This window comes from Schistocerca americana, chromosome 2, assembly GCF_021461395.2.
Source record: "Schistocerca americana isolate TAMUIC-IGC-003095 chromosome 2, iqSchAmer2.1, whole genome shotgun sequence".
Classification (NCBI taxonomy): Eukaryota; Metazoa; Arthropoda; class Insecta; order Orthoptera; family Acrididae; genus Schistocerca; species Schistocerca americana.
In genome coordinates this window covers 944,758,507-944,902,685 of record NC_060120.1, presented here as the reverse complement: position 1 = coordinate 944,902,685, position 144,179 = coordinate 944,758,507, and the positions used below count along the sequence as shown (strand labels likewise).

General features: G+C 39.8%; 1 protein-coding gene and 1 pseudogene across 4 annotated transcripts; both read right to left on the bottom strand.

The window, feature by feature from the left end:
* Positions 1 to 76,924: 76,924 nt before the first annotated feature.
* Positions 76,925 to 123,861, bottom strand: LOC124596082. 4 transcript variants are annotated; one of them, XM_047135070.1, is made up of 5 exons: positions 123,786 to 123,861; positions 103,424 to 103,569; positions 89,289 to 89,460; positions 81,886 to 82,014; positions 76,925 to 77,235 (listed from the first exon to the last, which is right to left on the bottom strand). In XM_047135070.1, the coding sequence occupies exons 2-5, from the start codon at positions 103,540 to 103,542 to the stop codon at positions 76,993 to 76,995; spliced, it is 663 nt and encodes a 220-aa protein (XP_046991026.1). In that variant the 5' UTR covers positions 103,543 to 103,569; positions 123,786 to 123,861; the 3' UTR covers positions 76,925 to 76,992. The 4 variants fall into 4 exon arrangements, with proteins under 4 accessions (XP_046991026.1, XP_046991025.1, XP_046991024.1 ...); XM_047135069.1 differs by lacking the exon at positions 123,786 to 123,861 and adding an exon at positions 123,451 to 123,727; XM_047135068.1 differs by lacking the exon at positions 123,786 to 123,861 and adding an exon at positions 123,476 to 123,726.
* On the bottom strand, positions 105,051 to 105,168 carry LOC124596674 (annotated as a pseudogene).
* Positions 123,862 to 144,179: the final 20,318 nt, after the last annotated feature.

Sequence of the window (144,179 nt, the reverse complement as noted above, 5' to 3'; positions counted from 1 at the left end):
TACAAAAGATACAATACCACACTTGGGTACCTTATCAGAACTCTATCTAGTAAGACTCATTAGTAAGACTCATCTGTAACCTCTATAGGCCTGTAACAGAAATTCTGAAACATCTTGTATGTGTCCCACTACCCATTTTCACTACCAACCCCAGGAGTGATAAGGATGTCTTACACTGGTAGTATTTTTATGAGTTGTAAGTTGTATTTGGTTTAAGTCAGTTGTGGTGGGTTTTCACAGTCTAGATGGTATGATAGTGAATTATCACCAACCATGCTGCATTCTGTACTTACTATTTTATTTCCAGTTAGTACACTACATAGTGTCTGTTCGATACGAAAGCACGGAATGTATTAACTATGGCTCCAGCAGAGAGCATATACATCATCCATCAGTGATATTATTGTTCGGAGTTTCCACAGAGCCCCCTGTGGAGTGCAGGGCATGAGTGGAGGTACTATCACTGTGATAAACAACTGCCACCACTTACGTGAGTTCATAATCCCTGAGGTGTTGTGGCAGGCGTCATGGTTAGCTGAACACCTAGGTGGGAGGCAGTGCTTCATTGTCCCTGTCATCAGCTGCCATGTGAGTGACATTGGTCGTTCACATTCTATTGACATAGGAAGTGATGACAAAAGTAGTGTGGAGTCAGTGGAGATCTCTTCTAAGGTCCACACTGGCTTCAAACAGTTGATGGCCGCCATTGTTGGTTTGCCATTTACCTTGATTCAGAAGGTATTGTTACTGCAGCTGATGACATGGTATGGCACTTGTAGGGGAACGTAAATGCAGGTCAGATCATGTTGTCATACAGCAAGAAGAATTGCATCATGGCCAGCACCTGGTGTACAAAGGTAGGCAGTGCTGTGTGGGATGGCCATGGTGATGGGATGGCAATGTGCTGAATTCTTCTCCACACTGCTTGTGTCTCTCCATATATCAAATCGGCAAGCAACATCGGTAGATCCTCTTTTGTGGTGGTGCGCATCCCTAGAAAGACCCAAGGGAGCACTTCCACCAAATCACTGCCATGACAGATGAGTGCTGCTTTCATTATTCTGTGCTACCTCTCAACAAGACCATTACTCTGCAGGTAGTACACTGTCGTACGCCAGTGGTCAATGCTGCACATATTGCACAATGCTCAAAACAGTGAGGCCTCAAACTGTTGTCCTTGAGCCATCGTTATTGTGAGTGGGCAGCCAAACTGGGTGATCCATGTATGCATGAATGCCATAGCTGTGGTTTCCACCATCATGTCTATCATCGGTGTTGCCTCAACCCATTGTGTCACACGATCAGACATGGAGAGGATGTATTTTTATCCTGAATATTCTGATAAAGGGCCAATGAGGCCCAAATGGATATGACAAAGCCATCCCTGTGGAACTGTGAAGTGGCCTGGTTGTGGTGCATGTGATGACCAATTTCACTTTGTTGACAGGCAGTGCACATGTGGGTCCATACTTGGAAGTCTCTTTTAACATTTGGCCATCTGGAGCAGTCACTGACAAACTTCATTGTGGCTCATATTGCTGGATGGGAGAGATTATGCAACAACAAAAAATGGCTTTGCAAAAGAACACTGGAACCAGTAGCCATTGATTTTCAAGTGTAGTATCACAGAGTAGAACTGTGTCTGTCTCTGGTAGCTGACATTGTTCAATCTTTAGACTGGTCAAAGGGTCAGAAGCAAATGCCGTAACTGATGGAGCTGATGTCTGTTCCTGTGCCATTTGGAGATATCCAGTTAAAGTGATATGGCATTGACCCATGAAAGGTAGTTCGCCACAGTATTATCTACTCCCACTAAATTGTGGACGTCCATAGTAAATTGAAAAATGTAGTCCAAGTATCCAAACTGTTTCAGAGTAACTCATGTCAACAAATGTTAAATCATGTCCATGACCGATTTATTGTCTGTATAAATCACAACCAAGTGCCCCACAATATCTTCACTGAAATAGTAGATGTCTTTGTACACTGCTAAAAGTTCTCCGTCAAATGTGGAATACTGTGTTTAGGTTTTTGAGAGCTTTTTGGAAAAAACCAGAGTGGTTGCACTTGCTCATCAACAATTTATTGGAGTACCAACCCTATTGCTACTTCACTGGTGTCAGCAATGATTGTAAGAGAAACGTCCGGCACCGGATGGGCTAAAGTCACTGCTGAAACCAAACTGTTGACTGAACATGCGAAAGCCACTTGCATGTCTTTGACCTATGTGAGCTGGCAATACCCATAAGTATTTGGTACTTTTGATGCATCTGTGAGGGGAGCCTGGGTGTCCACAGCATGTGGGATGTTTCTCCAGTAAAAATTTAAGATGCCACGATACCTCAAGAGGTCATGGAATGTTTGCAGTTGTGGAAAATTTTTCATGAGCACCAACCTGTCATCCATTGGACATATTCCTGAAGCAGAGATGGTGTAACTTAGAAATGTGACTTGTTTCTGGTAAAGCTGTAGCTTTTCCTTGTTGGTTTCCACCCCTGCTTCATTTAAGGCACCGAGAGGTTGTATGAGGTGTCTGTCATGTGCTTCACTGTCTTTGGAGTACACTAATATATTACCTATGTACATGAAGCAATTGGGGACATTAAAAAGCACACCGTAGATGAAATGCTCAAAATGCTGAAGAGAAAGAAAACTGGCGTTCTACGGATCGGAGCATGGAATGTCAGATTCCTTAATCGGGCAGGTAGGTTAGAAAATTTAAAAAGGGAAATGGATAGGTTAAAGTTAGATATAGTGGGAATTAGTGAAGTTCGGTGGCAGGAAGAACAAGACTTTTGGTCAGGTGAATACAGGGTTATAAATACAAAATCAAATAGGGGTAATGCAGGAGTAGGTTTAATAATGAATAAAAAAAATAGGAGTACGGGTAAGCTTCTACCAACAGCATACTGAACGCTTTATTGTGGCCAAGATAGACACAAACCCCATGCCTACTACAGTAGTACAAGTTTATATGCCAACTAGCTCTGCAGATGATGAAGAAATTGATGAAATGTATGATGAGATAAAAGAAATTATTCAGGTAGTGAAGGGAGACGAAAATTTAATAGTCATGGGTGACTGGAATTCGAGAGTAGGAAAAGGGAGGAAAAGGGAGAGAAGGAAAATAAGTGGGTGAATATGGATTGGGGGAGAGAAATGAAAGAGGAAGCCGTCTGGTAGAATTTTGCACAGAGCATAACTTAATCATAGCTAACTCTTGGTTGAAGAATCATAAAAGAAGGTTGTATACATGGAAGAATCCTGGAGATACTAGAAGGTATCAGATAGATTATATAATGGTAAGACAGAGATTCAGGAACCAGGTTTTAAATTGTAAGACATTTCCAGGGGCAGATGTGGACTCTGACCACAATCTATTGGTTATGAACTGTAGATTAAAACTGAAGAAATTGCAAAAAGGTGGGAATTTAAGGAGATGGGACCTGGATAAACTGACTAAACCAGAGGTTGTACAGAGTTTCAGGGAGAGCATAAGGGAACAATTGACAGGAATGGGGGAAAGAAATACAGTAGAAGAAGAATGGGTAGCTCTGGGGGATGAAGTAGTGAAGGCAGCATAGGATCAAGTAGGTAAAAAGACGAAGGCTAGTAGAAATCCTTGGGTAACGGAAGAAATATTGAATTTAATTGATGAAAGGAGGAAATATAAAAATGCAGTAAATGAAGCAGTCAAAAGGGAATAAAAACATCTCAAAAATGAGATCGACAGGAAGTGCAAAATGGCTAAGCAGGGATGGCTAGAGGACAAATGTAAGGATGTAGAGGCTTATCTCACTAGGGGTAAGATAGATACTGCCTACAGGAAAATTAAAGAGACCTTTGGAGAAAAGAGGGCCACTTGTATGAATATCAAGAGCTCAGATGGAAACCCAGTTCTAAGCAAAGAAGGGAAAGCAGAAATGGAAGGAGTATATAGAGGGTCTATACAAGGGCAATGTACTTGAGGACAATATTATGGAAATGGAAGAGGATGTAGATGAAGATGAAATGGAAGATATGATACTGCGTGAAGAGTTTGACAGAGCACTGAAACACCTGAGTCGAAACAAGGCCCCAGGTGTAGACAACATTCCATTGGAACTACTGACGGCCTTGGGAGAGCCAGTCCTGACAAAACTCTACCATCTGGTGAGCAAGATGTATGAGACAGGCGAAATACCCTCAGACTTCAATCAGAATATAATAATTCCAATCCCAAAGAAAGCAGATGTTGACAGATGTGAAAATTACCGAACTATCAGTTTAAAAATTCACTGCTGCAAAATACTAATGCGAATTCTTTACAGACGAATGGAAAAACTGGTAGAAGCCAACCTCAGCGAAGATCAGTTTGGATTCCGGAGAAATGTTGGAACACGTTAGGCAATACTGACCCTACGACTTATCTTAGAAAATAGATTAAGGAAAGGCAAACCTACGTTTCTAGCATTTGTAGACTTAGAGAAAGCTTTTGACATTGCTGACTGGAATACTCTCTTTCAAATTGTAAAGGTGGGAGGGGTAAAATGCAGGGAGTGAAAGGCTATTTTCAATTTGTACAGAAACCAGATGGCTGTTATAAGAGTTGAGGGGCATGAAATGGAAGCAGCGGTTGGGAAGGGAGTGAGACAGGGTTGCAGCCTGTCCACGATGTTATTCAATCTGTATATTGAGCAAGCAGTAAAGGAAACAAAAGAAAATTTCAGAGTAGGTATTAAAGTCCATGGAGAAGAAATAAAAATGTTGAGGTTTGCCGATGACATTGTAATTCTGTCAGAGACAGCAAAGGACTTGGAAGAGCAGTTGAACGGAATGGACAGTGTCTTGAAAGGAGGATGTAAGATGAACATCAACAAAAGCAAAACGAGGATAATGGAATGTAGTCAAATTAAGTCGGGTGATGCTGAGGGAATTAGATTAGGAAATGAGACACTTAAAGTATTAAAAGAGTTTTTCTATTTGGGGAGTAAAATAACTGATGATGGTTGAAGTAGAGAGGATATAAAATGTAGATTGGTAATGGCAAGGAAAGCATTTCTGAAGAAGAGAAATTTGTTAACATTGAGTCTAGATTTACGTGTCAGGAAGTCGTTTCTGAAAGTATCTGTATGGAGTGTAGCCATGTATCGAAGTGAAACATGGACGATAAATAGTTTAGACAAGAAGAGAATAGAAGCTTTCGAAATGTGGTGCTACAGAAGAATGCTGAAGGTTAGATGGGTAGATCACATAACTAATGAGGAGGTATTGAATAGAATTGGGGAGAAGAGGAGTTTGTGCCACAACTTGACAAGAAGAAGGGACTGGTTGGTAGGACATGTTCTGAGGCATCAAGGGATCACAAATTTAGCATTGGAGGGCAGCGGGGAGGGTAAAAATCGTAGAGGGAGACCAAGAGATGAATACACTAAGCAGATTCAGAAGGATGTAGGTTGCAGTAAGTACTGGGAGATGAAGAAGCTTGCACAGGATAGAGTAGCATGGAGAGATGCATCAAACCAGTCTCAGGACTGAAGACAACAACAACAACAGATGAAATGCTGCCACATCTGTGCAGCATTTTTGAGTCTGTATGGCATTACCAAGAACTCTAACAAACCAAAAGTCATGATGATGGTATTTTTCTGAATATTGCCTAGATGCATGGAAATCTGGTATTTTGCTTTCTTGCAATCAATGATGGAAAACACAGTAAGCTCTGCTAGTTTCTGGGTAAGTCTTGAACATTCAGTACTGGACAGGAATCATGCACAGTTAGAGAATTCAGTGTATGACAAGCACTGCACTCATGATTGATCAGTCTTTCTTTGAAATAACTTTTATTTATGAGGCCCAGAGGCTGTCAGATTGATGAAGCACACCACACATCATTTGACTGACTGCTTCTTTTGCAATATTGTGATTCTGAGCACCTAGTCTATGCACCTTGTGTTGTAGTGTGGTATCCGGTTTAGTGATAATCCTACTGACCATTCCGTACCGTATGGTACATGAGTACACTATTGGGGGACATTTTTGTGGGTTGGGGAGGTAGGTGAAACAGAGTGCAATGTGCATACTTGTGTCAACTTTTATGCCCAGGTTGGCTGTGGGTGCAGTTTTGGCCTGGCTGACAAGGAGGCTGCTTGTCCCATATATTGGCTTGTGCATTTCTGTTTTAATGCATCAATTGTAGCATAGGTTGTGTTGATCTGTTGTGTAAGAGAACGAAGTCATAGGTGCAATGTGTGGTTTTCTTTGTGTGCAGTCAGGAGCTGTAAGTGGTTCATAGCCAGCTTGTCCAGTGCCACGGAGGTTTGTTGCACTAGGTGGCATTGATGTGGGTGTGGACCAGTGGACCGTTGGTAGTACATCCTGATGTTGTAGTATCAGTGGGTGTGGCACCATTGACAGTGTATGTGTCATGGCAGTACAATTCAGACTGTTGGCCAGTCAGGGGAAAATATGAAGTGTCACAAGAAGTCCACCTCAAGGACTGGTTGCATGGCATCAGCTACGTACAAAAGTCCACTTGGGTTGTACTTTGCAGTGAAAGTCACTGTTCTGGTCATGGAGCTGCGTACCCATATAAGAACATCAGCAAAGGCCAGGAGATGCAGAGGTTCCAAGGTGGATCACACTGAACCAAGGTGCTGCAGGAGTATGCTGAGATCGGATCGTGTGTCAGTCAGGAAGTGGGAGTTGTCTACAATGTCTGTGACGAAAATGCATCCACTTCGATCAGGATGATCATGGCCAGAAGGCAACCTGTAGTGTGGCAGGAAAGTGTGCCTATTCCTGTGCAATGGTGGTGTTTGGGTGCCAGCACGGAGACTGGCATTTTTGTACCTTATCATTGAATATTTGGTACTACAAGCATACAGTGTCAGCATCATCCAATTCGATTGTAGTTGTTCGTCATGACGGCTGAACATCAATAGTGCTGGCATGTTTCAGGCATTGAGCTGTAATGGGTTGTGGTGAACTGACATTGCAGTGTGGCATATTTTTGTTAGGCGGTCCATCTGGACAGTGGTTGTCCCAACAAACGAGGGCATATCATTGTGTGAGGATCAGAGGCACGTAACTCCATTTCAGCTACTTTACAGGAGGTTAAAAAACAATATTTTAAGAAGTACATTTCGTTTTTCGGTGACTAATACAAATTTTATTGAAAAATTTCTACACTACACATAAATACACTTAAAAATCTGCCAGATGATAATATATTTATAAAAATGATTCTTACTGGACTACCACTATTAATTTTTAATATGGTGCTAAGGAGATACATCTTTATGACCCTAAGTGAATAAATCTACATAGAGGTTTTACACTTTGGAGATACGCATTTGGTTTGCCAAAATATAACTTACAAAGGTAATTTACTCATTAAAAACAGATAAGGTACAGTAAAAATAAAAACATATGAGCGAAATTTGTACCTACACATCACCAATGAATGTTCACTTTCTAGCTAACTTCATCACAACTGTTGCCACCACAGTATGAATCTCCAGCTATTTCCTCGTGAAGACTCTTGTAAAATGGGTGGTACTGTTCCCTGATAATGCCACTGCGGCATAGATCCAGGAGGTCTTTTACCTTCTCTTCCTGAAGTTTCAGTGCTCCATGGTATTTCGGTTCCAACTGGAAGATTGTATCAGAATTTCAGGATTTTCTGGAAACTGGCAAACTTCTGAATTGTTGATTATGGAAATGCTTGAAAAAGATGTGATTAACATCACTTTTGCGATATTGAAGTTGTGTCACTTTAAGCCATTGTACTTGATTTCCTTCACTGTCAATTTTAGTATTCTTAAACTTTTCCTTCTGCATAGCACCAAAATCCAAAAAGTCCTTCTGGCTCATTTCAATGACTTCATACAGTCTTTGTTTTGCAGCAGTTTCAACAACAGTATACCACCCCAAAGGGTCATAAATATTAACATTTTTTTGCTGCCCTCTCTACATGGGATGGACTGAATCACACTCCATTAAAGAGTGGCCAGGCTCAAAGAAGCACTGCTGTATCACCGGGATGTTCAATATTTGGACAGCATGAAGGAACATGGTACTCATGTTGACATTTTGGTTCTGTCCACAGCAAGTGTCGGAGAACAAAACAACTGGACAGCCATCTGCAATCTTCTGGAGTTCTTGAAATACACACTATGCTACTACAATTGAGCCGCGTTTAGCCACACCTTCATGCCACATGTAATTTCTAGCTTTCCTGGTAACAGTATTGTATACTGTGAGGTTGTATGCCACCAGCCTTCTTTTGTAAAAAATGGCTTTACCTGCTATGTGTGGACAGTATCTCACAGCTTCTAGGTCAAACTCCAGTAAATGACATTCTCCTGCATTGGCCCGCTCCTTCAATTCATTTTTTAGTATCCTAGCAGCCTCCTTTCTCTTTAGGTATTCTGAGTGCTGATCTTTCTCTGCATCTTGATTTTCTTCAGAGAGATTTTGAAAGCGATAGTAGTGGTCACATACATCTTTTCTTGGTACATCAAAGCCTAAGTTAAACTCTGTGTTGAATATTTCTCTGTAAAGCCAATATTTTTCAGCAGTAACCTGTTCCTCTTTGCAACGTTTCTTATATAGTTCGTGCATTATTTGCACTTTCAAATCTCCTGGTAAGAACTGTCACACAGTGCTCTGTCAGCAGTAATGCGACGGAATGGTAGGAAATGATTTTATATGGTTCCTTATTCTCTCCCTTGCCTCGTCGGATTTCCTTATACCTGGACGATGATGACCCCTATTGTCAGCAGACAGAATCATGTTGCTGCTGTCCCTTTTCTTCTGTATATATCACACAAATGTTTCTGATATATTAAAAATGCTAAGGAAAAACCCTAGACACACTTGAACTTCACTACCATTTTTCAGGAGAACATACTTCTTTGTGACATTTCTTCAAGACTGCGCACCTATAGAACATGACCTTGCTTTAGATACCACCTTAATAAGTGGAGCTAAATACTGTCATTGCTCTTCTAAATCTTTCATCATCCAGAATCCTTGGAACATCTATCTCCCTTCGGTCTTGCTGATGTTCTCGCTACACTTTCTATTCGGGCATTTGGAACAATCCTTGTACTTATATGTTCTGGCTGGTACTTCTTTATTAGCAGTTGATTTGTACGCCTTTCCTGACTGCCTATTCATTTTTCTTATGTTATTTTTCCACTTGTCAGTGTTCTTACTTCTTTTTCTCGTTTTATTTTCCTTACCAACTTCATTTCCTCTGTCAGATTGCCCATGTTCATGATCATTAGACTCAACAGTCACTGGATTAACTTCTTCCTGTTGCATGTTCATTAACATCACAAAACCTTTGCCCACACAAATTGAAGAATCAGCACTGAATAGCTGATTTGTCGGTGAACGTGGATTTCCATATTTTATCTTCTTTGTGACATTGCATGGAAAGGAGAAAATTATATCACTGATGTTAGTGCCTTATCTAGCATAGTATACCACATTAATCAACTATGAATCTTACAGTCCCATTGTATTTAAAAAATTATGACGTGTGATAATTATGACAAAATGTACCACTTCACCCAAAGACAATAAATGTGGCCCTAACTCTATTGAAATGCACATGTGTTATTATTTTAGTAACATCACAGTTAGGAGAAGAAATAAATCAGAATGTAATTAAGGACCACTAAGAAAATGTATACACACAATCATATTCAAACGATAGTCCCAGTATATGTATTTTGTTTGTCAAATAATTTGTGACTAAGAAATTAGTGTTTGAAATGTTAAACAAGACCCCCGGATTATCACTTTGCTTACTGAGGTAAGTGCCCATATGTTTTGCTGATCCGAAAATAGAGATGCACTGACTCGAGACAGAAGAACGTAAGAGCCAATACGTTTATCTGTCTCTAAATTAAGCTCACAACTTGGAGATACGCAGCAGCTTATTCTTGCAATGAGAAGATGTAGAGATATGCCATTTTGACACAACAAGGACCTGATTACCGTGAGGACATACGTTAAAAAAACCGAAAATCGCATTTTTGGAGATACGTTCCTCTGACTCTCACATGATGATATATTCTGCTAGCCAGTGTGAGTCTGTCTCCCTTTGGTTGCTCCTCATGGGCTATCAGTGCTGTCTGGACCACAGCTGGGAACTCTGTGTGCCAAATAGTCCACAATGTGTGACTATTGATGACCTCTGTGTCAATCGAGTGCCGGAGGCAGCACTACAGCTGTGACAGAATGCCATCATCAAGGTATGCTTCATACAGTGCTTGATGTATTTGTGTTCTGGTGGATCTTCTCAGAATTGTTCATTTTGCCATCTCATATTTATTGAAGGGTGGCAGTGACAGGATGACACCGCTCGCTAGTTCGGCATGCTTGTCTAAGCCAAACAGCAGAGCGACGAATTTTTCTCAATCATCTGTACCGTCTCAGTGTGCAAAAAAACATTCAGCTAATGCAATCCATAACATCACGTTGTCCATGCAAAACAGCAGGAACTTAATGTTCAGCCTGGTGAGAGGGCACGGCGTGCTGATAGCTTGCATGCACATTGCATGTTGTGGTACGCAGTTGCTGTGCTGTCCTCTGGATAGCAATTATGGTGGTGATGGTAACATGACATCGTGACTGCTTGCAGTTGCTGCTGTTCTGTGTTGATGAAATCCCACGTGAGGTGAGCCCATGGAAGCTTTAAATGCAGGATGCCATGATTTGTCTGGTGAAATTATGCGTGGAGGTTGGTACTAGTGGTAGCTGCTGTCAGAAGGAGGTCAGTTGAAATGTGAGGGCAGAAGCCCATTGTTGTTGTTGTGTGGCCTGAATTGGTGATGTACTGGTTGATCAAGTTGCATTTTATCACCTGAAATTTTCTATAGAGTGAGGGCACTGTGCTGATGCATATGTGGAGCACTGATGTAGTGTTCCTATTGTTGGCCCTGTAGAGTAACTATTGCTGCAAGTTATCATTGTAAACACACAAGGAAACTAATAATTTGAGGCTGATCAAAATTTTTGCTCTGTTCACTATGTCAGTAGTCGTTATCACTTCACACATGTACAGCACCCACACCAGTGTGTGTCAAATGTTCAGCAAGATGGCGTTGTAGTAAGCATGGCGCAGATGCATGTGACTGTGACTGTGGATCACTTATTCAGGACTTGCGGTCACCATTGTGGTGGGTTTTCATGGTCTAAGTGATACAATAGTGAATTGTTACAAACTGCACTGCTTTCTGTACATACCATTTTGTTTCCAGTTAGTACAATACATAGCATCCATTCAATATGGAAGCACAGGATACTAGCTATGGGTCCAGAAGAGCGCATGTACATCGTCTGTCAGTGATATTATTTTCAGAATCACCACACAGTCATTTAGCCTTGTAGCACACAGAGAAAATAGCTATAATTATTGGCATTTTCAGCATCAGTTAAAGGAGACAGTTAATTTTTTCATTGGACTGGTCAGGGAGTTTACCACTTCCTTACATAGCTCTTGGTAATGATAGTTAAATTACTTCATATGTATTGCAGATTCACCACCACCTTAATGTGAAGGATTGATGACCCTGTAGTTTGGTCCCTTTCTCTCCGAACCTACCAGCCAACCTAATGCCAGCCTCTCACAATACTTGTTTTTCCAGGTAGTAAGTACCACATTTGATAGAAACAGCTCCAAACATCCCAGAATTATGCTTGTTTTTTCATGCCATCTGTTACCTCTCCAACTCTTTTGTAGTGTCTTTTCCCTGTTTTTCTTTTTTCCATTCCTGAAAGGAAGTAATGTGCGCTTCTCTTTAACAGATGCTGTGTTTCAAGCCATATTCACTCAGTACTTTCTTTCCAGATAGGCTTACATGTCTCTAGTTTGATTGAAATTGGCCCAGTTGTTACAGATGTCATACCTCTATTCATCTCTACCCTCCTGTACCCCTGAGTATTTTTTTTCTGTTAGTGATCTGTATCTGCATAGTCTGATACAACTAACTTACAGTTGTTTTCCCCAGTTGATATTGGAAGAAGTACAAAGAATGTAAATGAAAAGATGAGTAATAACTCTTTTTTATGACAGAGCACAATACAGCACATCTGCATTATATGAGGTCATACACTGAACTGTCATTGCCATGCCCCTTTCTCATATTCCACACTGCCATGGAGATTCTCTGGTCAGCAGAGTTGTTAATACTGATGTCCTCATGGAGCCTCAACCTCTCCCTCCCCCCATGGTGCAGAGTAGTGATGCTTGTTAAGTGTCGTCAGCCGTAGAGAGCATGTGCAGATGTGTGTGACCAGCCGTGTCATGACTGACTGCAATGCAGGGCATGACTGGACTGTAAGCCATGTTGGTGTGGTCTGCTTCTCTCTAATCACCAGGTGGTGCCTTGGTAGTCTTTGGTTGTAGTTCCTCGGGCAGCTTGTTGATGACATTGCCAGTCAGTCAGCCATAGTCAAGGGAGAGAGATAATGGTACATGTGATGTACAGCAGGCCAAACATGGAGATCACAGGTGCATGATTATCGAAGTGGCCAGTCTTCGTCGTGTTGGTTGGCAACACTTGGGCCTAAGGTCAACGTAGCTGATCTACCCAGCATTAAGGAGGCATAGTTGTTGATATGAGCATTGAAGTGCTGTTCACTTTCTAATGCTGTCTGGTCTGCCCTCCATCTCTCTGTTTGACCACTGAATTTACCTTTTGGTACCTCTGTATGACACTATTTGAGTGCCACATTTGTGTGTTTTAAAATTTCCTTTAATTACAATTTGTTAATGTTCACTTATTTGTCAGCTGGATCTGAAATTAATTGTCATATTTTGTAGGCCGCCGAGTGTGTTAGTGACCACTGAGGTCGAAACTGAGTCTGATTTGTAATGGAAGTTGTTGCTTGCCTGACTGATGCAGCGACTATAAAATTGCCTACAGCTGTGGTAATCAAATGCTAGTGACCAGTGAATCTAGCATAATTAGGTTCCTTTACCCTTTCAGGAAAATTAATACTTGTTTCTAATATGATTAAGATTGTAGTTGACTGAGTGCTAGTACTCAAGATTTGCCTGTTACCTTCTAATCCAGTTGAGCTAATATGAATGAGGTTTGTGTGTGATTGTTACAACAAACTGTTATATTTTATTGTAAGATTAACTGGGTGATCATTTATAATTATTGGTAAAATTCTGGTTGTTACGTGTAAGGTTTGGTCGGGTTTTGGGACCATGCTCATGATGAGCTTTGGTCTTGGTATGAGCATTTTCGTATGTTCCATGATTATTATGTATGATTTTATTGTTTGCTTGTTTTCTCTCAGCCTTCCAAACCATTTGCAGCATTTGGAGGTACTGCCTTATTTGTTACACATTGGTCCACCAGATGTAGCCTGTCCTTGTTGGCTGTGTACATGTGCATGGGCAGTGAGCCGATTTCCATTTCACAGTAGCTTCTGAGACATTACTGAATCCTGGTTTGCTATGGCAACCTGTAAAAACCTGTAAAGTTCAGTTTCTATCTTGTAGCAATTGGGTATTAATTTACCCAGTTGTGCCCATTACCTTTCTTTCTTTTTTTTTTTTTTTTTTTTTAAATCTTATTCAGACCTGGCCTGCCATGCCTGCCCTTCCGTGGTTCCATGTCTGAAGATTTTTTTCAAGGTAATAATTTTAATGTTGATGTAATGCTCAGTTGTTAAATGATATTTTATTATTATTCCATGCCAGTATCTTGAATATGCCAAGGAGTCTTCCCTGATTCATTGGATGTTCTCAAATTAAGTGATTCACTTTGGCCAGGGTTGTAAGAAATTTATTTTATTTATTTATTTATACTGTTCCTACTGTGTGTCATTTATCTGTAAATCTGAATTGAGCAGTTTCCATTTTTAATGTATGTTTGAGAAATTCTCTTTATTTATGGTGGTAAGATGGAGTAAAAGAATTCTGGAGAAATGTGTTTTGCCAGGCAGCATTTGCTGATTCATCAGATGTTGTCAGAATTGTGAGTTAACTTTGGCCAGTGTTATGAATAATTTTTTTATTTATTTATATTGAATCTATTCTTCCATTTACCTGTAATTCTGAAGTGAATAGTTCCCTTTTTATTGTATGTTTAAGCAAAGCTGTACGTTTATGGTGGTAAGATTCAATGGGAAAGTGTTTTATCAGGCAGCTGAATTATGAGCTTTGTCTGTGTAATAAAATATTGTTGAACCTTTTTGAAGTAAAAAAAATGACGTGTGATAAATAGCCTGCATCTTCCCATGCCAGTTTAGTTGGTCCTTTATCCTGAGGCATCCACTGATATTTCAATGGTAACAGAGCGTGTTTGTCCTCTGACAAGTCATTTGTTGCTGTTTATCTTCTATATTGTGCCCAATAATTGTATTATAATTGTTCCAGATTTGAGTCAGTGTGATGGAGAGCAGGCCTTGTGTTGTGTTATTTTATCTTTGGCACAAGCAACTTCGGTACGAATTATGGCTCAGGAAACAAGACAATGGTGGGGGGACCTGGAACTTGTGGCTCATTTGCGCACTGTTTGGTCCAGTCCGGGTAACATCACACCAAACGCTACAGATGAGGTAGGTGTCGCAATTTCTACCTGTTCTTTTGCCTTACAAGTTCTCCATGAAATCTTAACTTTCTCAGAGGCAGCAACCCCACCCATAAACAATTGCCTAGGATACAAGCTCAATTTTGCCATGGGAAGAATCGTTTGGCCAATTCAGGGTGTCTCCAACTTAGATGCAGCAGGGTGATGTTCATAAATTGTTAATATCAACTAAATTGCCTAACTCCATTATGTATTTGTTAAAGGATATATTAGAACTGTCAGCTGATCAATTAGATCTGGTCGAGAGTGTACTGTGGTTAACTGTCCATCTTGAACATCGTGTCGATCCTTTTAAGATACCTCATACCATTTTCCTTTGTTTGTTGTACCCACTAGCCCATGGTTCCTTAAGCAATATTTTGATGGAGGCTCTTCATAGTTGAGGTAGTTTGACTGATTTGAGACAGGTTATTCTCCAATAGAAATTGTCACTGCTTCCCTGCAATTAATTAGAACTGACCCATTATTGGTGCATCCAGGCACTGAACAAGGCTTTGCTTTCCTGTATAGAGCATGTTCCCACCACAGTTGCCATCTTACAGGTGACCATTGTGGAACAGGAGATCGTTTCTACCATCTTAAAAGGGTTGAGACCCGAGTGCCGGACACATGTAATTTTTGCCAGCTAGATCTAAAACATTTTCTGAATTTAATTTTTTAGTGGATTCAGTTGAAGCCTTAAGGTTTGCTGATGAACAGCGGTGTCCAGATAAGGGAGAGTGAGCTTCAGGTCTTCCCTCACTTAACAAGTTTCACCATTCTGTATCTGGTGAGCACTCATGGAGGCAATGTTTTCATTGCAGATCCAAAGATCATTTGCTGTGGGAATGTCCCATTGAGCACTCACCCTGACTGGGTGCCATCAGAAGAAAAAGGTGCAGCTGATTGTGCCTGTATAATTGCTGCTAAGGATTCTTTCCTCCCCTTTGTTTGTGCTAGTCTGAATGAAGAACGTGTTTGTGCATTGTTGGATTCCAATAAAACCATTTCTCTTCCTGATCACAGGCGGTATTTGGAGTTCAGGAATATTTCTAAATTTCCTCCCCTCCACAGAGATGTCATACTGTCAATGGGCAAGAGTTACCTCCGCTTGGGGAAATAAAAGGGGAAATTAACTATTTTTACATTTTCATGGTCGGCAACCTTTCTTCTGACAAGGAGTTTGCCTTTTACATTAATTCTTAGGTGTGATTCCACATAGCATACTGGTCTGTTGCTCGATTTTGGCTATGACATCTTTTATTTTAAATTACCTCCCATAGAGAAAATAGCATCGTGTTCATGCCATTTTGCCTGTAGCATTAATTCCGTTCAGTTTCAGTATCCCCAATTTGACATTGGCCATCTAGCTGTCAACGAAGCATGGGAATCGCTAAACTGTTTTGCATGAGTTTTCTGAAGTGTTACCTAATAGACTTAGTGCTACTAATTTGATTCAATATAAGATCTGGCTTACTGATGACATTCCAGTATGACAGGTGCCTTACTGCCTATCTCCACCCGACATGGTTGTCCTTCATGAGAAGATAAATCTTATACTTCACCAGGGCATCATTTGACCATCTACTTTGCCCTATGCCTCCCTGATCTTTGCAGTCCCAAAGGGTCAAGACAATGATTATGGACCAGTGATGGATTATTGTGCCCTCAATAAGAAAGTAGTGTTAGACTTTGTAATGACTTTACATGGTTTTCCGGTGCTTCTAATTTTACGGTGTTAGATTTAAACTAAGCATATTATCAGATATCCCTTAGGGAGGATTCCAAGCCACCCACTGATTTCTGTACTGACTGGAATCTGTATCAGTTCAACAGGATTCCCTTTGTGCTATCTACTGATGTGGCTGTCTTATCTCAGTTATTAGACAATGTGTTGGGGGATTTGAAGTTCCACTCTGTCCATAACTATTTGGACAACGTAGTCATTTGCAGTTGGTCGTTCAGTCAACACCTTGAACACCTCTGTCAAGTTTTGATCAGGTTAAGGCAGGCTGGTCTCACCATTAACCCATCAATGGTCACCTTAGCCGGGCATCAGGTTTCCTTTTTGGGGCATTTAGTCTCCAGTGACATGATCTGAGTCAACCAGGAATGCACAGTTAGTCTAAGGACCTTTCCCGCTGTGGTAAATAAGAAGGGTATTGCCAGGTTTGTTGGCATGGCAGTTTATTTTCGTAGTTTTATGCCTGATTTTGCCCAGATTGCTGCTCCCCTTAACAATCTGTGTAAGAATGGGCCAGATTTCTTGTGGGAGGGACAGAAAAGATTTATTGTTCAAATTGATGCCTCTAATGCCAGTGTGACTGCAGTTTTGCTTCAGCAAGATAGAGGAGAAAGATGCCTCCTTGCTTACACCTCTAGAAGACTGGCCGTCCCTGAACTTAAATACTGTATTTGTGAGTGCAAGGCATTGGCTGTGTTGTTTACCCCCAAAATATTTAAAGTTTACTTACAACACCAGGAGTTCGATCTCGAGAGAGACAGCCAAGCCTTTAGTTGGATCCTTGTCCAGCCTAGAAAGACAGGAAGGCTTGCTAAGTGGGTTGTTCATATCTCTGCCTTCCATTTTCGAGTGCAGCACATCAGGGGGTCTGATAACTTAATTGCTGACGTACTTAGTCAGGTGTCTGTGGAAGATAATGAGCCAGTTCTGCAGCCTTCTTCCCAGGCAGGGTTTCTTGAGGGCAGCATTCTTACTGAGGTTCCTCAGCTTTTTGGCAATTTGAAAGGTAAGCAAAATCAAGACCCTGACCTAACCCCTATTTGTAGGCAGCTCTTGGTTGGTATTTCGGTTTGGGGCTATACCTTGCAAAAGGGCATCCTTTGCCAAGAAGTGGATAGGCCCCTGCAACCCAGAATTTGTTTGCCTATTGAGCTTCCCCCCCCCCCCCCTCCCCCTCCAGTTTTCACTACTATCATGGTTCTCTGGTGGGAGAACACTTAGACATCCACAAAACTATCACAAAGATTCGGTGTCATGTCATGTGGCCCAATCTTTCCAGGGATGTTCTCCATCTAGTGGGAGAGTGTGAACTTTGTAAAATTGCTAAACCCAACCGCAACTTGAATCAAAGCCTACTCTGTTTGGAATGTGAACAAGATCCCATGGACAAATTGCTTACTTATTATGTTGGTCCCCTAACCCCGTACTAAGGCCGAGAACTGTTGCAGTCCGGTCATCATGGATGCATTCTCCCATTTCCTTTGGCTTCTTCCTACTCAGGAAATGACAGCATCTGTAACTATCTACCACTTGACTAGGATATTTTCTCTGTTTGGCCCTGCTAGGGCACTAGTGAGTGATAACATGCCCAGCTTTGTTTCCAGGGATTTTAAGTGGTTTTGTTTTGGCACTGGTATCAAGTATATCGCCACCTCTCCCCACCAGCCACGGCCTTACTTTGCAGGAAGGTAAATAGAAACATTAGGAGTGCTCTTATAATTCATCATGCTAGGTCCCAGACCAGGTAGAATAGTTCCACTTCCTGAATAAGCCTTGCTTTTAATTCCACTTAGCACAAAGCCTCTGTGACAGTCCCGGCCATCTTGGTGCTTGCCTACCCTTTTAATCCTCCCTTGTCCAACCTTTGTATCATCAATGTTCTTTTGCCCAAGCCTGTTGATTTGGATGTCATTAGGCAGAATTGTGGGTGGGCCTGGAGGAATATTGAACTAGCCCATAATTGGTTGAAGAAGTGTAATAATCAAGGGAGGAGACCCTTTCAGGTTAAGCCAGGAGACAAATCTTTGTCCAAAATTTTAATGCTGTTTAAGTTGGCTCTAATACGCTCACCCCACGATTTCTAGGCCCTTGTACTGTTTTGAGGTTTGTGAGTGCAGTAAACTGTCTGGTGCATCATCCCCTGACCGGGAAAACTTTGAGGATCCATGTCAGCCAAGTCAGATTGTTTTTCAGCACCTGGTACTCAGTGGCAGTGGTGCAGAGATGATATGGTGCCAGGTGACTAGGGAGCCACTGAGGACGGCCAAAGCAGGATACAATGCACTGGATGCATGTGGTGACTGCAGACCCACTAGGGGGAGAGATACGTCAGACAGTGTTGTGGGCAACCAGTGGCATGGTATGCAGTAACAGCTGACAAGGAGCCTGTGCTGGTGCAGTGGTCATGAGCACACCATCTGTCAGCGCAAGAGAGGATAAGGCCACGTGGTAAAAGCATAGTAATAATTGGTAGATATGGGGAGGAGGTGGGTAATTGGGGCAGTGGTTGTGTTGGAAGCATTGCAGCAGGCAACTGTAACAAGACTGTCGTCAACTAGTTTGACGCTGATGTCTCTGGGGTTGAAGGCATGGATGTCACGGATTTGCACGCTAGTCTGCCAAACTTCATAGTAGCCATTGTTGTTTTGATAGGGGGATGGGCTTTGTGGTCAACATGTGGGCTGACGAAGTCATAGGGAATGAGGCAATGGGGTCACAGAGGACCCATGCTGGTTTGAGTCTGTGTAGAGAGACTATCATTTTCACACTGAGTAAGATATTGAAGGTGTGCAGACCACACTTGACAACTGGAAACAGTCTTGAATATGGTAGCTGTATAGCTGGTCAGATTCTGTTATTCCATAGAATGATGTAGTCACAGTCCAGTAGCACTTTATGTGTAAAGATTTTCAGTTTAGTGTGTGCTGTAGGCAGTGGAAACTGCAAATTTTGAATGACACTTCACCATTGCACTAATTCTGTCAGGTATGCAAGGTGTAAGGGTGGTATCAGTAGGACAAACTCTGCTGGGACCTCAAGGACTTTATCATACAAAACTTCCACCAGGGAAGCCTGTACAACCTCCTTAAATGTCATATGAATGCCAGCCAACACTCATGGAAAGGCTTTTGTTCACAGTGGCTCATGAGTGTGGTCTTCATGGGGCAACGCCAACCCGCCACAAAGTTGTTACTCTGTGGGTGGGATGCAATCGTACAGTTTCAAGTAATGCTACAGAGGTGGCAGAATGGATTGAACAGAGAGGATTCAAACTGTCTTCCTTGGTTTCTAGTGATCATTTTAGGACAGCCTAAGCAAGCTATCCACATATCAATGAGAGCTTGAGCAGTAGATTCTCTTGTGATGTCTCCGATCCAAACTGTTTTGATCCAGCACGAGACTAGATCAGTTATAGACAGTTGGTATTTGTAGCCTTCTATTTCAAGGAGGGGGCCAATGAGGTCCATGGGCATGAGTCAAAATTGAGCATGGTGTGTACAGAAGTTGCCAAGAAGAGGTTTTGTGTGGCAACCAACCTTGCTACATTGGCACTCTAAGAAGGTTTGTGCCCAGGCGTGGGGATCTAATTTGATGGTGGACATACAAATCATTTGGTTATGATGTCAGCCACTGGTCAGACACCTGGGTGGGCTAGGTTGTGAAGCTGATCAAAGATCAGGTGATGCATGGGTGAATGGTCATGTTCTGTTCTTTGAGATTTCACAGAGGACATAAGTATTTGAACTGGGAATTGTCTATTGTTTGGTGGACAAATTAGAGGTGGTACTGTCGAGTAAGTCTGTGATGGATGGATCATGGTCTTGCTTGTCCACTGGTTTGGTGTAATTGAGGTGGGGTGAAATAGTACTAATGAATGAGAAATAGCTGGCAACTATGTTGTTGACACTTGTTGTATATTCCGTGATGAAATCAAGATGGTGAAAGCAGTGGGGATTCACATCCCTTGATGACTGCTATACTGCGTCAGCATCTGTATAGATCACAACATGTCTGCCATCAATATCCACCTTTAAAAATCAAATTTCTTTGTACACAGCCAGTAGCTCATGACCAAACATGGACGATTTTGATTGTTAGACCGTGAGTTTCTTAGAGAATAAATTGAGTGGCTGCGTTTCAGCTGAAACAACTTGTTGTAGGACCAACCTGATGGCTGAATTGCTAGTGTCTGCTGTGTCTGGAGTTCTGAGTCTGCTATGGGGTGTGCTAGTGTGGCCATTTTTACAAGGCCCAGTTTAGCACCATCGAAAGCAGCTTACTTGGTATGAGTCCGCACAAGCTTCCTCTAGGCTTGTGTATTTGACTCAGTAAAGGTGTTATTGAGCAGGGCCTGACACTTATGACACATGATGTTGGTAAAAGTATTGTAGGACAGGAAAAGCTTGTGGGGATGGTATATTGCAGAATAAGTTCCATCCAATTGGACTTGTGTCTGATTCCCTCAACATTGACAATGTGTCTGAGGAAGGACACTTCAGGTTTTCATAACAGAGATTTCTCTTTTTCAATGACCACCCCAACATTTTGGAAAGCAGTGAACACTAGTTTGAGATACTGTTTGTGATAATGGGAGTTGGCAAAAAAGAATAAGATACTGTAAAGGTTTGCATAGCAACCGCTCAATTGGAAGAGAACTCCATCAATAAATCATTGCTGGGTCTGAGCTACACTTTTCAATCCATAGGGAAAATTGGCAAGGTCATCTGGCTGCATTTTTCAAGTCGTGCACAAAGGAATGTATTAAGTCTTAAATGCGAAGGATGGGGTAACTACCATGCATTGTTCAAGAGTTGAGAACACTGTAATCACCACAAATTTTAATGGAACATCTTTTGGGGCCAGCTTTATGGATGAGGCACAGGAGCTGTCTGACAGGTGAACTAGACCTAGCTGTAGCAGTTCATCAGTCACTGTTTTCGTTGTCTGCAGAAAAACTGAGGCCAGTTGGCATGCCCTGTGGTGAAATGGAGGGCCAGGGGTGATGAGAATGTGGTGTGTTGTATTCCTCTGAACGGTGCTCTGCTGAACATACACTCGTGATGTGGAAGAGGTGGGACATATGGGTAATACACTGAGAACCAAGGCAGAAGGTGCTGCACAAACCTGTGAGTGGTGCAATGTGGTCAAGTGCATTTGTGGTGTAACTCCATGGGGTGGAGTCAATGAGGTATATTCATTACATGTGGTACTGGCAGAGAGCATTTCATACAGCTCATGTGCTTGCACAAGCTGTGCAGATACATTGTGAAAGTGTGGGAGTAGGTTCGTATCTTCAGTATGGAGCTCTCTGATGCTTTGCATGTTTCTGTGTAATGCTAATATGCTTAATGGTAGCACCCACAGTCATAGTGCATTCTTTCATTATGACAGAGTGCACATCAGCATCATCACCAGGAAGCCAAGTAGAACATGTGGTATGCATTGGGGAGGCAACGTCAGAGCAAAAACCCACAGGATGAGACGATGAGTTTCGTGGTGTAGATGTGCAGTATGCTGCAGCATCAGGAAGAGATGAAAATGCTGAAGGAAGTCAATTCCCACCACCAGTTCACAGACGTCAGTGATGAAGAGGGTTCATGGACAATGAAGATACATGCCGAGTTTTAAAACATGGTGTACTGTTCCAAGCGAAGATATTGGTGAATTGTTGACAATACAGAGCTGCAACCATTAGTGTCAGGGAGCAGTGTAAACATGTCCTTTGGTACTGTGCTGACATCTGACCCTGTATCTATAAAGTATTCATTACAACACGGAGCTTGATGTGACCTCGTGAAGTTCGCAGGGAGAGCAGCAGTTACACATGGCATCGCCAAACTGGGCATAGTACCAGCAGAGCTGTGAGCTTGAGGTAACATATTAAAGTGCGCGTCATATATCTTGGCGGCCGAGTTTAGGTTCGTTCTGCGCATCTGACGTCACAAAACACAGTCAGCCAATGAACAGAGAACGACGTTGCCAGATCTCGACAGCAGTGCAGAGCACGGACGAGTGTCTTCAGTTTTAGAAACGTTCAGTCATAAATAAAGTAATAGAACAAAAGCAATGTCTTGATAGCAGACTTTCTTTTACAGAAAGTTTGGAAAAAGCGTTCTTTATACCAATTGCTTCATATTCTATTAATTAATTAAACCAAACAAGCAATAAGACTCCTAATTCAAGCGACAGCAAGGAAAGGTGTTTGTTTCAATCTCACGAACTGCTTTTTCGCAATAAAGAACAGCGGTAATTGTTTATTTCCTATTGTACTACGACGAAGCGTGAGTAATTCATAGTCATACCAACAGTGTTTATAAGTAGTTGCGTGAGGTGTTAGAGCCCTTATGGAGTTACATTTTCAATGAGTTGAGGTAGCGGAACAGTTAGGTGTTGGGCTGCCAAGTAAAAGGTCATGAGTTCAAACCTTGTGCGGTGCTTAATATTTTCTTTATTTAAAAACAATATTGGAGTGCCTTACTTCACGAATTTTATTCGTTTGAATGAAATTTCTAGTGCTTTGCCTCTTCATTAACTTTTTCGCTGCTGCAGACACGTGCTCCCCGCATTCCGCGCTGTGCGCGATTTTGTCATCACTGCACTTCTCGCCTGTGCAGACACATGGTGTTCCCACTGCTTTGACACACTTATCATTTGATTTCACAAAAACTATTTGGCCAAAAAATTTGATTTTTACACGTCTTCTTGCCTGATACCTTCCCCCCATAAATGACTTAATTTTGTTTTGATGTGCAGCATTAAATGTAGTAAACCATTGCACGAAATTTCGAAGAGTTTGCAGAGGTAAAAGTCCATAGCGTATACTTTCCGTATGGTCAATTTTAGTTGCCACAATGTTGAGAATGAAATGTGGACAAGATACCTAAATTTCATATAATATTTACTGTATAACAATATTTCATTTAATTTAAGTACCACATAGGTGTCGTATGTAATATTGAGAAATATTCCGTCTTTCGCGACTGTAATAAAAGTTTTATTTACACATGGCGCGTTTGGCTTTATTTTAAAGCACTTCCATCGGTGAAAGGTATGGCACATACACAATGGTATTCATGTTCTATTTCTTGTTTTTGTTCCACAGTCGCAGTTTTACCAATGGTATTGAAATATATCCCTCTTCTGCAACTGTAATAAGCGACTTACTTAGACCAGACGCGTTTCTCTCTTTTGAAGCATCATAAGAGGACTGTATTTTGTGTCCTCCATTGCCAAGTCACCTTTCGTAGTTTTGTGCTGCGGTAGCACAATATTCAACGTTTGTGTTGGCTCATCAGTGTTTAAGCAAATAAATGCTGTTTGTGTATGCTACACACAAAATTATATTTGACATAGCTCTGAGCACTTCACTGACAGACGGTATATTCAAGTCCTAATGTTTTTGTAAGTCCACAGTTTTGTTTAATGTATTTTGTCTACTTCCTTTTGATTGATTGAAGTGCTTTAAAATAAAGCCAAATGTGCCCAGTGTAAGTAAAACTTTTGTTACAGTCGCGAAAGGTGGAATATTTCTCAATATTACATACGACACTTATGTGGTACTTAAATTAAATGAAATATATAGGTATTTTGTCCACATTTCATTCTCAACATTGTGGCAGCTAAAATCGACCATCCGGAAAGTATACTCTATGGACTTTACCTCTGTAAACTCTTCAAAATTTCGTGCAAAGGTTTACTATATTTAATGCTGCATAATAACTGTGTTGAACATCGAAACAAAATTAAATCATTTATGGGGGGAAGGTATCAGTCAAGAAGATGTGTAAAAATCTAATTTTTGAGCCAAATAGTTTCTGTGGAATCGAATGATAAAGAGTGTCAAAGCAGTCGGAACACAATGTGTCTGCACAGGCGAGCAGTGCAGTGACAAAATCGCCTATAGCACGGAATGCAGGGAGCACGTCTTTGTAGCAGCGAAAGGGTTAATGCGGCCGTGATGGCTTTACTTCATGAACTGCGCGCTCCCCCCTAAACGTAAGCTTGCAAACTATGCTATACTATGGCGCTGCTTCTCTTGGCGCGTGCGTCATGTGCAACTGGCAACGCAGCAATCTCCCGTGTCTAGGCGGGCATGCGCAAGCCGCCAAGATAAAAGAATTCAACTATAGCAGCCAATGGATTGTTATCAACTGCCAGGGTGGTGTAGCGTGCAGCCTGCATGTCAGTGCATGGGCTGGAGATAATGATGTAACTATCAGTTGTTAGCTTGGCCCGGCGTGGGAGCTAGGTGGCAGAGATCTACTGCTCAGCATGGGGGCAGTGTCCTTGTAATTAATGGGCTGTCTATGTTGTAATATAGTAAACATCCTATCCACAAGGCTGAGATTCTTGTCAAGAGGTTCCACTTCATGTGTAATAATTACAAGCTGCAGCTGGGGCAGCAGTTTCACATTCCACAGTGTCCATTATGTGGTGTCCAGCATCAGATTCATGTTCAATAAAGATTGTAGCCAGTCTCACAGCTGAGATGGAGTCTTATTGGTGAGTTGTTTGTCACAGATAGCTTGTCAAAGTTGATGTTCTGGTGTAGAGAGAGGCAATGGAGCAAGGCTGACTTGGTCACCACATATTTATTGTACATGGGTGGTTCAGCATAACACCACTGATGATTTCAGTGTGTTTGGCCAGGTGGCAGATCAACACTATAAACTTAGAGGTGCCATCCAAGATTCCTAGTGGTAAAAAAAAATCCATGGTTGCAAACCACATGGCCAAATGTTCCAGTCAAAGTGGCAGTAGTGTGATTAGAGGAGTGGGCCCTCAAAGTGATGTAGAAACCAAATGTGGTGGTACTACAGAAGTCATGCAGAATGGTATGGTGGAGAAAGTGTCACATAGCACTCACAGCATGATTCTGTATCCTGGTTCAAAAATGGTTCAAATGGCTCTGAGCACTATGGGACTCAACTGCTGAGGTTATTAGTCCCCTAGAACTTACAACTAGTTAAACCTAACTAACGTAAGGACATCACAAGCATCCATGCCCGAGGCAGGATTCGAACCTGTGACCGTAGCGGTCTTGCGGTTCCGGACTGCAGCGCCTTTAACCACACGGCCACTTCGGCCGGCTCTGTATCCTGGAATGGCATCCAAGCAGTGCAGAGACTGATATCTTACATCATGAATGGTGGTTGTGTTGTTGAATGGCAGTTGCAGCATGGCTGCCATGGTTGTCACAGAGTCATTTGTAATGTGTGCAACCTGAACACCAGGAGCCACAATCAAAGTACATGGATCTGAAACCTGCATCACATCCAAGAGTAGGTTGGTCAATGAATGACATTTTTGTGTCATGTTCAGAGATATGTTTTTGAGTGAGGAAGAAAGTCTAATAGTACATGGTTCAGATTTTAGCACTATTTGTTGATTAAGGCACAGGTAACACTGACAAAGTACATCACTTGATGGAATCGATGAGATGGAGCCACATGGTACAGTTTTGCAACAGGTGTTCTGTAAGATTGCTGTATTGTTAATGCATAGTAGCTCAGAACTGAATGAATACCTCTGTGGAAAGGTTATCACAGGTCACCAATATAGTAGTTTTCCCTAGTTGGTATAAGGAGTAGTACTATGAACGTAGATGAGATGATACTGAGTAATAACACACTATTATGGCAGAGTACAATACAGCAGTTCCACAATATATGAGGTCCTGGACCAAACTGTCTTTGTCATGCCTCTCACAAATATTCCTCACCGTCATGGAGACTCTCTGATCAGCAGTGTTGCTAGTGATGATGTGTCAATAATCTTGAGTTGTTCAAGAGTTCCATTATTTTTACATGTCATCTCCTTCCCATCCACACTCCAAACCTTCGTAATGTATTGTCTCCAAAGTATTTTTGTCCAAATAGTTGACCAAGAAATCTCCATTGCTGATAAAAAAGAGTGATTATAGCCATATGTAGATACGTCCAAGAACCTCCTATCACAAATTATTTAGCCAGTTAAGAACACTTAACTCTGCTTCTTTGTTGTAAAGAACCCCACTCTCTTTGAACAAATCAACAGTTCACATGGATGACAATAGAAATAAGAATGGCAAACACTATCAATTAAATAATCTATCCATTGTGTAGAAAAGTACTAAGTATCCTAATGGAAAAATTTTCAATCTTCTTTCCACTGAAAACTTAAGGAATAGTGTCTCATTATTATTATTATTATTATTATTATTATTACAGGATTAATCAATACAAAGATTAAGTAATAACAACATCTTGTTGTATTCCTGTTATTGTCTGCCAAGCCTCTTTATCCAGCACATCTTCCTTGTTGATGCTGCGATGTTCCATTACTCCATGTATGTGATTTGTCCATGAATGTCATGGTCTTCCACACTTACATCTGCCAGGTGGTTTCCATTCATAAACCTTCTTTGGCTACCAATGATCTGGCATTCTCATCATATGTCCGTACCATTTTAATGATTTTCTTTCATTTCTGTCTATCACTGTATCATCTGCCTTCATTCTAGGTCTTACTTCATCATTAGTTTTCCTTTCGATTCTCGATATTCTGGCACTCCTAAGCAAATATCCATTTCCACAGCTATTAGTCTTCTTTTGAGATCCATATTTAAGATCCATAGTTCTGATCCATAGCATAGCACTGATTCAACCATTATCTTACCCACTCTTTTCTTATTGCTGTTGGAAATATTCTTATCCCACCAAAAAGAATTCATACACCCTAAAACTTTTCTGCTTTGCTGTATTCTATATTTTACTTCTCTATGGCCAAATCCATTTTTACCAATATGTGCCCTGAGATATTTAAATTTCTCTACCTGTCTCATAACTGCTTTGCCATTGATGTGTACTTCAAATGAATCATTTTTCAAAACTAAACTATGCCAATTCCTCTTGAACCGCTGGTTCCACTTTACTGAGTAATTTGTGAATGACAGCATACCAAAGAAATGGCACAGCAAACAGTTTAATGGTTTTTAAATTTCGGTACAAATATTTTATGTAGATTATGATATTTTCATTAGACACTGTGTAACATGTACGCATATTTTTACTGCACATTGTATCACTCAAGTGATTGTCCAATAGTATTATAATAATTATGTCTGTTAAAATGTTCTGAACATGCTACTATTGAAGAGTAAGGGTAATAATTGTATTCTTTTTATTTGTAATATTGAAGTATCATCTGAATAGAAAATTGTAATTGAATACACATGTAAATTATGTATTCATAATCTTGAAATGTTCCACATCCAAACCAAACTCATCACTGTATGGGTCCATGGAACTAAATAAATAAATGTGTGAGGTTAGAGCAAAATTTGCCAAGCATTCCAAGGATAATTAATTGCTATTACACGAAGGTTTCAAAAACTGATTTAACTTCAATTTGAAGTCTGGCAATCTTTCTGCTAGCATTGCTGGCTTTTAGTAAGTGAAGATGTGTAGACATAATGAAAATAACAATATTCAGAAGCCATGCCATTGTGACTACAAGCTGAATGGAAATGATGGAATGTACAAAATGGAAGAACAAAGATTGGGGATTAATTATCTGTTGGTAATGCAGCTCAAAGTAGAGAAGAATGAGGCTAGAAATTATCTATGCTCAGTTCAAAGGGATCATCCGAGTGCTTGCCAAAAGAAATTTACATGAACCAAAGAAGCTTTAATATGTATATCCTGAATGCTAATTCATTGTCTTAACAATGCCATATCAATAGGTGGTAATATCACAGATGATATATAAAGAATTTGTTGTAAGTCCACTTCTTCAACAAAACAGATTTTATTAAGCATGTCTTATTTATTGTTAAAATTCAGAAATTAATAGTTCCTGACTCTTCTAGAAATGCACAAAATAAAAGATGTCTGGAGGTGAATAGTTCATAATCACTACAGGACTTTGAAACTTTGTTTAGTAATTCATGTGTCAGTACTGGAGAACAATGTTTGTAGATTTTACTGTGAAGCACTTGGATACGAATCATGCTCTTGGTACATATATGCCATTGATTAATGCACTGAAAACACAGCTGTTCACTGAAAAGTGGGTGAAGACAGTCTCACATTAGGGAGACAGGAAAATCTGTGGGCTAACCAAATGTTGATGGTGGGTAGCAATGAAGTCTAGATCAAAATCAAAGAAAAACATTGTAGTGCAGAGTTGTCATCAACATGTGCACCAGTGAGCTTGCTGTAAATAATGGCTAAGTGTGACTAGCGATGTCTTGAAGGGACTGCAACAGTCCTTAATTGTGCTGTGGGTGTTTTGACACATGACCTGGTATTAGTGGATGTATCCTTTCCAGCTAAATGTAATGACCTTGCCAGCTTTATGCATGATTATAGTTTTTGATGGACTGATATCTCCTTCAGGATTACAAGAAAATAAGCATTTTATAACAGAACCCAAAAGGGAAATCAGTTGGTTGGTTGGTTGGTTTTGGGGAAGGAGACCAGACAGCGTGGTCATCGGTCTCATCGGATTAGGGAAGGATGGGGAAGGAAGTCGGCCGTGCCCTTTCAGAGGAACCATCCCGGCATTTGCCTGGAGCGATTTAGGGAAATCACGGAAAACCTAAATCAGGATGGCCGGATGCGGGATTGAACCGTCATCCTCCCGAATGCGAGTCCAGTGTCTAACCACTGCGCCACCCCGCTCGGTAGGGAAATCAGTTACTTTACTAGACATCTACTGGTTAATCAATAAACAGAAAGCATTAGCAAGAAGGAGAGGATCGTTTTCATAATTTAGTTTGCTTTTCCTTTACAGTCTACTGCATTCCTACTTTAATATTGTGTATATTCGTTCTATCTGTTTTGACACTATTAATTCTGTGTAGTGTAATTTATTAGTTTTCCTTAGTTACACTGTAATTAGGTCAACATCACCCTGTCCGCCCCTGGTAGCTGAGTGGTCAGCACGATGGAATGTCGCTCCTGATAGCCCGAGTTCAGTTCCCGGCTGGGTTGGAGATTTTCTTCACTCAGGGACTGGATTTTGTGTTGTCCTTATCAACATCATTTCATCCCCATCGACACGCAAGTCGCCGAAGTGGCGTCAACTCAAAATACTTGCACCAGGCGAACGGTCTTCCTGACGGGAGGCCCTAGCCACATGGCATTTCCATTTGCCATCATCCTGGATAGTATATAGACTTCTGCATTTTCCTAGTGGAGAAACAGTAACAATAATTTTAAGATACAAAGGAATTACAGACATTGGCTGCAATATGGCACTGATTTAAATTAGGGGGGAAAGTTGAAAATTTGTGCCAGACCAGTATTTGAACTCAGGTCTCCTGCTTACTCAGGGAGATGCATTGACCACTGCACCATACAAACACAGCAGTCATCACAACTGCACATACTACCCTAGCCCGCCTCCTGTCAGGCCCAAATTCTCGACTTATCCTCATGCTATGAATGTACCGCCCCTTGCCCATTATTCTCATTACTCAGGATTTTGCCAATTCCTATAGGAGTTTGAGTCTGGTGTACACCCACAGTGAACAGATCACTGGCTGTGACATGTGGGTGCATCAGAACTTGTATTCCACTGTTAATTTCATGGATTATGGGAAACTCCAGATACTGACTGCAGTCTTATAATATTGGGACTCAGTGGTCAAGGAAACTGAAAATACAATTACCAAAAACCTACTGAAGCAAAATGGTTTTAGCAGATCATGGGAACCACTCATTCCATACCTGCTCGCTCAGAGGAATTATTGTTCTGAGATTACACTACCTGGCATTTGAACACATGGCATGAATTTTAATAACAAACCAAATAATTTGTAAGCACCATGGATTTGTTTATTCAGCGTTTATTATGTTATACTCTTAGACGCATAAAGTTTTATCTACAATTGCCTTATCTGTGACAAAAGAGTATTTATTCTACAGTATAACATTGTGTCAAGTGATTTTAATTCAGTCACCAGCTCATCTTGAATATGGCTGTTTGGGTATCAGCTGCAATATCAGAGGAAGAGAAACTGCATCCCAAACACACACCAGAAAGATGATGAAATATTCTATCTGCTGGGAAAACTTCAAGAATCACAACAATAGTTTTATTCCAGTGTGCATATTGTTCTTTATAATGATGATGACAATGATGGATTTAAGGTGCCCAACAGAGTTATCAATAGTGTCTTTACTGGATATCAACACACTTTTCTTATGGTTTGAACAGTAAATTGCTGTGATGATATATCAGCCAATTAGAGCAGAATATCTGGCTAACACAACATAATATGTGGTGCATATGTATTATTTATGACACACTGTCTGTTACATAGAAGATGACTAAAACAAAGAACAAGGGGCTGAGACATCGGCAAGAAGGCTGGGCTTTCCTCAAAATCTAACTTACCGCCACCCACTCTTTTAACATGCTCCAGATGGCTATGATTGTGATTATAATAATAACAATAAAATGCCTAAAACGTTTTAATATAATGTCAAAAATTTGTTTGCATCAATGACTAATACATTATTTTACTACATTGTTGCTGTGGTCTTCATTCCAAAGCCTGGTTAGATGCAGCTCTCCATATTACTCTATCCTCTGCAAGTCTCTTCATCTTTAAATAGTTACTGCAACCTACATCTATTTGAACCTCCTCACTGTATTCACCTCTTGGTCTCCCTCTACAATTTTTACCCTCTAATGTTCCCTCCAGTATTAAACTGCTGGTTTCTTGCTGTCTCGGATTGTGTCCAATCAATCAATCCCTTCTTTTATTCCAGCTGTGCCATAAATTTCTTTTGTCCCTAATTCTGACCAGTACCTCCTCATTAGTTATGTGATATACTCATCAATTCTTCAGCATTTTTATGTAGCACCACATTTCAATAGCTTCTGTTTTCTTCTTATCTGAACTGGTTATTGTCCACATTGCACTTCCTTGCCAGGCTACACTCCAGGAAAATACTTCAGAAAAGACCTTCTAAGACTTAAATTTATATTAGATGTTAACAAATTCCTCTTTTTCAGAAATGATTTCCTTGCTATATCCAGTGTGCATTTCATATCCTCTCTACATTGACCATTGTCAGTTATTTTGCTGCCCACATAGCAAAACTCATCTACTTCTTTTAGTGCCTCATTTCCTGATCTAGTTCCTTCAGCATTGCCTGATTTAATTTAACTACAGTCTACTACTGTCCTTTTGCTTTTGTTTATGTTCATCTTATATTCTCCTTTCAATACACAGTCCATTCTGTTCAACTGCTCATCCATGTCCTTTGCTGTCTCTGACAGAATTGCAATGACATCAGCAAACTTCAAAGTTTTTATTTCTTCTCCATGTCTGCCCTATTCTGGAGTACTGCTCTGCAGTGGGGGATCCGCATTATGTGGGATAGATGGGTGGCATCAAAAAAGTACAATGAAGGGCAGCTCGTTTTGTATTATTGTGAAATAGGGGAGATAATGCCACAGACATGACACATGAATTGGAGTGGCAAACATTAAAATACAGGTGTTTTTCATTACAATGGGATCTTCTCATGAAATTTCAGTCACCAATTTTCTCCTCTGATTGGAAAAACATTCTGTTGGCACCCACCTACATAGGGAGAAATGATAATCGCGATAAAATAAGAGAAATGAGGGTTCACACAGAAAAATTTAATTGCTCATTTTCCCATGTGCCATTTGAGAGTGGAATGGTAGAGAGACAGCTTGTAGGTGGTTCACTGAGCCCTCTGCCAGGCACTTAATTGTGAATAGCAGAGTAATCACGTAGATGTAGATGTAAACGTAGAGTCTGTAGGAAGTCTGCCACTCTTTGGTCGATGCATAGTTCGGCATACTGTCTGGTCCCAGCTGAACAAAACTTTATTTCCCTTTCAAGTCGCATTCTTCTCTTCTGTCCTACGTATACTAAATTCTGTAGGGAGTCTGCCAATCTCTGGCAGATACACAGTTTGGCATGCTGTGCGGCCCCAGATGGATGAAACTTTATTTCCCTTTCAGTTTTCATTCTCTTCTTCTGTCCTATGTATAGCAAAAAAGGAATATACTTCTTCATGTTGTACATATGCTGTTAGTATATAATGTCTTCCTATTAAATAAGAATGACTCCCAAAAATGACAATATCCAAATGATGACTTACAAGAGAATATGAGAGGTAGTTTGAATTAGTAAATTCTAAATGTTAAAATAACAGTGAGTAACTTTTGAGCACCAATGATAGAAGAATCACGGCAAAAGTAAATAAATGATAAATGAGATCAACAAAAGGATTAGCAACAGTGCATTAAATGAAGTAATTGAAGCTGAAAAATTTCTAAAATCTGAAACAATAAACTCTACATAAATTAATAATTTTCATTAGGGAGTAAGGTTGCCAAAAGGTAAGGGAGAGTAATAATATGGTGCCACTAGAGGCAAGCTAAAGTGTTTTGATATTAATTAAAGGAGATGTGTGGAAGTGGTGTGAGGGTCACAGCAAAAATTTATGTAAATAGTGAGGTCAGTAGGGTGATGAAGATAAAATGGAGAAAGAAACAGCAACATACCAATAACAGTGAAAAATATGGATAAATGAAAATAGGGATAAACAGAAGAAAAACTAGACTGACATACATGGAAAACTGATGAAAATTGGTAATTCCCTCACATCTCACAAAAAGGTTGAGAAACACTTAATCTTACTTAAAGCAAATGTTCATTTAACACATAAATAATGACGCATACAGACAACAATACAGGTAAACAAATGTGTTAAGAAAATCGGATTGTAGAGTGTCAGTATAATACAAAATGACTTCTCTAGCGTACTAATCCATATGATAATTGAGCCATATGAAGATAGAACTTACAGAGGGTACTTGATTTTCTAAGTAAAACAACATCTAACGTAATAAAGTAAATTGCAAACTAGTCCAAAATGTGACTATTTTAAAAATCTACATTGACTTTCCTAGCATAATAGCTATGAGTAAAAAAAATGGTTCAAATGGCTCTGAGCATTATGGGACTTAACCTCTAAGGTCATCAGTACCCTAGAACTTAGAACAACTTAAACCTAACTAACCTAAGGACATCACACACATCCATGCCCGAGGCAGGACTCGAACCTGCGAGCGTAGCGGTTGCGCGGAATAAAAAAGAGAATTCCAAAGTTTGTAATTCAACCTTAGTAATGAAGTAAAATGTCATGATTCTGTGAAGTAACATACTGCCAATAATCATTTTGGGAAACTTAAAAATAGTTTTCCAGCTTATAAACATTAAGGAAGAAAAAAGGAAAAAAAATCTTTCTAGCAACTTCTCAATTATTTATTTAAATTCTAGAAGGAAAATAGGATATAGAACGTGTTTTCTCCTCCCTTGATGTAAGTTGAGAACAGAAGTTTAGGCTATGTTATCTGTCTCTCAGGGACATAGAGGCTTCAAGCTGTATTGGAGTAAGAGGCAAGAAGGACACAATCTACAGTGAATCCTCCCCTTTCCCTTTTGTAACAGAATACAATAGAGAATGCCATAAAGTGACTTCTCACATTCTACCTTAAATGTTTTAGTGAAAGTGCTTCATATGGATGCTCAAAGTGGTGCCTACAATTGTGATTAAATGAATGAATACTGAAAAGCAAAATGTTTTGTGTATTTCCCTTCTAGCTAAAGACTGAAAAATCTAAATCACAAAAGTAATTTTGTAATGATCAAAAATTTTGTTTCATATATATGGTTAATTTTTGTGACTGTAGTAATGAGCAAAATTTTGCAAAAATCAATTTCATTACAAGGCATCAACTACAGTAACATCACTTGTTCCTAATACTTAATTTTGTTCAACAATAATTTTTCCACAAAAATAAATAGGAGGTGATGTGGCAAAACAAGTGCTGTATTGTTTACTGCTACTAGTGCTATGTCATCATAATGTGGCTGTGTGTAGCATATGAAGTATTCTGCCATAATCTAAGAGAGGAATCAAGAATTGAAGTAGCTTTTCGAAACTTTGTTGGTGTATGCTTCAGTATATCAATGTTGAAACTGTTAAATCTCAGAATAATCATATGAACAAGTTTTGCTAAATATGTTATTTTTAAGAAAAAAAAGTGGCACTAAATAATGCAGCTAGAAAGATAAAAATCGTTCAGAATGTGCAAATCTATGTCACAATCAGAATTACAAATCTCAACTTGAACAATGCAATATTTTGATCAAAATCTGGATTTTTGCAAAAAATTAAAGGCACTAAACATTAGACTCAGAAAGATGAAAATTTGTATGTAGCCTGTTTAGACATTAACTATGTCACTCCATTACGCTACCTCTAATAGTTTCAAGTTATTTACTAAAAAATAAATTTGGAACAAAAACATCCCTAGTCATGTCAGGTTAAGTATAAGTTGTAATTGTTCTAATTATAGCCCCTAATTACATTAAGGTAATAATAAATCTGTACCAAGTTTCAAGATTTTAGTGTAAATGACAGTCAATACAAGGGCTCTTAAAGAGGTAGTTCAGAAGTCATGTTTACTGTCGGTTCTGTTTTAAAAATTCTAGCTGGCAAAGTTTGAATGCAGACAAGCTGAAACATTTTCAGTAACTAAAGCTATCTTAGCTCTATTTATGTAAAAATTATGAAGATTGTAAAATTGCTTCTCATCATATAGCGGAGATGTTGAGTCGCAGATAGGCACAACAAAAAGACTCTCACAATTATAGCTTTTGGCCATTAAGGCCTTCGTCAGCAACACACACACACACACACACACACACACACACACACACACACACACTGCTGCAGTCTCAGGCAACTGAAACCATACCGGTATTCCATGCTGGATTTTCCATTGTCTGAAGATTGTAAATTGTTACACAACAGAGTTATTAAATAATATGTGTCTGAGAAAGTGGCCAGTTAGATTCTGCTGACTTTGCCTAGAGTGGTTGACAGAGATGTTCCTTTTGGCAGTCTGCTGTACCCATGTATAAATACAGCCAGAGAGGCAGTTACGGACACACTTTTACAGAGCTATCAATCTGTCCGTATGAGTCAAGCACCGGCATATGCTTTGCCTTGGATGATGTCACAGCTAGGCACCTACCAAATCCATGTTTTCAGTAAAAGGAGGAAGTGAACTCCTGAGGACTGTACACTGTCCTGGATCGCTTAGATTTAATGGAAGTAACTGTTTGTGTGCTGTCCGTAATGTTGGCAAAGCTGTGCGGCAAGTGGTGAGATTATTTTCCACTTTTGTGGCAAGCAATTGACTTTGATGATTAGAAGTTAAGGTGATAGACCATCGTACTTGGAACTTACAGTAGAGGTCACCTCTGAAGTGCTAGTAGTGCTGTTTCTGATAGGGATGTTATTATTATTATTATCAGAAATATTATTATGTTCACGAGTGTGAACTTTAACTGAATGTATTAATCAGATAGAACTCAAAACTTTTATTTATAGTCATAGTTCCTGATCTTGCTGAGTAAATAGCTAGCAGAAACATTTTCTTTCAGTGATCACAAGAATAATGTGGACTTGCAGACTAGAAATTATGGTCAGTATGTTCACCATCACTTTCTGGATGACCACAAAAATTTTTTCAGGATCTTGTAAAAACAGCAAAGTTAATTTAAAAAAAAAACACCATGCTCTGCAGCACCTATGGTGCATCGGCCAGGAAACTGAATAGTGAAAGTGATTGGTACGAAACAGGGAACTCAGTAGGCACTAACAGGATACTGAAGTGAAATATGCAGAAACCAGTGTGAGAACAGCACTAAGATTTGCTCATGAGAGTGGTAACTAATCTGTGATTGTTAAACACAGTAACCTTGATCATGATGGAAGGAGGAAAGAAGACAACACTAGACCAGGCCTACCACTGGCACTGAGATTACAAGAATATGGTGCATCATCATGGAGCTGCATGGACTTGCAAGCTACCTGGGAGCTACTGTGCACACTCACCAGTGCACAGCCCTCTTGGAACTACTGCAGTAGGCGATACTCACTGCCATCCTCACTGCCACAGCTGTTTGCATTTTGCCACGACGCATCACATCGTGTTTGCTAGTACACCAGGTCATCATCGCTCATCGAGGTGAAGCAATTAAGTCAAGAACATTTAAAGTATTTGTTAACTGCTTCTAACAGGCTACTACAATTGAATCTAATTGTAAGAATAATGTGAAAGTTAAGATGCAAACCAGTCTCTGATGATGAATCCTCAGAATTAGAAACTGAAATTCATGGGAATGGTTTTGTCAAAGTAATAAATCCCAAATCAGAATGTGATTTGTCAAAAGTGGAATTGGAAGTAAATTTCAATGTTACTGCACAGTTAGAACCATTTTCTGAGATAATTGAAGTAGAGGTCAAAAAGGAAAAAGTAGGATTAATAGAGTTATCAGACAATGAAACTGAGTTCAATATATTTGAAATTCAGCCACATCAGGGAATGCTAGGCCACATCAGGGAATGTTAGAAACTCCTTTAAAATCAGTGGATACGCCAAGTGACAATTTAGAGGCACCAAATTTGGTGTAGTTATTGTTTTCTAAACTTGAATCGCATCATAAAGAACGGAACAGTAAGACTGAATCAAGAAGTAAAGAACTAAAGGCTGAAATGACTTCAAAACTAAATGACTTAAATTATAAAATTGATTCTAACCGCCATGATCTGCAATTCAAAGTAAGGTGACACCTAAATAAATTACATAGTATTTTAAAAACAGAAATTAGTGAAATTCGCAAAGATTTCAAAGATGCGGATGAATGTATGGAAGGGTTGTTGTCAGAAACTTTGCTCTAGTTGATTTGGAGAAGTAACTACTAAAGTAAATGCTTGTCAAAAGTACATTAAGAAAATAAAATCTGACTGAGTGAAATTATGTAAAGATATTGATAAAAGATTTTCTGACAGAGTGGAAGCAGTAGAACTACAAGTAAAGGAATGAAATATTATTATTACTAACATAGAAAATAGAGTAATCTCTGGTAGCTCCTGTAATACTACTGTACACTATGTTGCTTCAGTTGACACCACTTTCATTGGAGGTTTTGATCCAGACAAACGACTTCACCCATTAAAGTTCTGGAATGATTTTGAGAGTGTTTTGCCAAATGCAGATCAGAGTGAGAGAAAATTTCTTTTATAAGAAGTCTTTTTCAGGAGATGCTTTGCAATGGTCAGCTGGCATAATGATTAAATGCAGAACTCTTTCTGAATTTAAAACTGCATTTCCTAATGAGTACTGATCACACAACAAACAAAATGATGTTTTGAGAGAGTTTTGGAGTGGTAAAAAGTTTACTCCAGGTTGTGAATCAGTAAAAGAGTTCTCTAGAAAGTGGGTTGCACGGCTGTCTGCCTCAGATGACATCACAGCTAGGCACCTGCCAAATGCACATTTTCAGTAAAAACAGGAAGTGAACTCACGAGGACCGTACACTTTCCTGGATTGCTTAGATTTCATGGAAATAACTGTTTGTGTGCTGTGCATAATGTTGACAGAACCCCATGGCAAGTGGTGAGCAATTAACTTTGATGATTAGAAATCAGGCAACAGACAATTTTGCTAGGAACTTACAGTAGAAGTCACCGCTTAACTGCTAGTAATGCTGCTTTTGATAGGGATATTACTATAATTATCAGGAATATTATTATGTTTGTGCGTGTGAACTTTTACTGAATATATTAATCAGTTAGAACTCAAAACTTTTATTTATAGTCATAGTTCCTGGTGAGTAAAGGGCTAGTAGGAACATTTTCTTTCAGTGAGCAGAAGAATAATGTGGCCTTGCAGACTGGAAATTATGGTCAGTATGTTCTCCATCGCTTTCTGGCTGACTGCAAGAATAGTTTTCAATCTTGTAAAAATGGCAAAGCTGGTTTTAAAAAATAATAAAAAGGACAGCTGCCGCCCCACAGATTCCATATGACAAGGGTAATACATAAGTGGGAAGCTTCAGCCCAGTCTACCATTTCTGGAGGAGGAAGGCAGCCATATAGGTGACTGATGCCAATGCTGTCGCAAAATGGGTTGCACGGTGTTCCATGAGAACCATTTGGTCCATACAAAAGCCACCTGGAAAGGCAAGGACCAGAATGGAAGACAGCCATTGATAACCTTGGAAGGACTGGTGAGTGAGCATGAATAAAATAAGATCCCTGTAGAATGACACAAGCTTTGGAGTAAAAGGAAATAAAGTTTTGCATTTGTGGAAGGTGATGATAGCATTCACACCTGTGATAAAGAGACAGAAGACACTAGGGAGGAGACAAAGCATTCCCAACACTTTCCCTGTTTGAATAAAGGTAGTAAGACTGGCAGAGGATGGGTGCCACTTAGGGCATTGTAAGGCTTGATGGCCATCATGGATATTGATGGCAATGGGCATGCTCCATCACAGGAAAGCTGGTGGTGAAAGGGGACAATCAAGTGGGCATGGCAATGCTGGTGGTGCGAATAATCGTATCGGACACTTCATAGATCACTTTATCAATACAACCTGACAAAGAGGGATCAAACACAATGTGGGAGTTATATAGAGGCCAATCAGTGATGGAAAGCACAGGGAAGGGAATGAGAGAATCAATGGGAAGTGGTTACTATCACAGGTGTCCTCATACGGTGACCAGTGTAATGAAAGGCGGAGGGGAGGGGAAGTGAGTGAAAGATCAGTGGTAGAGAAAGTGCCATAAGCAGCACAAAAATCATTAGGGAAATTGTCATTAAGAAGGCACAGATCATGATCTACAAGAAACTGATCAGTGAGGAGACCCTGACTAGACAAAAAAGCACTGACCCACAGGGCATGATGGGCATTAAAATCCCCAAGGAGGAGGAAGGGAGGTGGGACTTGTGAATGAAGACAGTTAGGGCATTGGGCATAGATGGATTGTCAGGAGCGAAATAGAGATTGCAAATCATGACCATAGAGTCCAAGTGGACCCAGATGGCAACTACTTCCAGTGTAGTATGAAAGGGAATCCATGTACTAACATCATTACAGACCAAAGTGCAAATGCCACTGGAAGTCCTCAAAGGATGAACTGTTTCTGACAGAAAGCATGGAACCCACAAAGGACTGGTGAGTGAGCATGAATAAAATAAGATCCCTGTAGAATGACACAAGCTTTGGAGTAAAAGGAAATAAAGTTTTGCATTTCTGGAAGATGATGATAGCATCCAATACAATTCCATTGAAAAAGCACGGAACAGGAATCCAAAGGGGAGGCAAATGGGATGGTGCCAGTACTGCCACCAGGTCGCCATCCATCACCAACTAGGATGGGATAACATAGATAAACAGGAAATCAGACTTAGGTTTGAGGGGGAAGTCAGCACCTCCAAGGGGACCAGAAGGGTCTTGTCCCAGGACTTATGTTTCTTCTTCTTCTCTTTCATATGTTAAGGAAGGCAGTGTCCAAAGAGAGAGCAGGCTTCAGTAAGGTCTGGAACTGAGAGAGAGCAGGTAACCTCGTGGTGCACAGACTGTGCATCCTGTGGCTAACATGTTGGTGCAGGCCTCTTTCTGGGAGATGCTGAGGGGTGAAGGGTCCTAGAAAGAGGCTCATCACCAGCAGACGCCAAAGGAGGGAACATTATCTCTGGCTGGATAGGGGGAGGGGCACAACACCCAGAGGGGAAACTGTGGGAACCATAGGGGAGGGGGGAGGGATAAATAGGAGGTAGGAGGGGGAAAGGACATAATAGAAGCAGACCTGGATGTCATAGACACAATTTGAAAATGCTCAAACAGCTCTGAGCACTATGGGACTTAACATCTGCGGTCATCAGTCCCCTAGAACTTAGAACTACTTAAACCTAACTAACCTAAGGACATCACACACATCCATGCCCGAGGCAGGATTCGAACCTGCGACCGTAGCAGTCGCGCGGTTCCGGACTGAGTGCCTTAACAGCGAGACCACCGCAGCCGGCTGAAAATGCTCATATTTCTGATGATTCTCTCCTTTTCCTTCTTATAAACTGGGCAATCTGGTGAGTGTGGAGTGTGATGGTTGCAACAATTAATGCACATGGGCAGCAGAGCACAGGAGCTTCCCTCATGGAGTGGGCATCCAAATTCACTACACAGAGGGTCCACTTACAGTAGAAAGCCATGTGCCCAAAACACAAATACCAAATAACACTCATGGGTGGTGGGACATACAGCTTCACATCATCCTGATAAACCATAACCCTGACCATCTTCCAGGGAGGTATGAAACTCAGGTGACAGCATTAAGGTGCTGATACTGATGAAATTGTCTGTACGATCTTTCTGAACACACTGAAAAAATGAATGCTCCACCATTCCAATTTGGCCCCAATTTCCTCATCAGTTTGAAGAATGAAGTCCCTATGGAAAATGACACCCTGACCCATTTACAAAGACTAATGAGGGACAATGGACACCAGGATGTCAACATGATGGTCACAGGCACAAAGGACCACAGATTGGGAGGCAGAATCAGTTTTGATCCACAGTGAACCCAACTGCTTCTTACTCAGTTCCCAATTTTCCAAACTTGTTTTCAATAGCTTCCATTGAAAAATAATGGCTTGGTGGTGTTGAAAGTGTCCCTGTCAGTGTTGGTGGAGACCAGGTAACAGAGAAAGTGTTTCAGCTCAAGCCAGCAGGCCTAGCCTTCCTTCCAGGGGGGTAGCCAGGGAAGGGAAGGCTGCAGGTTACATTAGAAGCAGCATTAAAGGAATCATTCCCAACTATAGAGGTGGCCATAGAAGAATGGGTACATATTGGAGGTTAATACTTGTCATACACAAAGTGATCTGCCCTGATAGCATCCACTTTGACCAGAGACTTTCCATTGGGCGAGGGCTGTCTGGCATAGTAGCCATTGCTGGGAGTTCGATGCTCCAGAATGACAAGTGACCACTCCTAGGCATAAACAGGGAGGTAGCACCTCAGGTATCAGAAGTGTGAACTCTGTGTTGTCAGGGGGCTCAACCAAAAGGGTAGAGAATGGTCCCACCACACAAATTGGCTACTGTGTTGGCTATATAGCATTAAAAGACAATGGTGTCAAGGAAAAGATGGAAGAGGCAGTAAGACCACGCACTAAAGACAATAAGTAAAGTGATCCTCCCCAGTTGGCTCACACTAAGGACACAAAATTTAGAAGGTGAGCTCAAACCCCAAATAAGGAACAAAAGTCCCAAAAAGGAAAGGTAGCAAAAAAAAAAAAAAAAAAGAAAAGAGAGAAAAAAAACAAGAGGAACTAAACTGCAAGGAATAGCATAACTAGGAGGCTAGTCAGACTGATGTAAACAAGGACACCAAGAGAGAGGAAGGAGGGGCAGAGGGGAAGGAGTGAGGACAAGAAGGGAGGGTTCCAAGGGAAGGAATGTAGCCCAGGAAGGAAGAAAGGTTGTCAATACCTTGGGGCATCATGTGCACCCCACCCAAACTCATGAAAGAACCATGAGCCCCTGGGGATCTTACTTTATTACAATGATAATTTCTCCCTAAGCAGGTTGACGAGAATAAAATATTTTCACATCCAGAGAAGAAAGTGACTGAAATTTCATGAAAAGATCATGCCACAATGAAAAATGCCTTTGTTTTAATGATGACCACCCCAAATCAGTTATAATATCCTTGACTCTCTCTCCCATTTTGTGATAATACAAAATGGGCTGTCCTCCTTTGAACTTTTTTGTGTCTTCTGTCAATACTACGTGGTAAAGATCACATACCAGCAGCAGTACTGTAGCAGAGGACAGGCAAGCAAAGCATGGGCAGTCTATTTCATAGACCTGTTATGTCTTCTGCCTCTTCTGCTAATAAAATGATTATGTGGTTTGCCTTCCTAACAACATTATCTAAGTGACTATTTCAATTTAATTCTGTAATTGTAAGTCCTAGATATTTAGTTGAATTCACAGCCTTTAAATTTGTGTGATTCATCATGTAACCAAAATTTAATGGACTTCTTTTTGAACTCATGTGGATGACCTCTCACTTTCTCTCATTCAGAGCCAATTGCCACGTTTTGCACCATACAGATATTTTGTCTAAATCATGTTGGAAGTTGGTTTTATTTATTTATTTATTGTTCCGTGGGACCAAATTAAGGAGAAGTCTCCATGGTCATGGAACGAGTCAATACATGAAATTATAACACGATATTAGAAACAGACAAAATGAAATATAAAAAAATATATTCAGGTGACAAGTCGTAAGTTTAAATGAAGAAAATCAACAATGTAACACTGGAATTTGCTTAATTTTTTAGCTCTTCCAGGAGCTCCTCGACAGAATAGAAGGAAATAAATTATTTTCCATAAGTCATGAACTTATTTCATGAACTACATTATTTGTTACTGTTTCAATATTACACACAAGATTCATGAGGAAACTCTTCAGTTTAGACTTAAAAGAGTTTGGGCTACTGCTAAGATTTTTGAGTTCTTGTGGTAGCTTATTGAAAATGGATGCGGCAGAATACTGCACTCCTTTCCGCACAAGAGTCAAGGAAGTGCATTCTACATGCAGATTTGATTTCTGCCTAGTATTAACTGAGTGAAAGCTGCTAACTCTTGGGAATAGGCTAATATTGCTAACAACAAACGACATTAAAGAAAATATATACTGTGAGGGCAATGTCAGAATTCCCAGATTTTTGAACAGGGATCGACAAGAGGTTTTCGAACTTACACCACATATAGCTCGAACAGCCCGTTTTTGAGCCAAAAATACCCTTTTTGAATCAGAAGAATTACCCCAAAAAATAATACCATACGACATAAGCATATGAAAATATGCGAAGTAGACTACTTTTCGTGTTGAAGTGTCACTTATTTCAGATACTGTTCTAATGGTAAATAAAGCAGCATTTAGCTTCTGAACAAGATCCTGGACATGGGCTTTCCACAACAGCTTACTATCTATCCAAACGCCTAGGAACTTGAACTGTTCCGTCTCACTTATAATATGCCTTTTCTGTCTGATCAAAATATCGGTTCTTGTTGAATTGTGAGTTAGAAACTGTAAAAACTGAGTCTTACTGTGATTTAGCATCAAATTATTTTCCATAAGCCATGAACTTATTTCATGAACTACATTATTTGTTACTGTTTCAATATTACACACAAGATCCTTCACTATCAAGCTAGACTCTGACAGTTGGTCATATATATTGTAAACACCAATAGTAAAACTATCTGAAAATCTTCTTCTCCTAGCAGATCTCTTGCCAACAGCCAGCTCCCATTCCCCAACCCCCTTCTCCCTCCTCATCCTATCTAGCTCCTCCTGTGCGTTTTTCAACTGCACCTGAAGGGCACAGATCTTATGCTCCTGCTCCTCTATCAACTTACTCTTGCTACATAACCTGCAGTTCCAGGAGAGGATCTCACCAGAATGGCCACCGGCTCTGGTTTTGAACTTCTGATGACTTTACTATATGATGAAGACAGCATCATCTGCAAAAAATCTAAGAAGGCTGCTCAGATTGCATCCTGAACCATTTATATAGATTAGGAACAGCAAAAACCTATAACACTTCCTTAGGAAACACAGGTTATTACTTCTGTTTAACTGTTTTCCATCAGTTGCTATAAACTGTGACCTTTCTGACAGGATATCACAAATCCAGTCACACAACTGAAGTGATACTCCATAGCCACAGTTTGATTAGAAGTCTCACGTGAGGAACACTTTCAAAAGCCTTCCAGAAATCTAGAAATATGGAATGAATTTGAGATCCCTTGTCGACAGCACTCACTCATTATTTTGTATGAATAAAGAGCTAGGTGTGATTCACAAGAACAATATTTTCTGGATCCATGCTATGTGTCAATAGGATTTCTTCAAGGTAATTCATAATGTTCAAGCATAGTATATGTTTATAATCCTACTGCAAACTGACATCAATAGTATGGATCCTTAAATCATTGAATTACTCTTATCTTTCTCAAGTACTGGTGTGACCCATGCAACTTTCTAGTCTTTTGATATGGACCTTTCATCAAGCAAGTCGTTGTACATGATTGCTAAGAATAGGGCTATTGTATCAGCATATTCTGAAAGGAAGCTAACTGGTATACTACCTGGACTGGAAGACTTGTCTTTCACAAGCAATTTATGCTGGTTTGCTATGTCTCTAAGATACTCAGGTTGGCAGCTGTTCTTGATTTGTATTCTGGAATATTTACTTCATCTTCTTTGTTGAAGGGATTTTGGAAAACTAAGTGTAATAAATCCACTTTAGTGACATCGTTGTCTGTAATATTACTATTAGTATTGCGGTGGTGTACTTTACATACAACCAGAATCTCTTTGGATTTTCTGTCAGATCTCAAGACAGAGTTCCACTGTGGAAGCTATTAAAACCATCAGTAGGTCAAAAGCATCTTGTTTGCTAAGTAAAACATCACCAATCCTGGAGATTTTCAATACTTTTAAATTTCACAAGCTTTTTTTGTTGCCTCTGAAACAGTGTTTTGATATGTTTCGTGCACCAGGGGGGATCCGTACCATCTTTTATTAATTTCTTTGGTACAAATCTCTCAATTGCTGGAGGTGCTATTTCCTTGAATTTAAGTCACATCTTGTCTACACCTGTATTATTCTTATTTAGTTGGAAAGAAGTGGAGACTGTCTCTTAGTAAGGTATCAAGCAAATTTTTTATCTATTTTTTAAATAGATATATTTTGCACTTACTTTAGGTGAATTAGGATGTTGTTCTGGTTAGTCTTGCTACGGTGATCCTGCGGACACTAATCCCTGTATCCATCATGATGCTCCATATTTGTCAGGATTATTTGTTGCTATGAGGTCAAGTATATTTTCACAACCATTTACACTTTGTATAGGCTCCTGAACTAATTGGTTGGTTGGTTGGTTGGTTGGTTGGGGAAAGAGACCAGACAGCGTGGTCATCGGTCTCATCGAATTAGGGGAGGATGGGGAAGGAAGTCGGCCGTGCCCTTTCAGAGGAACCATCCCGGCATTTGCCTGGAGAGATTTAGGGAAATCACGGAAAACCTAAATCAGGAAGGCCGGACGCGGGATTGAACCGTCGTCCTCCCGAATGCGAGTCCAGTGTCTAACCACTGCGCCACCTCACTCGGTCCTGAACTAATTGCTCAAAATAATTTCTGGAGAAAGCATTTAGTACACTTTCTGACATTTTATACCTGCCACCAGCTTTGAAGGTGTATTTTCACAAACATGTCGAGGGTAGATTGAAGTCACTACAAATTGTAGCTGTGTAAGCACGGTACCTATTTGAGATACTACTCAGTAGCTCAATTAGATGAGTCAGTGGGGGTCAGTAAAAGGAACCAGTTACTGATTTATTCAGGTTGTCAAGTATAACCATTAGACATACTAACTCACAGGAACCAAAATCAACAAACACACGACTACCAACTGTATTTCACCTATCCTTTCTGAATTCTGTGTGGTCCTTTGTGAAAGTTTTGGCTGAGCTTATCTCTGACTTTAGCCAGCTGTCTGTGCCTACAATGATTTTAGCTTCAGTGGTATGTCTACCCTCTTTCTGTATTCATCCTGCACCCTCAGAGACTGAAGCTCTTTCTGTACTTTCCCAGGATCCACTAACCCAGGGGTAGTCAACTGGATCCCTGCCACCCCCTAGTGGGCATTACAGCTTTCATAATGGGTAGTAGGTGGCAGGAGATTTAAAAACGTTTTTTTAGGTTTTTGTAAAATTTACCAAAAACTATTTGGTAAGTAATTACTATTATTTGCTTTAACTTGCTGTTAGTCTGCTTTAACAAATATATGAAGTGAAGTTGGTCAACTGGATCCCTGCCACCCCCTAGTGGGCATTACAGCTTTCATAATGGGTAGTAGGTGGCAGGAGATTTAAAAACGTTTTTTTAGGTTTTTGTAAAATTTACCATAAACTATTTGGTAAGTAATTACCATTATTTGCTTTAACTTGCTGTTAGTCTGCTTTAACAAATATATGAAGTGAAGTTAATTTCCCACTTTATAATAGACCATTACTGTGGAACTGGTGGATGGTTAGAAAATTTTACTACTTACAGGGATACAAAAGTGGGCAGCAGGTAAACAAGGTTAACTACCCCCTGCAGTCTAACCTAAAAAACCACCCAGTCCATTCCAAACAGCCCCAGCAACCCTCCTCCTGTGCACAGTAGACTCCTGACTCTTTAAACAAAATGGAAACAGCACTGATCAGCTATGTAATGGAGGTACAACCTACGATGGCATGTGATTATGTTGAGTCAGATAACGAAGTACAGTTTGATTACTCATTGGATAGTTGTTGCATGCATCATGTTATTAATAATGAAGACTACTTTTCTGAATGTACAGTTTGATTGCTCACTGGATAGTGGTTGCACAGATCATATTATCAATAACGAGTACTGTTTTTCTGAGTGCATAAATTTAAAAGAGCCTGAGCATGTAAAAATTGCAGATGACAAAGTTTTGCAATCTACAGAATTGTATATAATTAATTGTTTTCTAGTTTATCACGACATGATTCGAAATGAAATGAAAAATATATTTTAAGTCAAAGACATGGATAGAAATTTGATTAGTTTTGCTAATGAAACAGGAAAACAAAATTGTACCTGTAGCCAACATCTCAAAAGTTTTTAGTAAAGACAATGCCTTACTTGTGATTACTTTGAAAGGAGATAGGCTGTATAAAACAACAAGTAGCATTTATAAGAAAGAGAGTAATGTAAATAGTGTATGTGGTAAGGGTAGTATATAAGTAAAGAAGAAATCGCATAAGATATTTGGACATGTAAATTTTAACAATATGAATATGTTGTATAAACAACAGTTAGCATACAGATTGCCAACAAATTCAGAATAAGTTTTTATGAAGTGTAAACTTTGTATTTAAAATAAAATGCAGAATTTATCATTTGAAAACAATGGAAGCAAAGCAAAAGAAACATTAGAGATTATTCGAAGTGATTTAAATGGGCCTTGCTCAACTCACGGTATGAACTGGGAAAGATTCTCACTTTTATTGATGATTATAGTAAAGCAGCTAGAGTCTACACTATCAAACCTAAAAATCAGTTTTATGATTGTTTTGTGGAATATGTTAAGGACGTTGAGAATTCAACTGGTAAATCTATTAAGAAACTGAGATGTGACAATGGGAAAGGATATATAAATTCAGATATTTATGAAGTTATAAGCAAATCATCTTAAGTCCTATCCTCCCTATGCATGCAAATTAAATGGAACTGCTGAGATTAATGGGTATGTTGCAAAGCCTGATAGCTGAAGCAGAAGCAGACATGAGATTTTGGATAGAAGTAGTTTGTGCAGCTGCATACCTTAAAAACAGAACTTTGTTGTTGTTGTTGTTGTTGTTGTTGTGGTCTTCAGTCCTGAGACTGGTTTGATGCAGCTCTCCATGCTACTCTATCCTGTGCAAGCCTCTTCATCTCCCAGTACCTACTGCAACCTACATCCTTCTGAATCTGCTTAGTGTATTCATCTCTTGGTCTCCCTCTATGATTTTTACCCTCCACACTGCCCTCCAATACTAAATTGATGATCCATTGATGCCTCAGAACATGTCCTACCAACCGATCCCTTCTTCTGGTCAAGTTGTGCCACAAACTTCTCTTCTCCCCAATCCTATTCAATACTTCCTCATTAGTCATGTGATCTACCCATCTAATCTTCAGCATTCTTCTGTAGCACCACATTTCAAAAGCTTCTATTCTCTTCTTGTCCAAACTATTTATCGTCCATGTTTCACTCCCATACATGGCTACACTCCATACAAATACTTTCAGAAATGACTTCCTGACACTTAAATCTATACTCGATGTTAACAAATTTCTCTTCTTCGAAAACGCTTTCCTTGCCATTGCCAGTCTACATTTTATATCCTCTCTACTTCGACCATCATCAGTTATTTTGCTCCCCAAATAGCAAAACTCCTTTACTACTTTAAGTGTCTCATTTCCTAATCTAATTCCCTCAGCATCACCCGACTTAATTCGACTACATTCCATTATCCTCGTTTTGCTTTTGTTGATGTTCATCTTATATCCTCCTTTCAAGACACTGTCCATTCCATTCAACTGCTCTTCCAAGTCCTTTGCTGTCTCTGACAGAATTACAATGTCATCGGCGAACCTCAAAGTTTTTATTTCTTCTCCATGAATTTTAATACCTACTCCAAATTTTTCTTTTGTTTCCTTTACTGCTTGCTCAATATACAGATTGAATAACATCGGGGAGAGGCTACAACCCTGTCTTACTCCCTTCCCAACCACTGCTTCCCTTTCATGTCCCTCGACTCTTATAACTGCCATCTGGTTTCTGTACAAATTGTAAATAGCCTTTCGCTCCCTGTATTTTACCCCTGCCACCTTTAGAATTTGAAAGAGAGTATTCCAGTCAACATTGTCAAATGCTTTCTCTAAGTCTACAAATGCTAGAAATGTAGGTTTGCCTTTCCTTAATCTTTCTTCTAAGATAAGTCGTAAGGTGAGTATTGCCTCACGTGTTCCAGTGTTTCTACGGAATCCAAACTGATCTTCCCCGAGGTCGGCTTCTGCTAGGTTTTCCATTCGTCTGTAAAGAATTCGTGTTAGTATTTTGCAGCTGTGGCTTATTAAACTGATTGTTCGGTAATTTTCACATCTGTCAACACCTGCTTTCTTTGGGATTGGAATTATTATATTCTTCTTGAAGTCTGAGGGTATTTCGCCTGTTTCATACATCTTGCTCACCAGATGGTAGAGTTTTGTCACGACTGGCTCTCCCAAGGCCGTCAGTAGTTCCAATGGAATGTTGTCTACTCCCGGGGCCTTGTTTCGACTCAGGTCTTTCAGTGCTCTGTCAAACTCTTAGCTAATACTATTGAAAGGTCTATGGGTAGCATTTTGATTAGTAATCAAAACGTCCTCAGTTACGGATTCAAAACCCGCCACTGCTTAATTTTCGATTAATAATCAGCATTGGCGGCCGCAGGCTTCCAGCATAAGAAGTCACCCTCATTCTGCTAACGGTCTTGTCAAAAAGGGTGGAGGAGTGGACAAAGGTTCAGAGCACTCTCTTGTCCTTGGGGTGGGAAACTGTCCCTAAAGATGGAAGAATCAGCAATGATCAATAGCATGAGGATGCAGAAGGTATCAGAAACTACTGCATTGAAGAAACACAACATGTATTCACAGGAGATGTGGCCTGTAATTGAAAAAGTATCATAATGATCTCTCCACTGGCAAAAGATTCCGGATTATTCCCCCATTCGGATCTGCAGGAGGGGACTGCCAAGGGGGAGGTGATCATCAGAAAAAGATTTAATAACCAACAAAAGGATAACATTCTATGAGCCAGAGTGTGGAATGTCAGAAACTTGAATGTAGTAGGGAAGGTAGAAAATCTGAAAAGGGAAATGCAAAGGCTCATTCTGGATATAGTAGTGGTCAGTGAAGTGAAATGGAAAGAAGACAAAGATTTCTGTTCAGATGAGTATAGGTTAACATCAACAGCAACCGAAAATTGTATAACTGGATTAGGATTCATTATGAATGGGAAGGGAGAGCAGAGAGTGTGTTACTGTGAACAGATCAGTGATAGGGCTGTTCGTATCAGAATTGACAGCAAACCAACACTGACAATGATAGTTGAAGAGATAGACAAGGTATATGAAGGTATTGAAAGTGTAATACAGTATGTAAAGGGAGATGAAAATCTAATAGCCATCAGGGACTAGAATGCAGTTATAGGGGAAGGAGTGGAAGAAATGGTTACAGGAGAATAGGGGCTTGGGACAAGGAATGAGCGAGGAGAAAGACTAATCGAATTCTGTAATAAATTTCAGCCAGTAATAGCGAATACTCTGTTCAAGAACTACAAGAGGTGGTGGTACATGACCATGTACAAGAGATAAGAGGAAATAATAAGAGTGGATGACCAAGAACGAAGTGCTCGGATTAAAAAGGGTGTACGACAGGGATGTGGTTTTTTGCCCCTACCGTTCAATTTGTACATCAAAGAAGTAATGATGGAAATAAAAGAAGCACTCAGGAGTGCAATTAAAAGTCAAGATGAAAGAATATCAATGAAATGATTCACTGATGACATTGCTGAAAGTGAAGAAGAATTACAGGATCTGCTGAAAGGAATGAACAGTCTAATGAGTACAGAACATGGACTGAGAGTAAATCAAAGAAATACAAAAGTAATCAGATGTAGCAGAAACGAGAATAGCGAGAAACTTAACATCAGGATTGATGGTCATGAAATAGATGAAGTTAAGAATTTCTACTACCTAGGCAGCAAAACAACTAATGATGGACAGGGCAAGGAGGACATCAAAAGTACTGGCAAAAAGGGCACTCCTGGCCAAGAGAAGTATCAAACATAGGCCTTACTTGAGAAAGAAATTTCTGAGAATGTACGTTTGGAGCACAGCATTGTATAGTAGTGAAATATGGTCTGTGGGAAAAGCAGAACAGAAGAGAATTGAAGCATTTGAGATGTGGTGCAACAGATGAATGTTGAAAATTAGATGGACTGATAAGGTAAGGAATGAGGAGGTTCTGTGCAGAATCGGAGAGGAAAGGAATATATGGAAAACACTGACAAGAAGAAAGGACAGGGCGGTAGGACATCTATTAAGACATCAGGGAATGACTTCTATGGTACAACAAGAGGGAGCAGTAGAGGGCAAAAACTGTAGAGGAAGATAGAGATGGGAATACATCCAGCAAATAACTGAGGACATAGGTTGCAAGTGCTACCCTGAAATGAAGAGGTTGGCACAAGAGAGAAATTTGTGGTGGGCTGCATCAAACCATTCAGAAGACTGATGACTGGGAAAAAAGAGAGAGAGAGAGAGAGAGAGAGAGAGAGAGAGAGAGAGAGAGAGAGAGAGAGAGAAGGAAAACTCGTTAAGAGGTATTGTTGGGAGGAAACCTAATGTTAAACATTTAAAGTTGTATGGACATAGAATTTTTGTATGTGTGCCAGAACAACTGAGAAAGTTATAATGCAGACTATGGAAGGCTACAATGAAACTGGCTACAGAGTATTGATTAACAATAAAGTTATAATGCTGGGCATGTCAATATTGTAACAGAGAACTTCAGGTATATTGCTCTAAAGTACTCTCATACAGGGAGTGAACATTTTAGTGATTCTGAACACAAAAGCACAGACAATGAATTTGTAAATGAGCAAATGGAAGAAAATGCTATCGAGTGGCATTCAGGCAATAATAAACAAGGACAAGAATCTGAGTCAAGAAAGTCTACTACAGGAAGTAGAAATCCTGACATATTTAAAAGTTATGTTATGAGTAACTTGATTTATTGTAAACTTCTGTACTGCCCATAGTCTAGAAAACTTTGACAAGGCGGTGAATAGTACTAAGTTCAAAGTCTGGAAGCAAGCAGTGGATAAGGAAACTGAATAATTAAATAAAACTTGGAAACTAGTAATTAAACCAGTGAATGTAAATGTATTTGATGTACAGTGGGTTTTTACAAGAAAATCAGATAATACATACTAAGCATTAATAGTTATAAGGAAAAACAAACTGTGGAAAATATTTATTCTCCAGCTGCTATGACACAAGCATTGAAACTTTTGTTGTCATACTGTAGAATAAATGGTTGTACAGACCGCATTCCTAAATGGTAAAGTTTTCCCAAAAAATTTATGTAACATGAGGATGGGAAAGATAGAGTTTGTAAGTTAATTAAGCATTACAGGATTTAAGACAAAGTCCTGCAGGAGGAATGGCCAGACCATGGCTCACAGGCCACATGCAGCCTGCTGGTAATGTAATAGTGGCCTGTACCTCACCTTTTTTTTTTTAATTTTTTTGTGACTCATCTTTTATTTCCTCCAGAAAAAGAGAGCATGGGCCCTTGCGGAACTTAGTTCTTTTGAGCCCAGTATAGCTGTTATTGGAGCAGGTGGATGTCAATTTGGGATAACAGTTCTCAAGGGAAGTTGTTTTTCGATGAGTTTTTAAAAGGCCAAGGTTTTAACAGAAATAAATATGATCATTGCCTACATATTGATAACTGCAAATTATGTGATCTGTATAATTGTGTTTGTTGATGCTTTGCTAATTTGTAGTAAAAGTGAAGGGAAAATAAAAGACAGCAGTAATCTGTTATCCATGTAGTTTCAAATGAAAGGCTTCGGTGACATAAAGAATTATCTTGGAATAAATATTTTCTATAATTATGCAAAGAATGTAAAGACTCTTGGTCAGGAAAGTTATACTGAATCTCTAGCTAAGAAATGCCAGCCTGAACAATGTTGAACAGCCCCGCCAAGAAGTTAATTTGAAATTAGAATCCGCACAAGATGCAAGTCATGATATTAAATACAGGAAATTAATACACGATCTCCTATATAATAGCTCAGGAGCACAACAAGATATAAGTTGCAGTGTAAATAGTTGAGTAGATTTCAACATTGTTACAATGATACCCATTCAAGTACGCTTCGCAGGTACTGAAATATTTGTATCAGACAATATGTTTGAAGTTAACAAACAGGAGGACTGAAAATACTGATCTCTTAGATTGTTCTGTAGATGTGGATTGGGCAGAAATGTTCTACTTTTGCTGCATACACCACAATGTCAGAAACTGTCACTTTGATTAATTTAATTCTGGATACGACTTTTCAGGCTTTCTCGATGGATCTGTTGCAAATACACTTCTTGGGTTTGCCGCTGGATCGTATTGTGTAACCCCACAAAATTTCATCGATGCACCTGCTCGACATCTTCAGGTGGTGGCAGTTGCTGCTGTCACTGCCACAAGCTGTGACTGATGATGATCACATTGAAATTTATCAGGCTGGAGCAGGCAATGCGTGTGGATGGGAGGAAAGTGGTACTGCTAGTGCCCACTGCTGGGAGCTGCAGAAAGACATTCTGTGCTTGCGCTGTGGGCCATGACTGTACTGCCAGATGATCTTGTGGTTAAAAGCTGAATGTAGCATCAGCATTGCATTGAGTTACGCATTTTACTTAATAGCAGCCAGTGCTGGATTCCAGGCACTGCTTAACTCAAAACCAGCATCCCTGTTGGTAAGATTGTATGCTGTATAGACATGTATGTCCTCTTTAAAAACACAGTCCCAGAAAGACGGCAGTTGGGATAAAATTTCCACACATTCATAAAATATGTGATGCCCTGTGTCCAGGCAGTGCTCTACCGCTGGTGATTTATCAGTTTGATCCAGGCAAGTATGATGGAGTTCAATGCAACATTTGGACGGTTCGGCATGTCTGTCCAGAATGACATTTTCCACATTGGCATGCGTTCTTATTCACGCCATGTTTTCTTTGGTGGATCAAAATAAATTCCTCAATTTAGCTGGTAGCCAAGAAAAACATTGATGTCGTGCCTTTTGAGTATTGATTCTATTCTTAAAGACATGCCACCAAAACATGATAAGAACCCTGCTGGAATGGGTGCCTCTGCATCTTCATTTACATCCCTCCTTTGAATTTGCTTAGAATGGAATGCATGACATATTTGTCTATCGGAATAGCCATTCTGTTGGAATACCATTCTTAGGTGTTGCACCTCAACAGGTGGACTGTCAGCATCTAAAATCACATGTGCTCTATGCAACTAAAGAGTATAATACATTACTGCATTGTGCAGGGTGATGACAACTTGTGGCCTACAAATACAGCTCCATGTGAGTTGGTTTATGATAGATGCTATGTACCAGTGCACAATTGGCTTTTCTTCTGACCATGACATCCAAGAATGGTAAAATGCCATATTTTTCCATTTCCATTGTGAACTGTATATTCAGGTGGACTCAGTTCAGATCCCAGAGAAACACAAGTAATGTCTCTATTCCTTGGGGCCATACCACAAATGTTTTGTCTACCTACTGCCAAAAGCAGGAAGGGTTGAGACTTGCTGACTGCAGTGCTTTTTCCTCAAAGTCTTCCATAAAGTAGTTGGCCACCACGTGAGACAGAGGACATCCCGTGATGACACTGTCCACATGTTTACAGTACTGGTCACTGAATAAGAATAAGTTGAGGTAAGCACATGTTTAAACAATGTCAAACTGTCTTTCTCAGACTGGATGCTGATAAGCTCCAATGAGTCCTGCATAGGTACTTTCATAAATAAAGATACAACGCCAAAGCTAACCAAAAGATCCGATGGTTGTAGCTTAATCGTCTTCAGGTGTCCTATGAAATTCTCTGAATTTTGGATATGGTGGTCATACTTGCCTATGAGAGGTCCCGACAGTGTAAAGATATTTGGCCAAAAAATAGGTAGGAGCTCCAATGTTGGTCACTATTGGGCAGAAAGGAGGCCCATCCTTATTTATCTTTGGAAGGTCATACAGTTGGAGGAACTGCAGCCTGTTGGTATAGGCACTTAATGACTGTAGAAGGAATATAACTCTCCTTGAGAAGGTCTAATGTTCTTCTCTGGATATTGCTAGTCAGATTCTCTCTCAGCTTGCTATAAGACGGATCATTGAGTAACACTTCCATCTTGCTGTTGTATTCAGCTCATGAGAAAAGGATGGCGGTATTCCCCTTGTCGGCAGGTAAAATGACAAGGTCTTTGTCCACTCTTAAGTCTCACAGAGCCTTCCTTTCTGCTGAGCTGATATTAAACTTTTTTGGTGGGGCCCACGTTAAAATTTGGCAGGGGCCTCCCCTAATCTCTTCTGCAACATCACTGGGAAGCTTCAAAGTTGCCTGTTCTATGACAGTAATGACATCTCAGATTGGAGCTGTACATGGTGTTGGTGCATAGTCCAAATGTTTCTGGAGCACTGAAGCAGCTCCATCGTCCAGGATTCTGTTCATGAGATTAAACATGGTGCGTTGATGTGGTGCATTCCCTTCTTGCTGTTGGGGATCAAGACGAGTAGACTTTGACATTTGATGAACCCTGACTTCTTGTTTCAACCGGTCAACTAGTGCCCCAGTGGTGTTATCTACCCAATCCCAGGATACAGCTAAGAGTTTAGAAAAGATCTTTAGATGCAATGATAGTAATTTCATGATACATGTCCAGTTCCCATCGTGTATAACGCACCATCTCACTCACTAGGGCTGCACTTGTCCATCGTTTAATTCTAACAGCAAGTGCAGAGTCAATATGATATTTACATTTAGCAAACACTGGGACAGTATGCTTGTCACATCATCTCAATAAACGCCAAAATGCACAGCAGTCTACCTTTCTCATTATGTGACTTGTGAAACTGATGTATGTCACTGGCGATCTCCTCCCCGTAGAGGTGCCAGATTTGCCTTTTCAGGCTTTCCCGATGGATCTGTTGCAAATACACTTCTCATGTCTGCCACTGTATCGTATTGTGTAAATCCCACAATATTTCATTGATGCAACTGCTCAACATCTTAAAGTGGTGGCAGTTGCTGATGTCACTGCTGCAAGATGTGACTGATGGATAATCACACAGCAGCGTCAGAATTTATCAGGCCAGGAGCAAGCAACACACATGCACGGGAAGACTCTCACAGTTGGAGAAGAGCCATGCTTCAGCTTCCCCCTGCTGGGAGCCATAGAAAGGCCTTCCACACATGAGCTTTGGGCAATGACTGTGCTGCCGGACACTCCTGTGGTTAAAAACTGAATTAAATCTCAGCAGTGCGCTGTGTCGAGTCGTGAATCATATGTTCTTGTTTTCTCCGGGTAACCAGTGGTGGATTCCAGACAGCACTTAATTGAAAACCTGCATCCCTGTTGATGAGATGTCAACAGTACAGATACGGGCATGTATGGCCTTCTTAACAACACAGTCCCAGAAAGAAGACACAGCAAATAAAATTTCTGTCTTTTGATAAAACATGCGATGCCCCATGTCCAGGCAATTCTCTGTTTGCACGCCACAAGTTGTCATCATCCAGCACAATGTGGTAGCATATTACACTCTTTGGTGCCGAGAGCACATGTGGTCTCAGATGCCGACAGTCCACCTGGAAAGGTACAACACCTAAAAATAGTATTGCAACAGAATGGCTATTCCGATGGACAGATAAATCATGCATTCCATTCTAAGCAAATTCAAAGCAGGGATATAAATGAAGACGCAGATGCACCCATTTCAATGGCATTCTTGTCCTATTTTGGTGGCATGTCTTCAAGAATAGAAAGAATCCTCAAAAGGCATGACATCAAGTGTGTTTTACAGCCAACAGCAAAATTGAGGACTTTATTGTGCTCAGTCAAAGATGACCTTTGCTTTAGCAAACACAGTGTGTATAAGATCCCATGACAACATGGAAAATCTTATATTAGGCAGATATGCTGTAGTGTGCAAGAATGTTGCATGGTACACTACCATCATACAAGCCTGGGGCAACCTGATAAATTGAGTGGTGGTAGAGCACCGCCTGGACACAGGGCATTGCTTGTTTTACGAAAAGGTGGAAATTTTATCCCCAGCATCACCTTTCTGGTATTGTGTTGTTAAGGAGGCCATACATATCCATATGATGAACGATATTATCAATAGGGATGCAGGTTTTCAATTAAGTGCTCCCTGGAATTCAGGACTGGCTGCCATTAAATCAAAACAGGGACAACAAGAACTTCTGATCCATGGATTACAACTTCTGGGGGAAGGGGCTGTAGTCAAACAATAGAAATTCTGCCTCCTGATATTTTGTTGCCAACTGCGGGCAACATCATCTGAGATGAGCCAATGACTGGCTGCTAGGCCATGGAGGCCCCGTTTATGAAGAGCGCATAGAGGGCATGACCACTCATCATGTGCTGTTGACAGTAAAACTATCTCTGACTAACATCATTACTCTTGATCAAAGGTAATCAATTACCACATCATTGGTACAGAGTCGACCACTGTATCTTATCTAACTTTTGGCCTTCTTCTTTACTGTTAAAATTATTGTGGTGTTGATAAACCTCTAAGGCTTCTGTGTACATATGTGCATTATAATGTGATGTCTTAGCTAGAATGCTCACTGCACTAAATTTTTTTTTCAATCATGGTCTTCAAAAGCCTGTTCCACTACAGTCGATTTGTCGAGGTGTCCCAAATGACAGTTCCTTTTGTGTTTGATTAGATGAGTATTAATGCTTCTTTCACTGTTGCAAAATAAACCTTCCCACAACTACACAGACTTTTACACATCCCAGGGTGTCCTGCATCTTTCACTAATCTTTAACATTTGCTAAGCTTCTTGGTGGGTCTAAAGATTGTTTCAACTTGAAACTTGTCCAGAACTTTTCCAGCACGGTTAGTAATACTGCGGATAAATGGAAGAAAAACTTTTCCTGCCGATGATTGTTGTTGTTACATGTTTGTAGACACTTTTCTTCTGGGATGGAGTGCTCAATCTATCTCATTATCAGCAAATCCATTTTTCTTAAAAGCTGTTTGCAAATGATTTAGTTCCTCTTGCAAATAAACTGGCTCACCGATTTTATTAGCCCTGTCCACCAATGTTTTAATGACACTTCTCTTCTGCTTGGGATGATGTTTCAAATCCTCATGGAGCTAATGATCAGTATGTGTATCTTTCCTATATACATATGACATAAACTCCAATCTGCCCACTTAATTAGTGTAACATCCACAAAATTAAGGTAACCATTACTCTCTGTCTCCATAGTAAATTGTATCTTTGGATTAATGCTATTTAAATGCACCACGACACCATCCAATTCCTTTTCACTGTGATTCCATATCACAAAGAGTCATACAGTTTACTATGGAGACAGAGAGTAATGAACAGCTTAATTTTTTGGATGTTTCAGAAATTAAACAGGCAAATAGGATGTTAGGTCTTAAGGGATACAGGAAATATACACATGCCGATTGTTACCTCATAAGGATCCAAACCACCATCCCTAGCAGAAGAGAGGTGTCATTAAAACATTGGTGGACAGGGCTAATAATATCTGTGAGCCAGTTTATTTGCAAGAGGAACTGAATCATTTGTAAACAGCTTTTAAGAAAAATGGATACACTGATAATGAGACAGATCAGGCACTCCATCCCAGAAGAAAAGTGGCCAAAAACATGAAACAACAACGAAACCGATTGGGTGAGACAGTTTTTCTTCCATTTATCCACAATATTACGGACCATATTTTGATAATTTCTGGCCAAGTTTTGAGTTGAAACAATCTTTAGACACAACAAGAAGATTAGCAAATTTTAAGATCAGCGAAAGACGGCACAGCACCATTTTGCAACCCCTGAGGAGTATAAAATTACTTGTAGTTGTGGGAAGGTTTATAGTGGGATAATGAAAGAAGTGTTAATACCTGCCTAACCAACACAAAAGGAACTGTCATTTGGAACACAGTGACAAATCGGCCATAGTGGAACAGGTGATCATGAAATAAATTTCAGTGAAACAAGCGTTCTAGCTACTATATCACATTATTATGCATGAATGTACAGAGAAGCCATAGAGATTTATAAACACCACAACAATTTTAACAGAAAAGAAGAAGGCCTAAAGTTAGATGAAATATGGCGGTTGACTTTGTACCTACAATGTGACAATCAATTAACTTTGGTTGAGAGTAATGATGTTAGTCAGACATAGTTTTACTGTTGACAACATGTCACACATGGTGGCGCCCTCTATATGCTCTATACAAACGGGACCTCCACGGCTTAGCAGTCAGTCATTGACTCACCTCAGAATATGTTGCCCGCAGTTGGCAACAAAATGTCAGGAGGAAGAATTTCTACTGTTCGCTCACAGCCTCTTAGCCCGGAAGTTTTAATTAATGAAGATGCCAGCCGTGAAAGCTAAACATTATGATTCCAGTTCGTGACTCAATGCAACACAATGCTGAAATTTAATTCAGCTTTTAACCACAGGAGTGTCAAGCAGCACATTTTCTTGCCCACAGCGCATGCATGGAAGGCATTTCTGTGGCTCTCAGCAGAGGGCACTAGGAGCGTCACTTTCCTCCAACTGTGAGTGTGTTCCTGTGCATGGATATTGCCTGCTACTTGCCTGATAAATTTTGACACTGCTGTATGATTATCATCAGTCAGACAATCTTATCAACAGGGTTGCAGGTTTTCAACTAAGCACCAACTGAAATCTAGCACTGGCTGCCATTACATCATCAAAACAGGGAAAACAAAAGCTTCTGATTCATGACTTGACACAACACACTGCTGAGGTTTAATTCAGCTTTTAACCGCAGGAGCATCTGGCAGCACAATCATTGCACACAGCAAACGCATGGAATGCATCGCATCTTGTAGCAGTGACAGCACCAACCACCACTACCTGACAATGTTGAGCAGTTGCATCAATGAAATGTGGGATTTACACAACATGATGTGGCGGCAAGCCTGAGAAGGTATTTTAATTCTGGATATTTTGAATATTTATGGTGCTTAGTCTGAAGAGCCTGTTAAAGTATATGAAGAAAACTAAGGAGCAGTCAATAATGCTAGAACTGGCAACTTAACAAAAAATTCAATACATTTTGAAGTAAACTACCATTATGTGTTCAATGGATGTTATATGAATGAAGTTATAGACACCTTAAAGTAGATTCAGAAAACAATGTAGCAGGCATTTTTCACAGAGCTTTGAGTAAGGATAAATTTGTAAAATTTAGAGAGATGTTAAATATAATTTGCTTGTGATACAAATGTAATGAGGCTTGTTGGAATGTGGTACATTTACTGTATATTGACAGTATCAAACTGTACAAAGGACTCTCAACAATGAGTGTATGTGTGTGTAAAACAGTTAGTCAGTTCCGTGTCACGAGTGTATCCAAAGTGCAGAGGTAGATGTACATTGTATTCAAAGTTGTCAATAAGTATGCTTCAGAGAATCACTAATATTTCAGGCAAACTGCTAGAAGCATTCTATAATAATTTAAGTGAAGTCCTGGCTCACGTATTCAGTATCTCCCACCATCAAAATATCTTCACTGACAGAATGAAACGTCCTATTTTGGAGGCCCTAAAAAAATAAAATAAAAAATAATAAAAAAAACCTTTTGATGTCACATTCCTAAATCCTTGAAAAATTAATATATGCCAGAACTGTCAAGCACCTTGACAACTTTGACACAATTAGCAAAAGCCAATGTAGATTCGGAACAGGTATCTCTACAATTGAAACCACAGTTTTATTTAAAAATAACATTTTGGAATGCATTGACCAGAAGATATTGCCTGTTGGTATATTTTATGACCTGTCTAAGGTTTCTGTCTGTGTTGATCATACGATAGTCATAGAGAAAGCATGTCACTACAGAATTCGGGACAGTTAGGAAAGTGGCTAAAATCCCATTTAAAGAGCAGATTACAGAACACCGTGTTAGATGACATGGAGGTATGCCCTTGGTCCTGTTATGTCTTATATATTTCAATGATCTACCTCGGTCCTCCAACAAAACAAGCTACTTCACAATGTTTGCAAATGATCCAGCCACTGCGATAGACTATGAAACGCCCACCAACTTATAGTTTAATAAGAACAAATTACTTACATATGTTATGAATCACTTCACAATACATTCACACACAACAGCTAGTAATAAACCTCAGCAAAACCTGTTCATTCATTTCCATTCTGATCACAAGAGATTAATATTGCACATGCGAGCCAGCAAATACCGAGGGTATTCTGTTTGAAATTTTTAGGTCCATGTACATAATTGGCTTAACTGGGAACATCACGTCCTCCATACCTTGAAAAGGCTTGTCTCAATATCATCTTCTGGCTGGATAATCTCCAAAATTTGAGACAATGATTTCTCTAAATCTGTTTATTTTGACTATTTGTATCTGCTGATGTATTCTGGAGTCATCTTCAAGGGCAACTTCACACTATAAAAAAAGTCCTTACTATTCAGAGAATGGTTGTGAGACTTGTGTATGGAGTGCCTCAAAGAACCTCATGTTGTAATCTTGTTAATTAAGTCACAATATTAACCAGTCTCACACTATCTCTTTTTGCTCATTACATTCATACTTCACAGTTTTCTCAATATGAAACAAATCAGTCATACTGTCATGAGCCAATAACTGTAATGTGACTCTTTTGTATTCTAGACTTAACTAAGTCTAAAATACCACAAAATTTAGTTAGTTTCTCCAAGAAACACAAGGCTGCATATCTGAGTCACATAATCTAAAGAATAAGGTCCACAGTCATCCATATTAAACACACACACCATAGTTTGTTCAGCTTTCTGAAGAAATTTTCTTGAGGACTGTATTGCTGACTTGGCATTGCAGTATCTAATATTTCTGTTTTACTATTTGATGGAATAAGGTAGCACACTGATTAAGAAACTGGTACTGTTTTTGGAGTGATGTGCTTCAAATCTTCATCCACTTTTTGTGTTTTCAGCACTTCCCCAAAAACGGATTGTAGTAAATCATTATGATGGTTCTTTTAAGAAAACTGTAGCCAATATCTTGTCCCATTGTTTTCCAACTGAAATTGTCATCTTCAGTGACTAGGATCTTGGTGGGATACAGCTTTCGGTCTTTTATACTCCTGCTATTCTCTGACTGTTGGACATTACACACAAGAAAGTCAAAGAATAATATGAATATCAGGTTACAAAGATAAAGATCTGTTTTGAGGTGGAAGGAAGGAATGTTAGACATTAATGTCCCAATATGATGAAATCATTAGACACAGAGCACAAATCAACCATCACTTTCCAAGGAACTATCCTCGGATTGACTTATGCAAATTATGGAAACGGGGGGAAACATAAATCAGGGTGACTGACCAGATGGAGATTTGAACACTGCTCCTATTCAATGCAAGTCCAGTGAGCTAACCACTGTTTTATGAAAGAGACAACATATAATACTTTTAGGAATAGGCCAATGATAACAGTCAGACTTCATTGCACAATCGTTCAGTTATTTCTGTTTCTATGAAAATTTATTGTCGCTACAAAATGCTTCTGTTACATTAAAGAAATCACAATGAGTTACCCACTTTACAGAAAGATGGTATGGTTATGAATTAATACAGTATGTTCCATAAGAGCTTGCAAAAATTTAACAGGATGTAGAGGTTGCTCCACAGAAAAATTTGAGTTAAGGGACGTGGGGTTGGAGAAGCCAGCTTGAGGAGATGTTAGGAATAAAATCACGTTACTGTGTACTTTTTTTATTTACGTTAGTTACAGTTACCTGCAAATACCATCATTGACACAATGAACGTACCATTTGTACTGTATCTAACAAAATGTGCTGAAACTGACAGCCATCAACCTTAATGCAAGAGTGACATTGGTAAACAAGATTCTTACACACCCAGACACATATTCCTGGTGTGTTTCGAATCACATCACAAGCAACAACAATTCTGGCAACTAATTCCATTTCCATAGCCAATGGCGTCTCATAAAAAAGTGACTTTAGATATCCCCAAAGGAAACAATCAAGGGGAATCAGGTCAGGTAACATCACAGGCTATGGAACAGGACCTCCCCTTCCAGTGCAGTGACTAAGAAATACAGCACTGAGATGGTTGCGGACATCCATACTGAAGTGAGGCAGTGCACCATCATGTTGTATCCACATCCTCTCACGAACAGCCTAGGGTAAGTTCTCCAACAACTCAGGCAGAACATCTTTGCACGTACCTCAAGTACAAGTGGCCATTCAGACGCCCTGGTAGAAGATATGGCCCAATGAGATTGTCGCCAACAGTGCCGATCCAGATATTCACAACAAAATGTACTTGATGGTGCAACTCTACTACAGCATGAGGGTTTTCCTCATCTCACACATGGCTATCCCTGCTATTTGAAATATCATCACTACCAAATGAGGCCTCATCAGTAAACAATACGATTTGGAGGAAATCTGGCCAACCAGTCCAGTGTTGGAGCAACCACTGACCCAATGCGACCCTTGGTGCAAAGTCAGTCAAGCATTGTATGGACTAGTTGTGGGTGATATGGATGTAACTGTTGTTTATAGATTCCTCACTACACGATAGTACATGCAGCACCCATTTCACATGCAATACGATGAGTGCTTATAGTGTGGTCTGCTGCAACACGTTCCTGTTCAAAAATGGGTGTGTGAGTGGTCCTCATGTTGCCATGTCCATAGTTTCTTCTTACCAATTAACCAGTCTCCTGTATTTGTTGATCAAGAGAAATAAAAACTCATCACGACAGATGATACCTGTTAGAAAATCGTTCCCTATACAGCCTTTCAGCAGCAAGAGCATTGCAACATACTTCCCCGCACACATGATGCACATCAGAAAGTTCTAAGAAACTGTACCAGTACTGCTCCCATCATATTGTACTGTATGCCTCAGAGTAGAACTGAATAATGAATGGGTCTGCCGTTGATTCATAGCACTTTCTGTCATGGGACAATGTAGGTACAATAGAGCCACCTTATGAACAAGTAAAGAAAACAAAACCTGCATCATGACTTCCTAGTAATCAGGCTCGTCGTCCTTGTTTCCTTGCAGTAAATAAATAATGTACATAAAAATACACAGCACAGTACATGTAAATTTGTTCACATGTTAGTTGTAAATAAGCTGGAAAGCAGTAGTGCTAGACAAAACGGTACACAAGTTTACTTCCATATCTCCTTAAGTTGGCTTCTCCGACCCCAGGTTCCCTACCTACCTAAAATTGTTCGGTGGAGCATTCTCTATGTCCTGTTACATTTTTGCACGCTCTTAAAGAAACATCCTGTATATCTCTGAATGCAGTATTGGCTGATACATGTTAAACAGGACAAGGGAACCACATCAGACCAAACATGATAGTGCAGTGGTTAATGCACTGGACACGCATTATTTTCTGAGGTACAAATCCCCATCTGGCCATTCAAATTTAGATTTTCTGCAGTTTGCTAAATCATTTCAGGCAACAGCATATCACCCAAAAGGAAATGGCTAATTTTCTTTCCTATCCTTGTCCTATTTCTGCCAATCCAGGTGCAAAAAAAAGTATCATGGAAAATGTTACTGCTGCAAAGTTAAGGCAAAAAATGCAAGCCAAATCATTACAAGATCAAAATCTAGTGAAAAAACTGTGGCAAATGTACATTCAGTTACATCCATATGTAAACACTGCGATGACTTTTGTCTCATTTTAACTACAAAAAACAGTGAAATCAATGAACTTAAAAGGACTGTTGCCTTATCGGTGAAACAACTGCAAAATCTTGGTTGTAAAACACAACAAAAAAAAACACCAACTCAACCTCAAAGAAATATCAGCTACCAATGATATCAACAAAGGAAGAACGACAGTGGAAACCAGCACAAAACTTGGAAATATAAAAGTAAGTGCAACAAGTACCTATAATGACAAACATGATTCTGCAAACATTGTCACCCAGAAACATATGATCCAGATAATAATTACAAACTATAACAGCTGTGCATTGTAAATTTTTCGCGTGGGTCCCATCATAAACAAAGAAATGTGGTTAAAAAATTAGTCAACTTTTCAAAAAAGAATGCAAGTTTAATTTTTGCCGATAATGATGGACATCAGGTAGCAGAAAAGGTGGCAGATACACAATCTAATGCAAGTGTCCAGACCTTCGTCAAGCCAAGATCAAACACTGCAGAAGTGACAAAAACAATGGTGAAATTGTGTGAAAGCCTTGACTCAAAAGACTGTGTCGTAATTTGTGCAGGTGAAATTGATGTTCCCAGAGATACAGGTAATGAACTCATCACTGTTCTTGAAAGTGTGCTACCCAAAAATTGGCAACACAAATGTGAACTTAATAAATGTAAGCATGCTAGACAGATCCATGCATACCAGCCATGGCCTTCACATAAATCACAGTGGGAAACAACTTTTGGCTGAAGAAATCTGTCGTTTAGAAAATTTGAGTCATAACAGGCATAGTACAGAGGCAGTCCAAAGTACTTTGGAGAATTAGGTCATTAAAGAAAGATGCGAAGTCTTATAAAAAGGGTGAAAGACATTTTTTAGGGAATTAGACTGTATCACAAAAACATGTAATGTAGAATTAAATTGCAAATACACACAGAAGATTCCACAACAGAATGTAAAGTCATTAACAAACAAAGTTGATGAAATAAATATACTCCTCAACAGTGAATGGAAAGGTGTTTCAGTTTTATGTTCTTGTGAGCACTGGTTACAAAATGAGTATTTTCAGTACCTAAAATTATTCCATTTTAATTTTGCAAACTCCTTTTGTAGAATGAAATCAAAACATGGGGGAACTTGTATATATAGAAAAGAAAATGTAGATTTTAAGAAAATAGCCTCTGTTTGCAAATTAGGTTGTGAAAGAGACTTTGAAATCTCAGCTATTGAGTTAATGTCTGAAAAACTATTGCTTTATTTGTGTACAGATCTCCTGTTAGCAACACAAGCAATTTTTTTTTCCAAAAAACTGGACCTCGCTTTAGGCAAACTCAAGACAACTGGGGAAACAGTGGCACTGTGTGGATATTTTAATATTGACTTTCTGAGCCATAGTTCTCACAGAGAAAAGTTCTTAAATGTTATAAAAGCCGACAATCCAACTGTTAGCTCTCCAACACATGTAACAAAAACTAGTGTCATACTCCTTGATCAGGAACGTGTAAACATGGACAAGTGTACATCAGAAAACTTTGAAACTGGCTATAGTGACAATCTTTCACAATAACTAACCACACCTTTAGATCACATTTCGGCCAATGTACAAAATAGTCAGAAAAATATTGAATACTACCAGTATCTAACCAGCCAACAATCTTGGACAGAAGTATTTGATACCTCTATCACCAATGAAAAGATGGAAAATGTTTTAAACATTTTCAAGCATGACCTTGACATGGCATTTCCACACAGGAAAGCAGCACAGATAGATTCAAAAACTGGACTACATCAGGCATTAGAGTATCTTGTAAAAGGAAGTGGGAACTTTTTCTGCAGTCAAAAACTGACAGCGGTCCAGAATTTCTTAGGTATTTCAAAAAATATAAGCTAGTTTTGAAACATGTCATAAAAGAGGCAAAAATAAAGGAAGATGATAAATATATTATGAAGTCACCCAATAAAACTAAGTCCATGTTGAAAGCTGTGCAGGATTTTACAGGGAAGAAGACAACACACAAAAATTCTGTGATATCACATGGTGGCACAAATGTCACTGACCCTAGGGCAGTTGCTAACAGCTTCAATTCTTATTCAGCAACTGTTGCCAGAAAATCAGTAAAGGAAAAATTTAATAATCCACCTAATACAACACTGAAAGAACTTTCATGTATAGAAATAAATAATATATCCATGTTCCTCAGTCCAACAGGCCTAACACAGCTCCTAAATACCATTAATTCGCTGAAGAGTAGTTATTCAACTGGTGTTGTTGATATTCCAGATTACATTACATAAATAACAGCAAGACACATACTCTCTCCTTTATTAGACATATGCAATTCATCCTTATCATTTGGTGTCTTCCCATAGCAACTAAAAATGGCAAAAGTAATACCCCTATATAAAAATGTGATTGGCAACAACGTAGGCCTGTGTCACTAATGTCAAGGTTTTCGAACGTTATTGAAAAAGTGTTCCTTTCACAACTAACTACATTCTTTGACAATAATAATATTGTTTCTGGATGTCAACATGGCTTCAGACCACATTGATCAACTGAAATAGCCATTTTCAACCTGATAAACCATGTCTTAAATGCAGCGGACAACCACAGAAAAACCTCAGGTTTATTCTTGGACCTAACAAAAGTTTTTGATGTGATTGATCATTCTGTGATCCTGAGGAAGCTTGAAATGTATGAAATCAGTGGAAAGTACATGGAAGTGGACTAAGTCATGGTGTTCCACAGGGCTCTATTTTAGGTCCGTTTCTTTTTTTGATATATATTAACGATTTCCCATCACACGTTAGGGATTCTGAACCAGTACTGTTATGCCACCAGTCAATTGGTTGAATGAAATAAAGAAGAAAATATTACTGCATCTGCAAAAGATTTTACAAAAGAAGTTTCTGAATGGTTTACCAAAACAGGTTAATAGTTAATGCCCAAAAAACAGCACTCATGAATTTCCACACAGATCAAAATAAAAATGAGGCACAAACCGTAATATGTACAGGTAACCAAAATGTCAGTGCTGTCACTGAAACTAAATTTCTTTGGATTCACATCCAGGAAAATCTTAAACGGAGCACTGACATCACATCCCTAGATTCAAAACTAGCAAAAATTAGCTAGGTAGTAAGAATTCTTTGCAACAATATCACTGCAGAAACAGTTAGAGCTGTATACTTTGCTCATGAATATTTACTGAAGTACGGTATCATTTTCTGAGGAAATGTATACCAGGCCATAACAGTTTTCAGGAAACAAAAGGCAATTATAAGAATAATGAAACAAGTAAGCAGCAGAAAACCATGCAAACCTTTCTTCAAAGATCTAAAGATCTTACTCCTTCCCTACATTGATATACTGGAAGTAGTCACGCATGTCAAAAAAAGTATACTGAGAAAAGAAAACCTTTTTCTTTAAAACAAAAGTGTCCCTGACTACAGTATCGGGTCAGACAGTGTCATACATGTTAGTCGTTGTAACACCACATGATGCCAAAAAGGTGTATATCATGCAAGAACAAAAGTATACAACAGATTACCAAGACATATAAAATCTCTTCCTGAACTACAGAGCTTTAGAAAGTCTGTGACAGCCTTCCTTCTGAAAAACTGCTACTATTCAATCTCACAGTATCCTATGCAAGAAAAAATGTAATTTGTATTTTTAATTACAGAAATAAGTTATAAATACACAGTACTTTAAAAAATTTGTAATTATTAACTGTATAGATCCAATTTGTTATAAAAATTTAAATAATGTATTTTTGATGTTTGGAAAACCAATAGATACAATGGTTTTCTGTCCAATACCTTGTGTATCATATATGTGCTGAAAAAGAGGTTTATACTGACAAATATATAAATAAAGTATGAATATACAATCTCACACTGTATTACTAATTACATACATATACAACAGACAACTATTATTAAAAACTTTATCTGTTTTCTACAGCATGCATTACAGAGAACTCTTTTGTGTTTGTCCCTTCTGGTTTAAAAGTTAAAAATGCAGCAACAGCTATCTTATATACAATAATATTTGTTTCCATCTTAACACCAATTACATTTAAACAGATCATAAGTCTATATTCAGACACCACATATTGTTCTGATATCACACATTACTTGAAAAAAGGTGAAACAAGAATTAAATACTTTTTGCAGATGTTTATTAGTCATTTTATCAAGCTTTATAATCATCCATAAAATATGTGACTAAGATTATTACCTGAATGTTTGAACTGAGAAACATTATCATGAATCTCTGTTCTGTGAAACTGTGTAAGCCCACAGCCATCACCCATTTGCCACTTATGCACCACTAAGAATTCTCTTATTTTGATTGATTACCTAGTATCTTTGATATAATATAAATTGATTTATGGTTTCTCTGAAGTTCCTCAAGATCATGGAGCATTATATTAATGAATTCCCTTGGATCATTTCCTGGCAAACGAGGACAATCACATTTTTCTCTTAATTTAAGAGCTGCTGGTATCTGACTATCAAGATGCCTCTTCCTTGTCTCATAACTAGGATGAGTAGAGAATATTTCAGCAGGCTCAGTACTTAAACCTCCTTCAAGGGAAGCCAACAATTTTAATTTGGACCACAGCAAACTTGCCTCTCTGACATCAAAACAAGCTTTTGCAGCTAAGATGAGACCAACTTTATCAGCTTCTAGCTCAAGATTGCGACTGAATGGGAGTTCCACAAACATTTTTGCAAGATATTCTGCAAACCATTGACATGGAAATGCATAGAGGATTGGCATGGTTGCCCAGATTACAATAATAGCAAGATTAAACAATAAATTATGAAAATGAACATTACTAATTTGTTCTGCCATGTGTGACAATACAGTATGAGCCATTTCATGTGACAATATAATACTAGTTTGATCATCATTGCTTGCTACAGTAAGCAAGCCTGTGAAGAAGAATATTGCACCATTTGGTAAGACAAAGGCATTTCTTATCTCTGGGCTATCAACAACATAAATAGACCACATTTTATTTCTAATATTAGGAATTTCATCATTTGAATCCACAATTTTTGTGACTATCTTTCCAATGATTTGATGGAGTTGATGGGTTGTGGGTAAGATATTTACTTCATGTCTCTTAATAATTCTCCTTTGCTCTGAAGCTGCTATCTCACTTATTTGGTCATCTGAAAATACTACAAGCTTTCTCCTATTTGTTACTGGATCAAATTCAAGGTAGTAAGCATAAAGCATCAGAAATCCAGAATGCAACAAAACAAAACTAATTAAAACAGAGACGATGTTTCTCTTCACAGCTTCAAAAAAAATACCCTTTTCATTAGGTGTTAGATTTTTCCACCAGTGACGAAGTTTGAGGCCAACCATTACTGCTATTGTCCGAAGAACAGGATCAGCTATATACAAAACGGTATATACTGAATAATTTCTGCAGTGATTTCTCAGAACAGGTTGTCTAAATAAAGCGGAATGCCTGGTTGTTGCATGGTTATGAGACGTTAAGAAAGTAAAACTGTTCTTTACAAAAAAGTTTGGATGAAGCTCACTTACTGAATAAGCTAATTTTGTAACATCCGATGATCTTTCAAAAGGCACATGGTGACACTGTTTAAAATTGTGTAAATGGCACCATAACAAACTCTTTTGCCGACAACAAGAGTCTTTTGCAATAGAAAACACATTTGTCTGCAGGAGATGCCTCTGTATGATAGCTTTCCATGCCATAATTTACAACAAAGTTCACATTCACTTAAGATAATCTGTCTGTGGATCATCTTCAACTACTTTGTTTGTACTTTCTTGGCATTTCAAACCAGTTAATCATATCTGGGAAGCTACCATGCACTTAGCATATTTTAAATGATGGCACCACATCAGTAACACCACACTACAGCACCAGAAAGTAAAAAAACTTGATAATATACCAACTGACTTGTAACCTCTCACAACATGTATAAAATAAAATGACACTAAAATTTTTACACGTGTTAGCAGAAACTGACATTGTACTGTCAATAAAAACAAAACAAACACACTGAACCTACAGCATCTGAATTCTTTTGTTTCATTTATGTGTGTTCAGAGTGACCATAATTACTCATTGCCAAATGTACAGAATAATACTTTTAGGTGTAATCCTTGCAGAAACCCTTTTTTCAGGTTTTCTCTCACAAATAATGACTGACTCATAATTTTATTGACTGCCCTCCCACGTAATTAAAAAAATTTCATTCTCTGTTCAGCATTGCAATCACTGCATTCCATCTGCGAAAGTGAAAGATTTACATTTGTTATCACAATTTAAAAGTGATTATTTGTGAGAGTTTCAGTTTAAGAGATCAGTATCTTTCTGAGTTTCATCACTTCAAATTATTGCCTTAACGAGCAAATTGTGCAATAAATTATGTTCCTATCCGTTATTAAGGAAATTGAGCTTTTTTCTCTTTTATAGCAGGCAATGACAAGAAAAAATGAAAGAAAGATAGGAAATGGGGTGTATTCCTCCAAAGGGCTAATAAACTTGCATAGAAGGATTGTTACTGAGAGGATTACAGACATTTCTGCAGCCTGCCTTGAAACTGCTTTTGGTGATAAGCATTTTCTCTGTCAGTAAACACTTAGTGGAGAGGTAGATTTTTCCTCATGTGAGGGCCGTAGAATTTGGGAAGCTTCTTAATGTGCTGAAGAACACTTCTAGTCAGGATCCCTGTGCTAAACTGTCAGAACATTCCTCAAAATGTCAGTGGACTTTTCACATGTTCATGATGTAAATAGCAGAATTATAAGTCCTTCCAGGAAGGAATGAAGATTAAGAGGTTGATGTTCCATGACATCACTATCATTAAAGATGAAGTACAAGCTCAGATTACAAAAGGATTGGGTAGGTAACGATGTGTGACATTTTCAAAGGAACCATCCCAGCATTTGCCTGGAGAGATTCAGGGTAATCAGGGAAAGCCTAATTCCGAATGGCCAGATGGGGATTTGTCCGGAGGTAGCACTCACTATTGAAATTAGTAGAAGAGGACACAATTCCAAATGGCCAGATGGGGATTTGTCCGGAGGTAGCACTCAATATTGAAATTAGTAGAAGAGGATGCAATATCAACAATCAATCTGTAACACACACAATGTATGGGTACTGTCACTGACACCCTTACCAGTAATAAGCACAACAGCTCACTTCCAGAGCTGCAGTATCACTGACCTTCTAGAACATTCTGAGTGTTATCACTTTTGCACCAATGCTGAGATGGTTACGGGTCATCAATAATGCATTGATGGTGGAGTCACTTTGAAGAGCTTGGACAAGTCATAGACATAATGCCACTGTGATACAGAACATGTTAAACTGGAAACAGCTTTCATTAAACATTTATTGTCTTGAGTATTCCAGAATGCATTTTTTTGGTAAACTTTGTGAGCATGCAGTTTTTTTCACTAAAGAAGAGTAAAGTGACACAATAATGTAAGTGTGGAAGCAACTGATAAGAAATCTTTTTTATTAGGCAGTCATGTATTTGATTTGGACAGGAAGAACATAAATACTGTCGTGTGAAACCATAATACTGGAATATCTGTGAACTTGGAATTTTAGCTAGACAAACTGACTGGTGCGGCTAACTCAGGCACAAATGATTATTGGACTGTATGTCAATGATTATGAACCACGAAGTTGCTTGATCACATCAGCAATAAATGTGAATTGCATATTATTCCTTCTTACTGCATGAAACTGGTGACCTTTATTCATTAAATGTAATGAAATTTGCTTTGAAAGATCTATATGCCACATGTGATTCTGACGTAACACCCTGCACAATTATATGATTGCTGCATTTTGCTGGGTCAACATTTTAAAAAATCTTGTTTACTCAAATTATTGAAAGGCGCACTTACAATAGCACTGACTGACTGTTAAGTTTACATGTTGAACAAACTTCTAGAGTTTCTCTAAACATAACAATAAAGGTGTCACTCGCAGATTAGTGCAGATGGAAAGCTAAACGCACACGCGCGCGCACCGACCCCCCCCCCCCCCCCCCCCCCACACACACACACACACACACACAGAGAGAGAGAGAGAGAGAGAGAGAGAGAGAGAGAGAGAGAGAGTGTTATGAATGTGAAAAACTTCCAAATATGATAAACATCTATCCTACATGTAGCAGGGTGCCACAGCTTGTCATATGCACTTTGCAATGATCTGTGAGTGACACCTTTCTTTCCAAGTTTAGAGAAACTCCAGAAGATGTTTGATTTACCCATTTGTGGTTCAAGAGTGGAATGGCAGGGAAATAGTTTGTAAGTGGTTCAATGAACCCTCTGCCAGGCCTCTACTTGTGAACTGCACAGTAGTCATGTAGGTGCAAATATAGATGAAATATAATTTGAAATGGTCCGTTACAGATATAAATGGGTACAGCCATTTCTTTGTCCTTCTGTAGGTGCCTCAAATCTGGAGGCAAAGATTTTACATCTGGCTTGGCTATTGCCAACAGCCTCTGAACAATAAACTTCATGCCAGATGGATGAAGGCATACAAACAAAATTCTGTACGTACAGAGCCTGAGATATGTATTGAGTTTTAGGGAGGTAAGGCTTTCAATGAACAACTGGACCAAGCTTATATACAGTGTGCAAAAGATGACGTGAAAATGGTGATAGGAGATATAAATGGTAAGGCACGGGAGGGGCGGGTCTTCTCCCCAAACATTAGTAAATAAATCCTCCATAGAGAGAGCAATAACAATTGTCTCTGTCTAATAAATTCTCCAGCATCAGTCAAGATGACAATTGCCAGAACATGGTTCCAGCATAAGAATATACATAAAATGACCTGAATGTCACCAGACAACAATGCTATGATTCATATTGATCATATATTAATAGTATCAGGCATGTCTCTGAAGTACGGCACTGCATAGTTTCAGAGGTGCTAATATGGACTGAGATCATTACCTACTCATAGCAAAAATAAGCAGTACAATTTGGAAGGCATACAAAGTTACCAAGCATGGTGAGGCAATGGTTAGTACACTAGACTCACATTTGGGAGGACGATGGTTCAAATCTGCACCTGGCCATCTTGATTTAGGTTTTCCATGATTTCCCTACATCGCCTCAGGCAAATGCTGGGATGGTGCCTTTGAAATGGCACGGCCAGTTTCCTTCCCCATCCTTCCCTAATCCAATGGGATCAATGTCCTTGCTTCCCACAAACCAACCAACCAACTGAGCTCATAAAGTTACAGGAAGATATATCATCTCAGAACTTAGGGAACCAAAGAAAGCCGAACACCATGTTATTAATTTGTAAAATGGATTGCCAGGTATCTTCCAGAACTATAATCAGAACATAAATAAGCAGTGGAATAAAATCAGAAATGAAATATAGACTGCTGCAGAGGAACAATAGACCAGAAGGAATTAATGGTATGATGAAGTGTGTGAGGAAGCACCAAGAAAAAAAGAATGAAGCATACAAAAAGATGCAGGCCAGAAGAACAATACTGCTAGTGGATAACTAGAGAGAAAAAAGGACGTGCAGAAAAGTAGATTCTGAAAGAAAAGAAGAGAAGCTTTGCTGAAAGGCAGTTGCAGGATACTGAATCACTGAATAATGTTAATGAAAGCAGGAAATTCTACAGACAGATCAATAACCTTAGAAAGGGATTTAAAAAAACACAATGTAAATGACAAATGGTGAACTAATAGCATCATAATAATGAGTGTTACATCACTGGGCAGAGTGTTTTAAGGAATTATTGTACTCAGAGAAGATGAAGCAGAAGAAATGGTTCAAATGGCTCTGAGCACTATGGGACTCAACTTCTAAGGTCATTAGTCCCCTAGAATTTACAACTAGTCAAACCTAAGGACATTACACACATCCATGCCTGAGGCAGGATTCGAACCTGTGACCGTAGCGGCCTCACGGTTCCAGACTGCAGCGCCCAGAACCGCACGGCCACTTCGGCCGGCTGAAGCAGAAGAGAAACTAACTGAAAGCCAACAGGTTGAAGGACAGGAAAATGGGATGCCATTGATGCAAGAGATTCATCTAGCAATTAAAAAGCTGACCAACAATAAGTCACCTGGAAATGACAACCTGCCAGATGAGCTTACTAAGTATGGTGGAGAACATCTAGTTACGTTACCAAGTTTTGAAATTGACTACGGACTGAGGTAAGGGGATGCACTCTCATGTATTCTTTTTAACACACCCTGATTTTAGATATATGGATGCAGAAAATCATCCCAGATGATTAAAATATGGGAGTAATATGTGCTACACATAAGAAAGGGAATATCATGGAATGTACAAACTTTACAGGAATTGCATTACTGAAAACTGCGTTTAAAATATTCTCCACCCTACTTTCTACCTCTTACAAAAAAAGCAGTTGGGGGATATCAGGCAGACTTTAGATCTGTCAAATCAACTCTTGAGCAAACATCCACTTGAGGCATATATTGGACAAAAACCAAAGGAATACAATACAGAAACACATCATACACATGTTGATTTTAAAGCAGCATATGACACCATAAAAAGAATGAAACTTATTGAAGCCGTGAATGAACTCAGCTTACCACTACGGTCAATACACTGCATAGGTTTGACTATGGGAAAAGTAGAATATAAAGTAAGGATGCACGGAAATTTAACAACAAATTTTGAAATTAACTACGGATTGAAGCAAGGGGATGCACTCTCATGTATTCTTTTTAACATAGCGCTAGATAAGGAAATAAGGAATGTTCAAACAGGCACAACATACAATAGACTGGTGCAGGTTCTGGCCTGTGCAGATGATGTGTATATTAATGCAAGACTGGAACTGGCGCTAAAGAAACATATACAACACTGGTGGCAGCCGCAGTAGAAATGGGACTGGAAGTGAACATCTATAAAACCGCACGCGAATAATATGAACAGAAATAAATGTGTTGTAAATTGACCAGAGCAAATAGAATCTGTTTGTGAATTTGCCTATCTGGGAACATTGGTAACATCACAGAATGGTATTAGTATGGAAATAAAGTGGCACATCCACCTAACTAATAAGTGTTATAATGGGCTGGCCCCACAACTTAAGTTCAGAAATCTATCCAGGGGAACAAATTGTCTACTATATAAAGTCCAGTATTAACATATGGCTCAGAAACCTGGACACTGACACAATAGTGTAAAGAGCTAATAGGATGCGTTAAACAAAAGGCGTATAATGAATTCTATGGGGCAACTAATGAAGGTAGTGTGTGGCATAGGCAATATAATTTTGAACTATATAAAGAACTTGAAATCATAAAGATCATTCAAGTAAACCTCCTGAAATGGATCACCCATACTTCTGGAATGGAACATGCAAAACAAACAAAACCCAGTGGGATAAAGAAGCAGGGGTAGACGGTGGATGACATCTACAGCTATACTCTGCAAATCATCTTGAGGTGCTTGGCAGAGGGTACATCCCATGTACCAGTTATAAGGGTTTCTTCCTATACCATTCACGCATGGAGCGCAGTAAGAATGACTGACTGAATGTGGCTGTGCGGAGTGCAGGAAGAATGACTGACTGAATGTGGCTGTGTGTGCAGTAATTATTCCAATCTTATCTTAACGATCCCTACATGGGTGATATGTAGGGGATTGCAGTATATTCCTCATGTAATCACTTAAAATCAGTTCTTGAAACTCTGTTAATAAATTTTCTCAGGATAGTTAAAGTCTATCTTCAAGGTGGACATCTATCTTCAAGATGGGACATACAAGAAGGGCTAAACATTACTGGTGTCAGAGAATGGAGAGAAAAGGCATTGGACAGGGACAAATGGAATGATGTCCTAGAGCAGGCTGAGGCCCATCAAGGACTGTAGCACTAAGAGCAAGGAAAAAAAAGATCATTGGAAGTCAGAATGTAGTTTCTTTTCCATTTCTGTGGTAAACTATGTGTGATTATGAATGGTATTTCAAAGTTACGCAGAATCTTTTACTGTTCCTTGACCTACAAGTTAAACAAACATACAGTTGAACTGCACAAAAACATTCAGATGTTAGCTACGGGTGGCAACAAACCAGTGCCTTTTGACTGACATCAACCCTTAAAAATTTTAACTTGGAATAACAGGACCAATTTTAACATTCTGGTCAGTTGGTTGATTTGGGAGAGGGGGCCAAACAGTGAGGTCATCGGTCCCATCGGATTAGAGAAGGATGGGGAAAGAAGTCTGCTGTGCCATTTCAAAGGAACCATCCCAGCATTTGTCTGAAGTAATTTAGGGAAATCACAGAAAACCTAAACCAGGATGATGGATGTGGCTCTGAACTGTCATCCTCCTGAATGTGAGTCCAGTGTGCTAATCACTGTGCCACCTTGCTCAATAACATCCTGTAGAACTCTCTCTAAAAAATTAAAATTGGTGATATATATATTTAGGGGAACACGGTACTATACCTGGGAGCAGGAAAGATTTCAGCATACAATGCTAAAAAGAAATATATGACAATATTTTCATAAATAGAAAAATTTATTGTGCAATACACATTAACAACCACTACAAATTGTATAATTTAGTTTTATGTTATTCCAGGGTTAGCAGCATCTTCTCCTAGCTCTTCTTCTTCAATAAGTTTACTTTGTATAGTATAAAAAGATTTTGCTTCGAAGTATGTAATTGCAGAACCAACGGCTGCTTGTAAAACAGCAATTCCAAAGAAAATATTCCCTTTTGGCTTAGTCAACTTTCTCCATAGACTGAGAAGAGACATAGGTTCTTTATTGATGGCTGGAACATCATATGTAAAATAACGTATTGCAAGCTGAAACATGAAGCATTCATTAGAGACCACCACTGGCAAGATTATTTTATTCTGTAGCAAAGAAATGTTGGTATATAAACTGGAAATGTCACTACAGTGTTGATGTTGAAAATTAGAGCTTTCACAGTTTTCTACATTTCTCTCTGCAATATTTGCTTCTAAACATTGACAAAGTTCCAATAATTACAAAGCACAAACACGACAGTTAAAACAATTGTTAAATATGTAAAGGACACAAAGTAATATGATGATACTTATTATTTTAGCACACTAAACTCTCAAGCATGCGTGTCCTTACAAGCAATAGACAAATATTGTTAAAACAGACCAACACAAGAATGAGCTCTAAAATCAAACAGGAAAAACTACCCATCAACATAAAATAGGTCACTAAAAACAGTAAAATGAAACTCACAAACAAATGATGCAGAAAAACTGCTGAAAAAATCCACAGAAATTACAAAAATGTATCTATGTATGTGTGTCCTACATCTCCTCCTAAACCACTGGACCAATTTCAGATAAACTTGGTATACATATCACTTACTGTCTGGAAGGAATCACTGTGTGGGTAAAAACCACTAATCTATCAAAGAGGTGTGATAGGGGCAAAAAAAGCAGTGTAGCCCAGGATGTGGGAATACCCATTACTTCAAACCCTTACAAAACGTTTTCTCACTGACAAGCCCCACAAAATGATGAACGGACTACTGTTCATTACATTTTTTCTGTTCATGCACTAAAACTGTCACATGAAGCATGGAAGTTTAATTTATTACTTCTTTACAGTATTCATGACAAATTTTACACACAGTATTCACATATACCACGGAATTTACCAGAAACATTATATCACTGTACAACACTTTGTTCGGGTGGCATGACATCATAAACACTGAGAAGGGTGAAGAACTATAGCATCATGTAAGATGTTTAAATTTATTACTTCATTGCTACTAACTCTACGAGCAATGGTCTTTGCAGACAGTATCCGCATCTGCCACTGAATGTAATAACAAAAATATATCATTGTACAATACATAGTTCAGGAGTTATGATATCAGACACCGAGATGCATGAGAAACTACTGCATCATGCATGATGTTTTAATTAGTTACTTCTTTACTGCTGACTATATTCATTACACATTTCACAGTCAGTATGTACTTACTCCACTGGATATACCTGCAAAATTATATCACTAAACAGCACATAGTTCAGTAGATATGACGTCATAAGCATTGAGCAGCAAGAAAATGAAATTACAAGGTGAAATATGTACACAAATACAGGTGAAATATGTTTTATATGTGTGAAATATATCAGACATGTGCATGTGTGGACAAGGTCACGGGTAAAAACCTCATCTTAAACTCTAGAAAAAGTTGCAGTTATATTTGGCACACACATTAGTTACAATATGGAAAGAAAGACTGTAGGCATAAGAAATACCAGCCTCATGTTGGGCTGAGTTTGATATCATGAAGAGAGGAGGGAGGAGAAGGAGATGAACAGACAGTGAGGGGGAAGGAGGCAGGCAGAGATAGGAGGAGGAGGAGGAGGAGGAGGAGGACAGAGGCTGAGGATGGGGAAATGGGCAGAGACAGAGGAAGGGAAGCAATGGACAAAGAAAGAAAGGAGGACAACATGGACAGATACAATGTTGGTGGTCACTACATCAAGCTGTTGTTTTAATGCACCAGTACTGTTCTGTATGTACAGTATATGCTGTGATCTCTTTTGTTCTGGAATAATGTACACATGCATCGTTTATGTGTTAATACGAACAAATTGATGTTTCATTATGTTTCCTTTTGAATTGTTGCCGAATAATTGTACAGTGTCATGCCTAATTCAATTCCTCAAGCAGAAGTGGATGAGGTAAACACCTTAATTGAACCTGTCATAGAATGGAAACTGAAAATTTCTGGGCATGGGTTCCTACTCACAATATTAAGTACGCACTCCCCGGATAACTCCTAGAGGCATGTGTAATGGAAATTTCTGAATACCCTGTATATTTCTGGCATTGTCGGAGTAGGGTGATCTGTAGTATAATGAACTCTGGAAAAACTCCTAACAGCCATGATCACTAGTAAAGTATAATTAAATGTTTCCCTGAGACATTTAGTCTCTTTTTGTTACCTACGATAGTGATCAAAGCAGACATGAATAGTTTTAGTACGTTATACAATGATGGTAACATATAACATAATCTTACTGAAACCAGACATCTAAATAAATACTTTACTAGTGATTTGTTTGGAGTTTTTCCAGAGTTCACTTCTATTGTAAGTTTTTAGTACAAGATGAGCTGGCTTTTAATATCTGGAATTTGAATCCCCACCAGACATCATGGACGTTGAAGACCCCTAGAGGTCTCTGCACCATCGTGCCATAAGCTGTGTTGGCGCGCTCCACCCGGCTCGTATTTAGCGTGAGGGCGCCACAGTGGAACAAGTGGTTGCATTGGCTAATAGTGGCGTCCCTGATAGAGTACTTAAGCACCTGCCTCTCGCTCAGCCAGCCTGTCTAACATTGCGTATGTCTCTGGACATATTGCCTTGCCTCAGAGAGCGTATTCACTTTCATGTTTCGTTTACGAGTGGATGTGGTTGCCTAGTTAGGTTTTCTTGACTATGTTATCTCATTCTTGTTGTTGTCGTCATGTATAAGATCCTTTGTTGGCCGTGTCCGTCCTCTCCGTTGTGTTGTTGTTCGTTGGCAGCTCTGCGGGTCCCTCCACGTTTTCCATCACTTCAACCCCGCGACTGTTCTGGTCACCGTTACAACATAATACTCTTAAACCAGTATCTATTTTATTTGGATTGTGGCTGTGGGCTCTTGAGTGGTCAGTAAACATGCTATGGAAGCTTTTGAGGTGTTCTCAATATCTTGTTTTAAAATTTCTGTATTTATGCCCCAATTACACTGAGAGACGGGAATTAAATGTAAGCTAGTATATGACTGATATGTAGAATTCATGTGTGGGTGTTGCCAATATTCCTAGTTTCTTTGTTATAATGTCATCTGTTCTGTAACATACTTGAAATCCCAGTTTCTTTACAATATTGACAATTCTGTACACTATTTTATCATTATATATGAGTAAGAGCCATTATTTTGTGTATGTGGATTCTTGGACTGTTGCATCATATGTGTAGCTGCCTGGGTTGGGTTCGTTTGAGTTGCTGTGCAGAGCGATGTGTGCATATGGTATGTTCATTTCCTGTTTGAATACTTTATGGCTTAGCTTCTGTATCATGAGCATAATAACCATTCCTTACTGCTACTTTTTATTGTGTTTATCTCCTGTGTGTAGTTCTGATTGTTGATGTCCTGTAAAATTTGTGGAGCACAAACCCAAAGCTTGATTGTTAGTGTGTCAATGGATTGGTTACGGATAACAGCAGTTGTGGTTGGGGGGGTTTCCTGCATGAACTATTTTTAGGATTAATCTTGTTAGAATAATTATTACTTAAAGTATGTCGGCATTTTACAGAATGATGTACCCAGTGATGATGGAACAAAGTTGCTGGAAACATATTCAGGAAGAACAGTTTTTTGCATATAAGGTGGACCTCAATTCCTGTAATTCAGTCTGCAAACATGGCTGCTGCTAGATTTCAGAAACCAAATGGTGATTATATGATGCAGGCTTCCATGACTGGTCTTTGTGTCGTCACTGATTTTTGTTTCATCGACAATGGTCTATGGTCCAAGGGATTTTATGAACCTAATGTTTCTTCCTAATAGCAAGCTTTCCTTCTATTTGTAAAAACAATCACAGATTGCATCAACAGAATAATAAGAGACATGGTACTGACACAGTGCTAAAACAAACAAGAAAGGTGCACAAATATTTTACCATTGCAAAGGACCTAAGCTTGCTGCAGCAGAAGCATATACATTAAATCCTTTGAACATGCGGTGATATGTACACAGGAGCTACAAAAGGAAACATTAACACCCAGCTTACAGAACATATGAGCAATTGTCATCTGGGAAACATGAATAAATTGGCATAAGCTGAAATGCACTGGTAACAGGGAGGATCCAGTCATGCTTGGATGAATGAAGCGGCCACAGGAGTTCAAAACCACAAAAACAACTTTAACAAAAACGTAGAAACTAAATTAAACAAGCTGTGGACCTTAGTGTTAAATAAAGCAAACAACACCAACTCTTCCCCAATACAAGCTCTATAACACACATCACAATGAGTCCACCATTTTAGGCATCAGTCTGATGATGCCACAAACTGACCGCTGCATGGATATTTATAAACACTCCAGATTGATGAGTTCATTAAGTTAGAAACTGCTGTCTCAGTCTTTATAGCCTCTGATGACATCTCCAGCATTAGCAGATGTAACACGAGACACAGAAACATGCCGTGGATCACAGCCTACTGTACATAATACAAAAATCACTAAAAATTATGATTATTTTCCAATCTTTTTTACATGCCCACTGACTGCTCAATGCTTCAATTATATAGTGAACAGTTATCTTTACTCCTTCCATTGTTCGTATTTCAGCAGAATATGCACTAATGATTGCGTCCAACCAAATGTAAATGTTGCAGACATCATAGGACATAATATTAATTTTATAAGGACAATAACAAATCCTGAAATGAAAACTCACCATAAATCCTGTCATAGGAGCAAGTATTGCAGGATAAATTGCACCACAAATACTCTGTATTGCTGCTGCCCTAGTCTGCACACACAAAGGACAGGCTGTCTTTTGCAAAAGAATATCATTCGTAATAAACTGCAAAAGAACGTAAAACACAATTTTGTAGAGGTGACTTACCGAACGAAAGCGCTGGCAGGTCGATAGACACACAAACATACACACAAAATTCAAGCTTTCGCAACAAACTGTTGCCTCATCAGGAAAGAAGGAAGGAGAGGGAAAGACGAAAGGAAGTGGGTTTTAAGGGACAGGGTAAGGAGTCATTCCAATCCCGGGAGCGGAAAGACTTACCTTAGGGGGAAAAAAGGACAGGTATACACTCGCACACACACACATATCCATCCACACATACAGACACAAGCAGACATATGTCTGCGGAAAGACTTACCTTAGGGGGGAAAAAGGACGGGTATACACTCGCGCACGCACACACACACACATATCCATCCACACATATACAGACACAAGTGTGTGTGTGTGTGTGTGTGTGTGTGTGTGTGTGTGTGTGTGTGTGTATATATATATATATATATATATATATATATACAATTTTTTTTTTTTTTTTTTTTTTTTTGGTGGGGGGGATCAATGTGGATGAGCCAGCAGTTCATTACCAGATCTATCAACTTTCTGCTCAGAAGCAACATTATAGCCCTGTTGGCAAAATAACATCCCAATAGCTGCCAACACAGTTGCATTTTCAACCACATGAGCAAAGGCTGTGGCAACATTGATAAGGCCATAGCTGCCTACAACTGAGGCAACTCTACGTATTCTCATAGAAAGGTAAACAAAACTGTATTAGTAAACAGCCATGGCAGATGAGTTAAGCTCCCTTTAACTCTCATAGATCTTCTCTGGCATTTGACAATTGTATTTCAAAACTGCACGGAAAAATGATTATACTGATTGAGGAGGATTGTGTAGTATTGCAACTACAACACAAAAGCCTCCATAACACTAAGATTTACAATTTTATAATCTCTTATGTCACAATGCTAATCAAATCCAAATTTTTAGAAGGAATTATTTGAAAGGATCACACTCCTAAAAATGCCAAATAATGATAAACGAGCCTGATACACTACTCCGAAAATATAAAGTTAGAATTACACTGAGTCAAAACTAAACAATTAAGGGTGTATGCATGACAAATATATATGAACAATAAATAGATAACAAAATTAAGCTGGAGCTGACTCTATATAACCAATTTACATTTGCAAATTTGTCAATAAGTTAATTAAGTTTTGTTTATATTGCCATTTACTTCTCACACACAGCAATCAACAAAGTAGTGCAGCATGCAAATGAAAGAAACACTGTGAAATCTTTTACTAGCTATTATATTATTTACCCTTTCAGAGTGTGAATAACGAGAATCGAAGAGGGAGCAGAAACTGTGCACACTTCATCCCAACTAATTTCAAAACGAACTTTCGGAATTCCAGGCACAGGTTTTGCTTGTTTGGAATGCAGTACAAGATAGGTACCATTAAAACTCAGTACACATACCATAAGCACCAGAATTAAGGGAAAGGAGGAGGTAACAGTAAACTGCTGTTGATGAACTCAATATTTCATTCGGACAGACATTAAAGACTTCATCAACAACACAAATGAAATTTTGCACCACATGAATAAAGTGAGGCATAACGGGATGAAACAATATTGTATGAATATGTTGTATTTAACAATGAAAATAATCAATTTCTTACAATATAATGTAATTAGATACATAAAAATAAATCTACTCACCAAGTAACGGCAGGAGAACACACACGTGAAAGAAGGTTATACTTATGCAAGCTTTTGCAGCCAGTGGCTCCTTCTTCTGGCAGAAGGGTTGAAGGGGAAGGAAGAGGGATGAAGGAAAAGAACTGGAGAGGTTTAGGAAGAGTGATAGATTTTGGAAAGGTCACCCAGAACTGCACATCAGGGGAGACTTAACGGATGGGATGAGAAAGAAAGACTGATTATTGAGGACTGCAACTTACAAGATTTGAAACCCTGAGAGCTTAAAGGTGGAAGGCAGGGTAATATGCAAGACAGATTCCAATCCCGGGATTGGAATGACTCCTTACCCGCTCCCTTAAAACCCACATCCTTTCGTCTTTCCCTCTCCTTCCCTCTTTCCTGATGAAGCAACCGTTGGTTGCGAAAGCTTGAATTTTGTGTGTATGTTTGTGTTTGTTTGTGTGTCCATTGACATGCCAGCGCTTTCGTTTGGTAAGTCACATCATCTTTGTTTTTAGATACAATTACATAATATGGTGTGTTTTTTTAATCTATCCAATTACATAATAAATCTAAAAACAAAGATGATGAGACTTACCAAACAAAAGCGCTGGCAGGTCGATAGACACACAAACAAACACAAACATACACACAAAATTCAAGCTTTCGCAAGAAACAGTTGCTTCATCAGGAAAGAGGGAAGGAGAGGGAAAGACGAAAGGATGTGGGTTTTAAGGGAGAGGGTAAGGAGTCATTCCAATCCCGGGAGCAGAAAGACTTACCTTAGGGGGCAAAAAGGACAGGTATACACACGCACATATCCATCCACACATACACAGACACAAGCAGACATTTGTAAAATGTAAGATTACATAATAAGTTGCATTTGTTTGACAGGGTGCTTTCAGGTGTTATGCTGACAAGGGAACATCCCCATCGCACCCCCCTCAGATTTAGTTATAAGTTGGCACAGTGGATAGGCCTTGAAAAACTGAACACAGGTCAATCGAGAAAACAGGAAGAAGTTGTGTGGAACTATGAAAAAATAAACAAAATATACAAACTGAGTAGTCCATGCGCAAGATAGCCAATATTAAGGACTTTGTGAGCTCAGGGGCGCCGTGGTCCCGTGGTTAGCGTGAGCAGCTGCGGAACAAGAGGTCTTTAGTTCAAATCTTCCCTCGACTGAAAATTTTACTTTCTTTATTTTCGCAAAGTTATGATCTGTCCGTTCGTTCATTGACGTCTCTGTTCACTGTAATAAGTTTAGTGTCTGTGTTTTGCGACCGCACCGCAAAACCGTGCGATTAGTTGACGAAAGGACGTGCCTCTCCAATGGCAACCGAAAACATTTGATCGCAAGGTCATAGGTCAACCGATTCCTCCACAGGAAAACACGTCTGATATATTCTATACGACACTGGTGACAGCATGTGCGTCACATGACAGGAATATGTTGTCGACCCACCTAACTAGTACACTTGGCGAATGGGTAAAACGATTCTTCTACCTTGCCCGATTTAGGTTTTCTTGTGGATGTGATAATCACTCCCAAAAAGTGATGAAAACATAAAGAGTATGTCACACAAACTGAAAATAAAAAGTTAAATTATTCACTCAAGGGAGGACTTGAACCGAGGACCTCTTGTTCTGCGGCTGGTCGCGCTAACCACGGGACCATGGCGCTCATGAGCTCACATTGTCCTTAATATTGCCTATCTTGCGCATGGACTACTCAGTTTGTACATTTTGCTTATTTTTTCATAGTTCCACACAACTTCTTCTTGTTTTCTCGATCGATCTGTTTTCAGTTTTTCAAGGCCTATCCACTGTGCCAACTTATAACTAAATCTGAGGGGGCTGTGATGGGGAGGTTCCCTTGTGAGTTGTTTCCATTTTATGCACAATATTTTGACAGCTGACCCAGCAGTCTTCTTCAGATACTGCTAGTTTTGCTGTTACATGTACTCACTGGCTGAACTCCAACTAGACGGTGAACTACTGTTGGTCTCACATCACTATTTAGACCTGAGATAAGATTCCCAGCACCTGCTACACCTTTTGATGCTCTTTTATTTTTCAGACTGCACTGCTATTCCATGAAAAACAAATTCTCTCAACATTTTCCAGCTCTGATGGATGTGTGTCTTGTGAGATTTTTGTAAATTGAGTGCCGGATCCAGAACGTTATTTAAATCAAAATCAATGTCCCTGTTTCTTAGGTTTTCTACATCTTAATTTTGATAGACTCCTTAGTTCCGCTGTTCCAGAAACTTTGTGTTTTTCCACCTACTTCATTTCATGGTAATATTTGAGACTGTTCCTGTTGACAGCTTGGAATTGCTGTTTTTATTGGGTACATCACTGATGTTTCTTGTATCTCTCCTCAACTGTTCTGATAGTCTGCCTGCATGTAAGCCATGCCACATATGCATGGAAAGTGATACACAACTGCCTTTCAGAGATTATCTTTAATTTTACAAAGAATACTTTTTATCTTAATTGAAGGGAGTGAAATACAATAGATTCCATATTTTTTAGGGGCATAACTATGGATGATAATGATGATGATCAGTTTGTGGGGCACTGACCTGCGCAGTCATCAGTGCCTGTACAAAGTCCCAATTTTTACAAAGGCCAATCTTTCACTGTCGTGAACGGTGGTGGTGGTAGTGGTGGCGGTGATGATGGTGGTGATGAAATGATGAGAACAACACAAACACCCAGTCCCTGGGCAGAGAAAATCCCCAACCCGGATGGGAATCGAACCCGGGACCCCGTGATACATAGACAGCAATGCTAGCCACTAGACCATGAGTTGCAGACATAACTATGGAGTCTATCAAAATGAAGATGTTAGCAAACCTAATAAACTGAGAAAGGAGTTTCAATTTAAATAGCACTTCGGGTCTGGCACCCAATTTATCAAAATCTCACTGGCCATCACATCCACCAGAGTTGGAAAAGCCTGACAGCATTTCATGGAATATCAGTGCAGGTTCTGAAAAACAAAAGGGCACCAAAGGGCATACAGGATATCAGGAATCAATCTAAGCTATAAATAGCAGTGTGAGACCAACAATAGTTCACAGTCTGGTTGGGGTACAGGCAGCAAGTACATACAACAGCAAAACTTGCAGCACCTGAAGAAGACAGCTGGGTCGGCCACCAAAATATTGTGTGTAAAAAGGAAACAACTACTCAGCAGAAGACCCAGAAGCACACTGTTAATCACTCACACCAAGAGAACCTGAGAGATCATATTTTGCATTTGTGTAAATCAATTTGACAACTTGAAGTATTTTGCTAAATATGTAGACAGTTCACATCTTGAGCCACAACCAAGAATTTTTTATGGTTTGTGCTAACACAGCGAGTGTGATTTGTGAACTGCCCCCCCAGCCACAAACATGTGGGTTGTGTAACTTGCTTTCAGCTGCATTTGCACAAACACATTGTCCAAGGTTCTTCATTCTGGTATCAACCACGTTAGTTTAGCTCTATGGTTCTTTGTAACAACCCTCTTTATGAATCAGTAATTATGATAACAACATCAGTATCTGACCACAATTATTCTTCACCACTGACATCTTTACATATGTTGCGCATGTAATCAGTGTCCTGTGAACTTTTGCTCACTCTCCCTATCTTCAATGCATTTGCTCCACATAAACATGCACAAACACTGATTTTGTTGAAAACATCAAAAGATCTATCACTTAGTTTCATCATATGCATAACATGCTCTTAAGCAATGAAAAACAACTTGTTCCACAGTAGTAAAAAAAAAAAAAAAAAAAAATTGACAGTTACAGCACAAAAATGAAGTGTGTTACGAGGGCAGTTCAATAAGTAATGCAACACATTTTTTTTCTCGGCCAATTTTGGTTGAAAAAACCGGAAATTTCTTGTGGAATATTTTCAAACATTCCCGCTTCGTCTCGTATAGTTTCATTGACTTCCGACAGGTGGCAGCGCTGTACGGAGCTGTTAAAATGGCGTCTGTAACGGATGTGCGTTGCAAACAACGGGCAGTGATCGAGTTTCTTTTGGCGGAAAACCAGGGCATCTCAGATATTCATAGGCGCTTGCAGAATGTCTATGGCGATCTGGCAGTGGACAAAAGCACGGTGAGTCGTTGGGCAAAGCGTGTGTCATCATCGCCGCAAGGTCAAGCAAGACTGTCTGATCTCCCGCGTGCGAGCCGGCCGTGCACAGCTGTGACTCCTGCAATGGCGAAGCGTGCGAACACACTCGTTTGAGATGATCGACGGATCACCATCAAACAACTCAGTGCTCAACTTGACATCTCTGTTGGTAGTGCTGTCACAATTGTTCACCAGTTGGGATATTCAAAGGTTTGTTCCCGCTGGGTCCCTCGTTGTCTAACCGAACACCATAAAGAGCAAAGGAGAACCATCTGTGCGGAATTGCTTGCTCGTCATGTGGCTGAGGGTGACAATTTGTTGTCAAAGATTGTTACAGGCGATGAAACATGGGTTCATCACTTCGAACCTGAAACAAAACGGCAATCAATGGAGTGGCGCCACACCCACTCCCCTACCAAGAAAAAGTTTAAAGCCATACCCTCAGCCGGTAAAGTCATGGTTACAGTCTTCTGGGACGCTGAAGGGGTTATTCTGTTGGATGTCCTTCCCCATGGTCAAACGATCAACTCTGAAGTGTATTGTGCTACTCTTCAGAAATTGAAGAAACGACTTCAGCGTGTTCGTAGGCACAAAAATCTGAACGAACTTCTCCTTCTTCATGACAACGCAAGACCTCACACAAGTCTTCGCACCCGAGAGGAGCTCACAAAACTTCAGTGGACTATTCTTCCTCATGCACCCTACAGCCCCGATCTCGCACCGTCGGATTTCCATATGTTTGGCCCAATGAAGGACGCAATCCGTGGGAGGCACTACGCGGATGATGAAGAAGTTATTGATGCAGTACGACGTTGGCTCCGACATCAACCAGTGGAATGGTACCGTGCAGGCATACAGGCCCTCATTTCAAGGTGGCGTGAGGCCGTAGCATTGAATGGAGATTACGTTGAAAAATAGTGTTGTGTAGCTAAAAGATTGGGGAATAGCCTGGTGTATTTCAATGCTGAATAAAACAACCCCTGTTTCAGAAAAAAAAATGTGTTGCATTACTTATTGAACTGCCCTCGTACAAATTCAAAGAGACATTCTTTTCAATAACAACATGTTTTCATTACTTTGCTGATCCCTTTGGTCAGTCAGTTTACAAATTAATTTAATTTTGACTACAAAAAACAACAATAATAGGCCCACAAAAATAATGTATGAAATCTTAAAAAGATGTACAGTTTATAACATCAGTCCACGACACCTAAAATTGATTAAGTTCAGAATGAAAAGAGGAACAACTAAGTACAGGGGAAACAAACAGAAAAGAACATTCAGCAATAAGGCTTACTGCCTTGAGATTCTTAAAGAAAGAGTGGTATTCACAACATTTATAATGATTGCTGCTGCACAAATCTTACCGCACTATTATTAGCCTGAATGCTCACACTGTCACAATTTGGAATAACCTGAATGCTCTTGTATATACAACAACATAATATAAGGAAATTAGCTTACCTGCTGATGGAATAAAGTGCTCATTATACCAGGCAGAACTGCAACTGGCAGATAAGTGGCAAACCTTCCAGCATCCCCAAGAAACAACTTTTTCCTGTAGTAGCTATTCATATAAATACCAGATAATGAAGCTGCTGCTCCAAGGATAGTTAATCCATGTCGAAATGGCCAACTGGAAGTAAAGGTGGATAAATTTATGTATCTTATGTTTTCTCAAGCAGATATTTAAGTCTAACAATGGAAAATACAGGCTGGAACATAACAATATGATGAGAATAACAGTCACTACTCACCATATAGCGGAGATGCTGAGTCGCAGGAAACACAACAAAAAATTGTAGCTTTCGGCCAACAAGGCCTTTGTCAAAAATATACAAATCATCCCCCCCCCCCCCCCCACACACACACACAAAAAGCATGCACTGGCTCCATCTGCCAGAGACTGAGGTCTTGTTCATGTGAGCATGTGTGTATTTTGTCTATTTTTGACAAAGGACCTGTTGACTGAAAGCTAACATTCCAACAGTCATTTTGTTATGCCTTTCTGTGACTCAGATATTTAAGTCTTTTATATACTTAATGCTTGTTCTCATAATTAAGTCATTATTTCACTGCAGAGATTATTGCAAGATAACAAAACATGTTTTACTGGCTTCTCATGAAATATCTGTTGGTAGACAAGGTAAACATGTACAAGCAAAATCACAAGGTAAACATGTACAAGCAAAATCACAGTTTATTCTAAGTTTAATCAAACAATGACAAAATAAACATACATTACATGAGATAAATCACTGTTTAACTAAACAATAGTAAAATAAACATCCACTACACCGCTCTGATGTAATGTGCAAGTGTTACCCCACAGTAGTTGCACACTTGAAGCATTAAACAGCGCAACTGCATCAGATCATAATCAACCATTTATTTTATTGCTATTTATCTTGTATACACCTGCCTCATTTTGGGATTTTCCACTAGCTCGGAATCTGGGTTATTTTCTTGCCCTGATTGTACTTTTTTTTTCTCACCTAGCTCACTGTTTATCTTATAGTACTGCAGTTCACTTTCACACATGACAGCAAACCTTAGCACTGTGTTAGCTGAAGTAAAGCAACAATGGATGGTACAAGAAAATGTTACTTGTGGTAGGCACACACACGCGAGGGTTAAAAGTATACACAGAAAATAGATAAAAGTTTCTATTTACTGGAATATTCAGCGTGTGCGTCTTGAAACATTCCATTTCACACATTTTATTTCTCTTCATGCACACCAAAAGTAGTTGCATGTATTATATGCACTTGCTTTTGTTAGCAATCTTTCATGATTCCCTTCCTTTATTGCTCAATCTCATTAATTCAATAATCTGAAACACAGCTTTCCTTGATAACTCTTTTGACTTGGGTGCAAAACAATGATGCCCAATGTGATAGTCATTTTGTACTACACCAGTAGTTCCTTACTGTTACTTGTTTATGGCAGAATGAACGAAGGCTACAAGTACTACACTTACTGTATTCATTTAGAAACAGGTTCAAATCACACACTGTTAGCTAGTTGCACTGTGATTTTTCTCACTAGTCTAGCCTAGGATATTGGTTTGTTAATTCCATATTTTCTTCTCAAATGAAGTTCACAAAACAGTGAGAAAATAAGCACTGAAATCTCTCAGGTTTTCTTTGTGTGATTGAGTAATAGGATATTTCCAAGTGTTCAGACGGGTTGTTATTTCCATTTTATGCACATTACAGGGTGTCCCACTCAAAACCTCCCTGATTTCAAGGACCCAGGAGAGAAACACCACAGTAGATACAACAATGAAAAATGCACCACATTGTAGAGCATCTCAAAGAATTTATACTCCCGCATCAGAAGTGCCAAGTATCATCGCCAGAGTGCAGCATGGAAGCATGAAGTGAAAATGGTGACTCCACAGCAGTGCGCACAAGCAGTATTGTGGTTTGCAGAAACAAAATCACCGATTACTGGGCAAAGAAATTACCATTGTGTGTATGAATGTGATCCACCTGATGTGAAAACAATTCAGGAATGGCATATGAAGTTTCTGGCAACAGGAAGTGTTCTGAAACATTCTGGCGGTGCAGGTTACAGTGTTTCAGAAGAGATAGAGGAGGACATTAGACAAATGTTATCCAAAAGCCAACCTAAGTCAATTCGTCAAACATCTAGAAAACTTGGTGTACTTTGATCAACATTGCATCCTGTAGTTCACCAGAGTCTTCATATGTGTGCTTACAAAGCGCAAAATCTGCAACATCTGACACCGAACGACAAACCATGCCGACAACAATTTCCTGCAGATATGCTGCAGCGTATTGATATGGATGTCAGCTTCCTGGAAAGATGTTTATTCTCTGATGAAGCGACCTTTATTCTATCAGGAAGAATTAATAGGCATAATGTTCGGATTTGGGGTTCGCAAAACTCGCATGTTGTCATTGAACTTGTTCGTGATAGACCTACACTAAACATCTGGTGAGGGCAAATGAACAACAGGATTGTTGGACCATTCTTCTTTGGTTCAGTGTGTCTGGACATGCTGGAGCAGTTTGTGTACCCTCAGATACAAGACTTGCAAACCAACATCATTTTTCAACAAAATGGAGCTCCGCCGCATTGGCCAACAGCTCTTCACAAGTTCCTAGAGAGAAAATTTCCCAGTCATTGGATCGGATGTGGAGGACCCATTGCTTGTCCACCATGTTCACCCGACATTACGCCGCTTGATTTCTTCATGTGGGGATTCGTGAAGGACCACGTGTATGCGACCAAACTGGATGATATTCATACACTGCGACATTGTATCACTAATGCGATTGCAACAATAACAGAGGAAATGTTAAAAGAACTTGGCAAGAAACTGAATATAGACTCAATATTCTTCGTGCTGCAAATGGTTCACATGTAGAGGTGTACTGATGATAAATAAATAAATTCTTAGAGATGCTCTACAATGTGGTGCATTTTTCATTGTTGTATCTACTGTGGTTTTATTTCCTGGGTCTTTGATATCAGGGAGGTTTGAGTGGGACACCTTGTATTTTGACAACCAGTCCAGCCCTCTTCTTCAGGTGCTCCAAGTTTTGCTATTAAGTGTACTTGCTGCCTGGACTCCAGCCAATCTTGTTGGATTCCAGGCAGTGAGTATACATAATAGCAAAACTGGAATACCTGAAGATGACGGATGGGTAAGCTGTTGAAATATTGTGCAGAAAATGGAAACAACTTGGCTGAACACCCGGATGCTCACTATTAAAACATACATTATTTACAGGCAGGTGGTGACATTTTCGAACCTGTCACTAGATTTAATTAGGTGATCTAAATAATGGCACTGTTTTTCCATCCGCAATAATTTACTTATGAAAGTGAAATACATCTACAGCTAAATACACATTCTGCAGGTCATTGTATGGCGCATGACAGAAGTTACCTTGTACCACTGCTGGTCACTTCCCATTCTGTTCCATTCACAGAGCAAGGGAAAACGACTGTCTATGCACATCAACATTAGCCCTAATTTCTCTTATCTTATTTTCATAGTCCTTATACAAAATATATATTGGTGGCAGTAAAATCACTCTGGAGTCAGTTTCAAATGACAATTCTATAAATTTTATAAATAGTGTTCCAAAAAAGTAGTGTCATCTTCCCTCCACGGATTCCCAGTTGAGTTCACCGAAGCATACCTGCAATACTCACATGCTAACAGCCTACCTCTTTGATGTTTCCCTTTAACATGACATGGTGTGGGCCCAAACACTCAGAAAGTACTTACGAATGGCTCACACTAGTGTTCAATACATGGTCCAATAAACTGAAGTCTACAATTCCCCTTGCCCACTGACTACATGAGTAGGTAAAAAATGTAATTCTACTCATGTGAACATGAGGGAAGAGTCAAAAAGAATTATTCATTACCATTAAATTCTGAAGCTGAGAAACTTAAGCATGATTGTAAGTACCTTCCTTAGTTAGTTATAACTTACAAAATTGCAAGTAAACCTCAAACTCTTTTGAGTTGAAAGTTAATTCCTTCGGACCTAAAGTTCAAGACGTAAAAGGGTAGGATGTACAAAGACAGAAGAAATGGTGAGATTGTGTACTATCAATACCATACTGTGCCAGTCCATGTCTCGAAGTTGGCAGTAAGCAATGTGACTGCACCACCAACCAGCTGCTGGTTCCGAGACACATCCTCCTCAGCCCACACAGCCAACATCACCACAGAGCGGACTTAAATGTCACTGCACCAACCAGTCTCTCATTCTAGTCTAGTCTGACAGCTCTGTCAGTCTAGTCTAAGGTCATTCAGCCTCTGCAGCTACTGTGGACATTTGACTTGGTCTAGCTCAAGGGCTTGCATTGGATATTAATCTGTATTTGCTGTCATTTTGTACTACCTCTTTTTTTAAATTTAGAGTCTTGTTTTTCAGAATGTAAATGAGTATCTGATAAACATTTACTAGAAATTAAAAGTTTCAGAAGATGTAGCAATTTTAAAGACTTTTCTCATCTCCAACACACACGCACATTTACTCCACAGTATTGTGCCAATTGGTTTTAAGATGCAATCCCCACTGAGCTGATACAATATGCAATACAACACATTCCATTAATGGTTGCTTGACATAACACTTATCCATGCAATGCACATCTTCCCGCTGATGTTCCACAAAAAGCAACAAGACAGCACGAATCACATTTCTGTCTCAGTTGCAATCATGAGCTCTTCTGAAGAGGGCATTATTGTGGCTTATCATTACTTACCCACTCATGAACCATGGACCTTGCCGTTGGTGGGGAGGCTTGCGTGTCTCAGTGATACATACAGTAGGTGCAACCACAACAGAGGGGTATCTGTTGAGAGGCCAGACAAATGTGTGGTTCCTGAAAAGGGGCAGCAGCCTTTTCAGTAGTTGCAGGGGCAACAGTCTAGATGATTGACTAATCTGGCCTTGTAACACTAACCAAAATAGCCTTGCTGTGTTGGTACTGCCAACGGCTGAAAGCAAGGGGAAACTACAGCTGCAATTTTTCCCGAGGGCATGAAGCTTTACTGTATGGTTAAATGATGATGGCATCCTCTTGGGTAAAATATTCCGGAGATAAAATAGTCCCCCATTCGGATCTCCAGGCGGTGACTACTCAGGAGAACGTTGTTATCAGGAGAAAGAAAACTGCCATTCTACGAGTTGGGAGTGTGGAATGTCAGATCCCTTAATCAGACAGGTAGGTTAAAAAATTTAAAAAGGAAAATGGATAGGTTAAAGAGAGATATAGTGGGAATTACTGAAGTTCGGTGGCAGGAGGAACAAGACTTCTGGTCAGGTTATAAATACAAAATCAAATAGGGGTAATTCAGGAGTAGGTTTACTAATGAATAAAAAAATAGGAATGCAGGTAAGCTACTACAAACAGCATAGTGAATGCAATATTGTGGCCAAGATAGATACGAAGCCCACATTTACCACAGTAGTACAAGTTTATATGCCGACTAGTTCTGCAGATGAGGAAGATATTGGTGAAATGTATGATGAGATAAAAGAAATTATTCAGATGGTGAAGGGAGACGAAAATTTAATAGTCATGGATGACTGTAATTCGATAGTAGGAAAAGGAAGAGAAGGAAACGCAGTAGGTGAATATGAAACGGGAGAAAGGAATGAAAGAGGAAGCTGCCTGGTAGAATTTTGCAAAGAGCATAACTTAATCACAGCTAACACTTGGTTCAAGAATCATAAAAGACGGTTGTATATATTGAAGAAGCCTGGAGATAATGAAAGGTTTCAGATAGATTACATAATGGTAAGACAGAGATTCAGGAACCAGGTTTTAAATTGTAAGACATTTCCAGTGGCAGATGTGGACTCTGACCACAATCTATTGGTTATGAACTGTACATTAAAACTGAAGAAATTGCAAAAAGGTGGGAATTTAAGGAGATGGGACCTGGGTAAACTGACAGAACCAGAGGTTGTAGAGAGTTTCAGGGAGAGCATTAGAGAATGAATGACAAGAATGGGGGAAAGAAATACAGTAGAAGAAGAATGGATAGCTTTGAGAGATGAAATAGTGAAGGCAGCAGAGGATCAAGCAGGTAAAAAGACGAGGGCTAATAGACATCCTTGGGTAACAGAAGAGATACTGAATGTAATTGATGAAAGGAGAAAATACAAAATTACAGTAAATGAAACAGGCAAAAAGGAATACAAATGTCTCAAAAATGAGATCGACAGGAAGTGCAAAATGGCTAAGCAGGGATGGCCAAAGGACAAATGTAAGGATGTAGAGACATACATCACTAGGGGTAAGATAGATACTGCCTACAGGAAAATTAGAGAGACCTTTGAAGAAAAGAGAACCACTTGCATCAATATCAAGAGCTCAGATGGAAACCCAGTTCTAACGAAAGAAGGGAAAGCAGAAACGTGGATGGAGTATACAGAGGGTCTATACAAGGGCGATGTACTTGAGGACAGTATTATGGAAATGGAAGAGCACGAAGATGAAATGGGAGATATGATACTGCATGAAGAGTTTGACAGAACACTGAAGTACATAAGTTGACACAAGGCCCCGCAAGTAGACAACATTCCATTAGAACTACTGATAACTTTGGGAGAGCCAGCCCTGACAAAACTCTACCATCTGGTCAGCAAGACGTGTGACAGGCGAAATACCCTCAGACTTCAAGAAGAATATAATAATTCCAATCCCAAAGCAAGTAGGTATTGACAGATGTGAATATTACCGAAATATCAGTTTAATAAGCCATGGCTGCAAAATACTAACACGAATTCTTTACAGATGAATGGAAAACCTTGTAGAAGCGGACCTCGGGGAAGTTTGGATTCTGTAGAAATGACGGAACACGTGAGGCAATACTGACCCTACAACTTATGCTAGAAAATAGATTAAGGAAAGGCAAACCTACGTTTCTAGCATTTGTACACTTACATAAAGCTTTTGACAATGTTGACTGGAATACTCTCATTCAAATTCTGAAGCTGGCAGGGGTAAAATACAGGGAGCGAAAGGCTATTTACAATTTGTACAGAAACCAGATGGCAGTTATAAGGGTCGAGGGGCACGACAGGGAAGCAGTAGTTGGGAAGGGAGTGAGACAGGATTGTAGCCTAGCCCCGATGTTATTCACTCTGTATATTGAGCAAGCAGTAAAGGAAACAAAAGAAAAATTTGGAGTAGGAATTAAAATCCATGGAGAAGAAATAATAACTTTGAGGTTCGCCGATGACATTGTAATTCTGTCAGAGACAGCAAAGGACTTGGAAGAGCAGCTGAACGGAATGGACAGTGTCTTGAAAGGAGGGTATAAGATGAACATCAACAAAAGCAAAATGAGAATAATGGAATGTAGTCGAATTAAATCGGGTGATGCTGAGGGTATTAGATAAGGAAATGACACGCTTAAAGTAGTAAAGGAGTTTTGCTATTTGGGGAGCAAAATAACTGATGATGGTCGAAGTAGAGAGGACATAAAATGTAGACAGGCAATGGCAAGGAAAGCGTTTCTGAACAGGAGAAATTTGTTAACATTGAGTATAGATTTGTGTCAGGAAGTCGTTTCTGAAAGTATTTGTATGGAGTGTAGCCATGTATGGAAGCGAAACGTGGACGATAAATAGTTTAGACAAAAAGAGAATAGAAGCTTTTGAAATGTGGTGCTACAGAAGAATGCTGAAGATTAGAAGGGTATATCACATAACTAATGAGGATGTATTGAATAGAATTGGGGAGAAGGGAAATTTGTGGCACAACTTGACCAGAAGAAGGGATCAGTTAGTAGGACATATTATGAGGCATCAAAGGGATCACCAATTTAGTATTGGAGGGCAGCGTGGAGGGTAAAAATCATACAGGGAGACCAAGAGATGAATACACTAAACAGATTCAGAAGGATGTAGGGTGCAGTAGGTACAGGGAGATGAATAAGCTTGCACAGGATAGAGTAGCATGGACAGCTGCATCAAACCAGTCTCTGGACTGAAGACCACAACAACAACAAGTGCAACATCATTACTTAAAACTCAGAAAATTGAAAAAGAAAAGTAAGTACTGTTGCAGCCATACAATGTTATAAATATCAAGCACAGTTTGGCTGTAGTTTCTCGTGAATGCTCTCAACACAAACAAAAACACACAAATTCTCCTGAATGAGTCCAGATAGTTTCCACTTTTTGGAGCAACTAATATGACAAAAGAGGACACTAATGTTTGACTTAGTATTTCTTCTGCTGCAAAGCTACTCATTACAATACGGTAATTTAGTGTATGTGTTTTGAGGTATTTTATTCAACATGGTACATAAATAAATGATGGTTACACGTTAATAAAGCTAGTATAGTATTTCTACAACTGTCCTATTTTTGCAAGATAGTACATGACTCAGCTTGATGCGTATTCAGCAGTACATTGCTGGATTTGAAGTGTGATCGGTATCATCAATGGTGTGGCAGTGAGAGGTGTGCTCTACATAGGAGTAGACATCTGTTTAAAGAAATGGAAGAAGCCCATAGTGATATGGAAACTCCCATGGTGTCCTTCTCAGCTTCGGTCAACCACTCATACAGGAGTAAAAGGAATTTTGCTTTCAGATACAGAGGCGGAAAAAAATATTCAGACACCGGGAGTAATCAGGGAAGTAAACCTTAAATGTGTTTTTAACTCAAAACATATACTTTATTTTTTACAAATGTGTAATACATATGTCAGTCTGAACATATGCAGAATAAGAATAAAAAACACGCCTTATGAAAGAAAAAGAAAAAAATTGAAATATACTATGAGCAAAAGTATTCAGACACTGATTTGGTAATGCGTCTTTTTCTCTGTATTACAGCCCTCAGTCCTTGTGGGTAGAGTAAACAACCTTTTTCGTTATATCTGAACCAATATCTACCCATTCTTCTTCTTCTATCAATGCATGCAAATGTGTCAAACTGCTCACATATTGTTTGTGTAGTCTCATTTTCAGTTCATTCCAGATGTTTGCGATGGGACTGAGGGCTGGAGAATGTGGTGAGGTAATGACGTGATAAGGCATATTGTATAGGACCCACAGTTTGACAAATTCCAGCGCATGCTTAGGATCATTGTCTTTTGGAAATAAAAGTCACCTCCAAGATCCAGCTTCACAGCACTTTTCATCACATTTTGTTTGAGACAGACAAATCTGTACATGGTGCTTTCAATAAAGACAAGCTTACCAATACCTCCAGAAGACATGCATCCCCACACCATCACACTGCCGTCTCCGTGTTTGATGGATGCTTGATGTTTTTGGGACCCCACTCCGTGTCTGCTTGACGCCACACTAAACTGCGGCCCTCCACGTGGCTCAAAGTAAATTTGCACTCATAATGACACAGAATCTTGTCCCAAAAGGTTTCATCCTTGCCGACAAATTCTTCTGCAAAAACCATCTGCTTTTTTGCGTTACACCTACTTACGAACAGTTTGCACCTTGGCACTCTGGCATTCTATCCAGCACTGTTCAGGCATCTGTGCACTGCTCTAACGCTAACTTCGGTACCAACGCTTTCTGCCAGTTCTACTGCTATAGCAGGGGCTATTGTCAGCAGGTTGTTTTTCACCATTAGAACTATCTTCCTCTTGCTCTGTTCGTTAGTTTCTGAGGGCACCCCTGCCATGGACGAATGACGAGAGTTTTTTTTCTTTCCATTTCTGGACGATACTTAATATACTTTATCGACTTTGGTTGAAGACTTGTCTATTTCTGCATATGATTTTCCCTCACTATGCAGCTGCACAATAAGCCTTCAGTTTTCCACTGTCATTTCCGTACCTTTAAGGAGCATGGCGCTACATCGGTCTTTTTTTTTTTACGAAATCTGTGCTTTCCTGTAGTACGAGACAGCTGCTTTGCGTACACTGAGTGCATGGTGCCGCCTAGTTTTGCCTTCAGACTGCAGTTTCCTTGTCAAGCAGGGCGGTGTCTGATTACTTTTGTCCTGAGTGAAACACACACCTGTGATGGTAGCGCAGAACTAATCATTCCAGGTAGGGGGTACGGTGACATTCGCACAGTCGACGACTTTTGAAATATTCCCTGCATTATGGCACCTACGCAGATACACATTCCTTGTATGCATCAGTCGCAACTGACCATGAGATATGCATGTGACCTGCTTCTGAATACTTTTGTCCACCCCTGTATCTTTTACACTTGTGATAAAGTATCCTAAAACGGGAGGGGGGGCACAGACTGAAAACACATCCCAATGTGTTTTCGTTTTAGTAATTTGTTTCGTTTCCAGTATTCTGGCAAATTCTTCCTCAGCGTCATTCTTACTGGCTTCAGTTTTTCTTTTTGAGGGAAGTGATTGTATTATCACATCACATTTAACCACATCACATACTTCTTCCAACATTTCATATCTTTTCACTTTCTGAGGGTTTGTGATAGACAACATTTCACCTGAAGCTATCACACCATCATCTTTTCCACAAGTGAAGGTATATTCCCAGAAGTGAGAAACCCCTTCGCATACAGGCGAAGAAATGAGAGTTGGGGGCTGAATAAAGTGGTTCCTTTAGTTTTCCTGATACATATTTCAGAAGCTTCAGTGACTTTCTAAAAACAGTGTGGATGTTTTTCCATAATTCCTGGCACATCTGTTTTGAAAATGAAGGTAAAATAAAATGAATACAAAGCAGGTATATGTTTAAAAATGACTAAGATTATACCTGTTTCTAGACTTGCAAAACACCTGACAATGTTATAGACAGATACATTAGCATGCATACAAGACGTAAAAGTTATGTATATTTTCCAGTATTTGTTTTTACCATATTTAATTTCTAACGCAAGCTCACAAATTCTCATTAACTACTACTACATCTACTTGGCTGCAAGAAGCAGCTTTCAAGACCTAGCCCTTCAGATTTACAAAAGCACAGGTACCATCAGTGACATTCTTTAACTAACATGTGAAGCTTCTGGACTCATCTGCAACCATTATTTACACCTGTCCTTAATCAAAATCTGTGGAATCTGTCAACTGTGTCACAGCTATTGACAGAAAACACAAACATATAATGTGTTTTAAGAACATGAGATCTCGAAACATAAATCACAAAGGTTAATTTTCAATTGGGCTGATAGCTGTCACTGATGCAAATGGCATGTTTATACTGACTGATTTTGGTGAGATATCGGATGGGTTGGCAATGGAGCAGTATACCCCCACTCTTCGATTGATCTGTAGTGGAAGGAATGTAAACTGAATGTTTTGGATCCTGTTTGCCTGCCGGGAGATTGAAATAATGAGCTATTCTCATGCTACTTTGTTGGTGACGGGGATTTCCCTTTACTTCTGTACCTAATGCAGCCACTTTTGAAAAGAAAATGATGTGAAAAGAATTTTCAATTCTCAGCTATCTGGAAATCAAAATAATGTTGAAAGCACTTTCAGCATATTAACATCAACATTTTGAGTGTTTGAGGAGCCAACCAACTGCAATGAGGAATGTGCTGTTGTGACAGTAAAAGCTGCTTGTGTATTGTACAACTTTATTTGCTTTCTTGATGAAAAGTCTCAGCATTCTTCAGGGATATGCTAATGTGCCTTCAGTGCCTGATAAAAGTGCCTTTGAGGAATTGTCGTCATGATCTTAAACTGTTTGCTTACAGAATTAGCTAAGTAACAGTTTTCTCAAATATGAAGGAGAAATTTCTGTCCAATGAAAATACATGGGATTGCTATAAAAAGGGCATTAGCATTTATATAACCCTTTCACAGGGACTGACTGGTGAAGTGTAGTGTATCTGCATTGATGGATGGTGCACAATGTGCTGAAGTTGTTCATATTGTAGTGAGTTGCTGTGCAGAGGTTAGGTGATTTGGGGTCATCGATCCCATTGGCTTAGCGAAGGATGGCCTCTCAAAGGAACCATCCCAGCATTTGCCTGAAGCGATTTAGGAAAATCATGGAAAACTTAATTCAGGATGGCACTCAGCGGATTTGAGCCATCATCCTCCAGAATGTGAGTCCAGTGTACTAACCACTGCACCATCATGTAGAGTAGTAAACTTGCTGATGTGTGTGATCCAAAACAGGAAAACTGCTTGTCTCCGTCCAATGTTTTTAAACTACCAGGCATAAACTTATTTTAATGGGACTGTACTTATGTTTATATTTTAATAATAAATAAGAAGAAAATGTACACACTGGTTTATTATTCTTTCCTCAGCTCACAACAATCAGTGTTTCTACATCAGATCATAAGAATATGGGCCATTCAAATTTACATCCTCTCCTATTGCCAATGCTACCAGCAACAGCGGTGAAATAACTACTGCTTGACAAACGCTTGTTGAGTGGAGCAATGCTAATCTGCCAGACCATCTGCTCATCACAGTGCAGTCTCACTTCAGTGATATCATTGTACTGAGATACAGTACATTAAAAAAAAACTCCTACACCCTTCAGCAGTGTATTGCAGCATACAAAACCATGCCTTTTTTCCCCCCCAAAGTGATAGATAGATAGATAGATAGAGAGAGAGAAATATGAAACTGTTCAAATAATTCATATGTGTCCATCAGACATGTAGCACCATCAATGGTAGTTTAAAATGATGCACTTTTAGAATGCAATTAACATTTTATAATCACATACCATAGGTTTGTTATCTGAATTAGAAACTGCAACAAGGAAAACAAGGAGTTGAAAATGAAGGCACAGACTGCACAGGAAGTTCTTATCTGTTTCTTCCATTTCCATTGCAACCTTCCTCCACATCAAGCTAGTCATCACATCTGCCCTAGAATAAGATTTCATTGTGTAATTCCGTAGACAAGGACTTTTCTCAACAAACTGGATGATGAAGACGATCTTTGAACATTCCTCCTGTGTGAATGACATGCTGACTACATGCAGCACTGAAACTGTGAAATGTACAAGTGCAGATGTCTTTCCAGCTTGAAAGCACACATGCTAGTGAATGCTTCACATTGTATTGTCAGCATACAAGAAAGAGAAACAAAAGGCAGCTCCACACAACAGCCAGCAATAGCCTTGCCTGTGGTGCATTGCTGCCAACCTCATCATGGACAACCTCCAATATATATCATCCATTCATTCAAGAGTGAAAACAGACAAGGCTTCTTTTCCAACTTCAAAATCAATTTTGATATGTTGGCTACATTTTGTGTGTAGCTGTGTATGATATAAGTGCACCAAATGTAAACTGGCCAGTGACTATGTTTTTCATAGCAAACTTTTCAAAATCTGCACGGATGGTTACTTCATTGTGAAGTATCACAATAACTATGGGCAACAGTGAAACGAAGACCAGTTCTTTGTCAGTTTGTGTTGTGAGCCTATAAGGTGAAATAAATTAATTTCTTTACCACAAAATTTCCTTAGAATCAAATGAGAAAAGCTGCAACGCAGAGAACACATGCAAATCAAATAGCATGGTTTTTAATTTTTTACACAAAAAGAAAACACTTTACTCAGAAACTAAGTACAGAGACAGATATAGCTTTGCTTCATTTACATAGACATCTTTTTATGCACATCAGATAAAATTTGGCCTTCCCTCCACTTTCTGCATATCGCACAATATTCTATGTGGAACAACTAGCACTCTGCCCCCTGCCCCCCTCCACTTTTTGTGCGTTGTACAACACTATTATGTGGAGCAACCCTCACTGTTGTACTGGACGGTATGACAATTGTGGGCATCGATTTTTTATCATTGTTGTCCCAATGTGAACTAGGTAAACTGCCTCAACTATGTTCGTATGCACTCCACCAATACGGACTGCTTCTGCATCATATTGTAAATCACATTGTGTACCACATGGCATATCATACTGCTTAGGTGGGAATTATGTCTAAACCTGTCATCAGCTCACCTTGAAGACTGGCTGTATGATTATCAGCCAAAATATGGGAACAAGGAATAATAATGTCCCAGATGCATGCCCACAAGATGAGTGAATAAATATGAAAGATTATTACATGAGATTTGCAAAAATCGTCATCTCACAAGCAGCTGAATAAACGTAACGCACAGAGGAAAGGTAAAAATATAATTGAAATTATTTTATTCTTACACGTCTTCAGTAGGAGTCCAGTGCTTCACAAGTTTCCAATGGTACTCCAACACATTCTCCTCTGACAGAATTATTGCTCCTGGTGGTATATCTTGTTCTCTTCTTTTCTGAACTGCCATACTCAGTCTTTCATATTGTTTTTGTCTCTGGAAATCACATCATTAAGATGTTCTTAAATATTTGGAGGTGGACATTAATTTTGTCAAATATATGATAAAGGCAAAAACATTTTCAAGATCAGGTAACATCAGCAACAGGTAAACAGAAAACACTTACAGCTTAATGAAATGACTAGTATACTTTGATTAAAATAACCTTGTGATTGATGTTTCAGCCAGTCAAGAGGTAGGAGCCAGTTGCAAGTCAATTGCAGCCCTTTCTCAAGTGCCACATGCACAGTGTGTTGTCTGTTTTGCACATACAAGCAATGCCTGGGCATGCGTGGCTGGCTCCACACTGGCATCACTTTCAGCTAACATCATTTTTGCCAGTCACAATGTTATTTTATTGAAGTTATAAATTCTAGGAATCCACTAAAATAGAGTGAAGAGTTGAAAAAAAAAAAAAAAAAAAAAAAAAAATTGGCAGAGTGAGTACTGCAAGTCTACTAAAGAAGAATTTTTGTACAGAGTACAGCATATAAATGACTTCCTCATTAATAAGACCACTGATTTGCCATGAAGTTACAGTGAAAGGATTAATTGCAGTTATCTGTGGTGACACCATTTTTAGTTAATTTTGCAAATCTGTTCAGAGCACTATGATGTTACTGGTGAAATATTTTTCCAACAGCAATAATGACTGGCTTACAAGGAACTTTCTGTATACAGTACAGATGTAGTTGATGTGCTACTGTTCCTGACTAAACATTAACCTTGGTGGGACCTAAGAACCCTAGAACTACTAGATTATTATTAATGCAAAAAGAATTTTAGCTCTGTCATAATATCAAAATGCTTGTACTGGAATAGAAGTTGTACAGTAGCATCAGCAACTAGTCACAAAGGCTGAAAAAACTTTATTTCTTTGAACCACGTCTGGTTTTACACATTTCTTGTCCAGTTTCTGGTGATTTACAATCCACCTGGGTGTTTCAGATGAATGAAGCACATTTTGGTGCAATAGGCAATTAATTAACCAGTTGAATACTCACACTTTCATGTACAACCATACTGTAACTTAAAGCTTTAGAGTGAACAACATGAAAAATTACATTAAAATTTAGTCATTAAGCTGCTCTCTTGCAATGTAGGCGGTGCATATGGGCACAAACATCATCAAAAGTTATAAATAAAATTTTGGGCTAATAATCTACATTGTATCACAATGGCATGAAAGAAATATGGCAAACAATGATACAGTACTGAACATTATTTCATACAGAGTCAAAACTGACGGCACTGGAAAAGCAAAGAAATCAGACCACCACTCTGTCTACAGGCCACAAGTGGCCCATCGGGACCATCCAACCACTGTGTCATCCTCAAAAAGAGGATGAGGAGAGGAGGAGTGTGGGGTCAGCACACTGCTCTCCCGGACGTTATGATGATATTCTTGACCGAAGCCGCTACTATTAGGTTGAGTAGCTCCTCAATTGGCATCACAAGGCTGAGTGCATCCCGAAAAATGGCAACAGCGCATGGCGGCCTGGATGGTCACCCATCCAAGTGCCGACCATGCCCGACAACGCTTAACTTCGGTGATCTCACGGGAACCGACGTATCCACTGCGGTAAGGCCGTTGCCGTAAAGAAATCAGACACTTTAACAAAATTGCAAACTAACACAAGTAATTAGATTTCTTCTCCATCATAGCCCAATTCAAGCTTGCACTCACTCTCTTAAAGACATTGTTGTGGTTGCGTGACACTAACCTTCCTTTATCATTCCTTCCCAGTGAAGAAAATGACATAGTAGAGCATCTACCACTTTATAAGCTTTTGCCAAGGTTTGCACACTTCACTTGATGAGCCAATGTCTCCCAACTTCCAGCAATGTAGGTAGGGCACAGTTAGGTACATGGATGTTTCTTACTTGCACTATATCCACTTCCATTGTAGATATAACATTACAATGAAGAGAATAGTTGCTACTCACCATATAGAAGCGATGCTGAATCGCAGACATGCACAACAAAACGACTGTGGGAAAGTGAGCTTTTTGCCAACATGGCTTTCTCGAATTTAGACAACACTCACACACACATTGTATGATCATAATATAACTTAAAGCTTTAAAGCCTGAAAAATTACATTAAAATTTAATGTTAAGTTGCTTTCTTCCAATATAAATGGCACATATGAGCACAAACATCATTGAAAGTCTGGCTTCAGCTGCCAAGGACCATGGTCGCACGTGTGTGTGTGTGTGTGTGTGTGTGTGTGTGTGTGTGTGTGTGTGTGTGTGTGTGTTTTGTCTGATTTCAACAAAGGCCTTGTTGGCCTAAAGATCACTTTCCGAAAGCCTTTTGTTATGCCTATCTGTGGCTCAGCATCTCCACTATATGGTGAGTAGCAACTATCCTTCTATCCTTTTCATTATATTGTTACATTCCATCTGGATTTTCATAGCAGATTTCATTAATACACATTGTGTGGTGCTGCTTGACTTGATAGTAGCTGCTTCGAAACCAGGTCATAGTAGAAATTTTCATTACCAACATATGGCTGGTAAGGGGAAGAGTGATAGTTACATAAAGCTATTCATCACCAGACTTTGCACTAATGCCCTTGGTTAAATCCAACCCTATCTGCAGTCTCTCATACTGTGAGGGCACATAACACAGTTGATGGTGATCCATATGTCTGTCTGTTGCCTTCTACATCTACATCCACATAGATACTCCACACAGTGCATGGGAGAGGGTACCCTGTACCACAACTAGTTGTTTCCTTTTCTGTTCCAAATGCAGATAGAGCGAGCGAAAATCAACTGAATATATGCCTCTGTATGAGGCATAATTTCTTGTATGTTATCTTCGTGGTCCCTGTGCGAAATGTATCTTGGCGGCCGTTAAGATCACTCTGCAGTTAGATTCAAGTGTCGGTTCTCTAAACTTTCTCAGTAGTGTTCTTCAAAATGAATGTCTTCTTTCATCCAGGAATTCCCACTTGAGCTCCCGAAGCATATCCGTAACACTTGATGCTGTTTGAACATACCGCTAACAATTCTAGCAGCTCGCCTCCGAATTGCTCTGGTGTCTTCTTTCAAACTGACCTGGTGTGGATCCCAAACGCTTGAGCAGTATTCACGATTAGGTCGCACTAGCCTCCTACACATGGTCTGCTTTACAGATGAACTACACTTTCCTAAAATTCTCCCAAGAAACCAAAGTTGATGACTTTCCTTCCCTCCATAATCCTCACATGTTCATTCTATTTCATAACGCTTCACAGCGTTATGCCTAGATATTTAAACAATGTGACTGTGTCAAGCACGACACTACTAATGCTGTATCCGAACATTACAAGTTTGTTTTTCCTACTCATCTGCATTAACTTACATGTTTCTATATAAAGAGCCAAATGCCATTAATCACACAAACCAGAAATTTTGTCCAGGTTCATTTTGTATCAAACTACAGTAACTTATCTTTGACACCTTCCTGTACACCATGTACAACATACACCATACACATACACATACACCTGTACATCATCAGCAAACAACTCCAGACTGCTGCTCACCCTGTCTGCTAAATCATTTATGTATATAGAAAATAGCAATGGTCCTATCACACTTCCCTGGGGCACACCTGGTGTTACCCCTGTCTCCGATGAACACTCGCCATAGAGGACAACACACTGAGTTCTATTACTTAAGGTGTCTTTAAGCTAGTCATATACCTGGGAGCCTATTCCAAGTGCACAACTACCTTCATCAACAGTCTGCAGTGGGGTACTGTGTTGAATGCTTTTCAGAAATTTAGAAACATTGAATCTGCCTGTTGCCCTTCATCCATAGTTCACAGTATGTCATGTGAGAAAAGAGCAAGCTGGGTTTCACATGAGCAATGCTTTCTAAAGCCGTGCTGATTCATGGACACAAGCTTTTTGATTTCTAGGAAATTTATTATATTTGAACTCATAATATGCTTTATAATTCTACAGCGAACCAATCTTAAGGATATTGGTCTGTATTTTTGTGGGCCCATTCTTTTACTATTCTTATATACAAGAGTCACCACACTTTTTTCCAATCACTTGGTGCTTTGCCCTGGTCGAGATATTCACAATAAATGCAAACTAAGTAAGGGACCTATGACACAGTGCACTCTTTGTAAAACCGAATTGGAGTTCCATTTGGACCTGGCAACTTATTTGTTTTCACCTCTTTCAGTTGTTTCTCTACGCCACAGATGCTTATTACTATAACACCCATACGAAATGCCAAGTGCTGGTCAAACAATGGTACGTTTGTACAATTCTACTGCATGAATGCTTTCTTAAACACGGAATTTAAAACCTCAGCCTTCCTTTTGCTATCTTCTACTGCCATATCAGACTGGTCAACAAGTGACTGGATGAAAGCCTCAGATCTGCTTAGTGATTTTACAAAGGATCAGAATTTTAGCCGAGATAAGACGGTGATAGCTGTTGTAAACTTCACATGTTGATCTTTTCACAGACAAGCAAATCTCTACTAATCTTTGCTTCTCATCATTTGCATGTACTCTTTTGAATTTAGAGTACAACAGCCTTTGAATCCATTACTGAGCACATAATTATCCAGAGCATGATTTACAGTCTGTTTGAACTTTGCCCATAATTCCTCTACATCCATCATTCTGGAATTAAATGATTGCAGTTCATTGTCTAAGTGAGATACTAACAACTGATTACCTGATCTTTCAAGCTGAAACACTCTCCTCGCCCTTTTGATTGATTTATTAACTTTTGTAACCATAGTCACTATGATGACATCATGATCACATATCCCCATCTCTATAATGACACCAAAAGGTCCAGCCTGTTTGTAGCCACAAGCTACAAGATACTTTCATTGCATGTGGGCTGCCGAACTAGCCACTCAAGACAGTTTTCAGAAGACTGTCTGTCTGTATCCCCTCCAATATATCCATAGACATCGCAACCTATACTGATAGGTTAAAGTCACCACCAACTATATCGCACAACCTGGGTATTTATGCAGAACTAACCATAGACTTCCTTTGAATGACTCTAGAACTGTCACAGCAAAGATGGGTGACCACGAAAAACATTCAACAATTAACTTGGTTTCACCTAAACCTATTATGTGCAACCAGATAACTTCACTATCACACTCAATTTCAATCTCAGTCAAGATATAATTTTCGTTGAATGCAATGAATGCTTTCCCTCCTACAACGTCTAATATGTCTTTCCGATAAACACTCCAATAATTGCTAAATATCTCAGAGCGTTTACTTTGGGTTTTAGCCAGCACTCAGTCCCAAGAATAATTTGAGGTTGAGAACTATCCTTGAGGGAAGTAAATTCGAGAACCTTGTGATTAGAACTTCAGCACTTTACTGATAAAATTTTTACAGTTGAAATGTCTTTACTCTTAATATGGTCCAATTTCCCTATACACATATCGACTGGTGAGTGCCAATGACAGCACCTCAAACTACTGTCTAGCCTAAAAAAAAAAAAAAAACCGTGTGCACTCCACAAGTACTCTGCTACCCGAGTAGCTGCTTCCTTTGTGTAGTGCACCCTTGACCTAACAAGAGGAGTTCTACAAATTCCCACCTGATAACGCAAGTCCAGAAATTGCAGCCAAGACTGTCACAGAGATGATGAAGCCTTTAGTTGAGACCCTCCACTCGGCTCCAAACTAAATGACCCCGATCAACTCTGGGAATGAAAACCCTTGCGACAGGCATCACTGGTGCCGACGTGTGCCACAATTTGCAGACGACTGCACCCTGTATGCTTAACAGCTGCAGGCAAGATGGCCTCCACATCTCGGAGGAGGCCCCCCGGCAGATTTACTGAGTGCACACTGGCTTTCTTTCTAGCCCTGAATGCTATGTTCCTACAGGGCTCCATAACATGACTAACACTGGAGCTCCCAATAAATAGCAAACCCTGCCCACGTATTCCTGATCGAACCTGATGAAGGAACGGTCACCTGTTCATTCACAAGGCTTTCTGTTCGGCGGTCCATTTGGTGCTATTTTGAATGGAGTGAGCTGTGTGTCAGCACTGGCTTTCTTCCAATCCAATCTATTCCAATCCCTCCACACACACACTCACCATCATAGTAATGTACACTGAACAGATATTATTAAGTAACAACACTAACTCTTTGCAAAGCCAAGAGAATGAGTGAGTGTATGTGAGGGAAAAGACCTGTCCAATTACGTGTGAAAACCTCTTGAGTATGTCCCAATGCCATTCAATTTTACTTGCTTTATGTAATTATTTTTTATGATTATAACCACAGCACACTTTCTTAAGTGAATGTGCATGAGATAATCTTTCATTTATAATGTATCTCCACTAATTAAATTACATCTTTTTGGTAATGGGCTTTCACTGACCAAACATTTATGCACAGTTGTGTTGTTTGTTATCAGTTTCTTTTATCATATAGTCACTGGCACCTGTCACTTACTTTGTTATTTTTTGAATTATTTTGCACTATTCAGCACTAGAACTACGTCATTCGCACAGCACAAGCTGCAAATTGTTGTGTCACTAACTGAAGTAAACTTTCCTAGGTGTGTTGGTACTTCTTTGCCTAATTTTTCATAACACGTGTGCACTGCAGTCTGGTAGGTGACAAGTGAAACACAGGAAAGAGGAGAAAGGAGGACAGACATTGAGTAACAAAGGAAAAGAGTACTGGGTTATGGGATGGAACAAAAGCTGTTATGCAAAATCAAACAATGGAACACCCAGGATGGAATGACAATATTATGAAAAGGATAGTTGCTGGAGACTGTGGCCATGTGTGTGCGAGCTGTGTTTGAGTGAGTGAGTGAGTGAGTGAGTGAGTGTGAGTGTGTGTTTTGTATATTTCTGAGAAAGGCCTTTTTTGGCTGAAAGCTTCCTTGCTGACAGGCTTTTTGTTGTACTGCAACTCAGCATCTCTGCTATATGGTGAGTAGCAACTATCCTTTTCATAACACTGTCATTATTCCATCCTGGATTTTCCACTGTTCGATTTTGCTTAACGGCTTTTCTTCCATCCCGTAACCCAGTGCCATTTTCCTCTGTTACTATTTCCTAACGTATTACTATACTCACTGTCCCTTCCGCTTTTTTCTCTCTCCTGTGTTTCACTTGCTGCTTTCCAAACCGCTCTGTACACTCTACTTATGAACCACAATGTATCAACCATCTCGGCTGCACACAGCAAATGGCTACAAGGCCGTGCTGATTGTTAGTGCAGCATCTCACGTCCCACATTACTCCCGCCACTTCTCCTGTCATGCGATGCTGCTCGCAGTCTGGCCTCATTTACATTATAGGGGAAAAAATTGTGGATGCCTGGACACAAATTCCAATCTCACTATTTCACAACCAGTGACTTAAATAGGTAACTTTGTTTTTCTCTGTTCTATAGCAGTTGAACCAAAGTTAACTGATCATGGAGCTTATCACCATCATCATCATTTACCTGTAATCCATACAGGCCCCCTGTACACTTTTCCATGCATTAATCACCTTACATATTTCCTGTCATGTATTATCTGCCACAAGGTTGTTAACATTGCCTTTCTTACCTACTGGAATGAACCATTAAATTTCTATGGCCCATCTGCCATCAATTCACCTGGCTACATGTCCAGCCCACAATTATTTCATTTTCATTACAGTCATATCTTCTACTAAAGTCTGTCTCCTTGTTCATTTGTTTGATTTTTTTTCTCTCCAAGTAATTGCCAACATGCATCTCTCCACTGTTTGTAAGCAATCTTCAGTTTTGAAACAGTTACACATGCCTCAATACACACTGATTGCTAACGTTCCTTTTGAGACACACTGGAAGCTTAGTTTTGAAAACCTTGTTCAGTTTAACAAAAGCAATCAAGGTAATATTTACTCATATGTATATTTATTTTAATGTGCATCTATATGCTGTCTTCAATTGCATAAGTGCAAATACTTATAAACTAGTTCTATGATTCACTGTTAATTTCTACTATCAAAGTATAGCAAGTTGCACCTCACACTTCAAAATGGATAATACTACAAGTAATTGGTGTTTTTTATCAAAATGTTAATTAAAAATTATCTTAATATTACTGTAATTGAGTTTCAGGCCTACCTGCAAAATTCATATATTCAGTTGTTTTCTTTACTTTAGATATTTATTTGCAATGAGGATGATATTTGCTTTATGACAAGAAAATTATAACAAGAATATTGTCGCCCATGGACCATGGACCTTGCCGTTGGTGGGGAGGCTTGCGTGCCTCAGCGATACAGATAGCTATACCATAGGTGCAACCACAACGGAGGGGTATCTGTTGAGAGGCCAGACAAACATGTGGTTCCTGAAGAGGGGCGGCAGCCTTTTCAGTAGTTGCAGGGGCAACAGTCCAGATGATTGACTGATCTGGCCTTGTAACACTAAGCAAAATGGCCTTGCTGTGCTGGTACTGCGAACGGCTGAAAGCAAGAGCAACTACAGCCGTAATTTTTACCGAGGGCATGCAGCTTTACTGTATGGTTAAATGATGATGGCGTCCTCTTGGGTAAAATATTCTGGAGGTAAAATAGTCCCCCACTCGGGTCTCCGGGCAGGGACTATTCAGGAGGACAATGTTATCAGGAGAAAGGAAATTGGCATTCTATGGATCGGAGTGTGGAATGTCAGATCCCATAATCGGACAAGTAGGTTAGAAAATTTAAAAAGGGAAATGGATGGGTTAAAGTTGGATATACTGGGAATTAGTGAAGTTCGGTGGCAAGAGGAACAAGACTTCTGGTCGGGTGAATACAGAGTTATAAATACGAAATCAAATAGGGGTAATTCAGGAGTAGGTTTGATAATGAATAGGAAAATAGGAATGCGGGTAAGCTACTACAAACAGCATAGCGCACAGATTATTGTCGCCAAGATAGATACGAAGCCCACACCTACAGTAGTACAAATTTATACGCCAACTAGCTCCGCATATGACGAAGGGATTGATGAAATGTATGATGAGATAAAAGAAATTATTCAGATAATGAAGGGAGACGAAAATTTAATAGTCATGGGTGACTGGAACTCGACAGTAGGAAAAGGAAGAGAAGGAAAAGTAGTAGGTGAATATGGAATGGGAGGAAGGAATGAAAGAGGAAGCTGCCTGGTAGAATTTTGCACAGAGCATAACTTAATCATAGTTAACACTTGGCTCAAGAATCATAAAAGGAGGTTGTATACATGGAAGAAGCCTGGAGATACTCGAAGGTCTCAGATAGATTATATAATGGTAAGACTGAGATTCAGGAACCAGGTTTTAAATTGTAAGACATTTCCAGGGGCAGAGGGAATTTGAGGATATGGGACCTGGGTAAACTGAAAGAACCAGAGGTTGTAGAGAGCTTCAGGGAGAGCAGTAGAGAATGATTGACAAGAATGGGGGAAAGAAATACAGTAGAAGAAGAATGGATAGGTTTGAGAGATGAAATAGTGAAGGTAGCAGAGGATCAAGTAAGTAAAAAGACGAGGGCTAATAGAAATCCTTGGGTAACAGAAGCGATATTGAATTTAATTGATGAAAGGAGAAAATATAAAAATGCAGTAAATGAAGCAGGCAAAAAGGAATACAAACGTCTCAAAAATGAGATCGACAGGAAGTGCAAAATGGCTAAGCAGGGATGGCCAGAGGACAAATGTAAGGATGTAGAGGTGCATATCACTAGGAATAAGATGGATACTGCCTACAGGAAAATTAAAGAGACCCTTGGAGAAAAGAGAACCACTTGCATGAATATCAAGAGCTCAGATGGAAACCCACTTCTAACCAAAGAAGGGAAAGCAGAAATGTGGAAGGGGTATATGGAGGGTCTATACAAGGGCGATGTTCTTGAGGACAATATTACAGAAATGGAAGAGAATGTAGATGAAGATGAAATAGGAGATATGATACTGCGTGAAGAGTTTGACAGAGCACTGAAAGACATAAGTCGAAACAAGGCCCCGGGAGTAGACAACATTCCATTAGAATTACTGATAACCTTGAGAGAGCCAGCCCTGACAAAACTCTACCATCTGGTCAGCAAGATGTATGAGACAGGCGAAACACCCTCAGACTTCAAGAAGAATATAATAATTCCAATCCCAAAGAAAGTAGGTATTGACAGATGAGAAAATTACCGAACTATCAGTTTAACAAGCCACGGCTGCAAAATACTAACACGAATTCTTTACAGGCGAATGGAAAAACTGGTAGAAGCCAACCTCGGGGAAGATCAGTTTGGATTCCGTAGAAATGTTGGAACACGTGAGGCAATAATGACCCTATGGCTTGTTTCAGAAAATAGATTAAGGAAAGACAAACCTACGTTTCTTGCATTTGTAGACTTAGAGAAAGCTTTTGACAAAGTTGACTGGAATATTCTCTTTCAAATTCTGAAGCTGGCAGGGGTAAAATACAGGGAGCAAAAGGCTATTTACAATTTGTACAGAAACCAATGGCAGCTATAAGAGTCGAGGGACATGAAAGGGAAGCAGTGGTTGGGAAGGGAGTGAGACAGGGTTGTAGCCTATCCCCGATGCTATTCAATCTGTATATTGAGCAAGCAGTAAAGAAAACAAAAGAAACATTCGGAGTAGGAATTAAAATCCATGGAGAAGAAATAAAAACTTTGAGGTTCGCCGATGACATTGTAATTCTGTCAGAGACAGCAAAGGACTTGGAAGAGCAGTTGAACGGAATGGACAGTGTCTTGAAAGGAGGGTATAAGATGAACATCAACATAAGCAAAATGAGGATAATGGACTGTAGTCGAATTGAATCGGGTGATGGTAAGGGAATTAGATTAGGGAATGAGACACTTAAAGTAGTAAAGGAGTTTTTCTATTTGGGGAGCAAAATAACTTATGATAGTAGAAGTAGAGAGGATATAAAATGTAGACTGGCAATGGCAAGGATAGTGTTTCTGAAGAAGAGAAATTTGTTAACATCAAGTATAGATTTAAGTGTCAGGAAGTCATTTCTGAAAGTATTTGTATGGAGAGTAGCCACGTATGGAAGTGAAACATGAACGATAAATACTTGAGACAAGAAGAGAATAGAAGCTTTTGAAATGTGGTGCTACAAAAGAATGCTCAAGATTAGATGGGTAGATCACATAACTAATGAGGAGGTATTGAATAGAATTGGAGAGAAGAGAAATTTGTGGCACAACTTGACTAGAAGAAGGGATCCGTTGGTAGTGCATATTCTTTGGCATCAAGGGATCACCAATTTAGCTTTGGAGGGCAACATGGAGGGTAAAAATCATAGAGGGAGACGAAGAGATGAATACACTGAACAGATTCAGAAGGATGTAGGTTGCAGTAAGTACTGGGAGATGAAGAAGCTTGCACAGGATAGAGTACCATGGAGAGCTGCATCAAATCAGTCTGTGGACTGAAGACCACAACAACAACATTGTCGCAGAAGAAGCTCAGTAGCCCAGTCACCATGGTGTAGTGGTTATGACACTAGACTGTTGCATGGAGGGTCGTGAGTTCAACAAAACTCACCTGAACTGTAAAATTTTAACTTCTATATTCGGTTCGAGTACATTCTAGAAGTATCCACAAATGTCAAGAATCATTGTACTGGAAAGTTCTGTAACTGTATATATACCGTATGTGTTCTGGCTGTAGGCAGTTCGCTCCGTGCTCTTGTATGTGCAAGTGCTGAATAAACCTCCATTAAGTGAAGTTAGTGTTCGTCATTCATCTAATTACACCTCCCTCTACGTGACAATTTGATGAGTGGGGACCGAAAGGAAATTTTGAAAATAATGAACAGTTATGAAGTGGAGGAAGAGTAGGAAACACAATAGCTGATGACCACCACATCAAGCCAGGTAAAAAATTTCACCAGAATATGGAACAGGTAACTGGGAGGTACAGCAATGAGTAGTCTATGGGGAAACAGCAATCCAGAAGCTAAACTTCCTGTTACGGTCTACAATAAGTTGGAAACTAAAAAGGATGTTTTACATAAGTATTGTAGAGCCTATAACAACTTACGAATGTGAGCGCTAGGAGTTTACTGGAAAAAATTGAAACAAACTAAAATCTGTAGAAATGGACTATCTCACAAGACTGTGTATAATACTTCAGTGAGACCAAGTAAGAAATATGATTACAGAAATGTTCGAGTCCCAAGAAAACATTACAGACAGAATAGAAGAATGGCAGCTCGCCTAGTATGGATATACACAGTGAATGGCACATGGTCAAATAAGAACTTGATGTACCATTCTCAGGGAAGACGGAGAAGAGGAAGGTCAATGGTTGCCGGATTATATAGGGTAAAGAAGGCCACAAGAAAAAGTGAAATAGAAGATGAACAGGAACCATAGGAAGACAGAAATCGATGGTGACACGTATGTGGGATGCTGTAACGGCAGTAGGAGATCCACAAGGGGTGGAGAGAAAATACTGTGTACTATTTACTCCACATACTGTGATATAACACACACTGCTACTTGCCATACAGCCAACAGAATTTTTGAACTCCTGAGTCTTCATATTCAGATGATTTGCATGAAACATGGCTAATGAGATATATTTTTAATTTTCTTTTGAATTTGTAGGTGTTTACAATTTCTTGCTCTATGTTAGACGGGAAGTTGCTGAATATCTTACCACTCGAGAACATAAATTGATTATGAATATAGAACAAGGAGACAAAGGCAACATGAAAATAATTTTTTTGTCCTGTATTGTAACTGTATGTCAAAGTTCACCTGAAACTGATTTTTATTGACAGTAACAAAAAATATTAACACATTAAAATATGAAAGCATAAAGCATGGTGTCTCTCCATTACTGGTATCTGTAAGGGGACTTTGTTAAAATTCATTTGGGAAAAAAGGATTTTATTTGAAAATGTGACAAAAGAATCATGTAGAAATTGTTAATGTCTCCTTTACTACATACACTCCTGGAAATGGAAAAAAGAACACATTGACACCGGTGTGTCAGACCCACCATACTTGCTCCGGACACTGCGAGAGGGCTGTACAAGCAATGATCACACGCACGGCACAGCGGACACACCAGGAACCGCGGTGTTGGCCGTCGAATGGCACTAGCTGCGCAGCATTTGTGCACCACCGCCGTCAGTGTCAGCCAGTTTGCCGTGGCATATGGAGCTCCATCGCAGTCTTTAACACTGGTAGCATGCCGCGACAGTGTGGACGTGAACCGTATGTGCAGTTGACGGACTTTGAGCGAGGGCGTATAGTGGGCATGCGGGAGGCCGGGTGGACGTACCGCCGAATTGCTCAACACGTGGAGCGTGAGGTCTCCACAGTACATCGATGTTGTCGCCAGTGGTCGGCGGAAGGTGCACGTGCCCGTCGACCTGGGACCGGACCGCAGCGACGCACGGATGCACGGCAAGACCGTAGGATCCTACGCAGTGCCGTAGGGGACCGTACCGCCACTTCCCAGCAAATTAGGGACACTGTTGCTCCTGGGGTATCGGCGAGGACCATTCGCAACCGTCTCCATGAAGCTGGGCTACGGTCCCGCACACCGTTAGGCCGTCTTCTGCTCACGCCCCAACATTGTGCAGCCTGCCTCCAGTGGTGTCGCGACAAGCGTGAATGGAGGGACGAATGGAGACGTGTCGTCTTCAGCGATGAGAGTCGCTTCTGTCTTGGTGCCAATGATGGTCGTATGCGTGTTTGGCGCCGTGCAGGTGAGCGCCACAATCAGGACTGCATACGACCGAGGCACACAGGGCCAACACCCGGCATCATGGTGTGGGGAGCGATCTCCTACACTGGCCGTACACCACTGGTGATCGTCGAGGGGACACTGAATAGTGCACGGTACATCCAAACCGTCATCGAACCCATCGTTCTACCATTCCTAGACTGGCAAGGGAACTTGCTGTTCCAACAGGACAATGCACGTCCGCATGTATCCCGTGCCACCCAACGTGCTCTAGAAGGTGTAAGTCAACTACCCTGGCCAGCAAGATCTCCGGATCTGTCCCCCATTGAGCATGTTTGGGACTGGATGAAGCGTCGTCTCACGCGGTCTGCACGTCCAGCACGAACGCTGGTCCAACTGAGGCGCCAGGTGGAAATGGCATGGCAAGCTGTTCCAGAGGACTACATCAAGCATCTCTACGATCGTCTCCATGGGAGAATAGCAGCCTGCATTGCTGCGAAAGGTGGATATACACTGTACTAGTGCCGACATTGTGCATGCTCTGTTGCCTGTGTCTATGTGCCTGTGGTTCTGTCAGTGTGATCATGTGATGTATCTGACCCCAGGAATGTGTCAATAAAGTTTCCTCTTCCTGGGACAATGAATTCACGGTGTTCTTATTTCAATTTCCAGGAGTGTATTTTAACGGGTACTGCAACAGAGGTGTGGGATCTCATAAAACCGAAGACCAAAAACAATACTGAAATGATTGATTGCTATTCACTACATAGAGGTGGTGTTGAGCTGCTGACAGACACAATGAAAAAGACTATTAAAATATTTAAGATTTTACACAAAGTCCTTCTCCAAAGTGAAAAACAAGCAAATGTCCACGCAAGCACAACTTACATACTCTGTCTCTGGGCACTGAGGCCCAACTGTGATTGTGCCTGATGTAAGCAGCAATCAGCTAGGATTGGTGGTGAGGTAAAAGGACACTTGAGGTGAGAAGGAGGACAAATATTAGGATAGGGATTGGAGAAGAAGCTAGAGCTGCCTGTCGAAGCATGCATGGACATGGTGGGGACCAATAGAGCTGCTAGGTGCACTGTTGGGAGGGGGGGGGAGGGGGGGCATGATGGGGATGGTAATAAGTGGGAAAAGATGTCTGTAGTACTGGAGTATGGAAAGGGATGGGTATGCAGAAGACAGGGACTACCAAAGGTTTAGCTCACAGGAGGTCATGGGAGCAAAGGACATTTTGTAGGGAGAGTTTCCACATGTGCAGTTGAGAAACAGCTGGTGTTGGTAGAAGGAATTTAGATGGCACAGGCTGTGAAGCAGTCAATAAAGTGGGTGGCGTGTTCGGAAACTGGGTAGTCCTCCTGTCTCTCAGCTACGGTTTGGTGGTGGCCATTCATGTAGACAGACAGCTTGTTAGTTATCATGCACATGTAGACAGTGGTTAAGTGGTAGCAGCTTAGTTGGCAGATCACATGACTGCTTCAACAGGTGGGGTAAGAGATCCCTGTGGCAGTACTGGAGTACATGGTAGTGGAAGGATGTATGGGGCAGGTCTTGCATCTAGGTCTACTGCAGTGATATGAGGCAAGAGATCTGGAGCAGGGGTGGAATAATGACAGACAAGGATATTGCGTAAGTCTGACAGGTGGCAAAACACTATTGTGGGAGGGATGAGAAGGAGAGCTGGGAAGATATTCCTCATTTCAGGGCTCAATGACAGGTAGTTGAAACACAGGTGGAGAATGTGGTTCAGCTGCTTCAGTACTGGGTGGTACTGAGTCAAGACAGGAGCGCTTCTTTGTGGCCGGATAGTGGATATGTGCGAAGTGGCAGGTTACTGGAGAGGCGAGGCAGGAGTTCTGCTTTGGAACAAGGTTGGGAAGGTAATTTCGGTCTGTAAATGCCTCCGTGAGACCCTTAGTACATTTGCAGGAAGACTGCTTGTCACTACAGATGCGATGACTACAGTTGGCTAGGGTGAATGGAAGGGACTTCTCGTCAAGGAATGGGCGGCAGCTGTTGAAGTGGATGTATTGTTGGTGGTTGGTAGGTTTGATGTGGACATAGGTACTGGTGTAGCCATCCCTAAGATGGAGGTCAACATTGCTGAGTTGAAGGAGGACCAAGTAAAGCAAATGGGGGAGAAAGTGTTGAGGTTCTGAAGGAATGTGGCTAGGGTGTCCTTACCCTCAGTGCAGAACATGAAAATACCATTAAAAAATTTAAACCAGGTGACAGGCTCGTCAGATGCTGGGAAAGGTAGTGTTCAGTAGCAGCTTAGGCTTAAGTTTATTAGTGCAAACTGATGTGGCATCAACAATGATGAGCAGGGTTCCAGGTGGAAAAGGAATGACAACTATGGAGAGTCGATGGAGCAAACAGTTAGATGTCTTTTATATAGGAGGGCAGGTTACATATGGTAGCCCTGGGAGAGCCAGCCATGACAAAACTCTTCCATCTGGTGAGCAAGATGTACGAGACAGGCGAAATACCCTCTGACGTCAAGAAGAATATAATAATTCCAATCCCAAAGAAAGCAGGTGTTGACAGGTGAGAAAATTACCAAACTATCAGTTTAATATGTCATGGTTGCAAAATAATAACACGAATTCTTTACAGACGAATGGGAAATCTTGTAGAAGCTGACCTTGGGGAAGATCAGTTTGGATTCCATAGAAATGTAGGAACACACAAGGCAATACTGACCTCATCGCTTATCTTAGAAGATACATTAAGGAAAGGCAAACCTACATTTCTAGCATTTGTCAACTTACAAAAAACTTTTGACAACACAGACTGGAATACTCTCTTTTCAATTCCAAAGGTGGCATGGGTAAAATACAGGGAGGGAAACGCTATTTACAATTTGTACAGAAACCAGATGACAGTTATAAGGGTTGAAGTGTACGAAATGGAAGCAGTGGCTGAGAAGGGATTGAGACAGGGCTGTAGCCTACCCCTGATGTAATTCAATCTGTATATTGAGCAAGAAGTAAAGGAAACAAAAGAAAAATTTGGAGTATGGAGAAGAAATAAAAACTTTGAGGTTTGCCAATGACATTGTAATTCTGTCAGAGACAGCAAAGGACTTGGAAAAGCAGCTGAATAGAATGGACAATGTCTTGAAAGAAGTATAAAAGATAAGCAAAATATGGAATGTAGTCTAAGTAAATCAGGTGATGCTGAGGGAATAAGATTAGGAAGCTGAGGGAATAAGATTAGGAAATGAGACACTTAAACTAGTAAATGAGTAATGCTATTTAGGAAGCAAAATAACAGATGATGGTTAAAGTAGAGAGGATATAAAACATAGACTGGTGATAGCAAGGAATACGTTTCTGAAAAAGAGAAATTTGTTAACATCAACAATAGATATAAGTCTCAGGAAGTATTTTCTGAAATTATTTTTATGGAGAGTAGCTATGTATGGAAGTGAAACATGGACGACAAATAGTGCATATGAAAAGAGAATAGAAGCCTTCAAAATGTGGTGCTACTGAAGAATGCTGAAGATCAAATGGGTAGATCATGTAACTAACGTGGAGGTACTGAACAGAATTGGTGAGAAGAGGAATTTGTTGCATAACTTGGCTAGAAGAAGGGATCAATGGTAGGACATGTTCTGAGGTATCAAGGGCTCATCAATTTAGTATTGTGGGGACACAGTATATTGGAGAGGAATATCCTCCCTACCATCCTCATCACACCTCCCATAGTGGTATTCTGCCACCCACCAAACCTATGCAGTATCCTTGTCTGTTCCTACTCCACCCTGTTCCCAATCCCTTGCCTCATATCACTGCAGTATAGCTAACTGTCCCATATATCCTCTCATTACTGCCTACTCCAGTCCTTTCACAGAAATCATCTTACCCCATCAAAGACAGGGCCATCTGTGGAAGCAGCCATGTGATCTACCAACCAAGCTGCAACAACTGTGCTGCTTTCTCTGTGGGTGTGGCAACTAACAAGCTGTCTGTCTGCATGAATGGCCACCAGCAAACAATGGTCAAGAGACACCAGCACCACCCAGTTGCTGAACATGCTCCCCAACATGACATGCGTCACTTTAATTACTGCTTCACAGCCCATGCCATTTCAATTTTTCTTTCCAGCACCAGCTCTTTTTTTTAAGGTGGAAAATCTACCTATAAAATGTCCTTTGTTCCCATAGCCCCCCTGGCACAAAATTTCACAGTCCCTGTCTTGCACACAACGCCTTCTCTGCTACCATTCCAGAACTACATGTCTTCTATCTCACCAGTGCACTTACAAAACCTTTTTCCTTCCCTGCTTCTCCTCTCTCCTTCTTTTGTACTCCTCTGGTCTTCCTCCCCCCCCCCCCCCCCCCCCCCCCCCCCCCCCGCCAGAGCACAGCCTCCCAACACTGGCCCTAGCAGCTGTATCCTGTACCCTCATCACTCATCCCAGCAGACTGTTTCTATATTGTTGTTATTCAATCCTGGATAATACAGTGTTTAAAGTGACATTATACAGTCTCAAAACACAAGAAACAACAAAACTAGTGAGGTGCCTCTCACAAACACTATAAAATATTGAAAAAGGTGTTCAATATCCTGGCATGAAAATACTACAAGCACTGTGATGAAACAATATCATCATCATCATGACTGATGTTTTATATATATGGCTTTTCCTGTAAAAATGACTAGGCTACCTATTTCTATTCAAGAATTCTTCTATGGCAGAAAAAATGTTTGTAAAGAGATACATTTTTAATCAACCTGTGAAAATATTTCTGTTATCCCTTAAGACATTTTCTTTCCATGTGCATATTGATATATGGTTTTATAGCTGAACATTTATCCCTTTCCGTGCCAAAATTTGGTTTATTAAAGGGTAATGCAGATCATTTTTCCTTCTAGAGTTGTACTTGTGAATATACCTGCTACTCTCACACTCAGATGGATTGTTGACAAAGAAGTTAAATACAGTAAGAAAATAAAAGTAATGTGAAGCTGTGGTTAACATTCCAGCTGCTTAAAGAGATGCCTATAATGTGTACATGTGTGAACACCCACAGGTAATTCTAATTACTTTCTTTTTTACAATGAATATTTTTTGTCTACGTGTGGATCTATAGCAGAATATTGTCCCTTATGACACTCGCAAATGAAGGTATGCCAAATATCTCAACTTACTGAGTTCTATATGCCATGAAGCTGGTAATTATTCTTATGCCAAAACGAGACAAACTTAAAGGTTTTAGCATGTCTAGTATAGGTCTTCTCACTTTAAATTTTCCATCAATATAAGAACACTGAACTTTCTACCCTGTTATTATCTTTTGTTTGTATAGTGCATTAACAGGAGGCGAGTTTTCTTCTTCACATTACATAACTGGTATTTTCATAAGTAGCCCATTTGACAAAAATCAATCTGCGGCTTCTACAAAAACATCATTTATTGTTTTCCCTGGTAATGATTTGTTGCCTGGCCTCACAATACTGTTTGTATCATCTGCAAACAGGGATATTTCTGCCTCCTCCCCAAAATAGAATTGTATATTATTAATATAAAAAAAGAACAGTAATGGGCCAACAATCATACTGTATGAAGTACCCACTGCAATTTCTCCCAAGGAGGATCATTTGTACGATAAATTGAAGATGACATGGTGTCTGTATTAATATTTGAATTATTTAAGCAGGCTATGATAACTTTCTGCATGCTGTTTCTCGAACTAAATGAGGCATATGCTGCACTACTTATTCCATAAAAACTTAACTTCTCTAGCAGAATATTATGAGGACACAAGCCACAGAAGTTCCAAACCAATGACATTTTATCGTTTACAGAATCTACCATATACTCAGTAGGGTGATCCTTTTGAAATACATGCTGTAAGTGACTTAGTAACACTGAAAAATATCGAACAATACGATAATATAGCACAACAATCGTAGACTACAAACAGCAAGCTGAAGTTGTAGGGCTCACGTTTTCATCCTGTGATTAATGAGTTTTATGTATCGCATTAACTGAAAGTGAAATGATACTTTACACGACTTTGTGTTATGGTACTCTGCGTAATTATTGTAAAAATGTATTTTACAAGACAAAATGAAAAATTCAAACTCTAAGAATTCTGTTAAACAATGTGTCTGGTTTTCAGAGATAATTGTATATGGCCTCAATATAATAAACAAATACAGAGATACGTGATCTTACATCTTGGCTAGGGATGAAAACTTACTAGCACTGATGCTGACTGTATCGGCGCTGCTACTAACACAGGTTATTTTTCTTTTCTTAAGTGACGTAATTAAGAGAAATTGATCTGAACATTTCACAACAGAACCAACTATCAAATATCACTATATATTACTCGACAGTTAAGAACATTATCACTACCGAATCTGCAAACAATCAACTATAACAACATTGTAAACACACTCTCTCTTGCAGACGCCGTCAACGCAGGCGCTTGTTATTTCTAAGACTGTGAAAAGATATATCTACACGCTGTGAATGTCTCCAGTGTATGCTCTTATAAAACAAAGTACCTGGAATACCCTTCATAAAGGTCACAGCCATGTTAAGCAGGTCTATGATCAACTAAGTAGTATGATCTCTGCAAGGAGTAGACATTTTGTGACGCACTGAGCGTACATTGACCAATCACGTCAGTTGCTAGTTGGTATCGCGGCTGTGTAAGTCGTGGCTCGCCATATTGTGTGAATTTGGATGTTTATGTTCCGTAGTGTCGCGGTGTTTTCCTTGCCAATTCGTTATCTACCGGGAGTACGCTGTTAAAAGTGAAAGTGTGTCATTACAGTTCTGAAAATCGTATGAAGAAAAGTTTTTCAATAGTTGTGCTTCTCACTTCATTGTTTTGAGGTTGGCACACCAGACGTGATTTAAAGTGCAAGTTGACGGGAATACTGGCAGCAGACGACTTATTTGTTTCGACAAGAATGCCTGTTCGTAAACAAGGTGGTAAGATCAAATTACTTAGAGCTAGGTGTTTGTGAGTCTTTTGCTTATAGTTTCAGCAGTACCGTAGCTAGGGAGTGGCTTGTAGCGTCTCTCTTTCAGTTTGACGTAGAATCACCATCTGTTACTACACCATATGGGATTTTGCGTCCAGTGTTTTTAAATGTTTCAGATGGTACATAGAAATTACAGGTTTCGTTTTGCTGTTACCTGATTTGATGACCTTTGGTTCTTGTCTAAAACAGTCAACAGCCATGTGAAGTACAGGTTAAGGACGCCGCGAACACCGTTGTCAGACCCAACTGACACCCCCACCCCTCCAAAGTTTATGACAGTGCTTTTGACCACTTAGCCTATTAGTAGAAACTTGTGATTATCTCTTTGCCTTTATTAGACTACGCCGGTAAACTACTTGTTCTATGAAAACATAAACAGAGGTTTGTTATAATGCTTCACATGGTGTTTGTTCAGTACTTCTCGCAAGTTCTCCCTCAGTATTTACCCATAGTAAGTTAATTTATGACTGTTATAGGCGTAGCTTGTTATTGTTACTGCATATCAGTTAAATAGAGCGTGAACTCATAAACATGCGTCCCTGAAACCCATGGGATGCCAATTGTACGAACCAGAAGCTACACGATTTGTTTTGCTGAGAATAGCGTTAGGTTTAGTCGCGGTTGTTATCAGTCTATGCGTGAGGTCTACGACTAGCTTCACGTTCTAAAATTGAATGATGCATGAAGTTCACTGATTGACATCGTGTTTGTGTCAGTCGTGCAACAAACTTAGTATTTGGAAAGAGATATTGCAGCTATTAATTGTGAATTAGGTACAGAGGAGCTGCTCTAGTGAGTTGCTGTATGTCTTAACGTGGGTGAACTGGGTTAAACACGGAATTTCAAAGTTGTTGGTGCCTGCAAGACGCGTGAAAAAATTTGAAGTGTTTACAAATCCATCGAATGCCTTGTTCATTATGTAAATGTGCAGCAAATATCTCTAACGGTAAAACTGAAATTTTTGTAGACATACACTCGTGAGCAATTCTTACTGTCAACAGGGCTGCCGACTCTGTTACACCTACCTTGTTTTGGACACTGCAGTTTGTGATGTTCTATTGCCATTGCTGATACTGTGTTCTGACAGTTGCCCATCAGTAAAATATGCGACTCAATTTTTCAGAGCTCTGTAATTATACGTTATGCCTTCTCTTGAATACATTGCCATCTGTTTAGTGTCTCAATAATGTGAGACTTGCAGTATCAGTATTATATCATAACAAGTGCCATGGGTAATCAGCTTCCTTGAAAATTCATTCACAGACATTCTATTGAAATAGTATCTCCTCAGACAAGTTTCATCTTCAGTTCACTACTCTAGTTAGGCCTATCTCATTTTCTTATATATCTGTTAGAAGTTTTCAGAAGATAGGAATAATTTTTAATTTTTGCCTTTCATTGTGTTTACCAGTCCACTACCTAGTATAGTATGACAGGAGTTGAAAAACCTTTAATCAAAGGTTAAATGTCGGTGGTCTTTCATCCTCACAATATTCCAGAATTGTCACTTACTTGGACAGTGCACTACTCTTCAAACAAGGTGCATTTCAACTCTAGAGTCAGTTTGTGCATGTTGAAAGTTCACCTTTAATCATTGCACATTGAGCACTTATGTCATCACTACTTATATCTTGTAGGCAGTTCCTAGTGTATGATTCTTGTTACTGCTTTGACAGGCCAGTAATGAGTCATGTGTGGCCCCTGCTGTTTGTAAGTTGTTTGTTTTAACAGAGTAGACCATATTTAGAATACATTTGACTTGTGTTCTGAATAGTGTCATGGACAGTAATCTTGTTTTTGGGTGTTGAATATCTTTGTAAACTATTGCACTATATTGGTGAATTCAAAGTTATCAGAATCATTTTTTTAATGACCAATGACACAATCACTTATGCAGATTTTCTTTTTTCTAACTGTCATCCAACAGCCATAGTGTTATGTTTCAAAGGTAGCCTGGATATGTGACAAATCACAACTTTTTATAAAGGCTACAGTGATTTGGTTTATAGCACGTAGTTGAAGACACAACACACGTGGAAAATGCACTCCATAATTAAAATTGCAAGGCATCCACAAGTTGCATGTAAGTTTTCCTTTATTTTGACAAGTTTTAATCAAAGAGTGTGAGCGTCTTCTGAAATTACGTAACTGAGGGCCACTCATTACAAATAATAACTGCCTATAGTGTTGTCGTCATACATAAAATATAGACAGCCCAATATTTGAAAAGAGTGGCCCTCGGCTACTTAACTTCTGAAGACGGTCGCATTGGTCAAATGAAATTTGTCAAAATAAAGATGAAGTTGTATGTGGCTTGTGGCTGCTCTGTAGTTTTAATTTCTAATGGTTACTTTTCCCCTACAGGCAGTGCCCATGATTGTTCAATCCATAATTCGTAATGTCTGGTTTTTAATGCATTTACGAGATATGTCTCAAGTATTTAGATAGAGTTGTGACACTACTTCAGATTCAAATCTTACAGTGGGAGCAATTGTTAAATTAATCAAAGACTCAACTTTTAGATTATTTCTTAAGCATTACCCTCAGCTGGCAGTTAACAGTAGCCAAACCTTTTAGTACTGTACTTGCAAATACATTTTTTACAGAATTTTTCTTTCTTTTGCCTGAACCATGCATTATAAGAAATATTGTAGTTTCCCATATAGTGTGTGCTAATAAATATTCTGAAGACCTTGTGAGTGCATGAATTAACAGTTACCCTATAGCCCTACAGCCTAGCATACATAACTTCTTCTCATTCATTTTATTATATTTGGTTGCATATGATGTGGAATGTGTGTTCACAAATATTAATGTTAATTATTCATATAAAATAAGCACATTTTCCCAGGATACACACATTTTCTCTAGTGCTTGACACTACATAGGTGAACACTTTTCTACTGACTATATTACAGCTTTAATTCAGTAGCATATCTGTCTAAAGTACATTGCTTTAGTGATCTTCCTTATGATGTATCTTCCACACAAAGAGTTTTTCCTCCATATGTCATATAATGTTATTTACTTGCCATAATAATTCTGCTTTGTTGTGTTTGAACCAATAGTATGACTGTATTCCCAATTGGAATATTTGTGTTTATATGTGAGATTTCATATTACGTAATTAGCAGTTTGGTAGAAAATAAAAATAGTGGCAACGATAACAATATTTGATGTGATATTCACAAAATACCTTGTAGATACAGTTTGCAAAAAGGCATGTACTGATCAGTGATAATAGTAACAAATTTCACTTGTTATATACAGGTAGTGAATATCTGACTTTTTATTTGTAATTTTGTTCACTACAGTGGAGCTTCTCATAGATAAATAAACCATACTGTATTGTTGTTATTATTTTTATTTGTCAGTAGCAATGAAGCATGTTCCTGAGTTTTGTAGAGTATTTTATACCAGCTGGTTTTTTTGTACTGTACCATATATCCAGTCATTGTAATTGCTTGTGTTTTGTATTGATGTTTCTACCCAAATAAATGTTAATGAAACCATTTAATTTAAGTTAATTTAGCCTTTCCCTAACATTCCATTGTCCTGCATAAATGATATTAATAAATCTTTTTAATTGTTTTCATTGTTTTGCATGGCTCTCACAACTTTGACAATCCACAGGGATTGAGTATTTTCCTGCCAGAAATGTGTAATGAAACTGTTACAAGAACAACATTCACATGCAGCAGTGATGACAGGAAGCAGTAGCAAGGGATTCACATACATTTAGTTTTTTAGTGTTCATTTGTAACCTTTAGGAAATTTCCTTACTACCTGGCATTTCTGTTTTCTTAAAGAAACTGCTCTTTCTTAACCTTAATAGATTGTCCTTTAAGAAGAGCCAATTAAACTGTGTTATCATGGAGTATTATCAGATTAAGCAATTGGTAGTTTTCTATATTTTGTCAAAATTATCTGCAATGACGAATGCTTTCTGTGGTAAATGAACTGACATTGGAGCTGTCATGTTTCTTACTCTTTTCTTAGTCTATTTCCTGTTTTAGTATTTTATTGATAATACATCAGACTTGGCATCAGTTTTAGCATCTTTCCCTTTGTTTTGCTATTCTACACTCATACTACATGATACCTGCTTGTCTTTTGCTAGCTTCTCTTTCAGTCTTCTTCCAGCATGCCTTAAGAGATTAAATTGTGTGAAAAAATGTATTTGCAAGTATATGGTAAACTGAATAAACATTACTCACAAACTGCAGGCCATTATTTTTCCTGTACCTGAGAGGTAAGTTATATTTTTGATTTGGAATTTGGCACTGGGGAAGAATTTTCAAAATGTCACAGACCTAAAAAATAGCTTTCCAGTCACACTGCACACTAACAAGAAACAAATATGGCAGAAAATTCTCATCAGACAAGCTTCCATCAACTTCTTGTAAACAGATTCTGACCTAGTCTACGATGTTATTTAGTCACTAAAAATTGATCCATCAGGTCACAGTACTCGTATTATAAATTTATTTTGGTATGCTTACCATTCAACCTATAACTCATCACAGCAGGCCAAAGCTCATTTTGTTCCTCTTAGTACTTCCATCTAAGAAACTTCAACATTAGTTCTTTTTGTGAGTGTTTCTTTTTTGATGTTCCTTATAAGTTTTTGCCCTGTTATGTGGCAATAACTTTCATTACAGTAGTGTGACAGTCTCTTTTTCTTTTTTACTTAAAACTGATTCAGATATATGTTTAAAGTGTTTTTTTACAAAATTAATTGAAAATTTTTAGTAGTTTCATAAGAAACTTTCCACTAATCCTGTTGATATCAAAGATCTGCAGAGATCATCACCTGGTTGTTAGTGATAGAAACCAGTTTGTATCAGCTGCTTAGTATATGGCATTTAATATGTTGAGTTTGGTAGAAAATCATTCCTCCCCAAAATTGTTTAAAAATGTATTTGTGAACAGATATTTAGCTAAGTGGATTCTCTGACAACTAGCCATGAACACATGTTTTAGTGGTACTGTAGTAGTGTTACAGCATATGGGCAATTTCTCTCTTGTGCCAGATAATCTCGTTTTTCTTGTTTCAATTTTGTTCATGGGACTTATGTTAGTTTAAAATACATCCTCAATTGTTTTAGGAAAACTCTTTGGCACTTTCACAAGTAAAGTTTTTCTACCTGTTGCTCAATTGCACTTAAAAAGTGATTCTCGTTGGATTTGCACCACATTTTGATTTTTGTTGTCAAGTAAACTTGCCTGCCTCTCATGCTTAAAATCTTGCATTAGGAGACATAAGGGGATGTATGAAATTGCAGTATTGGCTGGGGGGAGCAAAACAACATGGCAAGGTGTACTATATGTGATACAGTTCATTTGACAGATTAAAAAGCTTTACTGGGTAAGGTTGGTATTGCTTTTGCTTCATCATATCCTTGGGAATAAATTATATGTACCGTGGAAGCATGGTGTCGCTCAAAGAGTTGTCGAGAGATCGTAGTATATCTTGGCAATAGATCACATAATTGTAGTATTCCTGGTCCTTGCTAAAACCAATCTCTGTTTATTGAGAAAATTGTAATTCCACTAGCGGTTATAGAGGCCCTACTTGTGGCTACTGTTAGAGTAATATGAAATTGTGGAGCTTGGTCAGTTTCACTGTAAATTAGTTTGTCAGATACCCCACCCCCCACCACTTTGCCTTTCTCTAGTGTATATGAGTAATACCAAGTTAAGACTGTTGCATTCACTTTCCCTTAAATTAAGCGTTGTGATATTTGTGTACAAGGATATCTACAAGGAACTATCACACTTATTGACTACTCGTTTTTCGACTAAAACCATCATGTCTGTGGAGGTCACTCCACGTGGACTATTTTTTATTACGAAAATTTGGTTTGTCAGATGTCACTACAAGTTAGGAAGTTATCGTCTTTCAAAACCAGCATTTGTGACCAAGTCTTGAAATAAGTGCCCTTTGACATGTATTGACAAAACCATTTCATTTTGTATTATTTATTTGCCAATGATTTTTAGCGTAATAGTATAATGCTTCGCCTAACCCGATTTCTGATCGCGAACTTTTGTTTACTGTGCCAAAACAACAGAAATAGCTTCTGTAACAAGCAGTTATTGGAAATGTCTTCATTGCGTATTGTTTTTACTAAATTGCCATTATCGTAAGCATTTTTCATATAGAGAGAGTCAGAATTAACATTGGCCAAGGTATGATGTGTTTAAATATATTAACGCGCACGTGAAGGTGAATAATTATTCACGATATCGTCGAACGCATATATTCTCCTACTGTACAATTATTGTTCTGTGTACAATCACGGCTGTTATTTAGGTAAGTAGGACAAGTGTAATACTTCATTCTTCAGTATATTATAAGCTTTGCCAATAAATATCACCTGAAATACAAAATGGAAATAAGTGAGTGCGCGGTAGTAGCAGGTAGTAGACTCAGTTGTCGATTTGAGCCTGAGGTGTATGCTACCCGGAGAGCCAGTGTGTTCACCGTGACATGACTATAAATGTAATATCACAGGCTCAACTATCTTGAATGAGCTCGGCAGACTCACAGTTCTTCTTCCGAAAGATTGCAAAAAGTGGGCGAAGGCATCAGATTGTTGTCGAAGCTTGTATGTACATTATAAATTAAAGAGTCTTTCATCTAGTGGTAGTATGGTCAACCATATTACTTTTCCGCTACATATTAACATGTAGGGCTTAGAGAAGACGAGAAATAAAAACCAGTTTCCTGTCAACATTTTGCGTTCAGCGTTTAACGTTTCACTTTGTTACGGAGATCTAAGACGCTAAGAGAAGTCAGACAAATTTCTCTCTGAGCGTCGCAAGGATATCGCGGACTTTGTAGAGTTAATTCTTATGGAAAGACCTCACGGATCTGTTTGTCGCTGTTAATTTGAGGGCAGTGTTAATTGTCGGGGAAGCTTAGAGGAAACAGACGAGTTCGCGCTCTTTTCCACGAATCGAATTACACTGATTGTGTTCGTGCTCGGCTCGCTCTGATTCGTTACTTTATCTTATTAATTTCACTTTCCGTGTTCCTTGATAGATGATGATCCTAATCAGTCTCCACTTTCGCAAGGACATTATTATTATTATTATTATTTATATAGACTCAAAGGTTGACAATCGTGCAGTAGTGACATACCAGATGTCTGCACCGTGCAACGCTATCTTCAGTCAGCTTTTTGTTTAATTACAGTAAATTACTCTCGTATTTGTCTCTGTTGCATTCTTGGGCAGCACATCTCCCTTCTTGTCCCTTTTCATTGTGAAAACATTGACATGTAAAAAGAACAACTGCCGTATAAAAAATGGATGACAACGCATATTGTCCGTGTAGGGAAAACTTCGCATATGTACGTGTCCTATTTCGCCTCGATTCAAACGACATGCGCACAGAAAATTTCAAGCTTAATTACACCGTCGTTAGTATGTTTTCCATTGGTTGCAAGCTATCATTTATGTCCGAATGACGTGCAAGTGGGCATAAAAATTACCTTTGACCGGCCGTATGAACCAAATTATCACATCGTAAAATGTTCTCGTTCATCTAATTCTTTCAGAAAAAGCTTCAGCATTGAATGGCTTGTGGTATAACTTCATTGCGAGCACTGATACTTGAAATGTCAATAATATATCAAACTGTGAACTGCATGGGAAACTACAGCGGTAAGGCTGGCAATAGCTAGTAACAGGCGACTTATATACCAGTTTGAACAATTTATTTCACATTTCATAACAAAACGTCGTAGTGATTATCCCTGAAATAGAGTTACTTAAGGGAGGTTCTTGGTCGCTATTTGAAGGTCAATTAATTTTCAGTGCGCCATTTGTATTTTATTGTATAAAAAGTTGTTTACACAACTGTAATAGTCCTGCTAGTCATATTCGGAAACGCCATATGCGCCAGATTCCTGGAGAACAGATGTTGTGTTTCCAAATTTGTATTTTTTTGCGTTATCAGTGTTCTACATTTCAATTTCTAGTTGTTTTTTGAGGGGCTACACGTAAAATACTCAATCATTTCTTTTGTTCAGATGTTTCGCTTCTCAGTTGTGCTAATGATTTCGTTCCACGAAGTTTTATTGAAATAATCATTTGACGACAAGTTCCACAACACGTCCTTTTTCCAATAATCTTCAATAAACCACAGAGTATACTGTTCAGAATCAGTAGACATTATTTCGCCGACACGCAAAAGCAACACAGCGCAAACAACACACACGTGAGCAACAAGTGATTACAAGTGCCTGATGTCTCCTTCCCACCGAAGGCTTTTACTCACGGCTTCCATTTACAGGAAATTACGCATGTACAGATGCGCTGTTGGAAACGTATACGCAGTCGCAAAGTTGAGCAGATAAAAAGCATCATGTGGACGCAAATTTACAGAGCGTTGTTCTCCGTCTCTATAGCTGAGGTCGTCAGAGCAAGCTGACGCGATGACGATAAACCTGGATGTAGCCTGTTCAAATCTATTAACAAGTGGTAGAGGGAATCACAACGAGTTGACAGTGTTTCTAATGATGTCAGTGTCTGTATTGTACAGCAACAGTACACTATTTATTTATAAGGCACCAACTTTTGAAGGTAGATAAGAAGCAGGTAAGTTCCTTATATTTTAACAATTTTTATATCACTTGCCTCTGCCGCGCAAAGCGAAGCGTAACCAAAGGAACCACTCCTTTAAGCGAGAAATGGAAAACTGGATCGAGTATTTGATGGTTACCAACGACTGTTGTGTAATTTTATTTTTATAAACACGGATTTCGTGCATTAAATTCTTGTGCGTAATGGATACTTTGTGACCTCTTTAAATTGTTTTCAGTTTCCATTTCATGAACAGCTCAAGAGTATTCTTACTTTCTTAATGAATACAATGCGATCCATCGTACATTCGGAAGGAGTCAGACATCTAGCTAGTAGCGTGTAACACCTCCTGTCGCCATAATGACGGAAATGTACTCCACAAGACACGGAACCATCCATACACATGACCTTTAAATGGGTCCCCCAGTCCATGGGAATTGGGTGTAAGACACGTAATTATTGCTCTGTGGCATCGCCAGCGTATTTGGTAAGAAAGACGTCCGTTACGTGAACTGGTTAACACACAAGCATGTCCAGAGTACTTACGTCCTGCCGTTTTCTCCGTCCAAAGCGCCCCGAGTCATGGTGGAAATATCAGAGAGCTAGTGTAATCGGTGAAGAATATAAACATGGGTCATTATATAGAGACTACCATCTCCTAGCAAGGTCAGTAGCAGAGTGATTCAGCTACCCCTAACTGGGGGTTTGTGGAGCCCGCAACACCTTCAAATACCACTCTTGATATTCATAATCTGTCACTCGCTACGAGCAAAGTATTAATCATACGGAAAAAATGAACAGGATCTTTTTGTAGGAAATATAATGTAGTTAAATTTTGCACTGGATAACGTTTTCGTTACAGACTGTAGTTTCAAATTATGTAAGAAAAAAAATGTTCAAAAGTGACCTTCAGACGTGTTTTCCTGTAGTAACTCAAAAACCATGGCCTGCAGCAAAAACGTATTAACTGCATTAAATTTCCTCCCAAAAGTTCCTGTTCATTTTTCTCTGGGTCTAATTGTTTGTGTGTAATGAGAAAAGGCAACGGCCTTGCCGCAGTGGATACACCGCTTCCCGTGAGATCACCGAAGTTAAGCGCTATCGGGCGTGGTCGGCGCTTGGATGGGTGACCATCCAGGCCGCCATGCGCTGTTGCCATTTTTCGGGGTGCACTCAGCCTCGTGATGCCAACTGTGGAGCTATTCGACCAATTAGTAGCGGCTTTGGTCAAGAATACCATCATAACGACCGGGAGAGCGGTGTGCTGACTCCACGCCCCCTCCTATCCCGCATCGTCCCCCGAGGATGACAACGGCGGTCGGATGGTTCCGGTAGGCCACTCGTGGCCTGAAGACGGAGTAATGAGCAAAGGAGTATGAAAATTTCGCACGTGACTATGGAATGCAATGCAGTGGGTTGCATAAAACCCATAGGTAGGGGCAGGTGAATAAGTCTGTATGTAGAAGCTTAGCTAGCAAAACGTTGCTTACTAAATGCATCCACGAGAGAATTCTAAATCCCAACGAAACTTTCAGTTATTGTGTGTGGGAACACTTGCCTAAAACAGTATTTGTGGGCCGCAAAAATTGATGTCATGGATGGACGCAGTGTTGTGTTTCAATGATGGGTCAGTCAGCTGGCTGAAAATTTACAGTGATATGGACATAGAAGCTGGGATGAACATGAAAGATGTGCTGAGGGTGAGGGAGGCCAAGAAAGAGTCGTACAAATGACAAAAACTGCCAGAATTCAAAGGAGGATCTCCAAACGTAAGTAGGATACAGAAACGCGAACGAGTATTAGATTTGACTGTAGATTGAACAGATCGTATTACAAACTTGACACGCATTTTCCCGAAAGTATGAAATTTTTAGCTTTGGATACACTTTCCTCTGAAAATAATGCACCTATGTCAATGAAACTTGGTACGAAATCAATTAATTATATCACTTACATTAAAATTTACTACAATTATGGCAATCAAGTAAAAGGCATGAAAAATATTTATCTCTTTCCTAATACCAAATTTTTAGTTCACATACTTTTCTGTGAATTTCTACTGTGATAAAAATTCTACTGTCCTATACACATTGAAGAAGATATGATAACCTGTGCGCGCTTCAAATGTGATTCGAACAAATAGTTTTTGAGAAATGTGTACCGATGTTAGTATGGCCAACCATAGGAAATCCGCTCACGACAGGGTCCCCTTAAATACTGGACAAAATGAACTCAGTCACTCTATGAAATTGTTAAACATACACCTCGATAGTAAATTATGCTGGAACATCTACACAGAAAAGCAAAGCAATAAGCAGGAAAGAGTACTAAATGTCTTAGAGACACTGAAGGAATGTGTTGATAAATAGCCCATGCCTATGGTGTACAATGCCATTTTTCCATAAACACACTATGAAATACTTCTGTGAGGAAATTCTGCTGGGGCAACTGAAGCTTTCGTCTGGAATACGAAAACCATTATGTATTTTTGATTTATGTAATTTCTTGCAGACAGCATTTCGTTGACCACGAAATACTTACAGTTCCCAGTCTCTACCTACATTAAGTACTTAGGCATGCCAAACATGATGTTCACATGTACGAAATCAGGTCTGATGTGCATACTCAGAGAGACAAACTGAAAAAGGAACTGACTGGACAACAATTCGACTAGATAAAGTATAGCCAAAATATTTTTTTTTACTTACTGGCAAAATATTTTTCACCAATATATCACACGAAACGAGAGAAGTGCATTAAAATAAATTTACAACGGTGGCAGAGCCAAGGTTGTAAGATTACACGTGAGAGAAGGTGAATCAAGATTCTTGTCCTCGGATGCCACAGTGCAAATCCTTTCATCTAACAGTACGAAACTTTAATAAAATTTCACGCCATGCATATTTTCGGCAGAAGATCAACGTCGAAGAAAGACAATTTTCAACACTGTAATCACATGCCCAAAAAGTCCCTTAATTCAACACTGTGTAACAGTGCTGTCCAGTTATTACAGTGGGTATAGTTTTGTTTTAGGATGCTCGAGTTCGAGATTTCGATTCCGGCTCGAGGTGTACGTTTTTTGCACTGCATGGTATCGTGTTTAGTTTCTTACTCGTCATACAACGATTACACCAGGTCTTAAAACACGTGCAGTTATTTAATATCTCTGCAGAAATAAGGCTATGGTAAAAGATATGCTGTCACTGATACGCTATTGAAAATATTACAACTGGTCCATCTTATTCAGTTTGGTATGTATGTTGAGCATCTCCACACTGATATATTTTGTAGTTATTTCTGTCCCATGACAGGTAATTAATTTTTACTGGTAATTACCCTCCATGAATATTTTTGACGTGTCTGACAAATGACGGCTATTTTCAACGTTAAGTAAACTGGTGTAAGGTATGGATAGTTTAAGAAACAGTATATGCTACACCATTATTGGACAGATCAAAATTAGAAAATAACAGACACGAAGTAGCAGTCGAGTATTCTGACGCAAAGTTCTACCAACTGAACTAACTGCCCGCGTTGTATTGAATGCAGATGCCTGTCAGACATTTGATTACATTGTTGCCAGGCTGTCTTCCTTTGACGTCCATTTACTACACTTTCGCGCCAAAGTGCGTGAATTTTGGTTTACCCTGTATACTGACGTATGTACTGACGACGTCTTGTACATCAGCACATTTGTTTACAGGCAAATAAATGAGTTTAAATTTTATCACAGGGTGGCTTGGACAAACGGACGGAAGGACTTGATCGGGAAATAGGCCACTCCAAATCTATCCAGAATGGATAAGTACAACGAGGTGCGGTTACCGCCCAGGCATAGCTGACAACATGGCGAATTTCCTGACGCTCTCAAGTAATTTTTATCGTTTATAGTCGCAGAATTACGACACTGATTTGATTTTTTTCCCTAATGGTGCTACAATCTTTTTTCTGCGGCATTTGAAAGAAGCTTAAGCGAGAACTTCAGCTACATAACATGTATGGGACTTGAGCTATTAATATTCAGGTAACAACGTCACGAACCACTGTCCCTCCATCAGGAAACACCGACGATTCCCGAAGGCATGAAATGCCTTGTGTAACACCGGCCCCTGCTGACTTAACTCCAAATTAAGTTCGACGTGCAGCATTGTTTGCCCGGAATCACTTTATAAGGTGTAAAGATGCTGAAAGTCGACATTTTGAGTACTTGGTATAACAGCCGTGATAATAAACGCAGGAACCATACCTGAGTTACGTGTTTTTCTACATTTGATATAATAGGGCAGACGTTTGCGGATCCTCTTCTCGTGACAGCGGGACAGTGGTTTGCGGCGCTGTTATCCTGATACTATCTGATCAAGTCGTATACATGCTACGTCGATGTTCTCTTAGAAGCTTCTTTCAAATGCCACAGGAAAAAAGTACATAGCTCCGTTAGAAAAAAAAAAGTCAGTGTCGTAATTCGGCGACTGTAAACGATAAAAATTACTCGCGAACGTTGGAAAATTCGCCTTACTGTGCGCCAGTTGACGAAACTGCATCACGATAGGTTTATTCATCCTGGATATATATGGGGTGGCCTGTCTTAGATGCCTCACCCTGTATACGAATGCTGGCTTTTCTCGGCGAACCGCGCTGATGAATCCTTCACGGGAAATCAGCCGAATACTGGGTTCGTTCCGAAGTGACGTTACGAAAGTTGCTTACTTGCTGTCTTCTGGCGATGTGTCTGGATCCAGACGGATGCTGTTTATCCGTTCCAGGTCGTGTCTTAAATTTCCTGGAGTTGCGCATGCGTTCTGAGCGCGAAAGGTCTTCGCTGGTGTGTGTGTGTATGGGGGGGGGGGGGGGGGGGAACCTAGAGGTGAGGTGGTGGGGGAGTGACTACTGGGGTCGCCAGTCTTGCCCATTACTGGCATCTGTATCAAGGAACACACTAAGCCCATTGCTGATATTACGTCATCTCAAGCGGAGCTGAAATACAATCTCCTGTCTCTGCTCACTAGATTTTCTTGTTCCTGTTATTTCTATCGTTTCCTAGATTACAGAATCTCAGAAACCTCTGGCGCGACCTTTGTGTCTTCGAAGAGGATGCAACCCATTCTCATCAGATAAATTATTTGACCAACATCCATAAGAAACAAGTACAGGGTGATTCAAAAAGAATACCACAACTTTAAAAATGTGTATTAAATGAAAGAAACATAATATAACCTTCTGTTATACATCATTACAAAGAGTATTTAAAAAGGTTGTTTTCACTCAAAAACAAGTTCAGAGATGTTCAATATGGCCCCCTCCAGACACTCGAGCAATATCAACCCGATACTCCAACGCGTTCCACACTCTCTGTAGCATATCAGGCGTAACAGTTTGGATAGCTGCTGTTATTTCTCGTTTCAAGTCATCAATGGTGGCTGGGAGAGGTGGCCGAAACACCATATCCTTAACATACCCCCATAAGAAAAAATCGCAGGGGGTAAGATCAGGGCTTCTTGGAGGCCAGTGATGAAGTTCTCTGTCACGGGCTGCCTGGCGGCCGATCCATCGCCTCGGGTAGTTGACGTTCAGGTTTCATAACTAACCTTTTTCGTAGGACTCTCCATACAGTTGATTGTGGAATTTGCAGCTCTCTGCTAGCTCTGCGAGTCGATTTTCCTGGGCTGCGAACAAATGCTTGCTGGATGCGTGCTACATTTTCATCACTCGTTCTCGGCCGTCCAGAACTTTTCCCTTTGCACAAACACCCATTCTTTGTAAACTGTTTATACCAACGTTTAATACACCACCTATCAGGAGGTTTAACACCATACTTCGTTCGAAATGCACGCTGAACAACTGTCGTCGATTCACTTCTGCCGTACTCAATAACACAAAAAGCTTTCTGTTGAGCGGTCGCCATCTTAGCATCAACTGACGCTGACGCCTAGTCAACAGCGCCTCAAGCGAACAAATGTACAACTAAATGAAACTTTATAGCTCCCTTAATTCGCCGACAGATAGTGCTTAGCTCTGCCTTTTGTCGTTGCAGAGTTGTAAATTCCTAAAGTTGTGGTATTCTTTTTGAATCACCTTGTACAGTAAGGTAACAGTTGAGTATCTTAATGAAAATATACCGGTACCAACTTTCAACTCAGAGTTGTAGAAATTAATTTCTGGGGACAAAAAAAGTATGAGCAGAAAGCTGAAACTCAGCTACAGATATATGCTGTGAAACGTGATCGCAGTAATAAATCAGTGACACGAAAACAAAATATCCCATTTCGAAGTGAAAGAAGTACTGCAAAAATATCTGTTTATTACTATTGGTGCAAAGGAACCATTGTAACCAATGTTTACGTTATAATATTCCGAAAAGTCAGGTGGAACCGATAGCAAACGTCACTAACTGTAGACGACACACTAAACATAAAGTCATAGTTTGTATTGAGCAATGGACAGAAAAACATCACAGATTTCATTGTTTTAATACAGGTCACTATCAAATGGTTTGGTTTCGTAGTCAAACAAACAGTTGCAGCTTTCACAGTGATTTTCTCTCTGTAGCGGAGTGTGTGCTGAGTTGAAACTTCCTGACAGATTAAAACTGTAAGACGGGCCGGGTCTCGAACGTGGCACCTTTGCCTTTCGCCGGCAACTGCTCTACCGATTGAGTTGTCCAAGCACTACTCACGATCCGCTCTCACCGCTTGGAATGTAGTAATGGAGTACTGGTGGAAGTAAAGCTGTGAGGGCGGATAGTTAGTCGTTCCTGAACAGCCCATTCGGTAAAGCACTTGCCAGCGAAAGGCAAAGGTCCTAGGTTCGAGTCCTGGCCTGGCAATCAGTTTTAATTTACCAGGCAATTTCAGTTGAAGTTCTGATCCCTTTGATAAAAACGTTGTTTTTACTTAAGTTTCTGATAAGTTTCTGCCGATAATTATTCGTTACCATTGTTTCGTATTAGATATCTCAGACAGACAGTATGGTTCCTTCTTTTTTTTCTGTTTCCACAGTTTATTGTGTTATAGACACTCCCGTTTGTAGAGGCCGCCATACAAACCATCCATATTACTAAACTACTAAATGAATCCTAGTTGCAGGTTGCCTGTCTCAAGGCTTCCAGGAGCAAGAAGAATGCGGTTTTCAGTGTTTCGTATCATTATTGGTTGAATATGGATTGATGTGATAATATGCTATTAATGTACACAAACACTACTGAATGTACCTGCAAAATTGTATCACTTGCCCACATACACTCCTGGAAATTGAAATAAGAACACCGTGAATTCATTGTCCCAGGAAGGGGAAACTTTATTGACACATTCCTGGGGTCAGATACATCACATGATCACACTGACAGAACCACAGGCACATAGACACAGGCAACAGAGCATGCACAATGTCGGCACTAGTACAGTGTATATCCACCTTTCGCAGCAATGCAGGCTGCTATTCTCCCATGGAGACGATCGTAGAGATGCTGGATGTAGTCCTGTGGAACGGCTTGCCATGCCATTTCCACCTGGCGCCTCAGTTGGACCAGCGTTCGTGCTGGACGTGCAGACCGCGTGAGGAGACGCTTCATCCAATCCCAAACATGCTCAATGGGGGACAGATCCGGAGATCTTGCTGGCCAGGGTAGTTGACTTACACCTTCTAGAGCACGTTGGGTGGCACGGGATACATGCGGACGTGCATTGTCCTGTTGGAACAGCAAGTTCCCTTGCCGGTCTAGGAATGGTAGAACGATGGGTTCGATGACGGTTTGGATGTACCGTGCACTATTCAGTGTCCCTTCGACGATCACCAGTGGTGTACGGCCAGTGTAGGAGATCGCTCCCCACACCATGATGCCGGGTGTTGGCCCTGTGTGCCTCGGTCGTATGCAGTCCTGATTGTGGCGCTCACCTGCACGGCGCCAAACACGCATACGACCATCATTAGCACCAAGGCAGAAGCGACTCTCATCGCTGAAGACGACACGTCTCCATTCGTCCCTCCATTCACGCCTGTCGCGACACCACTGGAGGCGGGCTGCACGATGTTGGGGCGTGAGCGGAAGACGGCCTAACGGTGTGCGGGACCGTAGCCCAGCTTCATGGAGACGGTTGCGAATGGTCCTCGCCGATACCCCAGGAGCAACAGTGTCCCTAATTTGCTGGGAAGTGGCGGTGCGGTCCCCTACGGCACTGCGTAGGATCCTACGGTCTTGGCGTGCATCCGTGCGTCGCTGCGGTCCGGTCCCAGGTCGATGGGCACGTGCACCTTCCGCCGACCACTGGCGACAACATCGATGTACTGTGGAGACCTCACGCCCCACGTGTTGAGCAATTCGGCGGTACGTCCACCCGGCCTCCCGCATGCCCACTATACGCTCTCGCTCAAAGTCCGTCAACTGCACATACGGTTCACGTCCACGCTGTCGCGGCATGCTACCAGTGTTAAAGACTGCGATGGAGCTCCGTATGCCACGGCAAACTGGCTGACACTGACGGCGGCGGTGCACAAATGCTGCGCAGCTAGCGCCATTCGACGGCCAACACCGCGGTTCCTGGTGTGTCCGCTGTGCCGTGCGTGTGATCATTGCTTGTACAGCCCTCTCGCAGTGTCCGGAGCAAGTATGGTGGGTCTGACACACCGGTGTCAATGTGTTCTTTTTTCCATTTCCAGGAGTGTAGTTTGGGAGATACGACGTTTTGTACATGGGAGTTCGGTTCTTTAATAAAGAATCGACTAGTAGGGATTAACGATGAGATCCTTAGTCAGCTTTTCGGCTTGCTGTCCGGTGCACGCTGCTGTTGCAATGGGTAACAAAAACGAGCATGGATGTCGCGACTGTGTGTGTTAAGACCGATACATCCTTGACACGGTGTTGCGTGAAAAACCTAGAGTCTGCACAACCTCAGAGATGGAGTGTCCCGTGCGTTAGGACCGCAATGAAAACCTCTAAGTTGTCCATAATGTGATAGACTGAGTTCGACAGTCAATGGAAGTCTGACACACGTCATGTGACACGACGAACTATTCCGTCCGCCGTGGCTCCAACACACATCAGTTCAGTTGCTCATAACTGTACCGTATGTTATCTTGTTGCTCCCTTATGTTTCCTGCAGCAGGGGTTACAGGCGAATTAATTAATCTATCGAACTAAGAATGCGTGAGCAATATTAGAATGCGAGTGGCGTTCAATAAATAATGCAACACTTTTTTTCTAAAAAAAAGAAAGCATGTTGGTTTTATTCACGATCCCAATACATGATATTATTCGCCGCTCTTTTGTCTACAATACCCTATTTTTCAGTGTAATCTCCTTTCAATAGGACAGCCTTACTCAATCTTACAGGGAGGGCATGTACGCCTGCATGGTTCCACACACTTATGAATACACCAACAAGTTCGCTGAGTGTGTCTGCACTACCAACAGAGACATCCAATTGAGCAGTGAGGTGTTTATTTGCGGTCCGTCGATCACCTCAAATGAGTGTGTCCGCACGTTCCAACATTGCAGGAGTCAGTTGTATGCGGCCGGCCGGCGCGCAGGAGATCTGACAGGTTTATGCGACATTGTTGCTATGGTGACAGACGCCTCGCCCAACGACTCATCGTACTTTCGTTCTCTCCCATCTTTTCGTAGGAGTTCTGCAAGCGCCTATGAATATCTGCCGTGCTCTGGTTTTCCGACAAAAAGAAACTCAATGACAGCTCTCTGCTTGGAATGCACATCAGTTACAGACGCCCCTTAGAAGTCTACGGATAGCGACGACACCTAACGGAACTTCATGAAACTATTGAGGTGAAGCGGGAATATTCCACGATATCCCACAACGAATTCCCCATTTTTTCAACCGAAACTGGCCGAGAAGGATTTGTTACCGGTAGGTTCGAACAAAACTTAAGTGTTACGGAGATGCTTCGGTAACTCAAACCGGCATTTCAAGCTGACTACCGAACGATTCTGCTCCCGTTGAGACGCATCATGCTTAAGGACTACGAAGATAAAATACGATGAATTAGGACTCATAGGGAGGCGTACAGACAGCCGTCTTCCCTCGCTCTATTTGCGAGTGGAACAGGAGGGGAAATGGCAAGTAGTGGTACAGCTTACTCTCCGCCACGCACCTTGTGGTGGTTTGCGGGATTATCTATGCAGCTGTAGATGTATTGAACGCCTCTCGTATAAAAATAAAAGTTGATTATTGGTATGAAATCATAGTTCTTCCGCTGTTGAATCGTTTGATTGTCATCTTGATTATATGAATTGCTAGCTGCAGTTCCATAAAACGTTTTCAAGTAACCAATTACTTCTAAATCGCAGTTCTGACCGGCCGCTGTGGTCGAGCGGCTCTAGGCGCTTCTGTCCGGAACCACGCAGCTGCTACGGTCGCAGGTTCGAATCCTGCCTCGGGCGTGGATGTCCTTAGGTTAGGTAGGTTTAAGTAATTCTAAGCCTAGGGAACTGATGACCTCAGATGTCCCATATTGCTTAGAACCATTTGAACCCCAGTTCTGTAAATAACCCAACTCCCATCCATGAAACGCCTTCAAATTCACAATGGTTCAAATGGCTCTGAGCACTATGGGACTTAACTTCTGAGGTCATCAGTCCCCTAGAACGTAGACTTTATTAAACCTAACTAACCTAAGGAAAACACACATCCATGCCCGAGGCAGGATTCGAACCTGCGACCATAGCGGTCGCGCGGTTCCAGACTGTAGCGCCTAGAACCGCTCGGCCACCCCGGCCGGCCAAATTCGAACTTTGCAAATGAGTGAATGTGTTAAATATTTGACGTTAAGCCTATGAACAAAAAATATTTAGAAAATATGTGAAATTGCCTTTAAAGTTTGCTGGAAGTCGCTAAGTGCACAGAAGGTGCAACAGGTCTACTAAAGAGAGTACTTACATCACGAAACTTCCTGGCAGATTAAAACTGTGTGTCGGATCGAGACTCGAACTCGGGACCTTTGCCTTTCGCGGGCAAGTGCTCTAGAACACTTGAAAATCTCATTCTGGAAACATCGTCCAGGCTGTGGCTAAGCCATGTCTCCACAATATCCTTTCTTTCAGGAGTGCTAGTTCTGCAAGGTTCGCAGGAGAGCTTCTGTAAAGTTTGGAAGGTAGGAGACGAGGTAGTGGCGGAGTAAAGCTGTGGCATAAGTGGAGCTGTAAGAATGGGGCGTGAGACGTGCTTGGGTATCTCAGATGGTAGAGCACTTGCTCGCGAAAGGCAAAGGTCCCAAGTTCGAATCTCGGTCCGGCACACAGTTTTAATCTTCCAGGAAGTTTCATATCTGCGCACACGCCGCTGCAGAGTGTAAATCTCATTCTACTTA

Bases quoted from the DNA above. Each gene is read 5' to 3' on its own strand.
- LOC124596082 (XM_047135070.1), bottom strand. From the start codon at position 103,542: ATGGCAGTTCAGAAAAGAAGAGAACAAGATATACCACCAGGAGCAATA. The intron at 89,461-103,423 runs GTAAGAATAAAA...CTTTACTTCCAG, and splicing joins TGGACTCCTACTGAAGACGT to TTGGCCATTTCGACATGGAT. The intron at 82,015-89,288 runs GTAAGCTAATTT...GTTCTTTTGCAG, and splicing joins GCACTTTATTCCATCAGCAG to TTTATTACGAATGATATTCT.